The sequence below is a fragment of the Candoia aspera genome, chromosome 1 (genome assembly GCF_035149785.1).
Source record: "Candoia aspera isolate rCanAsp1 chromosome 1, rCanAsp1.hap2, whole genome shotgun sequence".
Lineage (NCBI taxonomy): Eukaryota > Metazoa > Chordata > Lepidosauria > Squamata > Boidae > Candoia > Candoia aspera.
In genome coordinates this window covers 238,551,373-238,666,861 of record NC_086153.1, presented here as the reverse complement: position 1 = coordinate 238,666,861, position 115,489 = coordinate 238,551,373, and the positions used below count along the sequence as shown (strand labels likewise).

Sequence of the window (115,489 nt, the reverse complement as noted above, 5' to 3'; positions counted from 1 at the left end):
TGGTCTTAAAATTCCTGCATTCAAAAAACAGAAATGAGTCCTCTCCTGGTTCAGGACATTTTGCTACCAGCAATGCTGCCAATATATAACCACATTCCTGGCAGAGGGCAGTTGCTCTAAGAGTAGCAACTACAAGTGGAAGCATGTAGTCTGGAATAGATGCAGCGGCATACAGTATACAACGTTTGGTGTAGTGGTGAAGGTGCTGGGCTATAAAGCAGGAGATGGTGAGTTCTAGGCCTGCCTTAGGTGCAGAAGCCGGCTGGGTGACTTTGGGCTGGTCACTCTCTCAGCCCACCCCACCCCACAGTGTTGTGGGGAAAATGGGAGGCAGGAGGATTAGGTATGTTCGCCACCTTGAGCTGACCAAAAAAGAAGGATAATATAATAATAATAAATAATAGCAGCAGCAGCAGCAGCAGACTAGGCCAACCAAAATGGCTGCAAATGGGTGTCAGACCAGGCAAATTAATGTGACACCCCAAGTTATCTATTACAGAGGCATCCTATCTCTGTCATGACAGAAAAATACATCCATGATAAAACACTGCCATCTTCTTGTATCTCCCTCTACTCAATCAAAAAGCCAATGGTCCCACCTAGTATTCTCCTATTATCTGCTTAAATTATTGCAAAGTAATATAAACATTTAGGGATGGAGCTGCCCTTTCTCCCTTCACTTCAACTCATATTAAATATGGCATAATAGTTTCACGATTTTATAGAATCTTCCATTGGAGCAACACTCATAGTACAGAAAGGTAGAGCATGCTTTAGTTCTACATGAAGAATAAATTGTGGAACACACTATCATTATGGTTCACATGACTGTTGACCCTTTGTGTCTTTGGCGTTTCAAGACGGGTTTCTAATCTGGGTAGAAGAAATGTTTGTATTAACCCTAAGACCTTGGCTACAGTAGCTTTAATCTTCAGAGATTAGAGTCTGTTTTATATTCTGCCTTCCTCTCCCAGATTCAGTGTGACAGCATCTGTCAGTTCTTTATATAGCCTCGAGCATTGCAGGAATTTGGTAGAGTAAGTAACATACAATTTGAGAGACTGAGATTGCCCTAAAGAAGTTAAATAGTTGCAGCTACAAGACTCAATCCATTTCTCCTGTTAAAAGACAGTGCTTACTGTTATGGAGACAGGAAAGTGTGTACTTTTTTTTTCAAGAAGCAGGAGAAGCAGCAGCAGCAGCAGATGCTGAATGGAAAGTAGTGGAATTCCTAGCAATGCAAAGAACAGTGAAGATTCAACACCAAAAGACCCTTTTCAGTGTTCAGCTCACCAGTAAATAAATAAACATAATTTTTAAAGCTATAGTGGCCTTCTTCAAAGCAAGCTAAATTGGAAAAGGAAAAGCAAAAGCAAAAGCAAAAAGATAACATGCGCATTTTGCCTAAAGGGTCTTTGTACAAGAAACAGATCCCAGAAGGTACATGGCTACAATACTGGCGCCGGGTTAGAAAAACATCGCCTACGAACTTTGGTCTTCTGTTTCCTCCCACGCTCCGCGCGCCAAGCACCCACAGGAAAGCCAGCGGGAAGCAGTGTTGCCAGATGCCCAAAATTTTTATAGCCCAACACGCCCTTAAAAATAGCCCAAAATAGCAACCCGCCAGCACCAAAATTATCTCGCAACTGCTCTCTAAAACTAGCCCAATCGGGCGGGAAAACCGCCCAACTGGCAACACTGGCACAAAGGTGACCCGCCGCTCCTTCGCCCGGTTGCCCCCGGAGAGGGTGGCTGAGGGCGCTTGCGCAAGGCGAAGGCGGCACGGGAAGCAGGGCGGGCTGGTGGGCGGGCGGGCGGAAAGCGCGGCGGGGCTTCTCTTCCAAGCCGCGAAGCGCAGGCGGGGCCCTGCTCGCTTCCCTTTTCCCCGGGACGCTCCCGCTGCGGCCGCCGCCGGCATGTCGGAGAGGCTCAGCAAGCCGACGTGCCTCATTGTGGCCAGCGCCGCTGCTGCAGGTGAGGCCGGCTGCCCTGGGCCTCCCCGCCTCGGCTCTTCCTGGCAGGGGCGGTGGACCTGAACGCTGGGAGGGAAGACGAAGCGGGGGGTTGAGAGAATCGTCCCGAAAAAGGCGGGTATTGTCAGGGGCAGCAGCCTCCCGTCTGTATCGGCTTTCCGGGTAGGGGGTGTCTTTTCCAACCTTTGATATTCCGCGATGCGCCTGGCTGGCTAAGAGTCCCACGCAGCTGGACGCAGGAGATTGAAGAAGGCTGTACCCGGGGAACTTGATCGATAACTGCAGGGGAAGTCTATCTGGCTGCGTCGGAGTGATGGGTCTTTACGGCAAAAGATAAACTCTACTTCAAGTGGAGTTCAGTTTCTCTGTTTACATGGACAGTTTCGTATAATTTTCCTGGCAGCAGCATGGAAGTGGTTTGCCGTTGCTTTCTTCTGGGCTGGATGGCCTTCTCAATGTAGTCTACAGCCCTGAGATTTCTTGGTGGTCTCCCATCCAAGGGCCAACCGGGTCCAACCCTTTTCTTTTTCTTCTTTAATCTGCCAAGGACAACGAGGGCTGCATCTACTGTAGTTAGGTGTCTCTTGCATTTTATGTGTGCAGAATCATCATATGATAGTTGCCATACTATAATTTCTACATAGTATTAACATGTTTTTATGGTCACTTATAAATGTGTTAGGCTTCAACTCCCATAAGCCCTGGCCAGGGCTGCTTTCTGCCTGCAAGAACATAGACACTATAGTTAATATGCTGTTCACTGAGGCTTACTAGTGTTCCTGATTGAATCTTCTATTTTACTTCATTTATGTACAGTATTTCCTTCCACAACAACCCTGTGAGGTAGGTTGGCCTGAGAGAGAGTGACTGGTTCAAAATCACCTAGCAGCTTTCAAGGACAAAGGTGGATTTCAATCTAGGTCTCCCCGTGGTACTCCAACAGCTTCATCTCTTCACCACACTGCCTTTCAACACATCATGTGCTGTCTCTTTTTATATATATTCCTTCCCTCTTTTGTTACAAAACCTTCTAAAATAAATTTTCAATAATTCCCCTCTTACAGAATTATGAATTTGGGGTAGCTCACTGAAGTTGATTAGCCTTAGCAGGTTTTGCCTATCTTGTTTTTGTATGTTCAAGACAAACACGAACATTATTAAGTCTTTTGCTTTTTTATTTTGAGGAATGTGAAGGCTCCCATATTTGGGCTACAAAAAAAAACGTTTCCAATATGTCTCTGCTGCTATTTAGGTGACATCCAGATTTTATTCCTCAGATATGGCTGCCATACCAATATTATTATTTTTTCATTAACCAGCTCCCACTACATATAATGTGCTTGTATCTGTCTACCAGGTGTGTCAGCTGACTCTTTCTTCCACTCTTTTACATTGGCAAGCTCTGCTTTTAATCTACAAGTCGCTACTCCAGGGGTAAGTAGTTGTAAGTGTTCCACCTTAGTTTTATTAAGTAGATGGTGAAATAGATTCTTCCTCAGGCAAGATGATTAAAAAGAAGAAAATGGCTGTTCCAAGGAGCGATGGGCTTCAATAATGGTTTTAGAATGGAATGTGGTCAGAGGTTGTAGTGATCCAAACTAGGCAGCCACAGGTAACATTGACTTGCTTTTAGTGAGGTAGTGGAAAATAATTTTTATCCACGATTACTTTTGTAGATTTATTTTTTTATAGAGCCCTCTTCTTTTTCCATCTGCAATTTCCTAGTGAGTTCTCAGAATGCAGGAACAGGTAAATACATCGTTGTAATTGAAAGCAACAATTCTAGCTGTGCCCTTTGGAAAGAGTGCACTTGAGTTGTGAATAGACTGTATTTTCTCTGGTATGTCTTTGTGTGTATGGCCAGTATTTCTATTTTGGATCACATGAAAAGTGACATCTTCGGTACCAATAACGTGGTTTGTACAGTACTTCACAGAGACAGGCTGATATTTTTTCAAATAGTTTTTGTTTCGCTAAAAGTTTACCCCAAAGGCTTGTTATACATAGATGCATTAATTGGGCTTTGTTCTTCTAGGGAAAGCCAATTGATTTTGTTGGGGTTAATGAAGCAAACATGCGTTGGATCCAGGATTTCCGTATGAAATCCTACGCAAATCCGGCCAAGTTGGAATCAACTGATGGTGAGGTATTTTTTGACTTGTGATTCAGTGGGTCTTGCTTCATTACCTACACAGTAATGGTCTTTTCAGTACCTGGGTACAATTCTACCAGATTATAGCATTTTAAAATGAAGATAATTTAAATAGATAATTAAGTTGCCTTGAAGCTATTACTGTTCCATTTGCATTTTTAGGAGGAAAAGATATAGTTCGCTCTCAAAGCCTTGATTGTTCTTGTAGTTCAGACACGATAAAAACCATGGATTCCTACTTCCTCTTGGCATATTTTAGGAGTTTGCTTTCACCTTTATCTAACCAAACTTACTTAATAGTTTCTTTAAATTACTTTAATTGACAGCAAGTTAGGATCAAAAACTAATTTCAGATTCTGTCTTGTTCTCAGAGCAAGCAGAACAAACTCAAGACATTAGGCAGTAGTGATGGTGGGATGGATGGATGTAATAATTATTTTTTTTAAAGGATGGCTAATATGTGAGCAGACCTCCCTTTGCTTGTTTCCTCCCTGACTCCCAAATTTACCCCAAAGGGTGCTGAGCTTTTAGGGGCAAACGTGGGAGTAAATCAGTTCGTTCTATTAGCAGAAAGGCTGGGCAGATTGAATATACCTCTGCCATACATTTGTCTTCTCCCAGGCTTTGGGAAGACTGAGGGGGTTGCAAAAATTGTTACCAGACAAGCTTGTTATTCCACAGGCCCTTCATATATTGCTACTGAAAGCTAGTAGAGCAAACAGGGCAGTGGGAAATACTTTAAGGGAGCACTGTCCACCATTCCTTTGAGTCATCTCTGCCTGTCTGCCAAAGCAAATGAGCTGGTTTTGAAGTAATAGAACTGAGCTTTGCCTGTGCTTCCTGCTTAGGTGCAAGATACCATGCTTTGTTGATCCCTGACTGTCCTGGTGCTTTGACAGATCTAGCAAACAGTGGCTACTTAGCTAGAATATTGCAGCATTTCAGTTCGGAGAACAGTAGGTAAACTTCTTTGGTGTTTCATGTGCTATTGTGTACATCCTGATGTCGTAGATTAGGAAGCATGGAGCAAGAAGCGGTGATCAATGCATAAAATGTACATACCATAATACTTCTTCTATTTTGACTCTAGTCCTTAAAAATATGGATAACATGATACCAGACGCACAATCTGCTCAGTAATTGCTAGGAACGCACACTGCAAATAACTCATTTAAATATGCATTGCTTATTCTGTTCTCATCCATATTATGTCTCCCTCTGCTACCTTTTTGATCCCTTTCCCCATTGCATTTTTAAAAAAAAATTAAATAGGAAATAATAAATACTGCATTATACAGCATATGATAATATAGTATATTCTGTTTTTGAAAGGAAAACCCATTTCAAAGTAACGTTTTCATACACCCCTAAAGGTTTTTATATAACGTTGTTTCTCGTTATAGAGCCTATTTGTGCTATTGGAAATGGAGTTGCTGCCTTATGTTGTGCCACAAATGAAGACAAATCCTGGGTGTTTCAAGAGTACAGCTTAACAGGGGCAGGTGTTGTATGCTGAAGCAAGAGTGGATTTTTCACAATAGATAGCTCTTCTGAAAAGTTCCTGTAGAAACTTGTATGATGTGAAGTTGAATCTCCATGAATGAAACTTGATTCCTGATAACTTCACAGACTGGCCTACGTAGCTTACTTGGCAACAGTATGGAAGTGATTTGCCATTGTCTTATTTTTTTGTATTTATTTTTATAGCTTTTTAATGAATAACAAAAAAGAAAAAAAATACGATAATACTGATGGAGATACATCCATTGTGATAGAGTGGGAAAAAAGCATAAACATTGTTTTACAAAAAAGTGGAAGAAGTGCAATGAAAAATATAAAAAATTAAAAGAACAGTATAATAGGACAGTATAGCAATAACCCGTTACAATTCTATATATACTTCTCTAACAGACATATTATTCAAGGATGTATATAGTTTTAATAAATTTGTATGACTTCCATTTTTTTTAACCTACTGTAATTTGTATAAATAAGTCCCATATTTCATTTTATTTGTCCATACAAAGTCTGCATCTGTAGGCAATCCACTCATAAGTGGCAAGTGCAATCAAGTCCTCAATCCATTGAGTAAACGGGACCATCTTTCCAGTGTTGCAGTATCAGCCTTTTAGCCATAGTAAGGGCACGGAGAATCAATTTACCTTGTCCAGTTGTAAAGTTTCATGTATTAGGTATAGAATTCAAAAGGATATTATCCTCTGAAAATTTTAGCTTTTGCTGGCCATTGTCTTATTTTTGATGTTTTTCAATGTCCTGGTCTAGCCTATAATCCTGGGATTTACTAGTGGTCTCCAATCCAAATGCTAAACTGGCCTGATCCTGCTATGTTTTTGGAGATGGATCAAGATTGGCCAGGTGCTGCTAGATAACTGGGTAATGTGATGTAGCTTATTTTTGTTTTTCACATGTGGCTGAATTTCTCAGATTACAGTTTCATCATATAGTTGCTTTAAAAAAAAACTTCAAAATCCTGCTTTATGTCCAAGAGGTTCCCAAAGTACTTTAGTAAAATAATCCCAAGAAAATCACTTTCAGCGAATATAAACAAAATTACAGCCATGATGAAACTGAATTAGTAATTCAACTGTCAGATGAATAAAATTATACCCTTTTTTTTTTTTAAAGAAATTTGTGGTCTAGAGCAGTGTTTCTCAACAATGCTGGCTAGGGAATTATGGGAGTTGAAGTCCATACATCTTCAAGCTGCCACGGTTGAGAAACACTGGTCTAGAGGCTGCATAGTTTGCAACAGTAATGCGTTTAATTCTGTATGTCGTAAGAAGTGATCCTGACTATATGGTTAGGAATTGCCTTGTTGACTTACATGGAAGTTTATTTTTGTAACCAAAATGTGAGTATCTTCCTGCAGAGGTTTCACTATATCACAATATAAAAATAGTATCTTTAATCATTTTGTTTCTTCCAGCCTTCTGTCTATGAACTAGTAAGACTTCCTGGTTTTGCTAGTTTGCCCATTATTGTTGAAGACTTTTCAAAAGATTCTGGAGCTACCTTTAGTGGTATGTCATTTTAATATTTTCTGCTGCCATGGATTTTTATTAATAATTGATAGAATCAATATTTATGTAGGAACACAAAATAATTTTGCAATTATAACTCATTAAAATGTGTCACATGGTAATAATTTATAGGAGTTCAAAGCAGCCTTTCTCAACTTTTGATCCTGGAGGAGCCCTTGAAATATTTTTCAGGCCTCCGGGAACCCCTGCAGATTCAGGCTCAAACAGAGCCCAGAAGTTACAAAATTATTCTATTTGTTTCATGGTAGGCCTGCATATATGCATTAACAGTGTTCTTAAACTGAAAATAAAGAATGAAACTCACCTCTTTAATGTGAAGTTGCCCGCATTTGAAGTAATTCTTTAAATAAATCGTGATCTCCCAGGGAACCCCTAGTGACCTCTCATGGAGCCCTAGGGTTCCGTGGAACCCTGGTTGAGAAACCCTGGTTTAAAGTATTGATGACTAGGGTTTCTTTTTGCACATCTTGTGATGTTAAGAATGCAGTACAGTGAGACAACGGTGGTTTTCTTAAGCCTGTTGAAGTTACTTCTTTGCCCTGGACCCACCTGATTAATAGCATCAAACTTGCAGCACTGTAGAGGTCATAGCAAGGAATAGTTAGACCCCACTCCTGCCCCCCCCCATTGAAAAGCATTAAGAGATGTATTGTTTCTAAATTAGCAAACTAAACTCTACTTTATTCTTGTTTGTGGGACCGATCTCAAACAGTGCTGTTGCTGACTAATTAATAGCAAATTGTGCAACAAAGCTGTCTTGGCAGCCTGAATAGCAGCACTAACATCAACTGAGGCCTGTGCAGGGGGTTAAGTTAGCAGAGCCGGTTTGCTTTCCTGGTGACTGGAACTTGATAGAGTGGCAGCATGTCTGCAGTGAGATCTGCATAGTGGCGGTGGTTTTTACTGGCATTGGAGCTGGGTATGGGATTAATGGCTCCTGCGCGCACAGCCACTCCTGGACTGTTACCATTCACTGGGCTTATGGCACCTCCCCTCTATCTGAGGTAACCTGTGAGAGTGAGGCAGCAAGGCCATCATGGATATGGCAAAGTTAGGGCCAGGACCCACTGTCCCTGCCATAGCCACAGCTGCTCCTTGCTATAGCTTGAGAAGCATGATTTTACAACAGGGTGGGCAGGACAAGGTGTCATCCCAGCCAGAGTTGGGACATGCCCCCACCGCCATGGCTGCATCTCCACCTTCCTATAGCTTTAGAGCAGTGTTTTTCAAACTTGGCCACTTTAAGATGTGTGGACTTCAACTCCCAGAATTCCCCAGCCAGCATGACCAAGTTTGAAAAACACTTGCTTTAGAATGAAAAGTGTGGTTTCATGCCTCACTGAGGGGCCCTGTCCTAGCACAGATCTGTATTTCATTTTCTTATCAGCATAAAAATTACCAAGGTAATACTCTATTCCATCCGGTACTGTGTGAGGTACAACCCATACAAAATAAGATGGAGAGCTGCATGATCCTGGTTTAGATAATACTCTGGTGAAATGGACTGCAATGAGTGATGGTCGTTCTCCATATCCTTCTTTACCTGCAAGAGGAGGAGATGAAACCCAACCACGATATTGACTTTTCCTTTTCCATATGAGAAAGGAGGGCACCCAAGCACGGGACTTACCCTGGCTCAACCTTGACCTTCTAAATCAAGGTTTGAGCCAGGGTTGTTAAAGAGGAATCCCTACATCTTACCAATGCAGGATTCAATTGTGAATTTCACACACTAAAGGAAAATAAGCAAGCAAGACAAAACTATTAGAGAAAGCACTCTCTTAAATTATTAATTTTAAAAAATAGCTCAAGTTTTTCTGAGGTTTTAGAAAAATGACCTAAGCTACAAGTGTGAATTAAGATGTGAATATATTTTTCCCAATACAGCCAGCAAGGCAGATGCAGTTCATGTAGTGCTTGACAGGCACCTTGTCACTGGACAAAATGAAAATTCTACTGTTACAGCTGTGCAGAACCTTATTTTTCTCTGCAGTGGCAGGTGAGAAAAGGCAGGTGAAATTTAGTAATATACAGAATGTTGGCCTTTGCAAATGGATCGCTGTATTACTGGGTGTTACTATAACAGCTGTGGTGTTTTGTGCCAGTGTTCCCCCCCCCTTCTGAAATTGTTCAATTTGGGGTTGTTGGTAGAATAAGGAGAAAATGTATATTGTTTAGTTGTTGGTGGGAGTATTCTCAAGCATTTTATTCCTAAATCTATCATATGAAAATCACTCTTTAGCTGTAGATGCAAACTTTTGCTTACTGTAATCTAACTCAGTGCAATGTTTCTTTCAGCAGAAAATGACTGAAACATCCCTGTGAATGAGCAGAATAAATGAACATGGAAGTGTTCTTTGACTTGTGAAAATATGTAATCTTTCATTTATCAACCAATAGAAAAGAACACAGCTGATTTCTGAAGATGGTATTTTGTAACTCATGAACAAGCAAGCTGATTTAAAAAACAATATTCTTCTTAATTCAAATAGTAAAGCCTGATATCAGATGTAACAATATCCATAGATGCTCACTGTGTGCATGAGTCTAAAAATAATGTATTTTCTCCTACCTTCATAAACTAAGGGGAAATTGATTTGAAAACTTTCAGTCACAATTTCCTGTATTTCTGAACTTCGTCAACTGTAGTCTGTGTAAACTATTGCTTCTTAGCTAAGTTTTCCATTGTGCCTGACTGGGCAAAACCAATGTAAGATTTGCGCTAAGCCTGTGTGATGTTGTAATCTTGTAAGTCAACGCCAAATCTGTTAGCTCCATGTTACCATTTCAGATAATTGTGAATTAGGTTTCAAGCTATACGACTTAAATATATCATTGTGAAGGTTACAGTGAGTGATATTACTAGTAACAAGTTGTGAACTTCAAAAAAAGGAACAATTGACACTAAAAATATTTAATTTTACAATAGGATAGGTTAATTGTATTTAATGGGGATGGTTAGTGTCTTCCATGTGATCATTTGTTGCAGCATGACAATTGTGGTTCATTTATTTTGCCTACTATAGAAGAAAGTTACTCGATTGACTAAATTTTACTTCGGTTTTTATTTGCGTGTGTCATCTAACACATTAGGATAGTGATTAGCCATATTCATGCATGTAATTATTCAATTTTATTCTTAAAATAAATAATTGACAATACGAAGGCTTCATACTATCATATTAATTATATTCAAGTTGTGGATCTTATTTACTAATGATAGAAATGGCACCCTACTTGCAGAGGTTACGTACAGTACAATTTTGACTCAAGACTGAAGCAGTACTTGAGATTCTTTTGTTAACTACAGTTTGGGAATCAAGGGCTGGATTCATGTAACAGGCTAAATAACAAACCAGCCAACCTCTGTAGCCTAGTGCAAATCTATCCCATATGGCTACCTTATGGTTCAGTGTATTGTGTAGACTCAGACAATTTGGTTGGGTAACGCACACAATATCATAGAGTAGTTTTACTACAGCACAGGAACCAGAGGAAGAATGCTTTCCGTTACAGTTAAAAATGTTTTTTTTAAAGCAAACTATCTCCTCCAGTGCACTTGCATGCAACACCAAAAGAAAGCAACTTTTCCAAAATTACAAAACCTAAAAAAGTATTGCAATAATATTTGTGCTCTGCTTTTTAAAATTCCACTAAAATAGCAAGGCAGGAATGATTTGCATTTTGTAGAAACTGTTTCATTGTTGCCAAGTGGGCAGCTCGTGGGGGGAAAAAACAAGTTAGAAAGAGAAGATTGCTGATGTCTTGGTCCCAAGCTGCTATCAGTTAGACTTTAAAACTACTACAAAACATCCTTGCATAAAAGAATATTATCAGTTAATAAAACAGCAGTATAAAAATATATGGACTTAATCTATACTCAGATTATGATGGGAAAATAGAAGTGCTTAATGAAATACATGAATTCTTTCTTGACTCATGCTAGCATTAGATACCACCAGTGTACTCTTAAACCGAAACTGACAAACTGGGACTCCCTCGATCCCCAGTGTTTCCCTTAGAATGGAAGTTCTGTATTATATCTGACAGGGTTCAATCCAAGGAGATACAGTGTACTATTAATGGTCATTTGGAAAGGACTTTGACACTGACTGAAACTTACATTTAAAATGAGGGAGTTAGTGAAGATGTTCAATGCAGCTGCAACATTGTTCTGTTATTGAGAAAAGGCAGTATCAGTTTAAAGTTTAGGCATGTGGGAAAACAGCAGACAGGAGCATGACCCAGGCCAAAATATCACTAGGCACCAAAATCCCACTTACAGATCTGGAGATCATAAATCAGAGACAAAATTACTCGAGGGGTAGAGTTGATCAATCAATACTTGACTGCATTATAATTTAGATTTATATCCCATCTTGAGATGGGATATAAATATAAATTATAATGCAGTCTCCTTCCCTGGCTGCTGTTGCCACTGTGCCCCCCTCAAGTAGAGTAATTTTATTTGTCTCTGGTTTCATTCTGTGAGATAGGCTGGGCTGAGAGTAACGGGCCCAGAATCACCAGTGAGCTCCTGAGGCTGAAGGTGGACTTGAATATGGGTCTCCCTAATTCTAGTCTAACATAACTTCCATTCTAAGGAAAATACTGAGGATTGAGGGAGTCCCAGTTTGTACATAATGCTTCTTCCTCCTATTTTTTCCACAACCCTGTGAGATATAATTAACTCTACATTACAAGAATAGTACGGAGGTGTCCCATAATTCTAAGAATTGAATGTTTATAAAACACATTTGCTATAATCTTACAGTAATTTTGTTTGTAGAAACAGTACGTACATGCCCTTCAAATGGAGGACTTGCCTCAGTAAAGTTCAACAAATCCGTATAAATAGTACATTTTATTCTTTTGGAATGCACCCATACATCAGAATGTTTTATTATTAGTACCTTGAAGAAAAAAGCTAGTCAATTGGTCCTCTATGCATCTGCAATATAGTGAAGAATAAAAATATTGGTGATACAGAATTGTAATAATACAATCCTGATATATAAAAGCGCAGCAGACACGGAGAATCTTTTCTCTGCAAATTCATATAGAAATCTGTGAATACAGAAAATCTTTTCATGTGCAGCATGTAAATCTTTACATCTATATAACATCCATGAAGTTTGGCATGTCTACTTTCCATTTGCAGTACCAAACATTCGTTCCTAAGAAGAAGGGAGAAAAAAACATGTAAGTTACTTGGTAAACTGGTTGAAAAGATAGTATAAGAAATCATTGCCATTTAATCTGGAATGAGAGATTGGCAAAATAGAAAACTTCTGCCAGACTCAAGTCCTATAAGATTTCATTCATTAAGGGACCAAGGTACTAAGGACAACGCAGAAGAACGTGCAATAGCACCTAAGGCCAGAAAATGCTGGCAAGTGATCCACAGTTTAGCATATATCAATTTTGAATTCATATACCTGCAATCTCTTTAAATTTCAAGTTGGAAGGTTATAAATAGGAAAGTTATTAATACTGGGAAAGGAGAAACAAGTTTCATTTTGATTTCCTGTTCAAATAGTCAAGAGAATAGCATTTACAATATTTAAAAAATAATTAAATATTGAAAATCCGTATCCTAGCTTTGAATGTTGCATGTTAACATCTACTGGTCCAACCCTAATGTAAAGCTTTTGAAAAATATCCAATTTGTAAACTTCATTATTTTAAAGATACTTAAATTTAGAAAGTTTACTGTATCAGATATTTCAGATTTATAAAAGAAAAGCACAATAGTATAAGCTAGAATCTGCCATCCATGGATTTACAGTGTTTTTTTAAAAGCACATTTAATTCTAGATGGAGAATGAATAAAATTCATAATATATGGATAATGGGATCAATAGCCTTGTTATAAAGTAATGTACTTCTAATTTAATTTCTTTACCCATAATTTGCTATTAGATTGATTTTATACTTGGTATTTAACATTGATATCATGTATGATTGAAAGCATGCAACAAAAGATACAAATAATACTTATATTTGCAGTACTTCTGAACATGTACCATGTGAAGGAACTTTGGAAATACATTTAATAAGATAAGAAACCTTGATTTTACCTTTATCATGACCTCCAGTTTAACTGCATCAGCAGCAAACTTTCTGATTCCATCAGACAGTTTCTCCACAGCCATTTGGTCTTCATTATGAAGCCAACGGAATGCCTTTTCATCCAGATGGATCTTCTCCAGGTCAGATGCTTGGGCTGCATTGAAGATGATAGGAGTACCAAATTACAGAAGTAGGCAATGGTATTACTTAGGATATTAACTGTACAGCTATCACAGAAAATGCTGTATCTCAACATCTTACAGAAACCATTCAGCTAAGAAACACTGAACTTTCATGTGTGTATTAGTATTATCCTTTCAGTCCCATGGCAGAAATATTATAGATTCCTGAATGGTAAATATAAAAAAGTGCTGATATAACACTTTGTGACTTTTTTGCTCAAAAGGTAAACTTACTTATTGAGCACTGAAAGAGGATTAATAGTTACATATCAAGTTACAGCCCTGTATTTAAATACCTGTATTTAACAGGTATTTAAGTAAAATTAAATCCTTACACATTGAGAGGATGTGGTGAAATATCACTATTAAACTGTTTTTTTACTGAGCAGTGTTTGTCTAAGGCCATCACACTCCAAATGTTAACAAGACAGAAAACCTACCATCTTTGACACTCAGCTTTGGTGTTAGTTTGCTGTTATCTTTATTGAGCTCTCCCAGAAGTTTAGGTGAAATGGTGAGAAAGTCACAGCCAGTCAATGCTTTGATTTCTCCAGTGTTTCGAAAAGAAGCTCCCATTACAATAGTTTTATAGCCAAACTTTTTGTAATAATGGTAGATTTTAGTGACACTCTTTACTCCTAAAAGAGAATATAAGGTAACTATTTAAAGCAATTACTGCAACTTTACTCAGGTGTGAAGAAACACTCAGAACTCGACCCTTTTGAATGGCTTATTTTCAAATACAAAACATTTCAGTTTGATTCAATTGTAATCTTAAATTCTTAGCCACATTTATACAATTACCTGGGTCCTCTGATGGCTCATAGGTTTTTTTGTCTGTATTTGCAACATACCAATCCAGAATACGCCCAACAAAAGGAGAAATGAGGGTGACCCCTGCTTCTGCACAGGCAACTGCCTGAGCAAAGGAAAACAGCAAGGTCATATTACAATGAATTCCATGTTGCTCTTCAAGAATCCTGCAAGATAAAACAGCAGAATTACTTTTCCTATCAGTATCACTTCTGTTAAGGCTATTATATAATTTTATTAAAAACATACAATTTTCAATAGAAAAGAATATCTGGAGCTCAGGGTTGAACTGTGGAGTCCTTGGTGCTCTGAGCTTGGTTGTTTTCTTGCAGACATTTCATTACCTGATTAGGTAACATCTTCAGTGCTAGTGAGTGTGGGGTTTGCTCCCTGTTTATATATAGTGGCACTGTATATAACCAGGGAACAAACCCCACACTCACTAGCACTGATGTTACCTAGTCGGGTAGTGAAATGTCTGCAAGCAAACAACCAAGCTCAGAGAGCACCAAGGACTCCACATATATAATTTTGTTTTAAACTATTTTTAAAAAGAAATAATGTATCCTGAATGAGTCAGGACATTTTATTCTTTATGTGACTACCTCTCTTACTAAAAAGTATTCCATGAAAGCTTTGACTGATGAAACGTGATGGGGATCAATATCTTTGGGCTCATCTAATGATGATCACAGTATATGGAAGATTGTAACTCAGACTGTAATCTGATCCAGGGGGGAATGAATGAATGTGATCTAGTGGGGGAAGTTATTCTGTTAAATAACATGAACAGATGAATGGGAACAATATAAAAAGTACATGAAAATTGGGTCATTCAGCGACCCAGGAACTAATTAGAATGATTGTTTGGTGAGTATCTGCTTAGAAAAACATCTCCTTGTTTTGAACACATTGCTTAAGCTTATTCATTCATTCATGTGTTCAAATGGCGAAGGAAGAAATTTAAATTTGAAATCATGATTGATTTGTTTATTTATGAGGAAAGATTGAGAGAATCAGTGAAGGATACAAAGGTGGTAAGAGATTCTGAATGTTAGACAAATGCTAGACAAAATCTTTTTGGGTAATGTCAAAAGTGAATCTTGAGAAAATGGGCATGAGAGAAAAGGAAAGAAGGGGAAGAAATAAGTCAAAAAACAGAACTGCAGTAATGAAAATATCAGTTCTGGATAATCAAATATGAGAAGACTGAATGAATGGAAAATGGGTTTTTAGTTGTGGATGAGATAAAAAAACCACATATAAGAATGGTTGCTGCAAAAAATGAGGAGGGAATGTTATTATATAATATGTACAATGAAAAAAGCTGAATGTTTTTCGGGATTCTCCCTGAAAGGGTATGAAAGGGATGCAGACCAGATTTTCACTGTTCAGCAGGTCAATGAATGTGGGATATGAATGTGGGAAAGAGTTTACAGAACATTTGTTGAGTCTGAGAAGGCTTGTAATAGAAAAGGCTTGAATGATGGAAAATTTCACATAAATACCATAGGGAGCTGAAAGCTGATTGATGAATGGTTAAGAATTGTATATAAGTAAAGTATGTATATGAATAAATGGAATACTTAGTGAATGGTTTAACACTAAGTAGGGAATAAGACAAGAATGCCTTATAGCCCCTTGGTTATTTTATGTATTTATGGATAAATGTATAAGGAATACTTACAATAACAACAGAGATACATTGCTTGGGGGTGTGAATATATATACGTCCATATACAGAAGATCCATGTTGTTGTTTGCAAATCTAAATGATTTGTATAACGTTATATATACTGTATGATCCAAGGAAGACAATAGCTCTGAAAACTGATGTATTGAAATCCAAGGGTTTTAACAGAGAAAATGAAGGATTGCAAATTATAGATACTTGGCAAAAAAATTAGAGTAAGTAGATGAATTTATGTACCTTGGTAGAATGTTTATTAAGGGTGGGGGAAAGGATGGTGCATGGCAGATATCTTTAAAGGAAAAAAAAGTGTTTTGTCTTCAATTAGGCATATGTCATCCTATTAAAAAAGGCTATAATTCCAGCAGATTCAGTTTATTTTTAATTGAAAGCAGGCAAAAAAAGAGCAAACTATCTGGTAGGAAAAAAGCCACTGACATTGGTGATTTCCAGTTCTACTTAATGGAAAAGCAAGGAGGTTTGGGGTTTCAAATCATGTTTAAAATCTTAGCCTAAACTAAAAATATGGCCTCTTTTCCTCTCTCAGCTCACCTAATTGAGGTCCAAACCTTTAACTATACACTGATGCATGTAACTGTATTGAGCTGGAAACTTAGCTTGGTAGCCTTATTGTTCAGCATTCCAAGAAAAAACATAAGTGCATCTTTAGAGCTCTAAAATTAAAATATGGGGGGAAGTCAAGGAGGAAGAGAAGACAGTGCCAGCTTGTCAGTACCTGAGAATAGCAAGTACCTCATTCACCACACAGAGAGCAGGAGCACAACTGCCAGAGGTAAGGGTGCCTGCTTCTACCCCCAGGACCACTGCCAAGCCGACGGGCCCCCACTGCGCCTTGATATGGGGCCAGGATTGCAGCTGCCAAGTGGCTTGTCACACCATGTTTTCTTCTTACTGTGAGGGGGATCTGTAGCTTCTGTCCAATACTGGCATGCTGCCGCCCTGTGTCCGGCCATTGCTCTCCTGCTATGTGTGTGAGGAGTGAGCCACACAAAATGACCTGGAGGACTTTTGAGGATTCTGATGTACCGTGTTGCAAGGAATAAATGTTTCTTGAAAGAAATGAAAATGGCTGTAACAGCATGCTTTTCTGCCCACTTTGTTACAGTGCATTCGGAAAGTATTCAGGGCCCCTTCACTTTTTTCAATTTTGTTATGTTGCAGCCTGATACTACAATCATTCAAATTCATTTTTTTCTCATTAATCTACACTCAGTACCCCATAATGACAAAGTGAAAACAGAATTTTAGAAATGTCTGTACATTTATTAAAAAGGAAAAACTGAAATATCACATTATGTAAGTATTCAGACCCTTTGCAACAACACTTGAAATTTAGCTCAGGTGCCTCCCATTTCTCTTGATCGTTGCTCAGCTGTTTCTACATGACTGGAGTCCACCTATGGTAAATTAAATTGATTGGACATGATTTGGAAAGGCCTCTATAGAAGGCCTCACAGCTGACAATGCATACTGTATCAGAGCAAAAGCCATGAGGTCAGAGGAACTGCCTGCAGAGCTCAGAGACAGGATTACTGCAAGACACAGATCTGGGGAAGGCTACAAAAAAATTTCTGCTGCATTGAAGGTTCCCAAGAGCACAGTGGCCTCCATAATTCTCAAATGGAAGAAGTCTGGCACAATCAGGACTCTTCCAAGAGCTGGTCACCTGGCCAAACTGAGCAATCGGGAGAGAAGAGCCTTAGTAAGAGAGGTGACCAAGAACCCAATGGTCACTCTGACTGAACTCCAGAGATCCTGTGTACAGATGGGACAAAGTTCCAGAAGGGCAACCATCACTGCAGCCCTCCACCGATCTGGGCTTTATGGCAGAGTGGCTAGATGGAAGCCTCTCCTCAGTGCAAAACACATGAAAGCCCACTTGGAGTTTGCAAAAAAGCACCTGAAGGACTCTCAGACGGTGAGGAACAAGATTCTCTGGTCTGATGAAATCAAAATTGAACCGTTTGGCCTCAATTCTAAATGTTATGTCTGGAGGACACCAGGCACTGCTCATCACCTTCCCAATACCATCCCAACAGTGAAGCATGGTGGTGGCAGCATCATGCTGTGGGGGTGTTTTTCAGCAGCAGGGACTGGGAGACTGGTCAGGGTTGAGGGAAAGCTGAATGGAGCAAAGTAGAGAGATATCCTGAATGAAAACCTGTTCCACAGCACTCAGGACCTCAGACTGGGCTGAAGGTTCACCTTCCAACATGACAACGATCCTAAGCACACAGCCAAGACAACACAGGACTGGCTTAGGGACAACTCTGTGAATGTCCTAGAGTGGCCCAGCCAGAGCTCTGACTTGAACCCTATTGAACATCTCTGGAGAGACCTGAAAATGGCTGTCCACCGACGGTCCCCACCCAACCTGATTGAGCTTGAGAGGATTTGCAAAGAAGAATGGCAGAAAATCCCCCAATCCAGGTGTGCAAAGCTTGTCGCCTCATACCGAAAAAAACTTGAGGCTGTAATTGCTGCCAAAGGTACTTCAACAAAGTACTGAGTAAAGGGTCTGAATACTTACATACATGTGATATTTCAGTTTTTCCTTTTTAATACATTTACAGACATTTCTAAAATTCTGTTTTCATTTTGTCATTATGGGGTACTGAGTGTAGATTAATGAGAAAAAAAAATGAATTTGAACGATTGTAGTATCAGGCTGCAACATAACAAAATTGAAAAAAGTGAAGGGGGTCTGAATACTTTCCGAATGCACTGTACATGGAAGAGAGAACTGACTATGTCAGAAGAAACCTGAAAGCTGAATGTAATCAGAATGAGCTATTTAAGAAGCGTGTGTGGTAAAACTAGAAGAGATAGGGTCAAGACAGAAATTTCTATCCAGAAAGTGACAAGCATGGAATATTAAATAGCAATCAAATGAGTGTTACACTGCTGCTCCTGGTATACTTACTTGCCAGCTTGGATGCCCTCCCATGTTGATGACAGCTTGATGAGGATACGATCTTTGCTAATTCCTATTTCTTTATAAAGATCTATGAAGTGTCTGGCCCTCTTAACCATTCCCTCCTTATCAAAAGACAACCTTTAAAATAAAGGGATATATATTTTGTTTCATTATAATTTGTGTTAATTATACTCAAATAGGCAAACTTGCAAAGATATGGGATGCAACGTGCATGCCTTTCCATACCACTTGCCACACTTCAGCCCTATGCTTGAGAAGGCAAATGTCATTATAGGGAGCATGCCATTACAAATTCACAGCTTCACAATATATTTATTCATCATGTGCCATTTCTACTACTTTTGCATAATTTGATTATCTTAAATATTACATGTCACTAAATAAATTAATCTGAATAATATTAAAGAAACACAAATACCATTAAGTACCTTAATAAATATCTTAAGATTGGGATAACAAAGGGCTTATTAAAAGGCCTTTCTAAACAACAAGATCTTCAACTGAGAGCCATAAGAGAATAGTAATAGTAACTTACATGAATAGTTATAAGTAATATAGTCATATACATGAATACTAAGCTAAGCAAAAGTTTCCAGTACACAGGTGCAAATAACAGGATGGCCATCTCTCTAATCCAGTGTTTCTCAACCTTGGCAACTTTAAGATGTATGGACTTCAACTCCCAGAATGCTGGCTGGGGAATTCTGGGAGTTGAAGTCCACACATCTTAAAGTTGCCAAGGTTGAGAAACACTGGTCTAATCCATGCAAGACAGACAGACTGACTGAACAGAACAAAAGAGGTTTTGGACTAAGCTGGTTGGAGCCCCTTGCTGTGTATGTGATATGTTGTGTTGACCAGATCTGCCATCTGTTTTTTTCCTATGTTTTTATTGTATATTTGTTGTTCCATTTTTATGCTGTAAGCCACTCAGAGTCAATTGGAGTCGGGTGGTGTCTAAATTGAATACCTAAATAACTGTACTGATAACCTCCACAGGCTCATACAGATGATTATGAGAGCCAGTATGGGGTTGTAGCTATGATGTTAGAAGTAGGAAGACCCATATTCAAGTCCACCTTCAGCCTCAGGAGCTCACCGGTGACTCTGGGCCAGTTACTCTCGGTCCAGCCTATCTCAAAGTTTTGCTGTTGTGGGTAAAAATAAGAGAGGGGATGCATGCTACTTTGAGCTCCTGAAGTAAAGGCTGGATACAAATCTAACCAATAAATAAATATAAATGATATTTGATCTTGATGAATTGAGAAAATACCCACCTTGCATCTACTTCTGTGGACACACGCCCAGGTATCCTCTTCAGTATTTCTGCTCCAAACAGTACAAAAAGCTTGTCACAAGCATTTGTAACTTGATCATTTTCTGACCTGGAATTATATAATCACCAAAATAGAATTTCATGAACTGAGGGGAAGAAGTGGCACTAATGTGACATTTACAGAAATAAATGAGTCAAATTGGAATGGTAATATGAATTCTTTGCACTAAGTTCTGAATTTTAAAATCAGTTTGGTGTAGTGGTTAAGGCACCAGTCTAGAAAACAGGAGACCGAGAGTTCTAGTCCTGCCTTAGGCATGAAAACTAGCCAGGTGACCTTGGGCCAGTCACTCAGCCCTGGGAAGCAGGCAAGGGCAAACCACTTCTGAAAAACCTTGCCAAGAAAACTGCAGGAACTTGTCCAGGCAATCGTTAGGAGTCAACACTGACTGAAAGGCGTGCATGCACACATGTGCATGCACACATTCTGAACTTTATCCACATTAACATAAATCTCTAACTCCTGAGCAAATGTGACTGATGCAACATCAGTAGAGGCCTCTACTTGAACCTCTGACTCATTCCCTAATGCTGCACTCCATGTAGGGAGAGGGATTGAACCAACTCTTTCCTTCTTCCTTCTGCAATGAGACAGAACTGAGAGTGGCTGGTAATCTGCAGAAGGGTTTCCACTTCCTCTACTCTGCCATTATTTAATTTCACAATCCTGGTTTAAGTCTAACAGCATAATACGTATGTGAAGATGAATGATAACAGAGACTGAGGACCCATACTGATATCCCAAATAGGTGCCACAACTGCAAAGTTGGAACATTAGTAGGCTTACTCACCCACCAAGTTTCCTCCCATGTGCAATAGCATCTTCTACCAGCTGCTGATAGGCTGGCATCTGAGCTGCAGCTAGTATCAGGGAAGGGTTGGTAGTAGCATCTAGAGGCTTGTACTCATCAATAGCTGTGGAAACAAAGGCAGCAAAAAAGAACAGAAAAGTGGGGAAGAAGGAGTGTTAGCCTCTCAGCTTGATAAGAATTTTCTTAAGGATACGCAATGTAATTAATGTAGCTATTTCAGTGCTATAAGTTATGTTTGCACATAACATGATTGAGAATTAATGATTAAAAAGAGACAGATACAGTTCTTAGTAAAATGCAAACTTGTAGCTAGGCTATATTACTTTCAGAGACTCAAAGCCACACAGGAAGTTTAATACTAAGAAGGCTGCTCTCCATAACATCTTTCTTGCTATCTCCTGTACTGTCATGTTCGCCGTTTCAATGTCTTTGATACATCGTAACGTTTCGCATGTCATTAGCTGGATGCGTGTTTCATCTTTCTCGGGAGGATGGGAGTGTTTATCTTTTGGCTTTGCTCTGGAATGTATCTGCATTATCTACTGCGTTCAAGGTTACTTTCCCAGGCTAGCAGCTCTGACGATTGCTAGCACCTGTGACGGGCGGGGCTGTTACGAGGGAGGCGGGATACGTTTGCACCAAGGGTTTAAGTTTGTATTTGGCGCGCTTTTGCTCATTCTCAGCTTTCTCTGTATTTGCCCTAAGTTCCTTAATAAATCAGATTTCATTTAGCAGCCTCTTGTGAGTCTGAGTATTTGGGCTGGGGCAATCATTACATAAAGCTGAGAATCTAAGATCCCAACTCCGCTGGCCCGTCCAGGAAAAGGCAAGTTGTCTAACCCTGTGAGGGAGAGCGCCAGCGATGACCGAACCCGACATCGTGATGATGGAAGAAGGGGAACCGGACTCGACCGTGAGGCGACCCGACCGACTGTCCCAAGTGGGGGAGCTGTCAGCCATCCTAGAAGAGGCGAGCTCCGAGTCGGAGGGTGAAGCCGGGGGCATGAAAACTGCCCCGGAGACTACCGTAACTTCCCCGGGTGAGCTGGTCACCTGGGATGAGACCCAAGGGGATGTCTCGGTGGCGGGGGGCCCATCCTGGAGGCAGAGGTACCCATTATCCCCCACAGTGGTTCAGGTGCAGCCAAGAGAAGGCTCCCCCACCCCGGATCGTATCCGAGTGCTGGAGTCAAAAATGGACTCGTTGGAAACTATACTGAAGCAGCTGAGTCTAGATGTGACCTCGTTGAGAGAAACCCGGGAAGGATCAAGCCAACGGCATTCGACCCCTTCGTCCCATGGGCAGTCCCCGGAGCGGCGACGGACGGCGCGGATGCGCGAGGGGGACCAGACGGTCCAGATGGAAATAGCAGCATCGCCGGTGCGGCTGCCCCCGGGCCCCGCGCTGCCACTAGCCCGGGAAGCGCAAACCCCTGTAGCCCCGGTGGCGGGGCGCAGCCCGGCGGGGGGCGGGATGAGAGACTTCCCTGTCAAGTTTGATGGGGATCCGACCAAACTCTCATTTTTCCTGACGAATGCTAAAGCCTACATGGAAGAATGGGGGTCGCTTTTTCAATCGGAAAAGGCAAAGATCATCACCATTGCCACCAAACTGAAAGGGAGGGCGGCAGACTGGTATGTCCAGATGTGCCAGTCAGAAGCGCCTGAACTGGAGAAATTCAACGAGTTCCTCTGGGCATTGAGGCAACACTTTGAGGATCCCCTGGCGAAAGAGAGGGCAAAGCGAGCTCTGAAAGAACTTAAGCAGGGGTCAAGATCCGTGGCTGATTACGCGCTAGAGTTTAAAGCGCTTGCTGGGAAGGTGGATGACTGGTCCCAAGCCACCATCATCGAGTTATTCAAGGACGGCCTGAACACAGAGGTGCTGCGCTGGTCCTTGGGGAGGGACGACCCCTATACGCTGTACGAGTGGATCCAGCTGGCGGGAAGGGCTGAGCATGCCCATGAGATCTTCGCCCATCGAAAGACCGCCAAATCGGGGCGGGAGGTGAAGCCCAGTCGCCCACCGAGCACCGGGGGGCGACCAGGGCAACGACCCTGGGACGAGGAGCGAGAGAAGCGGTATGCAAAAGGCCAGTGTCTGCGATGTGGTAAGGAGGGGCATCGAGTGGCGGTGTGCCCGAAGGCAAAGGGAGAGGAACGGCTCGGCAAGCCGCCGACGAAGTCCCCTTCCCTGCCGAGGAAGCAGAAAGCCGCGGTGGCTGAAAGCGAGGGAGACGATGTGATGTTCTACGAGGATGAGGGTGAGCCCAAACTACTGCAGCCGGCGGGAAACGCCAGCCACCTGCTTTAAAGGGCGCCGCAGGGCAGGTGGTGGAAGAAGGGCACGAGCCTTCATCGGTGAGTGGCAGTTACCGCATTCTCATGGTGAAGTTGAAGTTGGGCTCCCGATCCAAGACTGTAGAAGTATGGGCCATGATCGACTCGGGGTGTTCCCGGTGTCTAATGCACCTCGATGTGGTAGCGGCTCTGGAGCTACTCACTTTCCCTTTACAGCGACCCATCGCCTTTACACAGCTGGATGGGTCCATGGCAGGGGGCAAACCGGTCACCCATTTCACAGGGCGGGTAGCCTTGCAGCTGGGCAGCCATCGGGAAGGTTTGTCTTTTGTCGTGGCTCCGGCAGGGGGTCCCCTGGTGGTGTTGGGGGTGCCCTGGTTGGTTCAGCAAAATCCCCAAATAAACTGGGTCTACCGGACTATCACGTTTAGGGATGGGTTTTACCAAGCGACAGAAGGGAAGGGTGCCCCAGAGGAGATGGTGGGGGTTGCGGCAGCTGCAACTCCGCATTTCCCGGCCCCTCCTCTGGAAGGCTTGCCGCCGGAGTACCGGATGTTTGCTGATGTGTTTAGTGAAAAGGAAGCAGATCAATTGCCCCCTCATCGTAAAACGGATTGTGCCATTGAACTGGTGCCCAACACCCAATTGCCCAAGCCAAAGATTTATTCCATGACACAAAAGGAACTGACTCTGTTGAGAGACTTTGTGGACAAAAATTTGGCGCGCGGATTCATTGAGCCAGCGAATTCACCGGTGGGGGCGCCGGTTCTCTTCCGCCCAAAAAAGGATGGGACATTGAGACTTTGTACCGATTTCCGCGGATTAAATGCCGTCTCAATTTCCAATAAATATCCCTTGCCATTGATCAAGGACATGTTGTCACATCTGGCTAAGGGAAAAATCTTCTCTAAACTCGATTTAAGAGAAGCCTATTATCGTGTACGAATCAAGGAGGGCGATGAGTGGAAAACTGCCTTCAATTGCCCGTTGGGTGCATTCCAGTATAAGGTGTTACCGTTCGGTCTGGCCGGGGCCCCTGGGGTATTTATGCAATTGATCAATGAAGTACTGCATGAGCATCTGTTTAAGGGGGTATTGGTGTATTTGGATGATGTATTGATTTATACTGAAACCATGGAAGAGCATGTCTCTCTGGTGAAAAGGGTGCTGAGTAAACTCAGATCAGCAGAATTGTATGCCAAACTGTCTAAATGTGCATTTCACCAGACACAAATTGACTATTTGGGGTATAGAATTTCAGATAAAGGCATTGAAATGGACCCTGCAAAGGTGCAGGCTATCATGGACTGGGAAAGTCCCCGCACCCGCAGGCAACTTCAAAGTTTCCTGGGGTTCAGTAACTACTACAGATTATTCATAAGGGGATTCGCTGAAATTGCCTTGCCACTAACCGAATTGCTCCGAACCAAGGGTTTGGGAGACACTCGAAGAGTAAAGAATCCAGGGGCGCTGTTGCGCTGGACGCCTGCTTGTCAAACGGCATTTGAGCGGCTCAAGGCAGCTTTTATCAAAGAGCCCATTTTGCAACATCCCGATCCCTCGAAACCTTTTGTGGTTCAGGCTGATGCCTCCGATTATTCCATTGGGGCATTGTTGATGCAACAAGACGGGACAGGATGCCTTAAGCCATGTGCCTACCTGTCCCGCAAATTCTCCGAGACTGAGCGACGTTGGCATGTATGGGAGAAAGAGGCATTCGCAGTAAAAGCCGCGTTAGAAGCTTGGCGGCATCTGTTAGAGGGGGCGAATCATCCCTTTGAGGTGTGGACTGACCATAAAAATTTGGAGGCTCTTAGCACCCCTCGAAAACTGAGCCCGAAACAAGTCCGTTGGGCTCAATTTTTTAATCGGTTCAACTTTCAATTGAAGTTTATTCCGGGGAAAAAGAATTTCCTGGCTGATGCGTTGTCAAGGCAACCTCAGGACTCTGGGGCAGCGCCAGAAGTGGTTAGCACCCTGTGGACGGCGCCCCAATTGGGTATGCAGGCTGTGACGCGTAGCCAAACGCGCGCGCAGCAGCCACCCGCTGCAGACGCCGCCCAGCCGAGCGCTGTGTCAATTCCTTCCCAGTTGCAACAAAAGTTTCTAAAAGAGCTGAAAACTGATACTTGGTTGCTTGCAAATAAAGACAATGTTACTTTTGACCAAGGCTTCGCTTGGAAATCTAACCGCCTCTACGTCCCTGAAAGCCTAAGAAAAGAGGTGTTACTACGTTCACACGATGACAAACTAGCGGGTCACTTCGGGTTTGTTAAAACCTTACACCTTGTTCGGAGGCAGTTCTGGTGGCCCACATTACGCAAAGATGTCAAGGACTATATTGCCTCCTGCACTGTTTGTGCAATGTCTAAGCGCAAGGGGGGGAGGCCTCAGGGGCTGCTGCAGCCGGTGGCTGCCCCTTCTTGCCCCTGGGATGAAATTTCCATGGACTTTATTGTTGAATTACCACCCAGTCAACGCAAAACTGTCATTTGGGTGGTCAAAGACTATTTCTCAAAACAAGCCCACTTCATCCCTTGCGTGTCCATTCCGTCGGCACGTCAATTGGCCCGCCTATTTCTGGTACATGTGTACAGGCTACACGGATGTCCCTCCCGCTTGATTTCGGACAGGGGCACACAATTTACCTCACAATTTTGGCGGGCGTTCCTCAAGCTGTTAGGAGCGAAGCAAGCCCTGTCCACGGCGTGGCATCCCCAGACGGACGGAGCCACAGAGGCTTTAAATTCTACTCTGGAGCAGTACCTTCGAGCTTTTGTGAATTACCAGCAGGACAACTGGGTAGACCTCCTTCCTTTTGCTGAAGTGGCTTACAACAATGCGGTTCATCAAAGCACTGGCCAAACCCCATTTCGTGTTGCCCAAGGCAGAGACTTTGTACCTATCCCGGATCTACCGCAACCTCCAGGCGGATCAACCACTCCGGGTGATTGGGCAACGCAACTGGCAGACTCCTGGCCGATGATTCAAAAGGCACTAGCTGATGCACAATTGGATTATAAACATTATGCTGATCGGAAGCGTGCCCCTCAGCCGGCATTTCAAGTCGGGGACTCGGTTTACCTTTCCACTAAGTTCATAAAGTCCTCACAACCTTCCAAGAAACTGGCTCCTAAATTTGTGGGTCCTTTCCCCATTACCGCTCAAATTAACCCTGTGACTTTTAAACTTGACTTGCCTCATAACCTCAAACGCTTACACCCTGTTTTTCATTGCAGTTTGCTCAAACCGACTATTCGTTCTGACCGCTGGCATCACCAACCTCCACCTCCAACCCCTATCATGATTGACGGTCAGCAACACTTTGAAGTTAAAGAAATTTTGGACTCTAGACGCCTTCGCAATACTCTGCAATACTTAGTTCGTTGGAAGCATTTCCCTCATCCGGAGTGGGTCGCTGCACCAGATGTGGCTTCCCCTGTCCTAGTTACCCGTTTCCACTCTGCTTATCCCACTAAGCCGGGTCCCTAGGAGTATTTTTAGGGGGGCGGTATGTCATGTTCGCCGTTTCAATGTCTTTGATACATCGTAACGTTTCGCATGTCATTAGCTGGATGCGTGTTTCATCTTTCTCGGGAGGATGGGAGTGTTTATCTTTTGGCTTTGCTCTGGAATGTATTTGCATTATCTACTGCGTTCAAGGTTACTTTCCCAGGCTAGCAGCTCTGACGATTGCTAGCACCTGTGACGGGCGGGGCTGTTACGAGGGAGGCGGGATACGTTTGCACCAAGGGTTTAAGTTTGTATTTGGCGCGCTTTTGCTCATTCTCAGCTTTCTCTGTATTTGCCCTAAGTTCCTTAATAAATCAGATTTCATTTAGCAGCCTCTTGTGAGTCTGAGTATTTGGGCTGGGGCAATCATTACATGTACTGACTAACATAATAGTGATTTTTACCATCCCACTGGGCAAATAAATTTAAATACAGAAACAATCCACTAAAAGACATCAGTCTAAAAAGAGCAATGTAACAGCAGAAAAAAAAATCATCTGGGAAAAAAATGGCATTTCTTTGGCACCAAAGTGATAACAAGGTAAATTCAAGTTAGTGTCAGCGGGGAGAACATTACTAACGAGACATGCCTAATAAAAAGGCCCTTCAGTAATGTGACCTCCCATTCCTAATATGAAAACATGCAGTCAACATTTGAACAACATTTGAATCTAACTCGGAGTGTGATAATTAAAACAATGAACTGATGAACATAGTTGGACAAAACACAGGAAATTATAGAGATTTAATTAAAAAAAGAAAAAAGAAAATCTACCAAACCAACAGAAAATGTATCCCTATGGAAGAGAAGTTGGGCAGTGACTCAGAAAGTTGCCGACTGTTCCATTCTAAGCCACCTTCCCGCTTCCTGCGACCCAGAGCAAAGCTATTTTTAAGGGGTTGGAAAGAATTCTAGAGGCCTGCCCTGCATGCTTTCTCCAGCTTGTTTCTTTTTACACGAGGGAACATTAAAAAAAATGACATCTGTATTAGCACTTTGGGATTTTGCAGGGTTATTTGATAGGTTGTCCTAGGAGCAGTCCATCTGGAACCAACATAGTAAAGACTGTTCAGTCTTCAGTCAAGACAGTATTTAAGCTGTAAAAAAAGATGTCATATATAATTGAGTGCAGGGGAGTAAATTAGCTCTTTCAGTACTTTTCACTATAGAAAACCTTGGTCAAGAATAGAAACAGATATAATTCAGCTTGCCCATTTGACAATACATACAAATTAATGTGAGCTCCCTACAGTCTATCAAGCATGTAATTATACAAATTTGGAGTTCAAAAGCTTTTTCCCTTGTATTGTTTTATTTTGGAATAAATCCATAAAACCCAGGTTCTACAATGAATAACTTAGGTTCTGCTAACCATCACCAGTGTATCCTGAGAACCAATATTCCATTATAAGTCTATCCAAATGTCCAGTTGCTACAAATTCAATAACTAAGTTTCAATTGTTCAGATATAAGCATAATTTTGATAAACCAAATTAACACTGGTTTCTAATCATTTTTTTTTACTTTTAGTGCAATTTTGTTAGTAAGCAGCATTTTTCAGAGCATAAAAAGCAACATGACCTTTGTCTCAAACATCTGGATAGCAAGATGCTTGGAAAAGAATTTAATTAAGATCAAAAATGAAATCCAGTTATGCAAACTATTCAGTGGTTGTGAACTTATTTATGTAGAATTAGTGTGAGACTAGGGTGAAGCTGCCATAACTAAAGATGAAGCAGGCACGTAAGCAGAGAGGACAAAAACCCAGGAATCTTGTCTATAAGGTCCCTTCGGGGAGGTAGATAAGAAGGAAGCAAGTTGTGAAGGAAACAAAGGAAAAATGTCACCTGAACCAGACAAAGGAAGTTGGGCCTGAGCATATGGAACCCCACCCCTAAATTAACAAGGCAAGAGTAGCTGCTAGTCTTCTGAATCTGTGTTTATTTAAATGTATTGGCAGCCCAACTCCAGTGGACTCCAGGCAGTGTACAAAACTAGAAGAACAGTTACTGTAAAAACATAAAATCAGATGGACAGCCCAGACTAAAACAATCCAATAGACAACAAATTCAACAAAACAGGGACTTAGACAAATAATAAACGTCAACCCCAAGCCTGGGACCAAGCCAGGTTTTCAAAGCTTTCCAGAACCCTAGGAAAGAGGGCCCCATCCTTATATCTGGGGGGATGCTGTTCCAGAGGGTGGGGGCCACAACAGAGAAGGCACACTTCTTAGGTCCCACAAGATAGCAATGTTTAATGGAGGGGACCTGGAGCACAACCCCTCTGCTGGAACATGCTAGGTGGGCAGAAATGATTGGAGACAAGCAGTCCCTCATCACAAACAGATGTATTTAGTAAGTTGCAGACAAGTGCTACATCTGCACCTTGCATACACCAGCACATCTTTTTGCCTTTGAATAGAAAGCACTGTGCAGCCTTATTAAACAGCCAATAGTTGCAGTCCTTGCCACATCAAGATCCATAGTGGGGTGTGTGTTTCACAGTTATCCCACATCGACTCGCAAAAAGCAACTTTTAGAAGAGGAGGAAGAAAATATTTAGGTTCTGATATATATTAATGGCTACTGCCTTGTCCATATTCAAAGGGTGCCTCAAATAATTTACAGGGAGATCTATCAGAAGTAGAATTCCTGTGTGGGTTAGTGCATGTTCACTGTAATATAGAAGTAACTATTACTGAACTGGCACGTATAAGTACTTACTACAATGCCCAGCATACATTTAAACTTCTTTTTAAATTCTAAAAATCTACATATACAGACTAGAAAATTGTACTTTTCACGGTGAAACTCCCTCTAGGTGTTTTTGAACATGCATATGGTGGCAATCATCTCCAACTACTTAAGGAGGACATACCAAATTCCTCGGCAAAGTTACATAACTGGCACCACAGAAATGCAATATAGCCATGTGATATTCTTAAAGATTTTGTGCAATATTTCCATAGAAAATTTACGAAGTATTTTTACATCAAATATTTAACACCATCACATTCAACAGGGTAATTTCCTGCTCTACAAGTTTTATTCTCAGGTCAAAGAGGAACTTTTCTTGTCAAAATCTGCTAAGTCATAGACCATCAGCAAGATGCAATCATCTGTTAAGCAACAGGAAGGAGAAATATCTTTCATAAGACTATTTACAAAATAGTTAATATTTCATGTTAGGTTACATTCCCTGAGCAGCTTTTACTCTGAAAAATTGCTTATTACCCATGTATACTGTACATTGACAATCTAAACAGATCAAGAAATATTGAATTTTGCAAGTAATACTATTTTCTGCAATTATATAGCCTACTGGTAGAACACACAGAGCACTCTCAAAAGCATAATTGTATACAGATTATTTTACTTTAAAAGCAGATTTTCAACAGAAAAGGATTTTTCCATATTATAATATTTCCCTCTTAAAAGACCAGTCCATTAAGTCCACCAAGAATTAAGCTAAGATTCACAAGGATCAATAGGCACATGCTTCAGAAAAACGTGTATCAATTACTTGCACAAAGTATGCAAACTAACTGTTAAGTTCTGCCTAAACCATGAGTTAAAAATATTATCCAAAATATTAAAAAATATACAATGTTTTAACAATTGTCAACCACCCAGAGTCTCTGGCAGTAGGGTGTCATACACATTTAATAAATTATTATCATTATTAATCCACACTGTGGGTGACTTCTGTCATGCTTTTGCATAAATAACATTTTCTAAGTGGCTTGTGTCACTCCACAATGGAAGAGGTGGGACGTTTTTAAGGCCTGTTCACAGTGAGGTTGCAGAAAGGAATACTGAACACCATGTTAAAAACGCTACAGGTTAGTAATAAGTAAGCTTTTTAAAAGCCTTGTGTTTAAAATGAGTTGAAGTCTAGCTTCCTTAATCCCTAGACCCCAATTGGTGATAATGGCAACAAAATACAGCAATAGCATGAAGACCTGACATATAGAGTATTGTATTTCCCCACTCAGTATTCACAGGGGCTAGAGAGACTGATCCATGTTGTTTCCTTAGCAGTAATAAAGAAGTGGAATGCCAATTCCTTCTTCTAAGATTTTTTTTTTCAACATCCTAGCTAAATCTACAGCTCATAAAATGTCAAGAGTACCCCCAAGTTGCCCATAAAAAAAACCCGAATTCAATAAAAGAGTTTTGTTGTTGTTTATTCGTTCAGTCGCTTCCGACTCTTCGTGACTTCATGGACCAGCCCACGCCAGAGCTTCCTGTCGGTCGTCAACACCCCCAGCTCCCCCAGGGATGAGTCCGTCACCTCTAGAATATCATCCATCCATCTTGCCCTTGGTCGGCCCCTCTTCCTTTTGCCTTCCACTCTCCCTAGCATCAGCATCTTCTCCAGGGTGTCCTGTCTTCTCATTATGTGGCCAAAGTATTTCAGTTTTGCCTTTAATATCATTCCCTCAAGTGAGCAGTCTGGCTTTATTTCCTGGAGGATGGACTGGTTGGATCTTCTTGCAGTCCAAGGCACTCTCAGAATTTTCCTCCAACACCACAGTTCAAAAGCATCGATCTTCCTTCGCTCAGCCTTCCTTATGGTCCAGCTCTCGCAGCCATATGTTACTACAGGGAACACCATTGCTTTAACTATGCGGGCCTTTGTTGTCAGTGTGATGTCTCTGCTCTTAACTATTTTATCGAGATTTGTCATTGCTCTTCTTCCAAGGATTAAGCGTCTTCTGATTTCCTGACTGCAGTCAGCATCTGCAGTAATCTTTGCGCCTAGGAATACAAAGTCTTTCACTGCTTCTACATTTTCTCCCTCTATGTGCCAGTTATCAATCAACCTGGTTGCCATAATCTTGGTTTTTTTGAGGTTTAGCTGCAAACCAGCTTTTGCACTTTCTTCTTTCACCTTCATCATAAGGCTCCTCAGTTCCTCTTCACTTTCAGCCATCAAAGTGGTATCATCTGCATATCTGAGATTGTTAATGTTTCTTCCAGAGATTTTAACTCCAGCCTTGGATTCCTGAAGGCCAGCTTGTCGCATGATGTGTTCTGCATACAAGTTGAATAGGTAGGGTGAGAGTATACAGCCCTGCCGTACTCCTTTCCCAATCTTAAACCAGTCCGTTGTTCCGTGGTCTGTTCTTACTGTTGCTACTTGGTCGTTATACAGATTCTTCAGGAGGCATACAAGATGACTTGGTATCCCCATACCACTAAGAACTTGCCACAATTTGTTATGGTCCACACAGTCAAAGGCTTTAGAATAGTCAATAAAACAGAAATAGATGTTTTTCTGAAACTCCCTGGCTTTTTCCATTATCCAGCGGATATTGGCAATTTGGTCTCTAGTTCCTCTGCCTTTTCTAAACCCAGCTTGTACATCTGGCAATTCTCGCTCCATGAACTGCTGAAGTCTACCTTGCAGGATCTTGAGCATTACCTTACTGGCATGTGAAATGAGTGCCACTGTTCGATAGTTTGAACATTCTTTAGTGTTTCCCTTTTTTGGTATGGGGATATAAGTTGATTTTTTCCAGTCTGATGGCCATTCTTGTGTTTTCCAAATTTGCTGGCATATAGCATGCATTACCTTGACAGCATCATCTTGCAAGATTTTGAACAGTTCAGCTGGGATGCCGTCGTCTCCTGTTGCCTTGTTATTAGCAATGCTTCTTAAGGCCCACTCAACCTCACTCTTCAGGATGTCTGGCTCTAGCTCACCGACCACACTGTCAAAGCTATCCCCGATATTGTTATCCTTCCTATACAGGTTTTCTATATATTCTTGCCACCTTTTCTTGATCTCTTCTTCTTCTGTTAGGTCCTTGCCATCTTTGTTTTTGATCATACCCATTTTGGCCTGGAATTTACCTCCAATGTTTCTAATTTTCTGGAAGAGGTCTCTTGTCCTTCCTATTCTATTGTCTTCTTCCACTTCCGCGCATTGCTTGTTTAAAAATAATTCCTTATCTCTTCTGGCTAACCTCTGGAATTTTGCATTTAATTGGGCATATCTCCCCCTATCACTGTTGCCTTTTGCTTTCCTTCTTTCTTGGGCTACTTCTAGTGTCTCAGCAGACAGCCATTTTGCCTTCTTGGTTTTCTCTTTCTTTGGGATGTATTTTGTTGCCGCCTCCTGAACAATGCTGCCAACTTCTGTCCAGAGTTCTTCCGGGACCCTATCTACTAAGTCCAGTCCCTTAAATCTATTCTTCACCTCCACTGCATATTCCTTAGGAATATTAGTGAGCTCATATCTAGCTGATCTGTGGGTCTTCCCTAATCTCTTTAGTCTGATCCTAAATTGTGCAAGAAGAAGTTCGTGATCTGAACTACAGTCAGCTCCAGGCCTTGTTTTTACCGACTGTACAGATGTCCGCCACCTTTGGCTGCAAAGGATGTAATCAATCTGATTTCGGTGTTGTCCATCTGGTGAAGTCCATGTATAAAGCCGTCTCTTAGGTTGTTGGAAGAGAGTGTTTGTTATGCAGAGTGAATTGTCTTGGCAAAATTCTATCAGCCTGTGTCCTGCTTCGTTTTGTTCTCCCAGGCCATACTTACCTGTAATTCGAGGTGTCATTTGACTGCCCACCTTAGCATTCCAGTCTCCTGTGATGAAAATAACATCTCTTTTAGGCGTGTTGTCCAGTAGGTGCTGCAGATCCTCATAGAACTGCTCTACTTCAGCTTCTTCAGCATTTGTGGTTGGGGCGTATATTTGGATCACTGTGATGTTAGATGGCTTGCCCTGAATTCGAATTGAGATCATTCTGTCGTTTTTTGGGTTGTATCCAAGCACTGCTTTAGCCACTTTACTATTAATTATGAAGGCTACTCCATTTCTTCTGTGGTCCTCTTGTCCGCAGTAGTAGATCTGGTGGTCATTTGATGTGAAGTGGCCCATTCCAGTCCATTTCAGTTCACTGACGCCCAAAATGTCTATCTTTAATCTTGACATCTCACCAATAACCACATCCAATTTGCCCTGGCTCATAGATCTTACATTCCAGGTTCCGATGGTGTGTTGATCCTTAGAACATCGGATTCGCCGTTCACCACCAGCACCGTCGGCCGCTAGCCGTCCTTTCGGCTTTGAGCTAGCTGCGTCATCACGTCTGGGGCTAGTTGAGCTCATCCTCTGTTCCTCCCCAGTAGCATTTTGACCATCTTCCGACCTGGGGGTCTCATCTTCCGATGGTATACCGACATATCTCTGGTTGTACTGATCCATTTAGTTTTCACGGCAAGAATACTGAGGTGGGTTGCCATTACCTTCCCCAGGGATCGCATTTAGTCTGACCTCTCTGTCATGACCTTCCCGTCTTGGGTGGCCCTTCACGGTTTAGCTCATGGCATCATTGAGGTGCTCAAGCTCCAGCACCACGACAAGGTAACGATCCTTTGCTGAAGCAATAAAAGAGTACCTTAAGTCAACTACATAAAGTTTATGAACATTCCATAACACTGCAGAGAGCTTATACAGTAAATGTATTGCTTCTACTGAGTGGGTAGACTTATTAGGCCTACTTATCTGAGGACGAGCACCGCAGGCACGGTGGGGACTGGGCGGAAAATAAACATTGCACCGGGCTACGAAAAACACGACTTCCTCATCTGCTCCCTCCAACTAGTTTTCCTTTCTCGCGGAGAGCCGGAGATCGGAAGACGGGAGCTCCGCCGCACCCGGAAGAAACCAGCTGTGGGCAAGAGCGTTAAATGCAGGTGGAGCGGATTTGGTGGGGAGCCCCAGAGGCCAAAGGAGCGCCCCGCTCCACCGATCTCTCCCGGACTCTGTCTGGAAGGGCTAAAAAGGGGATCACCGGAACCACTCCTCACCATGGAAATCTCCCGTGTCGGCCACCACGGTGGTGTGTTGCTTGAGCTGCTCCAGCGCCGACTCCATCTTCTGCTTCTTCACGGGGGAAACTGACATAGTTGGCGCGGCCGCGGAAGAAGAAGTGGGCGCGGCTGCGGCGCCTGAGGCCGTTTCCGTAGCCTCGGAGGAAAAATCAGGTGACTAGCGCGCGCTCTCCAAGCTTGCGCCGCACGAAGCTGTGACAGGCAGCGGCCTTCTTTGCCGCTGGCGGAGGCGGGAGGCTTAGGCAGGTGGGGCGGGGCGAGCCCGGCGCCTACGTCATCGCAGAACTCCTTCCCCGGATCTCGAGCCTTCCCTCTCTCCCTTCCAAAGAGCGCGGGCGGGGCGTTAAGCCTGACCTCGGCAGTGGGCAGGGGCGGTTCGCGTAGCCTTTGGTTTTTCCGGCTCGGCAGCCAGTCAGGGTTGCTTTGGGTTGCAGGACGAGCGGGAGTTGGCCAACGTTGCCGCCTCCGCGCGAGAGCGCTGGAACCGACCAGCGGAAGAAAAGAAGGGCGGGAGAGAAAAGCCGCTGAGCTCAGGGTTATTTTCTTCTCTCCCCTGCAGTCTTTCCTTGGTCTCCTCCATTTTATCTGATATCCTTTTCTGGGTCCTTGGCGGCTTAAAATGTAGGAATTAATCAAGTAAAACATCATCTACCATTTGAAAAAAAGCTTCTGTTAGAAGTGCGGGAGTAGGGCTGCAAGAGAGTGGCTTGGGAGCTCCGCTAATTGACTGTGACAAGTGCAAGGCACACAAGGCTTAGGGACTATAGTTAAGCAGTGGTTTGGGGCGTGTTGTTTGAGCACAAACTCGTGCAGTGTATGTTCTCATGATATACGGTAAACGGTTTTACAAAAACAATGCCTTGAGAAGTCAGGTCCTTTATACTGTCTTGCAACACAGAAGTAAAATCCCTAATAACTATAATATGTTGTTTATTCGTTTAGTCGCTTCCGACTCTTCGTGGCTTCATGGACCAGCCCACGCCAGAGCTTCCTGTCGGTCGTCAACACCCCCAGCTCCCCCAGGGACGAGTCTATCACCTCTAGAATATCATCCATCCACCTTGCCCTTGGTCGGCCCCTCTTCCTTTTGCCTTCCACTCTCCCTAGCGTCAGCATCTTCTCCAGGGTGTCCTGTCTTCTCATTATGTGGCCAAAGTATTTCAGTTTTGCCTTTAATATCATTCCCTCAAGTGAGCAGTCTGGCTTTATTTCCTGGAGAATGGACCGGTTTGATCTTCTGGCAGTCCAAGGCACTCTCAGAATTTTCCTCCAACACCACAGTTCAAAAGCATCAATCTTCCTTCTCTCAGCCTTCCTTATGGTCCAGCTCTTGCAGCCATATGTTACTATGGGGAACACCATTGCTTTAACTATGCGCACCTTTGTTGTCAGCGTGATGTCTCTGCTCTTAACTATTTTATCGAGATTTGTCATTGCTCTTCTCCCAAGGATTAAGCGTCTTCTGATTTCCTGACTGCAATCAGCATCTGCAGTAATCTTCGCACCTAGAAATACAAAGTCTTTCACTGCTTCTACATTTTCTCCCTCTATTTGCCAGTTATCAATCAAGCTGGTTGCCATAATCTTGGTTTTTTTGAGGTTTAGCTGCAAGCCAGCTTTTGCACTTTCTTCTTTCACCTTCATCATAAGGCTCCTCAGTTCCTCTTCACTTTCAGCCATCAAAGTGGTATCATCTGCATATCTGAGATTGTTAATGTTTCTTGCAGCGATTTTAACTCCAGCCTTGGATTCCTCAAGCCCAGCTTGTCGCATGATGTGTTCTGCGTACAAGTTGAATAGGTAGGGTGAGAGTATACAACCCTGCCGTACTCCTTTCCCAATCTTAAACCAGTCCGTTGTTCTGTGGTCTGTTCTTACTGTTGCTACTTGGTCATTATACAGATTCTTCAGGAGGCATACAAGATGACTTGGTATCCCCATACCGCTAAGAACTTGCCACAATTTGTTATGGTCCACACAGTCAAAGGCTTTAGAATAGTCAATAAAACAGAAATAGATGTTTTTCTGAAACTCCCTGGCTTTTTCCATTATCCAGCGGAAATTAGCAATTTGGTCCCTAGTTCCTCTGCCTTTTCTAAACCCAGCTTGTACATCTGGAAATTCTCGCTCCATGAATTGCTGAAGTCTACCTTGCAGGATCTTGAGCATTACCTTAGTGGCATGTGAAATGAGTGCCACTGTTCGATAGTTTGAACATTCTTTAGTGTTTCCCTTTTTTGGTATGGGGATATAAGTTGATTTTTTCCAGTCTGATGGCCATTCTTGTGTTTTCCAAATTTGCTGGCATATAGCATGCATTACCTTGACAGCATCATCTTGCAAGATTTTGAACAGTTCAGCTGGGATGCCGTCGTCTCCTGCTGCCTTGTTATTAGCAATGCTTCTTAAGGCCCATTCAACCTCACTCTTCAGGATGTCTGGCTCTAGCTCCCTGACCACACCGTCAAAGCTATCCCCGATATTGCTATCCTTCCTATACAGGTCTTCTGTATATTCTTGCCACCTTTTCTTGATCTCTTCTTCTTCTGTTAGGTCCTTGCCATCTTTGTTTTTGATCATACCCATCTTTGCCTGGAATTTACCTCCAATGTTTCTAATTTTCTGGAAGAGGTCTCTTGTCCTTCTTATTCTATTGTCTTCTTCCACTTCCGCGCATTGCTTGTTTAAAAATAATTCCTTATCTCTTCTGGCTAACCTCTGGAATTTTGCATTTAATTGGGCATATCTCCCCCTATCACTGTTGCCTTTTGCTTTCCTTCTTTCTTGGGCTACTTCTAGTGTCTCAGCAGACAGCCATTTTGCCTTCTTGGTTTTTTCTTTCTTTGGGATGTATTTTGTTGCCGCCTCTTGTCTTGGCAAAATTCTATCAGCCTATGTCCTGCTTTGTTTTGTTCTCCCAGGCCATGCTTACCTGTAATTCCAGGTGTCATTTGACTGCCCACCTTAGCATTCCAGTCTCCCATGATGAAAATAACATCTGTTTTAGGTGTGTTGTCCAGTAGGTGCTGCAGATCCTCATAGAACTGCTCTACTTCAGCTTCTTCAGTATCTGTGGTTGGGGCGTATATTTGGATCACTGTGATGTTAGATGGCTTGCCCTGAATTCAAATTGAGATCATTCTGTCGTTTTTTGGATTGTATCCAAGCACTGCTTTAGCCACTTTACTATTAATTATGAAGGCTACTCCGTTTCTTCTGTGGTCCTCTTGTCCACAGTAGTAGATGTGGTGGTCATTTGATGTGAAGTGGCCCATTCCAGTCCATTTCAGTTTGCTGATGCCCAAAATGTCTATCTTTAATCTTGACATCTCACCAATAACCACATCCAATTTGCCCTGGCTCATAGATCTTACATTCCAGGTTCCAGTGGTGTGTTGATCCTTAGAACATCGGATTCACTGTTCACCACCAGCACCGTCGGCCGCTAGCGGTCCTTTTGGCTTTGAGCTAGCTGCGTCATCACGTCTGGGGCTAGTTGAACGCATCCTCTGTTCCTCCCCAGTAGCATTTTACCATCTTCCGACCTGGGGGTCTCATCTTCCGATGGTATACCGACATATCTCTGGTTGTACTGATCCATTTAGTTTTCACGGCAAGAATACTGGGGTGGGTTGCCATTACCTTCCCCAGGGATCGCATTTAGTCTGACCTCTCTGTCATGACCTTCCTGTCTTGGGTGGCCCTTCACGGTTTAGCTCATGGCATCATTGAGGTGCTCAAGCTCCAGCACCATGGCAAGGTAACGATCCTTTGCTGAAGAACTATAATATAGTCTGTTTGGTTTTCTCTATTATTTGTCCCACTTGATTTAATTCATTTCATGCATTGTTTAAAATCTGGATTTTCCAAATAGTTTTGTACTGCTGGTTTCAACAATGCCAATGGTAGTTCTTGAGTATTGGTCATATACAAATGTGTCTGCTTTTGTATGATAGTGGAATACTGAATAGGTATAACTTACAACATAAAAATAAATGGGGCAGAATATTTTCACTACAGCCATACCTTCCATCATAATCTGGAATAATAGTCATAAGCCATAATTGAGAGCCAGTTTAGTGTAGTGATGGAGGTGCTGGCCTAGAAACCAGGAGACTGAGAGTTCTAGTCCCGCCTTAGGCATAAAAGCCGGCTGGATGACTTTGGGCCGGTCACTCTCTTTCAGCCCAACCCCCTCACAGGGTGGTGGTTATGGGAAAAATAGGAGGCAGGAGTATTCGGTATGTTCACTGCCTTGAGTTATATATGAAAAAAGATGGGATAAAAATCTAAGAAGAATAATCTCCCTTAATTTCTTATTTCTTGATAGGATGCAGGTCTGTTAGTCTGGACAGATTAGGAGTAAATAAATATTCTCTTCTTGATGAACAAATATTCCCATGATTTCTAATCAAAGTAAAGTTATACCCAGAAGCATTCTGCAGAAATGTCAAATAAATATAGGCATTGTCTCAGCAAAAATGTTCTATTGCCTTTTCCCTTATTTTAGCCCAGAGATTGCCAATACTCTTGCATTTCATTTCAGTTTTTGATCCATTCAGTGAAGTACAAGTTAAAACCCAAGTGGCATGTTGTGTTCCAAATGCAGTGCTCCACTGAAAGATGGTCCTACTCAAGGTCAGAACTAGGGACTGGATGAAGATATTTAACTTTTGCTTGAAACGGAAATAATCACAAGACCTACCCTCTCTAACGTTAGCGGATCCTTTCCAAGCTTCATGGAAAATCAAAAGTAGAACAGAAAATGCTGCCAAACGGGCTTTCTCCCCAGATACTGGTGGGAGCAGGCTGTGACTGGGCAAGATCAAATATGTGCAGAAGCAGAGACATAGAAACGTGCAAAGGAGCTGGGACTGGGCTGCATAGCAAGCACCCAGGCAGCACAGGACCTTAAACAATTTACTTTCCCAAAATAATGCAGTTCTTAACATCTTTCGTTCAGCTGTTCTTGAGATTAGAATACTTGCCCATGTGAGGAGGTATGCTAGAAACCTTGGCTCAAGCTAGTTTTGGTAGTGCATCTTTTACAGAGATCTGTAGCTCCTAGATAGCCCCACAACACAAAATATCCAGTGACAGCCCCATAATACAAAATATGCTCCAAATGATTTTTATGTAAATTATCTATTTGAACATAAATATGTGCAAAAGCAAAAACATTTGCCATATTTTGTGGCAAATAGCGGAATTGTGTTTGGCAGCTTGCCAGATAGTTTGCCCGAGGAACACTAAATTAGGTAAGATAAAAATTAATGGTCTACCCTTTTATTGAATTATATAAAATATTGGGCAATTTTTTGTGGTTATAAGGGGATGTGAAAATAACCTGGGGAGGTAGGAAGAAGAGCTGCAGCCAGGGCAACAGCCAGACAAGATGTCTCAGCCCACAAAAGGAATGGGGGTGGAGAAAGCATCTCAGAGGGGACCCTCCCTAGTTCTTGGAAAAGCAAAGGCAAGGGAGGGGAGAGGTACTTTCAGACTTGCAAGATTCTGTTACTGTAACCTTACAATAAAAGTAGTGTTAATACTCATGGTTTTGGCTTCTTGTCTGGACTACCTCAAAGGGCTGACATATATAAAGCAATATAATGAATCATTGACATTGGTTTCATATTGGATAGTGCTTGCTATGGAGATCGCAGGCAAGAAAGGAGGGGGCGCCTTCCAGGGGGAAAAACACACTCACCGTGTGGAAGACCTTAGGCGCCCGGCCAAGAAGTTCAGGCAGGATCCGCCTTAAGAGTTTCTGGGGCTTTTCCCTTAGAGCCTGCTAATTTTGCTAATTTTGGCAAGATTCTGTCTCTATGGTAGAAACAATAAAGACTCGAGCTTCATTCCTGGCTCAGCGTAGTTTCTTCACCTCATTCCTGACAGTGTTTTAGCATTAGTTGTTTGATAGTTAAATAATCCAGTGTTTTAGCACATTAGAACTTTAATATTCTACATGCAATAGTATTTAACAATAACCCAGTAGTTCTGTAATCTAATTTCTAAAAAGTATTTTAGTTTACTCCTGGTATTTTAGTATTTGCATTTTTGTTCAGTCTGTGTTAACTTGCCCTTTTTTTTTTTGCACGTTGTAACTTTTATTACATAAATGTACAAAATTCTGGTCAGTGGACTACAGAAAAGAAATTTAGTTTACTAAATTGAAAATGGAGTCAAGGGTTCATAATGTGTCTTTAGTATTTAAGTACCTTTGGAGAGCTGCATGGGAGAGGAAACCCCTTTACCAAGCTAGTGAGAATTCTTCCACAGTCCTTGTGCCAGTCCAGAAGCAACTGCACACCTATGTGATTTTTTATTGGTGTTTGGCCAGGCCATTATATTGACAGCTCAGCTGCTTTGTGTCTAGAATCACTGGGAGGTGATATTTCCATTTCTCATATTCATGTTCTGCAGAGCTTATGAGCGGCCATTTTACTTCTGGCAGGAACTTGCTTCACCCCACCTCCCAGCTCTGTTTATCAGCCCCCCCTCCTTCCCCATAGAGGTTCAGCCGCTAAAGTTTCTTGGTAATTTTATACAAGTAGTCCCTGTTTGAGAGCCAGTTTGGTGTAGTGGTTAAGGCATCAGGCTAGAAATGGGAGGCCATGAGTTCTAGTACTGCGTTAGGCACAAAGCCAGCTGGGTGACTTTGGGCCAGTCACTCACTCTCAGCCGTAGGAAGGAGGCAATGGCAAACCACTTCTGAAAAACCTTGCCAAGAAAACTGCAGGGACTTGTCCAGGCAGTCTCCAAGAATCAGACACGACTGAATGGGGAAAAGTCCCGGTTTAGCGACCACAACTGGGACAGGCAACTCAGTCGTCATGCAAAGCAGTCACTAAGTGAAACTGTGACTCTGCTTATGATCTTCAGCTTTCTTTTGCTTTACAGACCTATGAAGGTTGTGAATGCGAGAATTGGTTGCAAAGTTACTTTTTCATCACCATTGTAACTGAATGGTTGCTGTATGAGGCAGTCACTAAACGAGGACTACCTGTACCTCCTCCTCTTAAATAGGAATTAGGTTTTGAGAAAAAAATCAGCAGGGCCAGGCAAATGCACATAGCATGCACTAAAGATGGGGAAAGGGGTAGGGTCACTGCCTAAGTGCTGCTGTTTGTGCTCTTATATTAGAAACTGGGAGGAGGAACTGATCACAAGTACTATTTGGGAAACGTAAGTTGTAATCCTAATTAGATATTTCTTTAATGTTCAAAGCAAAAAAAAAATTCTTTAGCACACACTTCTGCTGTGCTAAAACACTCATGCATCAGCCCGTACTGCTTGTCTAATGAATTTCTAGCAATGAATTTCTAGTGGATTGGAGTACTCAGTTAATATCAGGGAAACTAGGTAATATTCTTTTTATTGATTCAATTTTAACTTTAAAACTGAAAGCACATGTAAAAAGAGTAAAAACAAAATTTACTGCTGCTTTTTTTTCTGGAGGAAGAATTCCCTAACTTGACATTCAGAATAGCCCAGCAGACATGTATTCATTCATTCATTCATTCTAGTTTTTTGTTGAAATTGACCAACTTTCCCCCACAGAATTATAACAGACCTGCTCCAGGTATATGGTTTGCCTGAGAAAACGGAAAAAATTAGAGTTTTCTGTCACTTTGACCAAAATTTCAAATTGAGCAGCCACCTACTTCATATGGAACATAAAAGGCCACAATAGGAGTGTGCAAATTGTTTTGATTTTGTGCCATTTCGAAGTTGAAATGCCCCATTTTGAATTCAAAACAGTTGTTTTGAGTGCAAAGCAGCTGTTTTACATTTACAGTGGGCTGTTTTGGTCAGTTTAACAGTGTTTGGGGCCTGACACCATGTATCTAATTCAAAAGACTTCAAAATGACCAAAACAAACAGTTTGGAATGTGAAATGAGCAGGAAATTTTGTTTCAGATTCAAAACATTTTGTACATTGGTACAGAAAATCTTTTATAAGGCTCTGAGTTTGGACATGGGATAAAAATAGAGGTAAAACTCAAAGTTGAATGGTGAGGACACCTCAAAGCAACAGTTGTCGAAGAGATGCTGGTCAGCTGCTTTGTAAATACTGCAGTGCCTACAACTCTCATGTCTGGCATTTTTCAAGTTGGTGCTCTTCAGACTATATGACTTTCAGAATCTCCAGCCAGCACAGGAAGCACCTTGACATCAGTTCCTACCAATGTACTTGATAGCAGCTCATGGATGCATGGAAATAAGCTACAGGGCTGGGTCTTGTTCACATGATAAGCAAATATATGCAGAAGGCTTTCCATATAGAATAACTAATGGTAAGTTTCAAGAGACGGCCCTCAGGTAGAACAGCGCTGGCAGACAGTTTTAATATGCAAGAGAGGATACATATTTAAAAAATCTCAATTTCCCATTTGGTTGAAATCATGCAAATTGTGTAACAAATGAAATATAGATACAATTAAGCACAGCATTAAAATTTCCATACATATCTTGCATAAGGATACATTTTAAAATTAATATTTTCAAACCAACTTGCCACTTTGATTTGTAGTATGTACATACAGACAGTTCAGTAGCACTAATCAAAGCATCTTTGGTTAAGCATATCTTCAGTGTATACTCAATTTGATATGCTTCAGACACTTCCAAATAAATCAAGACAGAGACTAGTTTTTCTAAAGCAGCTTTCTGGGGCTCATGCAATCAAGACCTCGGTTGCTCCATTGGATACGATATCGGAGAGTCTTACAATTACATCAGCAATAGAATTTGTTTGGCGGTCCTCCTCCAATGGCAAAGAGAAATGTGATTGCTCCAAGTAGGAGGAGATTCAGTCTCACAAGCTTCCTATTGGCTGCTGCAGAAAAGTCACTAATGGTACTATTTATAATGCCTACAGACAGAAAAGACAAACACACCAAGATCGGCTGTGGCAAAGCCCTTCTGTTCTTCTGACATGTCACTGGAAAATAATAGTCACTCCAATTAGCAGCAAAGATTTATACAAAGCTGTAAAAAGTCAAATGAAAGAAGGGATAATGTCACTTCAGCCCTACCATATGTTCAGGCAGTACACTTCGGGGAAAACACAGTTTTGTTACTTTGATTTCTTCTCCTCTCCTGGGGTTGTTCCTTAATGGTGTTAAAACATGTATCTTTAGTGAATTAAAATGTACAGTTCTATTATTTTTAATGCACATTTAAAAGTGAGAACATAGCCATTTATTTATTATTTATCTTTATTGTTTAACTTTCCTATAAGCAGCTCTCCATATCTGTATTACTTTGTTTGGCTTTATTATTAATATCCCATATGATAAGCGGATAGTTGGTCTTGCCTGCTCTATATCTGGTCTATAATTAATAAGTGTATCTGCTGCTACTTTTATATTTGTTAGCTTCATATATTATATATATATATATACACACACACACACACACTCTCTCTCTCTCTCTCTGATTTTTAAAGAGTGATTAAATTATCTCTGCACAGCTACCTTTAAAATACATAATGTGAGCATAGTTTTATTTAGTAATATATCCATGAAGGTTTTTTGTTCCATTCTTGTTAAGAACCTTGTCCACATATTTATGTACAGATAAACTAAACCATTGTGGTTAATGTACAAATAATAGTAGATGGAGGAACATTAAACAGCAAAGTATGCATTCTTTAAAGCCTTGGTCTCGACATAAATGACATACCAGGCACAGTCCACGTTTAACGATTTCTGCAAGACTTGTAACTTACATATTTTCAGACTCAAAATATAAGTAAATGAGCATTTAGCAGCTAATGTCATATAAACTGATTTGCCAAGTTTCTACTTCCAGATGTTTTTAAACATTAAAGCTTAAATGGGGTAGTATTCACCAACACTGACTATAGCAATTGTTGTAAGACTGCTGTCCCACTTCAATTGCATACTTTTCAAGTTTGGGCTAAGTAGCTTCCAACTGAGGGTATAAACAGCTAGTCACATAATTTGGACAGAAACAGATAAGCATCTGAGAATCACAGCTGGTTGTGGATTTTGATTTATGTCTAGTTAAGCAAAGAAGACATTTCACTTTACAAAAGATAGGGTACAGAGTGGCACCTGTACCTTAGCATAAACCAACTGAAAACTTTTATATGTGTAAAAAATTTAGTTTTTATGAAAGTTTATATTCATTACAGTATTTCCTGGAGTCAAAATAAATTGGTCTCATAAACCATATATTATGTATTCCTCCCCAGATCAAATGTTTGAATAAATTTGGGATGTTGTGAATCCCATCAGATTGGAATTAAATCTTGGGTTCTTCCTCATATTTTGATTAATCGTTTTTAATTGGGTGATAATGAGGCTGCCTATGAATCAAGAATGCCCAGACAAATAAAGCTAATTTTGGCCCATCCCTAGGATTAAAACGATAAAGTAAGAAAAGCAACATAAGGCCATGCCAATCAGCAAATGCGAATATATTTGTTTGGCTTTCATTTCAGTCTACCTTTTCCTTGAAGAAATTGCCATATGTTACTGAGAACAATTATGTCTACACATTTTATGTCTAAATTTTATGTCTACAGCCCTTCATTCTAAAGCTTGGCCTGAACACAGTTTAGTGATAATGGGTTAAAACAAACACACATTGATTTCTAAGCTGTATTTCTTTGGTTCCTGGAAGAGTATTCTGGAGACAATAGGACTCCTTCAATCTCCCTCCGGAGTAGAGAAATCTAGCCTTGAATATTCTTTCCCAACATCTCTGAAAACTTCCATGTTGATCGTTTGCTAACATCAGAACTTCAATGTCAGAGGAAAATGGAAGCAGGAAATATACTGAGCGCATATAGCTAGCCTTTTTGGGCTCCTGACATGCCCTAAGCCTACTCTTAACCTACACCGGTGTTGCAGCTGGTGGAGAACAATTTCCTCCCATTGGTTTAAAAGAGGGTCTGCATAAAATAAAATGTGTCTGGGGAAAAAGAAGAAAAATGAAATGCTGTTTTCTCTCTTCCACCTTGCTGGATTTGTGTATGCAGAGCTTTGGATCTGCCAGAGACTCCAGTGTCAAAGCAATCTGGGAGCTCTTCCCATTAGGCTTTAGTTCTGAACACATGAATCAAGCTGCTGGTCACTTCTGAGTAAATGTGTATAGGATTGGACTCTAAAAACACCAGGTATTTCCTTATACTGATAAGTGAGAAGTGGAAGTTTTTATATACATGGCTAAGGGCCAGTTCAGTTATGCACTCTTTTATATGCCTTGATACTCCTTTTCAGAAGACAATTTGAATATTGTAACTATTTAGATTTGCTGTTGAAATATCAGGGATGCCTCATGTGATCAGGATCAGAACAGAGGTATGTGGGGTCAAGCCTGGGCAAGAGCAAAGCATTCAAGTTGATTCAAGTCCTGGTGGGAGTGGTGGCCAAACCCTTTACAAAAACATTTACAAAGAATGGAGAGAGATGATCTTGCAAGCAGTGAATGCTATCACTTTCAATATGAATGAAGCAGTTAATCATTAAATTGCCATTGGATGAACCCTAGTCATTACAGTACAGGATGTTTTCCCAAGACCCTTTCTGATAGCATGTAATTTTTTTTTAAAGCAGCTTGGAAGCAAAAAATAGTTAAGTGAATTCTTTCTAGGAAAAAAAACCCTAGGCAAATGTTAACGTCTTGCCTGCTAGTGATAATCTTACATGGGCTTTCATATGTAACAAAGGTGGTGCAGAAGATTCCCCACTACATGCTAGATACAGCTTGTACTGTGATTTGTACCAAACTGTAGCAGAAGATTTAGGAGCATGCAGTCTTCAAAGCACATGGCTTTATTGGCTTGTATCAGTATTTCCAGCCCATTCTGAACGCATTGATGGGTCACAGAGAAAACATACTGCATAGATGATTTTGAGTTGTTTTGCTGCAATCGAACCTTTGCTTAGAGCAGAATTCTGATCCTCCTCATGCTCTGAAATCATACACGTAACATTTATGTATAAAATAGAGTGATATAAAAATATAATACTTCATTCAATACTACAACTTCTCTCCCAATGCAGTGTCAAATTAATGAGGGAGTTTAGCATTCCCTTTGTCAACAGTGCTGAAGGAACAATTGGTCTAAATGGCAATTTACATCGATAGTCCCAGCAGTCTCACTTGAAGAGGTATTCCATTATATTTTTGCTTTTTTCCCTTTTTTCCTGCAAGTATATATATGTGACTACGAGTTGAAATAAACCAGAAGAACTTAAATAGCAGAATCAATCTTCTCTTGGCGTCGCTGCATGATTTCCTCAAGTTCTGACTTCTCTCTATTTTTCTGAAAGAAAAAGAAAAGGTAATGCATTTTAATTTTTAAAAAATATCACATAAGGCAAACCACTTTGGTAATTTAGCATTTTCAAGCATGAGTTCACTGCTATGGTTTCTTCTCCCCAATTCCTCAGAAGCAGTTTGAGATGACCTGCAATTGTCTTCTCTTCCACCAATCTCACAACGCTAAGCAAAGAATTAACTGCCGTGCTGAGCTGCCAAAGATTCAAAGCTATGTCCTGAGCTGCTGCAGCTCCTGCAGAAACAAAAATCTCCTTACTCCTATTCCTGAAAAAATGAAATAAAATAAATGTTGCACCCAACTCCTGCAGATCCTTATTTCAACTTGTGACCATTTGTCCAGTAGTACACACAGACAATATCTTGGTGGATCCTATGAAGGGGAGCTAAAAACAGCACAAGCTATCTTACCACTTAAGTTAGACACTGTGCATAAGACCTGCAGCTTTACTGCAGAAAAAAAATTTTTTTTGGATTGATTTTACAGTCCAAGATAAAGACATATGAACTACAAAAACAACACATATAAGAAGTTAAACAGTGAGAATAAAAATAGACATAAAATGCAAATCACTTTGGAGGGAAAATAAATTATCAGGATCACTAGATAATTAAACATCTAGCAGAAACAACTATTGCAATGAATTTAGCAGCCCTTCTGGAGAAATTTTATAATCTATAGGCTGAGGAAAATAATCTCACTCTTTGATCATGCACAGTTGTAGTTAACAGAGGTGCTATTAATTCAGCACCTTATCATATAAAAGGGCATTGCAAGAGGATATGTAAAATTATTTCTTTTTCTTCTAATGGACATGGACATTTTTCTTGCACAGAAATATGAAATCTTCCTAACAGGAAGGTGGCAACTTTAGGCAAAGGTAAAGGATTTTCTGTGGGTCAAGCAAAGGATGTTTGCTAAATTTGTTAGTGTAAGACAGCAGAAACCGATACAAGCCTACAAAATACAGTGTAGAAGGATTGGTTAAATCCTGTAAAATGACACTACTGAGGCGCCACTGTTTCAATTCCAACCAGGATCTCTGGGCCAAGCCAAAGGTACTATCAAAGAAGTATAATTTGGTCCAATATTTCAACCAGTGTTCACATCTGGTCTCCAAAGAAATTAGCCCAAATTTTAGTCTCAGCAGGGCGTTAGATAAACAATGAGTTACTTGAAGCAAAGCCCTTAGAAATTTGGATTGGACTATGTGGAGCAGGGACAAAATAGTAAATAGAGTCATTTTCAAGATGGGTGGTGGAAAAATACAATAAATAAAGACAAACAAACAAATAACTTCCATGCATCATATAGTAGGTGACTAATGACCTTTGCTCCAAAACTTTTAATGGCAGTTTGACATGGTTATTATCTTTATAGTTGGCAAAATGGAGGATAGTATTTGAAAACTTTTGGGGCTGGGCAGGGTTGTTCCAGGTTACCAAGGCTTGGAAAGAGACATCTAGATAACCAAATACCCTAATCTGATTAATGTAAAAGCCATTAATTTTCCAAGAATGGTGGTCGGTATCAGTTAATTTGGAGAAAATGACTGTGGTTTTAAATACAGTGCATCTGAGCCAGAAATAATTGATTTAGCTCTTGAACAGAGTTGAGATCATGGGATCAGAGAGGTCCACAGCTGTTTTCAAAGTGGCATAGAGCCCTTATGGAGAAAGGCCTGAAGTTTTTTAAAAATAACACAGAATAAAATGTAGGGATTATTGATAAATTAGTTTCATCAACCCTACAAAACTGCATTTTCTTCTGAAGGCTCACATGCAGCTCTGAAAGGTGACAAATTAAATTCTGCTGTAGCTGAAGGTATAGGAGCAACAAACTACCTTATTAAGCACAGCAGTGAAATCTATTAGTTTGTCTGCAACACTTTAAAGCAGTAGCATCTTTTTCCAGGAACTCGAGGCTGCCCTCAAAGTATTAACAGTCTTAAAAGATTAGGACCGCACTGCCATCTTACTACCTCTCCTTTAAAATATGGATGTGATATTCAGATGGTTGCTATTTTAGGAACCTTACCTCCAGAATAGATTTTTGCACCGTGATTTTGCTAAATACCCGAGCACCTTCTTCTCCACATACTTTTTTCAATTCTTCTTTGTTCAAGGAAAAAAGCTGTGCTCCTGTCAATATGCCAAGATGGTCCACAGTTCTAAGAAAATGTTAAGGAAAATGCACTGTTTAAAGATGCACAAGGCCCCAGGCATTTGACATTTTTCATAGGCCAATAGTTTCTAAGGGAGGAAGTTATCCTAAATTTACAGGTAGTCCTCGTTTAATGACCACAATTGGGACCTGAATTTTGGTTGCTAAGCAAAGTGGTCATTAAATGAATCTGACCCAATTTTATGACCTTTTTTGAGGCAGTCATTAAGCAAATCACAGGCATTAAGTGAGCCATGTGGTTGTTAAGCAAATCACACAATTCTTCATTGATTTTGCTTGTCAGAAGCTGGCTGGGAAGGTCGAAAATGGCGATCACGTGACCACATGACGCTGCAACAGTCATAAATGCAAACTGGTTGTCAAGCACCCAAATCGTGATCATGTGACTGCGGAGACACTGCAAGTGTGAATACTGGTCATAAGTTTTTTCCAGCACCGTTGTAAGTCCAAACACTCACTAAACAAATGGTTGTTAAGTGAGCATTACCTGTATCTGTATGATCAAGTCACCTCAATGTACTTTCTTCATACCAGTTACCTAATTTTGTATTCCACCCACACTCCTTCAGCTCCATACAATCTTGACCCCATATCTTCTTGTTTTATCACACACACTTCTTAAGTATTCCATCCCACCACATTCAACTTACTTTTATATTTCTCCTGGCATATCCAAATTTCACTTTCATACAACAAAGTGAATAGAAGCACACACTTATAGACAGCTATTGTCACTTCCTTTGACAAATGTTCCTTGTAATAGATCACATACTACCCATTGCCTTTCTACATCATTCATTCATTCATTCATTCATTCATTCATTCATTCATTCATTCATTCAAGTTATATCACCGCCCATCTCCCCCAATGGGGGACTCTGGGCGGTTTACAATAAAATAGCTCTAAAAACATAACCACATAAAAATTACCATTAAAATATACATAAAAACAAATGTAAAATCCAAGTGGATATGGAACACAATCACTAAGAGGTGCTATGGCGCCAGCCATCCCCAGGTGGAGCTATCACTCTCCCCCTCCCAAGCAAGGCGGCAGAACCAGGTCTTAAGTTTCTTCCGGAAGTCCGAGAGTGAGGAAACCTGTCTCAACTCCGGGGGCAAGATGTTCCAAAGGGCAGGCGCAAACTGCAGAGAAGGCTCGCCTCCTAGACCCTGCTAGATGAAATTCCTTTACCAATGGGGTCTGTAGCATGCCCTCCCTGCCTGACTGGGTGGGACGGGTCGATGTTATGGGGACGAGACGGTCCCTCAGGTACCCTGGTCCCATGCCATGTAGGGCTTTAAAGGTCATAACCAACACCTTGAATTGGACCCGGAAGCAAACTGGTACCCAATGCAGCTCGCGTAACAGTGGTGTCACATGGGCTGATTTTACAGCCCCAATAACTGTCCGCGCAGCCGTGTTCTGAACCAGCTGAAGCTTCCAAATGCTTTTCAAGGGTAGCCCCATGTAAAGTGCATTGCAGTAGTCTATATGGGAGATGACAAGAGCATGAGTGACTGTTCGGAGGGCATCTCGGTCCAGGAATGGGCGTAGCTGGTGCACCACCCGAAGATGTGCAAAGGCCCTCCTGGCCGCGACTGCCACCTGCTCTTTGAGCAGGAGTCGCAAGTCCAGGAGGACTCCCAGGTTCCACACTGGTTCCAAATGGGGCAGTGCCACCCCATCCGGAACCAAGGATGACAACTTCCTGGAACCCAAGGGGCCATCAATCCACAGCCACTCTGTCTTACCAGGGTTCAGTTGAAGCCTGTTGTTCCCCATCCAGACCTCCAGAGCCCCCAGGCACCTGGAAAGGGTGGAGACCGCATCACTTACTTCACCCAGAATGGAGATATATAACTGGGTATCATCAGCATATTGATGATACCTCATCCCATGGTGACGGATGATCTCACCCAGTGGTTTCATGTAGATGTTAAATAGGAGAGGAGAGAGTACCAAACCCTGTGGCACCCCACAATGGAGGGGTCGAGGGCCAGATCTCTCCTCTCCTATCACCACCAATTGGGAATGGCCCTGGAGGAAGGAGGTGAACCAGTGCAAAACTACACTGCCCACCCCTAACCCCCTGAGCCACCCCAGAAGGATACCATGGTCGATGGTACCAAAAGCCGCTGAGAGGTCCAAGAGAGCCAGGATGGATGCACTCCCTCCATCCCGCTCCCGCCAGAGATCATCCATAAGTGCGACCAATACAGTCTCCATCCCATATCCTGGCCTGAAACCTGACTGAAAGGGGTCCAGATAATCCGTTTCCTCCAAAATTCTCTGGAGCTGCAACGCCACCACTTTCTCAACCACCTTTCCCAAGAAGGGAAGGTGGGAGACAGGGCAAAAATTGCCCAGTATAGTAGGGTCCAAGGATGGCTTCTTGAGGAGGGGGTACACTAGCGCCTCCTTAAAGGTAGCCGGAAACACCCCCTCCCTCAAGGATGCATTAACCATCGCCTGGACCCAACCACAAGTCACTTCCTGGGCTGATTTTATCAGCCAGGAAGGGCATGGGTCAAGCTGACATGTGGTTGCATTCACAGTCCGGAGAATCCTGTCCACTTCCTCAGGCCCAACAGGATCAAACCGTTCCCAGATAACAGGGTAAGTACATTCCCCTGGCATCTCCCCGTGTCCTAAATTTTTTTCCATTCATTTTCCCATCTTTGGTAAACATTCAACCATGGTACCTGCCAAACACAACATCTCTGGTCTTCAGTATAGTAATTTTCAGATCCATACCCACTGTTGCATCAAGACATATGGTTAAAAGATCTGTGGGTAGCTCTGTACTGCAGCAAGTGTAATAATTGCCTGGTTTGTGCAAGTAAAATGAGCCTCCTCTGAATCAGAAACAAGGATAGCCAAGCTGCTCCATGAGAAGAATCCAAAATCCAGTTGTGTAATATCATTATTAGGACCAACTAAAATGTCATCAAAGAGTGTGCAAACTTTTCTATTTTCTGGACATCATCAGGCTAAGGGGTGCAAAAAGCAGGGAGGGCTTTATTTCTGTACTGTCTTTATCCAAGTTGTAAGTACTGGCACATTCAAGCATTCATTCACTGACAGACAGGAGACCAGGCTCTTTCTACTGTTTTAATGAAGCTAAATGACCAGCACCAGAAGAAAGCTGCGAATGGCCAATTCCCGCTCAAACCCACATTTAAAATCACATTATCTAAATTGCCCTCTACCCCTCTTCCCACTAAAGCATGCCATCCCCCCTCCCATGCCAGGTGGCTCCTCTGATGTTTCCTGCTTGCATGGCCTTGGGGTATCCGATGCAATAAGCCCTAGCCATAACAGTTCAGTTCACACTCCGATCCAGCACCCCCTCCCATCTGGCGACATGAAGTCTGTTCACACCAACAAGAGCAGGATGGAAGATGCTCCGATGAGGGGTTCTGTGAACCTTTGATTGGAGACTCTGACACAAGTACTTTTGTGTGTCACCTCAAGGCAAGATCTTACTGACAGCTGGCTTGTATCAGCTGGCTCAACCATGGCTTCATCATCCCAGGATGACGTAATCTAATGCCTCGTGGCAAACCATCTCAGTGAATTTGAGGATTTTTTTTTTTCTCTCTTCCTCCCTCACCTCTTGCTTTTTTAAAGAATCTGGGAGGATGCTTGTACATTTTTGTGGCATTTAATTGGCCCTGTTAAAAGTACAGGCAATACTTAAATTTTGATATTTTAACTGTGTTTCAAGAGTTAACAAAGATTTGAAGGATTTACAATATGGAATTCAAGGATGTCTTTGTGCATTTTCTCTTGATCCCTATTCTACAAGTAACCTAACTGTTAAGAAACCTTTTTATCCTGCTCTCCCAAGTCACTTCATATTGCCCTACAAATGCATTAGACTTACTTCCGTTATCCTTAGCCTACAGTTACAGGGAAGGGAAGGGAGTGTTGGAAGAAGAAAAAAATTTGGGAGGGCATAGAAAAACAAGAAAAGCCACTTACCCTTTGCTGAATGAATTTGCTTCCAGCCAAACTCTGACTTCCTCAGCATTGGATTCAAAGGTCAAGGGCGCGTGAACCTGCTGGGTCTTCTCTACTCTGAAGTTCCTTTGAGGTGGCTGGATTTTGATATTTGTGATCTTTTTCAGCAGCTCATCGTTGACCTCATCCATGTGATGGATCAATTCTAACAAGAGAAGTTCCACAAAGAACATGCAAGTTCAGGACAGGCATCAGGGCTATCAACTGCTTAAAGCTCTTTTAGGTACGGAGAGTCTCTTTTCATCAATTATTTGATTATACTTAAACTACATATAAAAGCATGTTTAAAGATGTTCCAGCTATTAGGAAAGAGCCACAATTCTTCCTCCAAATGTCAGTGTACCCTCAAGTCTCACTCATGCAAGTCACAGTTTTCCCAGAGTCTTTAAAGTTAGTTCTCAGCCACTGAATCAAAAAAGCATCAGGCTGCCATCTTATTTTATACCCATATATTTGGGAGAAAGCCTTTACAATAAGCGGAACTTATTTTCAAGCAGACAGACTACATCAAATTGTACTTCCCGTTCACTGAATTTGCAAGCCTACTATTGAGAACATTAAAATATGGGAGAGATAAAGAGATGGCTGTCCTCCCTTCTTTGGGAACAGGTAGCTACAGTATGAGGATAATTTAAAGAAAAGATAATACCAGGAGGTATTACAAGACTATGGATTGTCCACCAGTGAAATGCTCTGAGATTGCTTGTGGATCTGAGATTGAGATTGCTTCATTATTTGTAAAGCTCATGATATGTAAGTCACATTTGCCTTCTTGCAACGATTACGAAAGGGTCAAACCTCCCATTACATGATTTAATATTTATAAACATGTGATATGCCTTTTCTTTTAACTTGCATATTGCGACCAAGGTACACATTTAGGGTTAGTCCTAAGTTCAAAGGTTCTTATTACTGATCTTTCAACTACCTGAGTTGAAAGATCAGTCATTTTTGGCCAGTATAATAATAGCTATCTTTTCAAATGTTAAATATATCAGTTCAGACATCATGGGAACTTACGTTCTTTGGCATCTGAAGAATTGCGGGCTGCCATTTCACTTCCCCATTTGTCTCCAGCATAGCTAGCAGGTAACTTATGGGAGGGGCTGGAAGGCCCAGTTGCTCTTGGACTCAAGTCTCGGTATTTCTGATTACCCTACAAAATAAAGATGTCCAATGGTTGTTTTCTCTTTCATTCAGTGTAAAATCAGATTAGTATTATCCTTACTGCTTGATAAGGAAGTATAAGCATTTAATTTATGTGACTCCTTGACTTACTGTTTTGTCCGATTATGAAATTCCTACCATTGTTCAGAGTTTATTCCAGACAGCCCCAGCCTTCAGCTGCTTAGGACATCTGCAAAGCTTTTACTGGCATTTGGCTGAGATTCTGGCATGTGGAACATTATGATGCACATTAGTATCTATCTATCTATCTATCTATCTATCTATCTATCTATCTATCTATCATCTATCTATCTATCTATCTATCTATCTATCTATCTATCTATCTATCATCTATCTATCATCTATCTATCTATCTATCATCTATCTATCTATCTATCTATCTATCTATCTATCTATCTATCTATCTATCTATCTATCTAGGCAGACATCTCTGTGGATAACAGAACAGAGACTTTGGTTCTCTATGGAAATATATCTCTGTTAAAGTCCTCCATAGAAATAAGTATTTCTTCCACTAGCAGGGTCAGGAACGTCCACAGGACATGGAACCCCTAATCCATCCTGTGATTAGTGATGGTCATGTTTCAGATGGCAGACCATCAAAAATAACTCTGCTATGGTGCTCGGGTGGAAAACCCACAGCTCTACCCATAGGTGCAACCCAGATCCTAATTTCAAATGATTTTTGCAACCAAACAACTTTGGCCAGGGCAATCTGTCCCTTCTCTGACAGTCTGCAGTCTGAGGGGAAAAGAAGAAAAAGAAGGTATCAGAAAAAAGAAAATGGAGAGACTGCAAGCTGCACCAAATTGCTCACCCCTGCTATAGTATTTACATGGCCACACACCACATGCTTCATCAAGTAGGCAGAGCTTTTACAAGCAGGAGGAGCTTCACAAAACTGCAGTCTGGGGCATGAAAGATCATGCTTTTCTTAAGGGCTGTGAGAGCTGATAGTACCCTAGAAGTGTCTGGGGAGTACACAAAGGGCAACATTTTATGATAACCTACTAACTTTATACTAAGTAAATGTTAATACCATCTGAGGAAGTTGTAATCCAACAAATCTGAAAGATACCAGATTGGAGAACTCTAACCAGGCATGTCTACCAAGGCACTTCCTGAGCTTCCAATTTGAATATTCGTATGCATATTTTCATATTTATATAAATATATTATGAATAGCATACTTTTCTCTTTTTTTGGTGTCTTCAAGTCAGTGAGGATTCATGGTGACTGCCTGGATTAACCCCTCTGGCTTCTTGGCAAGGTTTTTGAGAAGTGGTTTGCCATTGCTTGCTTCCCAGGGCTGAGAGAGAGTGGCTGGCCCAAGGTCCCCCAGCTGGCTTTGCGCCTCAGGCAGGACTAGAACTCCCGGTCTCCCAGTTTTTAGCCTGATGCCTTAACCACTACACCAAACCGGCTCTCACATAATATATTTATATATAACACATAAATATTTTTACTTACACATTTTAAGGCATTGCCCTCTCAGATTTGATAACTAGATAAATGATTAGCAACACTTTATAAAAAAGAAAATACAGCCCAGGAAGTTCAATGGCAGTAAATTCCCATATTTGTTTTGTGCTATTAATGCACGGGGCTGGGTTGTTGGAGGGACTGCCTCTTCCCAATTACATCTGCCTGTCCTATCAGGTCTGGCCAAAGAGGTATGTTGCAGGTTCTGTCTGCTGAGGAGTTACATCTGGCAAAACCCAGGAGATGGGCCTTTTCTGCTGTGGCCTCCACCCTGTAGAACATCATCCCCCCTGTGAGGTGAGGTTGGCCCCATCCCTGTTAACTTTCTGCAAATTCCTCAAAACATGGTTGTGTCAACAGGCTTGCAGGTCTCAAGGAAACTGTGAATTGGTGAGATGGCTACGTTGTCTGTAATATCAAAGATGCTCTCTGCTAGTCTTAATAATATTGATGGGTTTTTTTAAAATTATGGATGTTGTTAATGTTGTTCTTTTATATGGTTTGTTTTATTGTACTGCACCCAGAGTCATGTTTGTGAGATGGGCAGCTATATAAATATGATGAATAAATAAATAGTCTGTTCCATTATTGCATAAAACCCATGATTTTTGTGCCCAGGTAGCACCCTAACTCTTTAGGAACATTCTTATTTTTTAAGAACTACTGTTGTAAAGAATATGGCAAGTGATCGTTCATACATTCACCAGGGACTGAATCTGATACATTGGCATATAGCTACCTAATGAGATATAATATGGTGCAATTGGGAGGTTGCACTCAAATCTTCACTCAGTCATGAAGGTCACAGGGTCAGTTTAGGGTCAACCAGTATTTCCTACATACCCTATCTTGCAGGATTGTTGTGAGGGGAGATTGAGGAAGGGAGAGACATATCTACACCATTCTGATGTTCTTTTAATAAAAAAAGAATTGTTAAAGAAAGAGAATTGTGAAAAGGCAGTATGTGTGTGTGGGTTTATGTACGCAAGGATGATTTATTCATATATTGATAGTTAAGAGACATTAATAGCCAGAATAATTTAGGGAAGCATATTTACCAAAATCATCTATAGGATTTTGTGTTAATTTAAACAACCACAGTATCTAATTTGAGAGCTAAATCAGACCTGCTCAATTGCTGCAAAGTCCTCCGGGCTCACCAGATCCAAGATATTATATGGGACGTAACCAGCCTGACCACTTCGGTTTTTCAGCTTCCACCACTGTTTGTTATCTTCCAACACCTGTGAATATAAAAATAATTCATCTGCTACAAAAGATTACATTCTGTGGTTTGTTAAAAAAATCTCCTCTGGAATCTTCACCTTATATTCCTTGCACAATCAAACCAATAAGTCACTTTTTATGTTCCTGAGCACATAGTTATTTCTATTTTGTAAACACCCTGGAATGTTTTTTTTCCTGAGAATATACTATCACTTTCAAATAATTTACAGAAAAATCTTGCTAGCAAACAAGTAAATTTCCACCCTATCTGCTTTTTAATCTTTTTCCCAGTGTCCAGTGCCTCCTGCTCCTTGCTCCTTCAGCTTTAAAAATTATTAGTCAGCATGAAAGCCACCCATAGGTGCCTTCTCCATTGCACTCCTGTTAGTGCTGCAAAGTATTAAAGTGCAGCCTTCTTTCTCTCTCCTAGTTGCCCTGAAAAATCTTATATGTAATATTGTGTGTGGAGGATTGAAGGATCCATTCAGAGCCCAGGTGATTCATGTCCACCTCTCACCTCCCTTTTCCAGTTATTTGCAAGGATCTTGGATTCATTCTTTTACCTCCAGAATTTCATCTTTCAGCACGGACAGTTCAGTTGCATTTCGAGCAGTGAAATCGTAAAGAATTTTGGCATATCTCTTTGACTGAGCCATAGCCTGTGCCTCAAAATTCCTGCAAGAAATATATTGTAGGAGAGCCAGGTTAGTCTATGGTGGCAAAAGCTTAGGGTAGCATGTTTTCCGATCAACAAATTTTTAGTCAGAATTTAATCAACGTTTAAGAAAATTTGTTAGTCAAAAGAGGTACTAACAGATACCTGATTTTTTTTTGCAAGAAAGGTATAATGGAATTATCACAGGCTTCTTTTACTGATTAGAATAATGATAAATCATGGCCTAATTTAAAACACCATATTGAAGTTAAAGGATAAATCAATACACTTTTCCAGCTTTCTTTAGCTCATGTGCCACAGTTCCTACAAAAAGTTAATCTATTTTATCAACAAAAGAAAGTAATAATAAAGTCTGCCTGTAAAAGTAACTAAAATGATATCCCTTCAGAACATAGTTTTAATTCAAATTACAAAAAATTACTATATTTTTCTTAAGGTAAGCAAATTGGTCTTCAGACAAGACATTGTAAGTTAATAACTGCAGCCCCAATTCTGCCAGCAGTTGGAATGAAATTTGGCAGCATACAAATGTGTGAAACAACAGGTTGAATTAACAACAGGAGCTGGATTGCCTGTTTTCCTGTTTGTGTCACATTGCAATGGTTAAAAGACAAAATATTGGCTTTATTTGGAGAATGTACCAAAGTTCTATTACTTGGGCATAATGTTATTATGCAAAAGTGCAAATCAAACCATTTCTGATGGTTGTTTATCGAAGGTTTATTGAAATGCTTCTATTGGTTTAAGCACAGTCATTATTCTCTTGAAAGCATAACACATTCTATACTGTTAAAGTAGATACACATTCATTTTATTTCTAGTTGAAATATATTTTGAGGTGTTAGGTAGGCTTCTAACCAGTAGATGATCATTTAACTCTATAACTTCTATATTGACTTGTCTACAGTTTCAGCTACATGATGTAGAAAATCTACAAATAACCAATTAAGACTCTCAGCCATTGTGACCCAATGAGATTCCTAGGAAGTCAGTTATCTCACTCCAGCAAGAGAAATGGGCAGGAAGAGGCTTATATCTGTTTGTCTAATTAATGCATTTTCCATCTCTCAAGCAAATCCAGGTGCTCATTCCTCAGGGAAGCAGCTAAAGGTCACTTTTTATGTGGATGCTTACATACCTCAACCGCACTCTCCACTCCTCAGACCATTGGTTTGAGCATGCAACTTCCAAAGAAGAAAAGAAAAAGGACTAGGGGATTTATGGGCTTTAAAATAAATATCCAGCTCATATGACTATGAGTGAGGTAGAGACCATTGGGTTTAGAAATTTCTTCGCTGCTAATATGATGCAATATTTTCTAAGGACAGGCTTACCAATTGGTATAAAACCCAAGTATGTTTATCACTTGCCAGTTGTATGATTTGGAATCACTTAGAAAATAATATGGCTTTCCTCAAACATACATTGCTTCTTTCCTTTGCCAAAGGCCAACAGTTTCACTGGAAATCTCAATAATTTAAGACCTACTCTCTGAAGAAGGCTCTAATGCTGGGAAAGGTGGAAGGAAAGAGAAGAAGAGGATGACAAGCAGCAAGGTGGATGGACTCATTTATAGTGGAAGACATGAAGGACAAGGTTTCCAGATCATGTTAGGGCCAGACTGTCATGGAGAATATCTATCTATATGGTCACTAAAAGTCGACAATGACTTGATGGCACATAATCAATCAATCAATCAATCAATCAATCAATAATTCAATCTGTATGTATTTTCCTGCATGGTAATAAGGGTCACTTTTATGGAGCTTTGCCCAACTTGAGGCCTTCAGATATGCAGTGACTAAGAATTCTCGGAGCTGAATCTCAACACATATGTAGAGCAGCAAGTTGGGGAAAATTGTTCTAATATATTTATAACTTCCTTCTCCAATGTTTCTCACAAATGAATAGCATTTATGCGATCTGTCGAAGCTACCTGTGATTATTTCTCACAGACTGGTTTTGGTCTTGCTGTTTGGACCAATGTTATTGTTCCAGTCAACAAAACGCCTCATTATCCTTTCATAAACTTGGGGGGGTGATGCACCAGATGAGCTTCATGGATTGGGGTCTGAAACCAAGACAAGGAACATCATCTTGCCAGACAGAAGGCTAGTAATCTTTTCCAGATGTGGCTCCCAACAAGAGAAACATAGGGAGGCACAAGTAGGAAAAGGAGAACTATATTTAAGCTGGTGAAAACAGAATGAGTCACTGGAAAGAACGGTGGAGACCAGGAGAATGCTTTCACTGGATCAGTGGCATCGAAAACTGCAAAATCATTCTGAATTACTCTGAATCACTCTGAAAAATTAACACAAGAACCCTACAGTGAAAAACACATTTACCTAAAACTGGTCACCATATATTCACTTATATTAACAATACTGTTCTTAATATTTTTTTTCTTCATCTGTACAAATGTCATTTTAGATACAGTACTAAACATGGATAATTAACCCTATTTAAGATTACGCATGCATTTATGTACATAAGTAGATGGGTATTCTGAAATTTGCTTCATTCATTCATTCATTCATTCATTCATTCATTCATTCATTCATTCATTCACTTTTTGTTATTTTCCCTGGTTTCTTTGCTAGTTTTTAGAAACTCTGTTTTTTTTTTGGTCTTGTTTCATGTCTTCAGTTAAAAAGAAAAAGGAAAATAAAACACTTGTGGGCAGTTATTTCAGCCTTCCACAGTTACATAGTTAGGCCCCACAATATATCCATTAGGGCTGGGGTGTACAATCTGAGGTCCCAGAGTGTCCTACAATCACTCAAAATATTGGGCACAGGCTACAAAGACCCCCAAAATCATTACCATTGAATTATATAATATGACAGAAAGGGAAAACTATTCAATGCAAGAAGAGTAATCATATTAAATTAACTTCATTTAACTCAAATACTAAATTAAATCTAGTGTACAGTAATTTTTGCCCTGGCCCCATCCAGTTGTTGGAATGCAGCTCCCAGCTTGGTACATATGGCCCTCAATCTGAAAAAAGTTGTGTTATCTCTGGAGAGACAGACCCACACGTCAATAACACTTAAGTGAAAAAAAAAAAGAATGTGACATCAGATGTTCACATTTTCCCATTCCACAAATGGAAAATGAAAGGAAATTACCTATTTACATGTTGAGTAACATGCTGAGCGAAGGCATCCACACCTTGCCGTTGTTCTGAAGTCTGGACTGGCTTCAAGTGGCGATTGGAAAACCCATTGGGTGATGACAGCTTCCGGGAGGAGGAGGAGGAGACGGAACATTATTAATAAGGGAAATGCACATGTCCCAAACAAAGTTCCTCATTTTTATCATTCAAAATCATAATATGAAATGTGGTACTTTCACTAATAGCCCTTTCCAGGGGATCAAATACATGTATATAAATAAAAGAGCATTTGTAGCAGGGCAAATCTGCCTGGCTACCAAACTATCACTCCTGTTGTATTAAAAATTTCATTAAGTGGTATGAAATCATGTCATCGGTTTGCAACTAGCTAGACCCTCTGAAGTTTCTAACCATGGATTTAGGCTTGTGTATTGGCTTTACGTCAAGGGAAACCTTTACCTTTACCTTATTGGCTAAAAAGGGGAGAGGAGGTGGTAGGTTCTAAGAACTGCCTAGGGACAGGCATCAGGCACAAAATGAGGAAGAGAGAGGGAGAGAGAAATAGTTCTGGAGCAACTAAAATCTCTCTCCCTCCCCCCTTCTAAACATAAAAAGAGAAATATCAGTACCCGCCCCCCAGCTATGAGGCAGTCTGTCAAAAAAACCCAAGCAAATTGATTTTTTTAAGACAGGGGCTAGTCCTCTGATGAACAGAAGGGGGAAACAGAAAGAACTCTTGCTAATTTCATCCCCATTCCTTGCTTGGGCTGCTATGCTCTTGGGAACCATTGCATGGGTCTGCAGAGTCAAAACAATGCAAATCAACCTCCATTGCATTTTAAAGTGGAATGGCATTTTAAAGTGAGCATTTTAAAGTGAGCAGGCTAGCTTGCATTTGGTCATATGCAAAAATATCTAGGTAGTTATTGTGAGGAGGGTTTCCCTCTTTCCCTCTTAAGGGTGGGAGAACAGAATGCCACCGTTAGCTGAAGCCCAGGTGTTGGGAGGTGAAATGAGGCAAGAGTTCCAGCCAGCAGGAAAACAGATACTCCTAAGTTCTGAGAATGTCACTGCTGGAAACAGAAAGGGTTTTTTTTTTCCTGGTTTGGATGGTGAGTCACAAATAAATCAGCTCAGCTGCTATATACAGCACTGACATGAGAACACAAAGATGCAGATTGATTCTGGAACAGTGCAAAGAAATCATGTGGGTGAGCCTATGGAGTGCTTAGCTAGATCCCTGCAAGTTAGCTAGTATAAAAAATGTTCAACATGTCTTTAATGATCAATTCCTCTCCCCAAACTTTAAAAATAACTAATGTGAAACATTCATAGATTTATTTATCTACTTCAACAACAGCAGTGTATTTGGCTCACAATTTGAGTAAATAGCTAAATTAATTAATAGGAAGGAAGGGAGGGAGGGATTTAAGTCTCAAAGATACCTCTTCTTGCAGATGGCCAATATCAATTTCCCATGGAGCCCCACGAAAGATTTCCAGGGGTGGTTCCCATCCATTGTGAAACTTCGGAATGTATCTTGGGATGTTGGCATCTCTTGGCCATTCGGCTCTTGGGACACACATTAAAAATAAGTTTATTTTCTGGGGAGCAAGAACATATGATGCCCTTCTCCATTTCAGACAGCAACTGCTATTTCTCAAAGCTGAGCATATTTTTGGAATGTCAGCATTCTGATCTCTTAGTTCACATAAAATTTCTATCAATGACCTTACAAGGCACACATTACAAGGCTAGAGCCAAAATAATTGCTGCTCGTAACACGAATAACTATCCCACTTTCTGGCTATGGTCCACAAGTGCCTTGGGGTCTCTATGGTTTTAAATTCATGAAGAGTGGCACTAGTGGGGAAGAAATGTACCTTAATACTAAAACCATTGGGCTCATTTTCAAAATCAGGGGAACACATTCTTGTCTTTAGTCTGCACTATTTCTGTTCAGATGATATTTTAGGAAACTTTGCCTTTCACCAACTTCAGCCAGATCAGAATCTTTGTCTGGCTTCCTCTTCTGCTCTGTTTATTTACATACCTTGATCTTGTCCAAGTCTCTCCTAAGGATTCCCACAACGCCATCTCCTTTGGTGTTAGATGCCCTTTCAGAAAATCTGTAGTATCCTTTGAAAGAAGTGGACTGATGACAGACCTTGGAAATTCAGGGCCTCCACAGCTATTAACAATCTGGATTACAGACAAGAAATCACAAATGAGAATTTCCAATAATCTTTTATGGTCAAAATGTTTGGAAGGTCAATCTCTAGGCCTTTACTTAGACTACTGTATTAGGAAAATATCTGGAAATCAAGATTTAGCTATGGGCTTCTACTTCCAGCTTGATGCCATGCCATGCCAAGATATTGTTTTAAATAGTGTTTGGGTGATAAATAGGAGTTAATGTACTGTTTCCTGGCTGCTCATGACATGTTTACTTTTCTAAAGCTCATATTTACAGTACATACATAATTGAATGCAAAATGCACAAAGCTACTGAAGGGAATGGGCTGTGCCATCTAGATTCTCCAGAGGATCCTCATGCATCAAATGTTGCATTAAGTACAGAATGTTGCCATTTATAGCAATGGCAGAAACTCAACTGATGGAGATGCAGTTTTTAAGCAAAGTTATGAGTCAACATATAATAAACACATTTCAAGTGCAACTGCAATTTTACTCAGTTTTATCGTTGAAGAATATTGTTATTCACAGTAATTTCCTATATATCTTGGTACCAGCCAAGAGCCAATGATCAAAAGTTTTAATTAGAGAATGGCTATCTTTAGGCTTATCAGTGTTTGAAAAATTGACAGATCTTTACACAGAACCTTAAATACTATTATTATTGCATATGCGTTTGATGAAGTGGATTCATGTGTGTCTGCAAGGGAGGGCAAGGGGGAGCAAATAACAAAAAGGGTATTCTGCCATCACAACTCAAAACCTTCCACTTATGTCCTTGGAACACAAGGAAAAAAGGGTTGTGTTGTCGCATCGTTTGCGTTGTGGAATCACAACTGTGAGAGATTATGGGGAGGTTGGGAAAGTAATGGAAGGGAAAGTAGGCATAAACCATCAAGAGACAGAGGAGGAGTCAGTTGATAGCTTCTCATAAGTGGCAGCTTAGCTCAGGTGGAGAGAAATCTGGGAAGAACCATTTCAATCATTCAAAGAAACTCTACCTAAAATAACTCACTACAAAGGAGGCTGGGAAATTCCATGTATAGTTATCAAGATTCTGAATTTTCCCCAAGTTAGCATTAAAGATGCCTTCCTGCACAGGGCCTGACAACCACACGTTTTGTTATTTTTCCCATCATCGCACTTAGTAATGAATGGCTATGAGTGGATTGTGATCCCAAAGATTTTGCAATGATTCATGTTAGGCTTTAAGGTGTTGCTGGAAAAGACTAATAGAGTTACATTTTGGAAATTGTAAAAGATCTCTGCAACTGTCACAGATTTATTTTTTTCTTTTAAGAAAGAGAATTCTACTTTCTCTGCTTTTTGTGTGGTGTACAAGATAGCCATGTCCTTCTCCACAGTAGAACTCTATGAGTTGACTCATTAGGTATGATAGCATTGCTATTTCCGTACTCAAATATTATGGGAAAACTGAAATAAACCCTTTCATCTTGGAATGAGCCTGTCAAACTCCCAGATTAATACTTTGGAATAAATCACTCCCTGACCTAGAGTAGATGAATAATTAAACAGGCTAGAAAAATGTACCCTGTGTCAAAAACATGTCTAATGCTGGTTTTGGTTATGATATCCTTCTCCAACCTACTCCCAGAGATCCCATTTAACATGGCCGGTGAGAATTCTGGGAATCAGAGTTCAACATGTTTGGAGGCCATTAGATGGGGAACTCTGAATTAAAATTCATTGAATAATGGAGAATGTAATTTATACCAGTTCCAGTGGTCCAAACAGGAAATGGACTAATTCTGAAGCACTTGGATTCTGAATATGTTTTTTCAGTTTGGCCTGAGAAGGGAAAAAAAAACCAAGTTTAATCTAAATCTATTTTATGTTCAAATATGTTATAAAAATGTTCAAAAATGAAAAAAGCAGAAACATTTAGCAGCTCCTAGAAATGCCCAAGAAGATACCCAGCATATTTTAACCTAGATGGCATAAACGATTTCTCTTTAAAATAATGTAAATCACAAATTCAGGTTCTTGTGCAAAGTCAAATTAGGTATTGTGACTGCATCTTATTTCCATGATCAGGAGCAGATTGCTTCTGAAAACAAGTAGCACAGATGGGCAATTGGCCTCTTGGCATTAGATCAGCTAATTGGAGGAATTAAGGGCTAGATTAACTTGATCTCACTTAATCCAGAAGAGTTCTTCTGAGGTTTTTAAGGAATGTACAATCATATCGTTAGTCAAATATTAAGCTTGATTAGTAAGAGCTTGTATCATGGGTTTGCTTTAGTGCAACTGCATCGATTGCAGGCCACTGGGCAGCCAAAGCTTCAATCTCCTGCAGTGTAGCATCTGAAAAAGGCTAAACTGCAAAGGAAACTCCATGAAAGGGATTTATAAAGTTTATAAGGTATAATTTATAAGGTACTGTGCTCATGGGTGATGATATGGGAGATATGATATGGGAGATGAACATAATTATACTGGTAAGAATTTGCTGCCCTGCTGCTATTTTCACAACAAGACTGAAAGCCATTCAAACAATAGATAGAAGCAGTTTTATCAATAAACAGTTGGCAACTGTTTATTAGCCCTGACGCTTCTCCCATTCTGCAAGTACCAGCATAACACAACATAGCAAATATCAGATGTTACATCCATTCATCCATTTGTCTATCTACCCACCTACTTGTGGGTTATTTCCTCTAAGAGTGCAAGGTGCCTTACAAAGCACTCCTCCATCCACCTCCTTTTCCCACAACAGCATCCCTGTGAGGGAGGGCATGCTAAGAGAGAGGGAATTTCTAGGATTGAAGGCGAATTTGAACCTGGGCTTTCCAAGTTTCATACCAATGCCTTAGCTACTATACCACACCACCTCTTATATGACGCTCATGCTAAGGCTGCCTCAAGGTTTCCACAGGCACTCGATTAGTGCACTGACCATGTGTTCTCCCAATAGTGCAACATTTGCCAAAAAGGTAATGATATTGCACACAATGTGCGTATTATTCAGTTTAGTACAGTTTTCAGCTCCCTAAGTACAGTACATTTTAGTCAAATGGAGTTGAGGGAAAACTATGTTGCTCTCTTTTTTCTTTCTCAAGTACAACTAAGAACACACTGCTGGAAAATTCTTAGAAAGGGTTGGTGCATTTTTTTCCCTTCTGTATTATTAATTTTTCTACTGTTGAATTTATCTACTAAACATGTAGTTAAGCTTGGTGTCCTCCCTACTTCAGCTTGATTTTAACAATGAACATGCAGAATAAACAGTTTTCAAACAAATAAATAGGACTCTCATTGTCAATAGCACTGGGCTGGGGATGATGTGAGTTGTAATCCAACACATCTGGGAGCTTTGGGTTTGGCAAGGCTGGGAGACACTCTGAGAACAGACAGTTTGAAGACCACAGTTTTTGACTTGAGTTGCAGACGAGATCTTGCAACCGCTCCAGTTTTTTTAAGAAAGGTTTTAGAAAACTTTCACATCTGAGAATTTGACTGGATGATTGGTGGGAGAAAGCTCAACCTTTTCTCTACAAACAGCTGTTCTATTTGGAATAGCTGCTTCTTCCTTTTCAGGGAAGAGCGGAAGAGGAAATGAGACTTCATTATGTGACATGACATGTAATATTTATATAGGTTAATCTGCACACCAGTGCAAGAGAGTATTTGTCCTATCTGCTGATATTTCGTGAATGGATATTATTTTGGTCTTCCTCTAACATTACCTTTGACTGTTCTTCACAGCCTCCACCTCTCATTTTCCAGTAATAAGTGTACATCTTACGAAATGGATTATGTGACACAAAAACGTGCACTTGAGTACATTAGTTTTTAAAGTGTCACAGGTTCTGCCACAATACATTACCATGGCTATTTTTCTGGAACTTTGTAAAGTTGTTTGCTACTTTCTACTGAGATTTCGTGATGTAAAAGCACACTATTTGGTTGATTCCCAATAATAGCATGAAGCAAACAACTATGCCATTGCCTATCTAGTTGAGTCAAGAGAAAATGATACCCAATACCCTTTGCTTCTTACCAGGAGATTTAATGCCAGCTTGATTTTCTGAAAGCAGTCAAGAAACTCAGCCTCTTGTGGAGGTTTTGCACGCAGCGTCAGAACTCCCTCTTTAGACCAAAAGATAATCAACAATTTTTTAAAAATTGATTTTCTTGAGCATAAAGAAACATTAATGAGAAAACAGCTCTTTGTGACATGCTGACCATAATAGTCTGTACTCCTTGAGGGCACTTTGTGTTTGAAATATCAGTGTTGCCCAACCAGATGCCCTTCAGTGCACTGGGCTTTAACTTCCATCATTCCCAGCCAGCATAGCTAGTGGCGATGGCTCATAGCCATGTTGGCTGTTGATGGTAGGACCTATAGTCCTATATGTTTAGAGTCTCCATGTGAGGAAAGGCTGAAACGGTCTACAAAGAAACAGCCACCTAACTCTAGCAAGCAGGGTTAAATGCTATCTCAATAAACACCAGTTGCCAATAAGCCAGTACATTTTTCTTTCATGTTCCAGGCTGATCAGAAACAGAGCTACATGGGTTGGGGGTTGCTTGGTTCTCGAAGGCCTTTCAGGCAAAAGTAACACAGCTGAAAGATGGTAAATCCTGCTTCTCATTTGAGACACTGGAGGTCTTCAGCAATGCCCTTTAGTTGCATCCCTAAGTGCTTCTGGTTATTGTTTCCTAATTAAGTATCATTGCTGTTTATTCTATGGGAAAATAATTGCACTTGGAACCAAGGTCACAATGGTGGAAAAAACTGGCCCCATCCCAACACTGAATGGCCAGTGTTCCTACCCATTTCCTCAGACCCTAAGATGATAAGACTAAGGCTGAGCTAGAAGTGAAAAGAGGAGCCTTATTCATCTTGATCCTGTGGCTTTATTTTTGAACAGGAGGAGGGAAATGGAGCAAGAAAAGAGGCGAATGGGATTCAGAACTGGCCTGGATGGCAGTATTTGAACCAGACCCTCCAAGCCTGATGGGACAGGGACATGTACTGTATATGAAAGTAGGCATTGCTTAGCAGAACTGGCTTAATAAATAAAAAAATAAAAAAATAAACTACATCATGTGGTTAGATATGGTGGGGTCATCCCTGAGAAACAAATGTGGGCTCTTCAAAGATTCTGCAAGACTCTGATGTTTGTTGCTTCTTTCCCTTCCATGGTGTTCATGTAATGATATACAAAATAAACATGAAATCTCATTTTCCATTCAGCTGAATGTTTCAGAAAAAAAAATACTTGTGTTCATTTTGATTAAAAGTTGCTAGGGCCACCAAGGCAAGACAGGGTTACTTAAAGGGTGATGGGGTGCTTCTAGCCCTTGGACTGCCTGCCTGTTTTCTTTTTTGTTCAATAATTTATAGACTGTCCAATTCCACAAAGGCCTCAAAGAAGTTTACAATCAAAGAATAGCCATAAAGCCACGAAGCCAGTAAAAAAATGACATCCAATCTAGTAATGACATCTAATTAACAGAAGGCAGCCCTTATACCATCAGTACCCCTAGGAAGAACAAGAACATGTTCAAGTCCTTCTGGAAGTTGAGGATGTTGGGGGGTCTTCCTTATCCCAGGAGGCAAGGAGTGGAGGCAGCCTCTAAGAAGGTGTGTCATCCACTCTTCCCCCTTCCTGTACCACAAGGTGAGGCCTCTCCACATCCCTTCCTTCAAAGACTGCACAAGGTAGGCTGAGTTGAGGTAGAAAGGCTGTTCCATAGGCCCTTATCCTTTATCTCATGCACATCTTTCCAAAACTGTGTCATCCCATTTTGGACATAAACTAAGGCTACTTTCTTATCTCATTTGAAGGAGAAAATCCACTGAGGTCAGTTAACCCACAGTAACACTCCGCTCTCCAACGAGCTTTTATTCACAGTTGTTCCTACAGCCAGTGCCTTGGCTCTTGATACCTGCTGGCGCTTTCTTCTTGTTCTTCTTTCCCTTCTTCCTTTGGTTCAGTTGCCTGAATGCCTCTGCTGCTTTTTGAAGCTTGGCCACGAAGAGCTCAATATCATCAAGGGTGCAGTTCAGTATTTGCTGCAAACCCACAAATGAGAGAACTTAAAACTAACAGCCAGAGGCAATCCACGCTCACCCTAAATTTACTCTAAAGAGTCAAAATATTCATTGCAGATTTAATCATGAGCATTCAACGAGATCAACAGGCACATTTTGTTTTAAATAGTCACCACTGGGAAACCTGAGCCACCTCCGGACCAGGTGCAGAGGAACGCCTAGAGACGTCCGGCTCTTTCCCTGCTCTAGTTTTATGAAGTTCCTATTTGCACTTCAAAAAACATTTCCTCTGGCAACACATGGACATTCAACAAGTGTTATCAAAATAGATTTTACCGTCAAGTGGTTTCTTCATCTTCTCCCATGTAACTTAGTATTAAAAAAATTACTGTCACTAACCGTTTCCTTTTCAATCTTCTGTGCTAAAGCTGCACGAGACTCCTCATAATCCTGAGAGCTACTACTTCGTCGATCATATTCTGTCAGAAGCACAAAAATCAACCGTTGTCAATGGAAAGAAGTCAAAACAGGAGTGGAATCAAATTATTTGTTTAAAAACACTCCCTATATCAAGCTACCCTACGAAGCTTTCTTTGATGTGAATATTATGAATATGGATATATGGATTATGTCAAAGGAAACAGAAAGAATGGTTTGGGAACTAAAAGTATTCATTAAAAAACTTAGAAGGTGGAAGTATCCCACGTTAATTTATCTTACTGCTCTGAATGTAATGCTGATACCAGATTCTATTTTTCAGAAACAGCTGTATGGGCCTCACTGCCAAGGATCTGTCAGATAAGAGCTGCAGTGAAATTGTTCTTGAGCACAACCCCCATAAGCCTCTAAAATGTACCCTTTTTAGCCATCGCTGCTGCAAAACTGAGTTTGATTTGTTTTGAATACAGTCTTTTTGGAAAGAGAAGAATCAGAGTACCGGATCCTGAATTCTGTAATGATGGACTGTAATCATTCGCATCACCCACTCTCTCCTACTTGTTGGAGCAAATAGGTTCTTTGTGCTGTTCCACAGAAGGAGGCAAAGGATTAGAATATAAAAAGAAACTAGGGCTTTGTGATTGCTAGAGGAGCTAATGAACAGAGAGGGTGAGTCTCTAAATGAACACCTGGCAATGTTGGAGAACTAGTATCAGTTAATCAGTAGCTAGTTCCAGCTGGAAATGTTCATGAGGTTTGTGAGATGGAAAATAGGCTATGTATCAAGAGTGGGCAGCTCTAGATTCAGCAATAGATTTCTGGTTGATTTGTAACAGACTGCCAAGAATCTCTGACTCCTAATTGTTTAACTGTAACAGCACCAAAGACTCATGCTTCACCTCTGCTCTGACCAGCAAGTATCAGATCAATTATGGTGGCCTATCTATCTATGTACATATACAGTTTTTGCATGAGGTTCCAGTAAAGCCCAAGGGTTCTAGTAAAAACAAAAATGCTACAAAGTTGAAGCCTGCCTTCCTCATCTACTGATGCCTAAACCATCTGCCATCACCTTCTTTAATCTGATATTCTGTGGGACTACTGCTCTCAGAACTGAAGAGCATGAGGTTGGAAGCTCCAGTAGAGTGAAGACATCTAGGCATTATTCAGGCTGTTCAAAGGCTGAGAAGGAGGGGATTTAAGCATGCTGTGTTGTAATTATCACACGGAAATATTCGTGACTGCCTTGTTTCTGTGGGTCTTTAAAACCTGTTCATGAGTGACAGCAATGATGTGGCTTTGATTTTCCATTGGCCATGTTAGTGTGGCAGCGTGAGGCTCCTGCAAATGCTAGCAGAACTGGCCATCAAGTGCAGGTGCTTGCTTTGATGCTCGGTCTTAAGTGCTCAGAGCACAGACTGCTCCTGTACCTGGCTGGGATGGAGGGGCCACACGATTCTGATTGTTCTTTGGGAAACCTCTGGTTTCATCCTGGAAAGGGATGGGTGCAGGCCCTTGAGGTGGTGGAAGGATGGATTGCCTCTGCTTGATCTTCTCTTGGTTCACCCTGCAGAAGAAAAACAGAAATTGTTTTGATTACTAGAAGATGCTACTCACTGAAATAGCAGAAACAGAGCAAATGAATTCTAACCTGTCCTGGGTAATTTGGATTTTATTGGATTAATTTTTTAGCACATGAGAAATGATTAATTATGGCAAAAAAGGAGTACAAAGCATTCCATACAGATCTCAGTTATGGGTGATCTAACAGTGCAAAACCTTTCATTTACATCAGTTATGCAGATTAAGCTGCTCTGGATATGTTGATCACTGTACAAATCCTACTAAATTCACCTGGATTTAATGTTAAATAAACAAGTGTGCATGAAGTCACCATCCTACTTTGCTTCTGTCAATAAGCAAGGAGTCAGTAGAGGTATCATACCTGGCCTACAACTGGCTCTTGAAAATTTTCTTCAGACACTCCTCTGGTTTCTAAAGTTTCACAGGCACACCAACACACTTTCATGATTTCTCCGATTTATGTGAAATTTCTAAGCGTGCTCAGTCCTTTCAAATCCTGGGCTTTTTTCTGCTTGCAAAGAGTCATGAAATGCACACAACAGCTATGGCTAATAGAGACTAATTTTTTTGCAGTCATGAATGGATGTTTCTTTAATGACCAAGCCTTCCAGGTACTGGGAAAGAGCAAACAAGTGGCCATGATAAGACACCTGTTCCTTCTTTAGAAGTCCAAGTGATGAGAACTTTCAGGTAACTTTCTACCACAACTGGGACACAAGGGTTTTGCACAAATTCAGAATCTGTTCCACATCTGTCTGATCTCATAGCATCAACTGGTTTTGGGAACTGAGTCAATTTATTTCTAGCTCTGTGGTGTTTTATTTGAAACCAGAGCATAGGTGATTTTTTTTGAACTTGTGGCTCTGCAGAGTTTGTGGGTGGTTTACATTTTCACTGATGAGAACAACTGCATCGTCTTGATGCATTGCTCTCTCTCCCCACCTGACCTACCATACAGTTTATCTTCCCAATACTTGCCTTGTTCCCAATAATTGTCTACAAGCATTGCACTGCAGTTAACATGCAATCAAGATTACAAGTACGAGGATAAATCCCTGTTTATAAAATTGCTGACATACTAGCATGTCACTATCATAAAAAAGCAAGAGGTTTTAAATATGCAACAAATGTCAGCTGTGGAGCCAGTAAGTTTCTCCTCAAAGCAACTGCTAGGATGTTTGCGCAAATGGCTGGATAAATAGACACACCATGTACTGAAAATGAGGTAGTGATTTCTTTTATTTCCCCTTTATGTGGAGTGGGGGAGAGAGGATTTCTGTTACTCTAGTCCAACAGCTGTTCCAGACAAGGCTCTGAATGGATAGTGTCCTCTGGTCAGATGGAAGGGAGGTGGATGAACACTGATGGACGCACAGTGTTGGTATACAATCCCCACATTTCGAGGGTCAACTTGTTTTTATGGGATTGAAGAGAAGTAGTATGGAACTATCTCTGGTCCTATTGACTTTATAATAATTGTTTCATTTACAAATGCATGAGCAGAGCTCCAACTCTGCCCTATTAAGTTCCAAGATATATTTAGGCACTTGTACAAAGCCATTGCTTTCACTTCCCAATCCTAGAAACTGATTCACAATGACCTGCAATTATTCTCCAGCTGATGAAAAAAAAATCCTGAACAATGAAATTTAGTTGAATGATTTCTGAACAATTGCACTGACATGTGATAGCATTAGAGGTGAATTTCCACTTATCTTTTAGGCTATTTCGTCTGTCACTGAAACCTGTCTGAAAGACTCTCGTCCAACTCTTGTTCATTAGTTTTGAGTTTCAGGAACTCTTCCTGAGAGAAAGAGCAATTTTGTTGCCAGAGGTAACCCTTTTCTCTATCCTTGTGGAAAATTGGTAAAATCCCTCCCTAAGTTTTGCTACTCCAAGTGAGCTCCAATCACCCACTGAAAACTGAAACAACTCAAACTTGGGGAGGAAACCTGCAACCCCAGTAGTCCAAGTAATGCTTTTTTCCTGGGCTCCCTGCTAGAATTTGTCCATGTACAGAAGCCACTTACTTGAGGGTCTGTGGCCGTATCTTCTTTCCAAACTTATGGTCAGCAAGTGCACTTTCTATGTCCTCATGAACCATCTCTGCCTATAACATAGAAGCAGAAATAGATTGGGGAAGGAAAGATATAATGGAAAAATGCGCAGTCAACCTGCCTGATAGACAAGGCATTAATGGACTGCCTTAAGTCTACATGTTGTTGATGATGTCTGCCTTCAGTTTTAAATATACAGGCATAGAGCATTAAGGACTTATTTTATGGGGTTATGAGGGTTGCTGGCAGTGGAATTTCACAGAGAGCTTATTCAGATTTTGAAGCAAAGGTTCCCTTCAATCCTCAAGTAAAGCTACACTCTGGGAAGCTTCAAAGTTTCAGAGTGCAGCCAACAAATACACTGCTGTATGAATCATGGAGGGTGTTTTGCTGCTCTGTGAATACATATCCTCTTTTAAGGGGAGCTCTACAAAACCCACCTATTTCTGAAAAGAGTCCTTCACTTGCATTTGTTTTGGCAGAGGAGAACTTTAGTGGGGAAGTTCTGCTTACATAGAACTCTTGGTAGGACTCCATCCTTACCTTCTCCAAGCCAAGAGGCAGTTTTGAAACTTCATTTTAAATATTGTTTTTTTTTTCAAAAGTAGGGAAAGTTGAAGGGGACCCAGACAGCCTCATGTATTATTTAAAAACTGACTGATGTTTTTCCCCAGCTAACCCATAAGGGAAAGAAAAGGGCTTGCAAGGCGTCCTGCTACACATATTAACTGTTCATGGAGCTTCTACTGCAGATAAAATTCTGTCAACAGAAATTACAATATTGGCATGAGCTAGCCTCATAGCCATAGAGAGAGAGTTTGTTGTGTCTGCTCCTAGACTAGCCAACCAACCAAGGGCACTTCCGTGTGAGGTCTTCAGGCCAGTTCAGAATCAGCTCCAGAGTTCTCCATCCCATGATACCGACTGTGTCCAGGAACTGAGGCAATCTATTACTAGCTCAGTTGCAGTGTGTCAGGCTCTGCCTGAGACCCAATAAAAACTCAGACGCTAGAGTAGACTTTAGGTTCTGGTTTTATTCAGGACTAGAGTGCATGCCCTTAGAAAGCTGAGAGTGAGGGGAGCGCGCCGGAACGGGATTTAAATAGCCCGTGCTGGTCAGAGCTCCACCCCACTTTACCCCAGGTGCGCCCGAGTCCCAACCGTTCGTCCAGGTGAGAGGTCGTCCAGCCCCCTGCGCCCCGGGCATCGCCTCGATCGTCTTCCTGTGTGGTAATGATCCATTGCCGGGCGATCAGGCTTCTAATTCCTCGAAAGCCCGGGCGCGCCCTTCCGAACCTCGCCTGTTCGGTTGTTAATCAATTTCATATCAGTTTCCTTTTATTGTTGCTTCCTGGGCTGCCACCCTCAGTCGTTACATTGTTTCTTTAGACTTGTTACTGCTTTTTTGTGTTTCTTTATTGCCCTTGCCTTATCAGCCAGGGACCCATAATCTTGTATTGTCATGCGAGCCATTGCGATGTCACAACCATCGCAACGGCAATCATGACACAGTGTACTGCAGTAAGTGTACAAAACTTCTTGCTTGAAACCTTGATGGTCTGTAGAGCTTGTGTCCTTTTCCCTCTGGCAGGAGATCTTGCCTCATCCACCTCCTGGATCCTCTCTCTCCCCTCCCCACAAATTCAGCTGCAATAGCATTATTCTCCAGATTTCAAGGTCAACGGCAGTGAAGATGATCACACGTTGGCTTCAAGCTGCTTTTGAGGGATTAGTTAGTGGAACAAGTGATGGTGGTGGTAGGAAAGTGCTGAGATACCCATCCAGAAAACAGCTACTACCCAATCCCATCCCTGCCTCATTCATCATTCTACCATGCACAATCCCCAAAGGAAATTAATCAGTGTGGATGATGGATAGAGTAGCGGGGATTCTGCACTCAGAATCAAAAAGGGACCAACAGCCATCTTACAAAATGACATCAAGACTATGTCCCGCTATTTCTATTTTGCCTCAGAGAATCACACCAGCAAAAAGCACCAAATGCAGTTCAACAAAATCTTCAGGCAATGGTTCTTGATTATCATCCCAAGTTCTAGCTCTGCATGTAGCTGCCACTGCAAGCAGGGCTCTGCCTTCATGGCATGGGACCAGGTTATTTGCAAGGCCACCTCTCCCTGAGAGTATCTGCCCTAGGTCCCTTCCCTGAAATCTTGACAACTTGTGGGACCTTGGAAGCATGCCTCTTCCATGGCTGCCTCTATCATGTGGAACATCCTCCCTGTAAGGATTGCCTATCCTAAAACAGCATCAGACTCATAAACAGAATCATAAAGATATCTGATTTATTAAAGAATAGTATGCAGGATCACAAAGATGAGCATGGGAAAAGCGCGCCAAATGCAAACTAAGAACCCTCGGTGCAAATGAGATCCCTCCCCCCGTAGAATCTTCCCAGGCTCACAATCCCAGGTGCTCCCAACGGCTTCTGATGGTCCGCGGGAAAAGTCCTTGAGCAGAGCACATAACCCAAACACATTCCATTGAAATGATACAGAGCTCGGCACAAGGTTTCACAGCAGCTCCCTCCCAACAGAAACACGCGTCAGCACCATGGCATGTGAAACATTACGATGTACAGTGCACATTGAAACAGTGAACATGACACTCCCCCCCTCCCCATGATTTGACAGGTCTCCACCCTTTTAGCCTTCCAGATGGCCATCAAGACCTGGCTTTTTACCCAGGTGCTGGGGTAGAGTGAGGGTGTTTTGGGTTGGTTGTTGGAACATCCCAAGGGGATGACTGAGGTGCCAGGTTCTGGCTGTGTTTTATGGTTTATGGTTTTTATAGTTTGGGTTTTTTTTATTGTTGTTGTGAGCTGCCCAGAGTTGTGTTTTAAGATGGGCAGCCATAGTCATACAAATCAATAAAATAAAATAAAATAAAAGGAGGGCTATTCCTCTGTAACTCAGAAATCTGGACCGACCTTCCATCCTACAGATTTGCTGGAACTGTAACTTCTATGAGTCCAAGGTTTCGTGGCCAATGGGCGTTGCTAAGAAGCTGCTTGCAAGATCCCATTTAACTCCCTCTTCAACAAGGACTGAAGAACTGCCATTTACCTCTACTTCATCACAGTTAAAGAAGTGAATGTCAGGCTTGTGCTGTTCGGAGTCTTGACACACCAACAGGAGGATGGAGGAATATCGCATCTGATTCAGCACAGTCTGGCAGTGCTGGACTGTTGGTAGGAGGAACTCTTCAAGTTCTTCCTAAAAAGCAACACCAAAGAGAGTGTGGTCCCCAATATATGATGTTCAGCTGAAGGCTGCATTTGCTCATTTGAGACAGCTCTTTCAAAAAAGAAACAAAGAACACAGGAGCATTTGAGTTGCCCTTAGGACTTTAAACCCATTAGCAGTACATTCTCAACATCAAATTGGCAAAGCTATTGCTGACGCACATTATTAAACAGGGACTGAAAGAAAGGGGGCATGACTCCTGGTACTAGTGATAAATCTGGATGTACTGAAAAAACCTGATAATTTCAACATACGTAACTTCTTTCTTTGCAATTATCTGTTCACATCTTGCCTGAATGATGGATTCTATCGGATGCCAGACAGAAAAATTATCTGTAACCCTTCAAAAGTAGTTCTTTCAGTTCATATGTTTGTCTAAGAGCTGATCGTGAGCATTATTTATTCAAATAAAATCCCTCCATGCCTTCTAAAAGATAGGCATGACTATTCATTTCATATTTAGTTTAATTTCATAGAAGTTCAGTATTTTATTCTGAGCACTACTATAGAATTACAGATTCTTTATTTCCTGTCTGGAAAATAAGGTTAAAGGCCACTTTTTTGTTGTAGAAATTAGCTTAATTCACACATCATATCAAGTTACAATTTTTTTATCATAACCTAAAGCTAGTTTGTAGCAAGATAATCATGCTTTTTTTATCTGCTCCTGGTTTGTTTTCCTATAGGTTAGGAGCGTGAGCAGGGTACAAAAACAAATCATGGTGAGCCAGAAGACCACAAATAAACCATGCATCCTCATTCACACATCAGGTAAGCCACAACTGCAATTGACAAACCAACAATAATCTGTTATTTATTACCCTAAAAGAAAACATGGTTTATTTACCTGTCTTGCTTGAACATAATCCTAACCCAGAGACAAATAAATCACTCTGAGGCTTAATGCAATGTGTGAACCCAGACTTTGTCATCTTGATACCCTCTAAATGCATTATCTCATTAGATCAGTGTTTCTCAGCCTTGGCAACTTGAAGATGTGTGGACTTCAACTCCCAGAGCTGGGGAATTCTGGGAGTTGAAGTCCACACATCTTCAAGCTGCCATGGCTGAAAAATACTGCATTAGATCCATCCAGTATATGGGAGCTGGGGTCCAACCGATTTGGAAAGTGGCGGATCAGAGGAGGCTGCCTTGTATTCTTACAATGTTTCTAACAAGGTATTTACCAGCAAGGTTCCAAATCTGTCAAGACCATTTATTCTAATTGTAATGCAAATAACCTCTCTTGTCCATTACCCAGTGCTTTTGCAGAATAGAATGCATTTCCATTAATGTGCAATTCATCACTCTGCTCAGCCAGCTTGATTAGATCAGTCCTATCCTACTGGATAGGTGGCGGTGCGGGTTAAACCGCTGAGCCGCCGATCGGAAGGTCGGCGGTTCGAAACCGTGTGGCGGGGTGAGCTCCCGTTGCTCGTCCCAGCTCCTGCTCACCTAGCAGTTCGAAAACATGCAGATGTGAGTAGATTAATAGGTACCGCTTCGGCGGGAAGGTAACGGCGTTCCATGTAGTCATGCCGGCCACATGACCATGGAAGTGTCTATGGACAAACGCCGGCTCTTCGGCTTGAAACGGAGATGAGCACCGCCCCCTAGAGTCGGACACGACTGGACTTTACGTCAAGGGAAACCTTTACCTTTACCTTCACCTTTACCTATCCTACTGGAATACAGGCACCAGACAACACAATGCTTGCTATGCCCCCCCCCCCATAGGCAGGGGAAATCAGTCACACTTTTGATTTTTTGTTGTGGTTGGTTTGAGCACGAATTCCATCCGGCTTATATTCTTGCAGAAGCCTGTGGCAATTCATCAACCCACTGAGAAAAAATATGTGATACATTGTTGTAAATCTTAAATATTTAATATACATTTCATATGTTGCCTCCCCACCTCCATCCAAAAGAGGACACTGCTGCTCACCTGAGTTCCACAGTCCAGCAGTCGAATAGATTTGTCATTCACCTGCAGCAGCATTTCTTGTGCCCAGATCTTATCTTTGGAGTTCAGCTGTTTGAGCTTCCTGATGGCATCGTCCACTGTTACAATGGCCTCACTTTTATCCATAATGAAGGTAGCCAGGTGCTGGAAAGGGGGGAAACACCCAAGAGGGTCAAGTAGAAGGGGCTATAAACAATTTAACTCCAGTTTTTGATTGTATTCACGGAGTACACGTGTTCATACAGACAGACAGCTGTGGTTTCTATGGGTGATAATGGCAGAAATAACACTGGTGGTTCTGGCCATCCCCCAATTCTATGGTGCAAATGCTACCAGTGTGTAAATTTGATGGTTTCTTTATCAACAGGCATGCAAACAATCTTGCTTTACAGAAGATAAAAGCTGAATTTGGAGAGTTACATTAACGGACAAGGACCTGCAGCCAATTCCCCCGTATGGATTGAAAAACATGAACAGATTGTATTGACTTATAACCTCTGTGTATACACGCTTAAAGTATATCTAAGCACACATGGCAGCCCACAGTTCTTTCTCTTCCCAGTGCAGAGTCATTTATACTGAGACTACAGCAGCAAATCCAGCTTTCTGCAGGCAGTAAAAAACAGCAACAGCCAGGCATGATTGGGCTTGTCATAATTCCACCTCAGCTCAAAACCTGTTGTTCTAGTTAAAGGTGGGGTGGGGGTGGGGTGGGGGTGGGGTGGGGGTGGGGAGCCCTCCCTGGCTCTAACACAGTTTGCTTCCTAGACCTGAGGATTTGCATAAATGGGCTATTTTTGAACAGGTCCTAGTGATAACAATGCCACAATCAAGCAACACTGCTGTCGAACAATGCAACAAAACACACTGGAGAGGGGGCTTTTTCCTAATCTCCATCTGCCTGCTGTTGTTGGCTGATGAAAAGAAGCTGTTCTTCCATGGCTCAGGAAAAATCACATAAGGCTTCCACTACGGCTTTATCAGCCAGCAGAGGGAAGTGTAAAGCCAGTTCAGTATGAAATTAATCCATTCTCCTGGGAAGCTCAATTATACCGTAGTACTCACTATGAAGAGCACAGTTTCTTAGGTTTGCCCTTTCTGCTGGTTCTGCACCTGTCCTCCTCTTCAGACAGGCAGTCCTCACTTAACAACCATAACTGGGACCAGAATTTTGGTTGCTAAGTGAAGTGGTCACTAAGTGATCTGACCTGATCTTACAAACTTTTTGCGGCAGGCGTTAAGCAAGCCACGTGGTCATTAAGTGAATCACACAGTTCCCCATTGATTTTGCTTGCCAGAAGCTGGCTGGGAAGGTTGAAAACGGTGATCATGTGACCATGGGATGCTGTGATGGTCATAAATGCAACCTGGTTGCCAAGTGCCCAAATCATGAACACGTGACATAAGTGTGAGAACAGGTTGTAAGTTGTTTTTTTCAACACTGTTGTAAGTCCAAACCATCACTAAACAAATGGTTGTTAAGTGAGGACTACCTGTAATCCAGCAAGCAAAACATATATTAACTTAATTTTGCACTCTGCTGGCATAAAGTGCTTCCAAATGAAGTTCTTTATTCTAAAACAGCTCTGCTTTGGTGATGGAATTTTATAGCAAGTTCTGACTATTTGCATCCCAGCTGTGCTCCTCACTATTCCTTCCATCTTTTTTAAACATGCAGACTAACTCTTCAAGAAAAACAAAATAGCTGCAGAAAATCTCTTAAAGAGAAAAAAAGCAAAACAGCTGTACTGTACAGTGTCTTTTGACAGCTCTAGAAGTCTTCCTGCTGCCAGGGTAAATTGAATTCTCCACTCATACTTGCCAAAATCAGTCAATCTGAAAAGGAACTGTAAGATTTTTCCTGGGAGGCTGAAATCTTCCTTTTTAGTTTCCTCAATCCATTTTGAAAGTAAAGCCAAGAGAACCAGGTTGGTTAATAATTCAGATCATATTTGCAACTGGAGGAGAAGCTGCAAAGATGCAGCATGTCTTTCCTTCAGTTCCCTCACTGCTGCAAAGGACCTGCTCCCATCGAGGCTTTGCAATGGAGGAGGGATGCTAGCATGGCATTTTGGCTGGTACAGCATCCAAGGGAGCTGGACCGTTACTCTGGTAATAATGGAGGCATTTTGGTAGCCTTTGGAGGAGTGATTTGCAAACATCAGAATTACTGCCAGGCTTCCAGGCAGGAAATGCTCTAGTGCAGGGTTTCTCAACCTCGGCCATTTTAAGATGGGTGGATTTCAACTCCCAGAATTCTGCTCTAGTAGAAACTCCACTGGCATCGACCTAGGCACTTTAAAACATACAGATACTGGGTTACCCTCCATACTTGCCATTATGCACTTGGTTTTCATTTAGCACATTTATGAACCCCATGCTGTAGTTTGTAAACTATGGATCATGGTTAATATATTAAGCCATTTCTATCAATGGTGGGTTATTCAGAAAACCATGGTCCAAAGCATGAAACAAACAAAAAAAAGACAATCTTGACTTGCAGAGAGAAGAACAACAAAAATGAACTTTGCTTAGAATTATAAAAACAATTTATGTATTGCTAGGTGTCCATACTACGCAAGAGAAATCTACTCATGAAAACTTGGTGTACTGCCAATCTGAGAGCTATCATATTTCTTTTGGTTAGAGTTCAGGATGAAAGATCACTTCATACCTGAACAAACATGATCAGGGATCAACATATATTCTGGTCCTGAAAGAGGAAAGTCACCGCTCCAGTGGAAATGCCTACAATCATGTTATTTCTAGAATTTAAATTCTACGTGCAGTTCCGACTCCAGCCTTCTGAGAGCTCAAATATCTTAAATATGGCATGAATGAGGATTTGCTTGTTTAGATAAAGGAGCATTTAAACATATAATCCTGCCCTTCTGTGGGGAACCAGAGCAAGCATGCATTCAGAAAGAACATGCAAAGGGGGAGTGGAATTCCTCATGCTGGCCCCATGTTCTTTCATCTGCTGAGTGAACCAAGGCTATACCAAAGGTGGGGAATCTGGCTTGCAGCCTGATGGGACCAGCAAAGCCTCAACCTCCAGCCCAATGTCTTCCCTTAGCCTCCCCATCCAGGAGCAATTTGCTTTTAAAAAGACACCAATGGAAGTTTTTTAAAAAGCCTCACTGCTGCACTGGGAGGCATTCTCAAATGGTGGGTGCATAGCTGGCATGGGAAAAAGCTAGCTTTTCCCTTTTTAAGAATTGATCTCAACCCAGATACCCCCTGCCCCCTCCCCCCACCCCCGCCCAGTGGATAGACTTGGGAAAACAGTTGACCTGAGCAAATGAAAAGGTTTCCCAAGGCCTATCTGCACATGGGGTGGGGGACCTCTGCATCTCTTACATCTGAGCGTGCTTGTATATGCATGCATTCATACCTGAAGTGTGGGTACATATTTTGTGAATGAAAGGCTTTATGTTTGGGGTAAAAATGAGCATGTCTGTGAATGAAAGGGCATAAATTTAAGGAAAGATAGCATTTCCTTTGAGTCAAGTCTGACACATGGTGACTTGATGAAGATATCAAAGTATATTTCTTTGGAACAATGAAGAAGGAGTTTGCTATTGCTGTCTTCTATTTTTTATTTTTTACTTTCCAGTTTAGCTTTTTTGTGTGTGTGTGCCTTTGAATCAATGTTGACTCCCAGTGACTGCCTGGACTTCTGCAGTTTTCTTGGCAAGGTTTTTTGGAAGTGGTTTGCCATTGCCTTCTTCCTACGGCAGAGAGAGGGTGACTGGCCCAAGGATACCCAGCTGGCTTTGTGCCTAAGGAAGGACTAGAACTCATGGTCTCCCACTTTCTAGCCTGGTGCCCTAACCATTACACCAATCTCTCTCTCTCTCTCTCTTTTTAAAGCTTATAGTCCTATCTAAATCTCCCATCTAAACTCTAATCAGGTCTGGCCTTGCTTAGCTTGCAAGAGCTCTGCCAGGGTTGGTTAAGTGCTGCCCCTTGAACAGTTATGGATTTTATACGTGGACTTTCATGAAGGCATGTGTGTTAATGCGTATTCAGGAGCTCAAATCTGCATACATCTATCCCTCCTATTTTTGCCCACAACAACCCTGTGAGGTAGACTGGGCAGAGAGACAGTGATGGCCCAAAGGCACCCAATGAGCTTTTGCTGCAGAGGGTAGACTAAAACACGGGTCTCCCTCTCCTCATCCAACACTTTGGTAGGGGGCCGAAAATTCCAGCCATCAAAGGAAAGAAAAAAGTAAACCAAAAAACATGTGGGATCTGATTGCCTGAGGGCACTGATGATGTTGCCGAGTCAGGCAATGAAACGCCTGCAAGCAAACAACCAAGCTCAGAGAGCACCAAGGACTCCATGGAGCTGATCTCTAGCAGGAGGGTCTGAAATCTCCCTCAGGGTCAGTGATACAGATGACAAGGCCAAGGGATCTGAAGTGCAACAGGGATGGCTTCTAATGCAAAGGAAAGGGCCTTGCAGATGCCAGGAAGAGGACATCCCAAAGAGAACTGACAGAGATAGGTAGAGTCCTGTCCCAGTTATAAAAAACCCTACATATTTAGGCCACCTTAAGTAACCCAAGGATACTGTTGTGTGTACCTGAGAAAATGGAAAAAAGAGGAAAAGGGTTATAATATCAGCAGCCTATGGCTTCTATTTCTCTTGCTTATTCACAGTGAACTCTAAACTGCTGGGGCTGCATTATTGCTATTAGCTTTGAAGAATTCGTATTGTGACAGCAGTTGCACAAAAAGATTGCCAGGTGACTCAGTTCCGTTACCCACTGCTAAGTAGCTTCCAACTCACCTGGACGTGGTACTGCGACGTTTCATGCATGATGGTGTTTGAGTTGGAGTATTTCTTCCTTTGTTCTGTGGGAGACAAAAAAAGTAGGATAACAATTGCTCCAGGACTTGGCTACCTTTCAGACTGCTTTCTTCCAAAAATAATTATGTTTCTTTTTCTTTCAGGATTGACTGATTGTTTATTCTAACCCATTAGAATAACAGCAGCTGGAATGCATTTATGGGTATTAATTAGTTAGGTAAGGCCCAAACGAGGCATTTTCTTGGCAAACACACAATCCTAATTCTTCATTACCCAAAGAGAAGGGCCATCACTCAGTGTCAAAGACAATCTTCCCTCCTTGGAACTTTAAAGGGTTCTAAGACAGCCTCCCCATACTGAGAGCCCACTAGATACGTAAGGAAGTAACTCCTACCTCTTCTCCTTCCAAATGTACCATCGTACCACTCTGATAGCAGACACTCAGTATGGGAATGTTGGTTGGGGAATTGTAAGAATTGAAGTTCAAAGATCAGAGACTAATTAATGAATTTTTAAAAGTTCCGTATTAGGTTTTTGGAAGGGAGAGGAGAGGAGAGGGGAATCCCACACATTTGGAAGGCAAACATAGAAAACTGGGCTTTGATTCCTGATCGAAAAGATTCTACTGGCCAATGCCGCATTATCATGTCAGGTATATAACTGTGCATTTGATATTTGTTTTCTAAGTAAAGAACTTTGCATTTGCCTCTGTTAAATGTCATCCCACTACTTTTGCAGAAAGGGCACTAGATGTGAAAAGGTTTTCTTAAGAAATAACTCAGCTTCCTGCTGGAATACAACCAGGTCTACTGCCTCTCTTGGGTCACTTCCACACAGCCATTGTTTCCAGTTTTTAGTGTTTCAGAAGAAGCCTGACCAAAGATCGCTTTCACTGCTGCTGATTTGAAATGTTGAGACACAATGGTATCTTCCTCCAGCTGATCAATACCAGAGTGCAAAAACTGGCATTGAAACATTCCCTGACTCTATTTTGAATTCATGTTGTGTTAATTTTTCTGCTCAACAATCTGAGCAGCTGCAATGAAGGGAAGCTGCAAAGCCACCAAGCTTCTATCCTTTGGCTATATAGGAAAGATCTGTGAGACACAGTGGCAGAACAGTGACAGGAGGAAAAAAGAGCAGGAGAAATTCTCATTCTTTCCTAGGATTTCCATTCCCCAGCACAAATGAGAGAAAGTAAGGAATAGCAAACGTTGCTCTCATGGTTCCAAAGAGCTTTCTGCTCCTGCTTTCTCGCTTTCTCCAAAATACATCACAAATGGAAGCTCCGGGGAAAAAATAAGCATGCTCCTGGGCATCCTCCTTGCCGCATGGCATGGGACACACTTGTTCCTGGCACACGTGAAAAGTGATTCATAGATGTCTGCAGGAGAGATCTGTTTGACCATGGGTTATTATACAGACTTGCAAATCAGGTGTTGCTTAGTCATCTATGTTGAATAAGAGTCATCCAGATGACCAAACTGGAGAGATTTACAACGTTCTTTTCTTCTCCAGCTACATCTGGCTGACACGGGCATCAGTTAGATAGAAATAATTTACAATAACTTAATAATATGATAGTGTGTATTGATTAATCTGATGGGTTATCACAATAGGTTAGAAAATAACATTTTTTCAGTATGCATTTTTAAGGTTTAAAAGCAAATCCTATGCTCTGTACAGCCTAAACACACACAATGCAACTAAAAAAAAAAGATGAAAAACACAAGCAAAAATAAATGATTGCTAAGAGACCAAAGACAAACATACTATAAAAGAACCTCAGGGAAAGAATGCTACTGACATAAATAGGAAAGTTATGTACATCATAACATGACAGCCAGAAGGTCAAGGGAGTAAAAAGCTGGGATATTAGCACAACAGAGGACAAACAAAAAGAATATTTATACTCAGCAATTCTTCCTGGAGGGAATGATGTTTGAAAGAAATACTCTGCTTTTATAGAACAGCCAGATGGCTTCATGAAAGAGTTTAAGTTAGGGTGGCTGGATTTAGCTAGTTCAATTGCGCCAAATCTTGACCTGAACCACCCAGGTGAAGATCCAGAGAACTATATACTAGGTAACTGCTAACTGTAAACTAGCAAGACCTGGGCTAACATTCTGAACATACATGAGGTTAAGAATGGTAAAGTCTTTGCTCTTCAAAGGAAAAATAAAAAATCTTACTTATGTGGAGCAAGATCCCCAGCCTCAGATCATTTATAAAGAAGCCTTTCAATTCTAATCTGTTGGTTTGTGGGAATATCCATTGAAGCAACTCTGATTATTGAAATGTTTATTTTTCAATATTTATTATTGAAAAATAAAAATAAAGACATGATTCACACAGAATGACAAGCTGGAGAAATCCAAACCTCAGAAGAAAACTAAAAGTATAAGGAGGTGAGCAGAGATCCCTTGATCTTTAGTAGGCACGAAAGACCAACTTAAGTAACAAAGATGGGAGAAGAGGTTTTGGGAGTGGGGGGCAGCTACAATTTCCCCAAGACAGTTCTGCATCTAGATTTTTGTTTCTATTGGTTATAATTGAATAATGTAGCATGCAACTAGAAACATGGGAAGGAAATGACAGATACTCTCCTCTTTCCTACACATCACTGAAATAATAGCAAGTCAGACACAAAAGTCCTATGCTTCTAGATCCAAGGTAAGTCCATAAAGAGAAGTTAGTCAGAAAAGGCCTTCAGAGCAGGACAAGGATCTGTTGTCCATGTCCTGTTCTGAAGGGGGTTGTATAAATTCTACACTTGTGAGGTAGGGGATGGTGTGAGTTCTCTCCACAAGGGATAACCCATGCCCCTCAGGAAAGCTTCCATGACAGTGATGTTCTTTCTTTTCTTCATTAACTGCAGGTCAATTTCCCCGTCCTATGCTATCAGAGGATGCAATTTCTGGCGTAATGAGCCTATTCTGTCACACTATGTTCTCAGCGTAGAGGATGAAGACTGACAAATGCCCCACCGTTCTACCTATGTGACAGTCAAGGCAGCTTACAAGAGAAACCAAAACAGAAAATGTAAACAAAATACCATTCATACAATTCAAATCCAGATAAAAATCAAGCATTAAAGTACATTCATTAGCAAGTAAAAGCTTGGTAGAAAGGGTGTGTTTTTATCAACTTCTACAACATAGGAAGAGTGGGGGCTAAATCCTCTCTCTAAGGCAGTGTTTCTCAACCTTGGCAACTTCAAGATGTGTGGACTTCAGCATGCTGGCTGGGGAATTCTGGGAGTTGAAGTCCACACATCTTGAAGTTGCCAAGGTTAAGAAACACTGCTGTAGGAGTGCATTCCACAACCTATGACCCATACTGGACAAGGTCCTTTCCCAAGTACCAGAGAGTTGAAACCCTGGCAGGCAGGGCATCTTCAGAAGGGACTCACTTGCTGATCAGATTAGCCAAGCAGCTTTAGGAGATTCCACAGATCTCACAAATAGTCAGGACTTAAGCCATTTAGGGCTTTATAAATCAATACCAACACCTTGAATCCTGCCTGGTTGGCAAATCAAATCTTTATTGTTGTGGTCCAAGGCCAGTATACATACTGGTCTAAAGACTGAACTAAGACTGCAATAGGGCAAGGGCAGCACGGAGTGCACTAGAAGCATAAGCACTAAAAGTGAAAATGTAAAACTATGCAGAACAGGAAAAGTGCAAAACAGCTAAAAACAACTAAGAGCATAAAATCCTGAGCCACGAAATAGCTGAAATTAGCCCCAAATCCAGGAGGGTGGTAACTAATAAACACGAAGAGCTGTCTAATTTAAAAATAGAGATTAACATATAGAGGTTAAACACTGGAGTTAAAAAGTTGGGGGATAAGAAGAGTTGTTTCAAATTATTTGGGTACGCCATCCCAGGCCTCAGCTTTTGATATGCCCTTTTGACACCCCAGAGACCAGTGCAGAATGCAAGTAACGACATGGAATATCATAGGCTGGGTGTCGGCCGCAGCAGATGCAACCACATTTTTACTCCAACAAGATAGAATTCTGGTCCAGGAAACTTGGACTGTGGAGCAAGTTACACTTGATGCCTACCTGGTAGGCAACCAGCCACTGAAGACAAGCTCTGGACAATATTACATGCCTAGAAAAAACATAAAAATATGTCCCAGCAGCAATTCACATCCAAGAAGGCTAGATTCTCAGTCTTAGGAACCAAATTCATTGAAAGAAAAAAAAGGGGTTATGTTATAGTCTCTCAGAAACTGGATGTGTGTCCTTCAGCACTCCGTTTATCGATACATTCATTAGGGTGAGGATTCTTGGTGACTGCCTCCTGAAGCAGTGGGGAGGTTGCGACTAACTTCCCTGATACAGAAGGAACATACAGATCTTCTGGCCCTGTAATATTTTGAAATTTCTGCCATCTTCTTTGCCAGACTGAGAAGTGCATTATGAATAAACCAGGATACATTTATATATGCTTTAGTACAAAATATCACAAAAAATGGGATATAGCTGTTGTGAGGGTAACCCATCAAGTCTCTCATGCCAAACAGGGTCAGACATTCAATTAATCAACATTCAGTCTGACTGAAGGATGCTTTCTTTAATGTGTAGACAAAGAGAGCACTCAACTCCCTGCCTTTCTGCTGGAGAGAAAAAGTGTTTTGTTCATTTAACTTCAAGCCACAATTTGGGTACAGAAGCTTGTCGGGAAAAAGGACAGAAGGAACATTTCTCTTCTGAAACACAGAATTATGTTTCTTTTTTACAATAATCTGGAAAAATCCAGGAGAAGCAAAGCCAGCAGGAATTGTTTGCTGCAGTGATCTTTCATTTCTAAAGTATTGGTAAAATTTAACAACAAATCAGTGATTAGATCTTTTAAGTCACTTTGAGGTGGGCACAGTACTTAAAATCATTATTGCCTTTACTAATTTTTCATCTCTAATGTTTATTTTATATCCAAGTTCAAGACTTGTGTATGTAGCGTAGGTTTTCCTCTAAATTAGAGGCATATCAGTATGATCTACTCAGAACCTTTATCTTCCTTTATATTATAAATATTTATATTCATTCATTCATTCATTATCCCGCCTTTATTATTTTTTATAAATAACTCAAGGCAGTGAACATACCTAATACTCCCTCCTCCTCCTATTTTCCCCACAACAACACCCCTGTGAGGTGAGCTGGGCTGAGAGCGCGCGACTGGCCCAAGGTTACCCAGCCGGTTTTCATGCCTAAGGCAGGACTAGAACTCTCAGTCCCCTGGTTTCTAGCCCTTTGCCTTAACCACTAGATCTTTTTCTTTTGAGTAGCCCTATATTTTTACTCCTTTGCTACTGAATGTTTTACATATGACTACATAAGGCTAAAAATGCTTTTTTATATTTCCGTCTGTCTCTTTTTAATCTAAGTTTAATTTAAATTTAAGTCTGACAGAAACGGTGAGATAAGAAGGATCTCTGTTTCAAATCTTTAACATGTGGGCACTACTGATATGAGAGTAAGAATTCAGTTCACAGGAGCTATGTAGAAGTAAGCTTGACTGAATTCATCATTACTTATTTCAAGATAAATGATAATAGTACTGGAGCATAAAAGATCAGTAATAGCACTTTAAAATTTCATTTATACATTATTTGGGTCATTTATGTTTTGTTGGCATTAATGTTAGCTAAGATCCCCTTGCCTTTAAGAGAGTGCCAGTCTATATTAGGTTAGCAGAGTTCTTCTTATCTACTCAACATAATATTAGAGAGATAACTGAAGCCACCAATTAAGGATGAGAAGACACCTAATTATGAATGTTGATCTTTTTCAATCCTGCTCAGAATTTACCCTCCTACAGCAAATATGAGAAGCATTTTAAATAGCAAAATGTCTTACAAGCAGATTTATTTTTCCTTTAATATTCCTGTGGTATTTTTTTTTCAGAAGTTCAAAGTAATAGACTTTGGATTTAAAAGAATCTCAGGAAACCAATTTCTTACCTGTCAGCACATTAAGCAGGTGACTGGAATTTACAGAGTATAATACAATAAAGAATTTAACCAATAGTTTAGTAAACATGGCCTTCAGCAAACATTCAGCAAACATCTAGGGATAATGTTGGAATGAGAGCAAATATGTACCCTGGTTTCTTTAGCTTTACTTAAATGATGGGTCAGTGTAGAACATGAAGTTAGGTATGCAGGGGAGAGAGATTAATTTCCTTTTACGAAGAAAAGGAAGAGATGCTTTTAGAGGAATGCTTTTTTATATTCTCGTCTGTCTTTTTAAAATCTAAGTTTAATTTAAATTTAAGTCTGACACTTTGATCCTGTTGCTCCTGAGGAAGTAGACAGGACCCTAGGGTGTTGGATCCATGTCCCTCCTGGCTAGTAAAAGCCTCCCAGGAGGTGATGTGTGCATGGGTACTGGCGGTGACTAATGCATCTCTGGAGGAGGGGGTTGTGCCCCAGTCTCTTAAAGAAGCTGTGGTTCACCCTCTCTTTAAGAAGCTATCTCTGGATCCCACCCTGATGGACAATTTTCATCCTGTCTCCAACCTCCCCTTTTTGGGGAAGGTTGTTGAGAAGGTGGTCGCACTGTAGCTCCAGAGGATCCTGGATGAAATGGATTATCTGGACCCCTTTCAGTCAGGATCCAGGCCTGGATATGGGACAGAAAGGGCATTGGTCGCGCTTTTTGATGATCTCTGGCAGGAGCGGGATGGAGGGTGTGCGACCATCCTGGCTGTACTTGACCTCTTGGTGGCTTTTGATACCATCAACCATGGTATCCTTCTGGAGCGGCTTTGGGGGTTGGGGGGCACTGTGTTGTCCTGGTTTACCTCCTTTCTCCGGGCCGTTTCCAGTGGGTGATGATCGGGGCTGAAAGGTCCCGCCCTCAGCCCCTGCTTTGTGGGGTGCTGCAGGGGTCAGTGCTCTCTCCACTCCTGTTTAACATCTACATGAAGATGCTGGGTGAGATCATCCATCACCATGGGGTGAGATATCATCAGTATGCTGATGATACTCAGTTGTACATCTCTGCCCATGATGAGTTAAGCAGTGCTGCGACCGCCCTCTCTTGGTGCCTGGAGGCTGTTGAGGTCTGGATGGGGAGCAACAGGTTGAAGTTGAACCCTGGTGAGATGGAATGGCTGTGAGTTCAGGGCTCTTTGGTTTCCAGAGAATTACCAACTTTGGTCTTGGATGGGGTTGCACTGCCCCAGACAGACCCTGTGCGTAACCTTGGGGTTCTCCTGGACTCATGACTCCTGCTTGAAGAGCAGGTGGCAGTCGTGGCCAGGAGAGCCTTTGCACAACTGCATGTTGTGCGCCAGCTATGCCCATTCCTGGACCAGTCACCCACGCCCTAGTCACCTCCCGTTTGGACTATTGTAATGCGTTCTACATGGGGTGCCCTTGAAAAGTATCCGGAAGCTTCAGTTGGTTCAAAATGCAGCGGCCCACGTAGTTTTGCACATGCCTAGACTTGCGCATGTGACACCTCTTTTGCAGGAGCTGCATTGGTTGCCAATTTGCTTCCAGGTCCAATTCAAGGTGCTGCTTATCACCTTTAAAGCCCTACATGGCTTGGGGCCAGGTTATCTTTTCCCAGTTACACCCACCAGTTCCACCAGAGTGGGGAGGCAGGGCATGTTGCAGGTCCCTTCACTTAGGGAAGTACATCTAGTGGGACTGTGGTGGATTTTGGTGGTGCCGCTGGTTCTCAGGAAGGAGGGGCACATTCCAAGGAGGTGGAGGAAATAAGAGGAGGCCCAGGCCAGGAGGCAATGGTGGGAAAACGAAGAGGTTCAGGATAGCCCTGCCCTAGAGTCTCCCAGGTTATTTCCCCTCAGGTTAGTTAGAGTAGCTCTAGTCTGGCAAGATTCTGTCTATACGGTGTGAGCAAATAAAGAACTGGAGTTTGAATGGACTGACTCTTCGTTGTTCTTGGGCTGAGCCTGACTGGGACCAAGGAAAAGGGCCTTCTCTGTAGTGGCTCCCTCCCTTTGGAACATCATTCCCCCAGATAAAAGATTGGCCCCCTCCTTGCTCCTTTTTCAGAAGGCCCTGAAGACATGGTTCTGTCAACAGGCCTGGGGATCCCAGGCTGGTTCGGAGGCAATCAAGTGGCTGATATGAATGTGTTTGCTGCCGCAGGGTGTGTGTGTGTGTGTCTATTGTGTTTTTATGGTTTTTAATTCTGTAAGCTGCCTGGGGTCACTGTGTGTGAGTTGGGTGGCCTTATAAATCTGTTCAATAAATAAGTAAGTAAGTAAAATTGGCTTTAATACACAATGCTGGAACATAACAAGAACAGAACAAAGAATGAAAGGAGGCCATAGAAATAGAGCAAGGTGGAAAAAAACGTCCATAGATCTTAAGGCAGTGTTTCTCAACCTTGGCAACTTTAAGATGGGTGGACTTCAACTCCCAGAATTCTCCAGCCAGCAATTGTTTATTACATAACAATCCTTTTCCTTCCCCAATTAAAAATAAATTAGCCGCCACAGACAGAAACCAGTCTCTCGTAAAAATAAAATAAAAGCCTAAAAGCAACAGGATAAAGACTGCCAAATCCGATTTACAACAATATACAACATTCACATTTTAAGAGGTCGTTTACTTTTGGGGTTTGGCTTTCATTTTTTTCTTCTGGCAGCAAAGCAGACATAAATGCCATATAAAATCACTGTATGTTAAAATTAAGTATTGACTCAGGGGTGTCTTATCTATGGTGAATTAATTCTGTCTCTTCCATGGGCCTGTCCATATACAAATAATTAAAAGAAATGTAGCCCATATTAAAAACAATCACTTTTCTTTCCCTTTTTTAAATTAGGGTGCTTCTACGCAAATTTCTCATTCTGTGATGGCCTGGTCTCTGTTATAGACAAAGGAAGGAAAGGCAGCGTAATTGTATGATATTTGTCCTCACTGTGCTCGGAGTCTTGTGCCCCAAACCACCATCACTGCTACTTAAAAAAAAAAAGTATCTTTTTAAAGGCAAACTCATTCACATCACCAGCTACCTAACTGAATCAAGGCCTTTCGCATGCCTTTGGAGAAGGAATACAAACTTGTTCGATGTTCTGCTAATGAGATGTATCTGAGACACTGCCTGTCAACAGAAATATGCTTGTCACATGTTTGGTGAGAGCAAATCAATACCAGCCTGGCTACAAATTGGACCCTCTTTTGGAACACCAGGGATCGAGGGTTCTTGATTATGCCATTTTACCATTTTATTAGAGCAAGTTCAGGGAGAAGGAGGGGAAATTAGGACACCAGAGAAAGCTGTATTTAATTACTCTTACAATGCAGGTACCCAACCTAATGTACCTGCTTGTGATTACACACTTCTTCCCTAAAGCTTTTCAGACCTAACAGAAGTGAGGCAAGTGGAGTTATGCAAGAGCAAAAAAAAAGAAGAGCAAAGATCTACAGTTCACTAAACTTTAAACTTTGAGGACGAGAAGCATTGAGGAAATATTATCAGCCACTATTACACATATGATTATTGCACGCCACCCAGAATCACTTCTTGTGAGATGGCAACTACATAAATTTGGCCAATAAACAAACAAACAAATAAACAAGTATCTCATACACTGTCATGTTCGCCGTTTCAATGTCTTTGATGCATCGTAACGTTTCGCATGTCATTAATTGGATGCGTGTTTCATCTCTCTGGGGAGGATGGGAACAGTTATCTTTGGATGCGTGTTTCATCTCTCTGGGGAGGATGGGAACAGTTATCTTTTGGCTTTGCTTTGGAATGTATTTGTATTATCTACTGCGCTCAAGGTTACTTTCCCAGGCTAGCAACTCTGACGATTGCTAGCACCTGTGCCGGGCGGGGCTGTTACGAGGGAGGCGGGATACGTTTGCACCAAGGGTTTAAGTTTGTATTTGGCGCGCTTTTGCTCATTCTCAGCTTTCTCTGTATTTGTCTTTAGCTCTCTAATAAATCAGATTTCATTTAGCAGCCTCTTGTGAGTCTGAGTATTTGGGCTAGGGCAATCATTACATAAAGCTGAGAATCTAAGATCCTAACTCCGCTGGCCCCTGTCCAGGAAAGACAAGTGTCTAACCCTGTGAGGGAGAGAGCCCGCGATGACCGAACCCGACATCATGATGATGGAAGAAGGGGAACCGGACTCGACCGTGAGGCAGTCCGGCCGACCGTCCCAAGGTGGGGAGCTGTCAGCCATCCGAGAAGAGGCGAGCTCCGAGTCGGAGAGTGAAGCCGGGGGGTTGAAAACAGCCCCGGAGACCACCGTAACTTCTCCGGGCGAGCTGCTCACCTGGGATGAGACCCAAGGAGATGCCACGGTAGCGGGGGGCCCATCCTGGAGGCAGAGATACCCATTATCCCCCAACGTGGTGCAGGTGCAGCCAACGGAGGGCTCACCCACCCCGGATCAGATCCGAGTGCTGGAATCCAAAATGGATTCGTTGGAGGCTATACTGAAACAGCTGAGCTTGGATGTGACCTCGTTGCGAGAGGTCCGGGAAGAATCAAGCCAGCGGCATTCAACCCCTTCTTCCCAGGGGCTGTCCCCGGAACGGCGACGGGCAGTGCGGAGGCGCGAAGGGGACCGGTCAGTCCAGATGGAAATCGCAGCATCGCCAGGGCGATCGCCCCGGGGCCCCGTGCCGCCCCGAGCCAGGGAAGCACAAGCCGCGGCAGCACCGGTGGTGGGGTGCAGCCCGGCGGGAGGCGGCATGCGAGACTTCCCTGTCAAGTTTGATGGGGACCCGACCAAACTCTCGTTCTTCCTGACAAATGCGAAAGCTTACATGGAAGAATGGGGGGCGTTTTTCCAATCGGAAAAGGCAAGGATCATCACCATTGCCACCAAACTGAAGGGGAGGGCGGCAGACTGGTATGTCCAGATGTGCCAGTCGGAAGCGCCTGAACTGGAAAGTTTCGATGAGTTCCTCTGGGCGTTGAAACAACACTTCGAGGACCCCTTAGCAAAAGAGAGAGCAAAGCGAGCCCTGAAGGAACTCAAGCAGGGGTTCAGATCAGTGGCAGATTATGCTTTGGAGTTTAAAGCGCTAGCTGGGAAGGTGGATGACTGGTCCCAAGCAACCGTTATCGAGCTATTCAAGGATGGCTTGAATACAGAGGTGCTGCGCTGGTCCCTGGGGAGGGACGACCCATATACGCTGTACGAATGGATCCTGCTGGCGGGGAGGGCTGAACATGCCCAGGAGATCTTTGCCCAGCGGAAGACCGCCAAATCGGGGCGGGAGGTGAAACCCAGCCGCCCATCGAGCACCGGGGGGAAACCGGGACAACGACCCTGGGACGAGGAGCGGGAGAAGCGGTACGCAAAAGGCTTGTGTTTGAGATGTGGTAAGGAGGGGCATCGAGTGGCAGCATGCCCGAAGGCAAAGGGAGAGGAACGGCCCGGAAAACCGTCGGCGAAGTCCCCTGCATTGCCGAGGAAGCAGAAAGCTGCGGTGGCTGAAACCGAGGGAGACGATGTGATGTTCTACGACATTGAAGGGGAGACCGAAATCCTGCAGCCGGCGGGAAACGCCAGCCACCTGCTCTAAAGGGCGCCGCTGGGCAGGTGGTAGAGGAAGGGCACGAGCCTTCATCGGTGAGTGGCAGTTACCGCATTCTCACAGTGAAATTGAAATTGGGCTCCCAATCCAAGACTGTAGAAGTATGGGCCATGATTGATTCGGGGTGTTCCCGGTGTCTTATGCACCCTGACGTGGTGGCGGCTTTGGAGCTACCCACTTTCCCTTTACAACGACCCATCGCTTTTACACAACTGGATGGGTCCATGGCAGGGGGCAAACCGGTCACCCATTTTACAGGGCGCGTAGCCTTGCAACTGGGCAGCCACCAGGAAGGGTTGTCTTTTGTCGTGGCTCCTGTGGGGGGACCCTTGGTGGTGTTGGGGGTGCCCTGGTTGGTGCAGCAAAACCCCCAAATAAACTGGGTTTACCGAACTATCACGTTTAGGGATGGGTTCTATCAAGCGGCCGAGGGGAAGGGTGCCCCAGAGGAGATGGTGGGGGTTGCGGCAGCTGCGACTCCGCCTTACCCGGCCCCTCCTCTGGAAGGCTTGCCGGCCGAGTACAGGATGTTTGCTGATGTATTCGGTGAAAAGGAAGCCGACCAGTTGCCCCCCCATCGAAAGACGGACTGTGCCATAGAACTGCTGCCCAACACCCAATTGCCCAAGCCAAAGATTTATTCCATGACACAAAAGGAACTGACTCTGTTGAGAGACTTTGTGGACAAAAATCTGGCGCGCGGATTCATTGAGCCGGCGAATTCACCGGTGGGGGCGCCGGTTCTTTTTCGCCCAAAAAAGGATGGGACATTGAGACTTTGTACCGATTTCCGCGGATTAAATGCCGTCTCAATTTCCAACAAATATCCCTTGCCATTGATCAAGGACATGTTGTCACATCTGGCCAAGGGAAAGATCTTCTCTAAGCTTGATTTAAGAGAAGCCTACTATCGTGTACGAATCAAGGAGGGGGATGAGTGGAAAACTGCATTCAATTGCCCGTTGGGAGCTTTCCAGTATAAGGTGTTACCGTTTGGTCTGGCTGGGGCCCCTGGGGTATTTATGCAATTAATCAATGAGGTACTGCATGAACATCTGTTTAAAGGGGTACTAGTGTATTTGGACGATGTATTGATTTATACTGAAACCATGGAAGAGCATGTGGCTCTGGTAAAGAAAGTATTGTGTAAACTCAGATCAGCTGAATTGTATGCCAAACTGTCTAAATGTGCCTTTCATCAGACCCAAATTGACTACTTGGGGTATAGAATTTCAGATAAAGGCATAGAAATGGACCCTGCCAAGGTGCAGGCTATCATGGACTGGGAGAGTCCCCGCACCCGCAGGCAACTTCAAAGTTTCCTGGGGTTCAGCAACTACTACAGATTATTCATAAGGGGATTCGCTGAGATTGCCTTGCCATTAACTGAACTGCTTCGAACAAAAGGGGTGGGAGATACTCGGAGAGTCAAGAATCCCGGGGCGCTGTTGCGGTGGACGCCTGCTTGTCAAACGGCGTTTGAGCGGCTAAAAGCAGCTTTTGTCAAAGAGCCCATTTTACAGCATCCTGATCCCTCAAAGCCTTTTGTAGTACAGGCAGATGCCTCCGATTATTCCATTGGGGCATTGTTGATGCAACAAGACGGGACAGGATGCCTCAAGCCCTGTGCCTACTTGTCCCGCAAATTCTCCGAGACTGAGAGACGCTGGCATGTCTGGGAGAAGGAGGCATTTGCAGTAAAAGCCGCATTAGAAGCTTGGCGGCATCTGTTAGAGGGGGCAAATCATCCCTTTGAAGTATGGACTGATCATAAAAACTTGGAGGCTCTTAGTACCCCTCGAAAACTGAGCCCCAAACAGGTCCGTTGGGCTCAATTTTTCAATCGATTCAATTTTCAATTGAAATTTATTCCGGGGAAAAAGAACTTCTTGGCTGATGCCTTGTCAAGGCAACCTCAGGACTCCGGGGCAGCGCCAGAAGTGGTTAGCACCCTATGGACGGCGCCCCAATTGGGCATGCAGGCTGTGACGCGAAGCCAAACGCGCGCGCAGCAGCCGTCCACCACGGACGCTGCCCAGCCAAGCACTTTGTCAATTCCCTCCCAGTTGCAACAAAAGTTTCTAAAAGAACTGAAAACGGATACTTGGTTGCTTGCGAATAAAGACAATGTTACTTTTGACAGAGGCTTCGCTTGGAAATCTAACCGCCTCTATGTTCCCGAAAGCCTCAGAAAAGATGTGTTACTACGTTCACACGATGACAAACTCGCAGGTCACTTCGGGTTTGTAAAAACCTTGCACCTGGTTCGGAGGCAGTTCTGGTGGCCCACATTACGTAAAGATGTCAAAGACTACATTGCCTCCTGCACTGTTTGTGCAATGTCTAAACGCAAGGTGGGCAAGCCCCAGGGCCTTCTGCAGCCGGTGGCCGCCCCTTCTTCCCCTTGGGAGGAAATCTCCATGGACTTTATTGTAGAGCTACCACCCAGCCAACGCAAAACGGTCATTTGGGTGGTCAAAGACTATTTCTCCAAACAAGCTCACTTCATCCCTTGCGTATCCATTCCGTAGGCACGTCAATTGGCTCGCCTATTTCTTGTACACCTGTACAGACTACACGGATGTCCTTCCCGCTTGATTTCGGACAGAGGTACACAATTTACCTCACAATTTTGGCGGGCGTTCCTCAAACTGTTAGGCACGAAGTAAGCCCTGTCCACGGCTTGGCATCCTCAGACGGACGGGGCCACTGAGGCTGTAAATTCTACTCTGGAGCAGTACCTTCGAGCTTTTGTGAATTATCAGCAGGACAATTGGGTAGACCTCCTACCGTTTGCTGAAGTGGCTTACAACAATGCAGTGCATCAAAGCACTGGCCAAACCCCATTTCGGGTAGCCCAGGGTAAAGACTTTGTACCTATCCCTGATCTACCGCAACCTCCTGCAGGATCAGCCACTCCAGATGATTGGACAACACAACTGGCAGACTCCTGGCCAATGATTCAACAGGCATTAGCTGATGCACAATCGGATTATAAACTGTATGCTGATCGGAAACGGGCCCCCCAGCCTGCATTCCAAGTCGGGGACTCGGTTTACCTTTCCACCAAGTTTCTCAAGTCCTCACAACCTTCAAAGAAACTTGCGCCTAAATTTGTGGGTCCTTTCCCGATTATCGCTCAGATTAACCCTGTGACTTTTAAACTTGACTTGCCTCATAACCTCAAACGCTTACACCCTGTTTTTCATTGCAGTTTGCTCAAACCGACTACTCCTTCTGACCGCTGGCATCGCCAACCTCCACCTCCAACCCCCATCATGATTGACGGTCAGCAACACTTTGAAGTTAAAGAAATTTTGGACTCTAGACGCCTTCGCAATACTTTACAATATTTAGTTCGTTGGAAACATTTCCCTCATCCAGAGTGGGTCGCTGCACCAGATGTGGCTTCCCCTGTCCTGGTGGCCCGTTTCCACTCTGCTTATCCCACTAAGCCGGGTCCCTAGGTGTATTTTTAGGGAGGCGGTATGTCATGTTCGCCGTTTCAATGTCTTTGATGCATCGTAACGTTTCGCATGTCATTAATTGGATGCGTGTTTCATCTCTCTGGGGAGGATGGGAACAGTTATCTTTGGATGCGTGTTTCATCTCTCTGGGGAGGATGGGAACAGTTATCTTTTGGCTTTGCTTTGGAATGTATTTGTATTATCTACTGCGCTCAAGGTTACTTTCCCAGGCTAGCAACTCTGACGATTGCTAGCACCTGTGCCGGGCGGGGCTGTTACGAGGGAGGCGGGATACGTTTGTACCAAGGGTTTAAGTTTGTATTTGGCGCGCTTTTGCTCATTCTCAGCTTTCTCTGTATTTGTCTTTAGCTCTCTAATAAATCAGATTTCATTTAGCAGCCTCTTGTGAGTCTGAGTATTTGGGCTAGGGCAATCATTACATACACTCCCCGTTTCAGATTAGGATTACTTCCTAATGCCCTTGCTCTGTGAAAAAGTCAAAATTTATCCTTGAATTATGTTTAGGTCCACAATAGCTGGGCTGCAACAATTCAGACAACCGCTGCCAAAACTCTTAGAATGGATTCAGACATAGATATCACATATTCTCATAATATTTGGGAAATAGTAAGGGAATATCCAGAGAAAATTCAGCACCAAAATTCACAGAGCATAACCCAAGAAGCAAATTTATTTCAGCAATAACTCCTGATTTCTTCAATGCCTGATCATAGATGTGATGCTACACCAAAATGTGTTTGATCTGGAGCAGCATGTTGTACAAGCCTAATCACTGTAGTTTGCAAACCCTGTTTAATAGCGTAGTGTTAAGCGTGAGTCTAGGCATCATGGCTTAGTTAATGAACAAACAAATCTTACATCAGGATTAGTTCCAGATAAGAGACATACAACGTAGAAAGGATACAGTTCTTACAAATTTGAAGCCAGCTGAAGCACCTCACATAGCAAGCCACTATTAGAATCATCACAGTGGCCTCCTGACAAAAGGTCACTTCCAATTGGCAAGGTGACCATATACACTGTGATTTCAGTGGGAGTTGGCTTGAACTTGTAAGGACTATACTAATAGCAGTCCACCGCTTTCTTGATAAAGGGCTGGCAGGCCTTTAGAGGAGACTCACAGCTAAATTCCTTTCCATCATGCTTAATGTTTACCTTGAAATCAGTATAAAGTACTTGCATTCTTTTGTTTATTAGCTAATGTTGTAAAGCAAGCAAAGAAAGCAAACATCAGTGCAGCCAACACTTCCTCCTCCTTGGGCAAAGGCTCCATGCGTTAAAAACCCCAGCACACGATGTGTCAAAACATGCTATATCAATGGCACGCATTTGGATAGCGCTTTCAAGATTCAAAATGTTTTATAAGCATTATTCTTGCAACTAGCCTGTTGGGTAAATCAGCATTATTTTTCATATTTCAGACAGGAAAACTGAAAAAGCACATTTGTGGCAGAGATGTGATTTCACCCAGGGCCTTCTTTCTCCTAGTCTCAGTCTTCCTGGCATACTGAAATCCTAAATGTTTCAAGTTTCCTTGTTTTTCCCCCAATAACACTGAAACATCCATTTTGCTCTTCCTGCAATGCAAATTGTAAAGCTAGTATGGAATCACAACAGATGTCCAACTGTGGAGTTCTTGGTGCTGAGCTTGGTTGTCTGCTTGCAGACATTTCATTACCCAGCTAGGTAACATCACCTAGTTGGGTAATGAAATGTCTTCAAGAAACAACCAAGCTCAGAGAGCACCAAGAACTCCACAGTTCAACCCCTGAACTACAGATATTCTCTTCTATTGGAACATGTCCAACTGTAATAATTTGGTATTATTATCCTATGAGGAATGTACTCTACAAAAGCAGCATAGGCTGGCAGAATGACTGTAGGCAAGTACGGAACACTAGAGTATTACTCAAAGCTTTGTCTGGCTACAAAGTGGTGGGGAAATGGCACAGCAGAGGAATGACTTGGGCAGATCTCTGGACAGTTACACCTATAACTCATTAAAAGTACACTGCTACCTTGAAAACCAACTTTTAGAATAGGGTTGCACTTGGCCAAATAAACTCAACAAGAACAGGATGCTACTGTAACTATATGGTTATATAAGATGCCACATTCTTAGGTACAGCTTCATTTCTACAAAACAAGAGACATAACTTTTCATACCTCATGCAAAGGCACCAAAAACTCTGAAATGGGAAACCAGTAAGATATAATAATTGAAATGCTTGCAGCCTGAAGAGGGCATGGCATAATAGTAACTGTATTCGTTTACAATTACAGATGTCAGAGAAGGGGCATAAAAGCAAGGATGTGGATTTGTCTAAGGGAGTGAGTGTCTTCAATAACCTAGAATGAGTATGATTTGAAGGGGGGATTGTGTTTCTAAAATGCACGTCCAGGGCCTATTTGCTATATAGGCTGTTTCACTAAGCGATACATTAGTGATGATAAACAAGCAGCAACACTATTTTTATGCTTTCAGATAATTACTTTACCTCTTTGTATTCATTTCCAACCAAATACGCAATTAGGAGAAATAAATCTGGGATTTACATTATTCTCTTGCTAAAATGGGATGGAAGAAATGATAACATTAAGCAAGATTATTAGGGAGCCAAATGTCAGAAGAGAGCAGAGAATCATTTGATGCTGTTATCCACAGTGGGAGAAAAGAGTTTGAAAGGAGAAATGGTAATGGTAATATTGCATTGGAAAAAATAATGAAATCATTCAAGGAAAGAGGGAAGGAGATCTGAAGTGATCCATTCAACTAAATCTACTCTGAGCCTTCTCAGAGAGCATGTAGCAGTAAGCGCACGCGCACACAAACACACACACGCGTGCGCGAACAGAAGAACAACAGAATCCTGTAATACCTTAAAGACTACCAATACATGAGGACACCCAAGTTTTTGTCGGCTAAGATCCATCATGTTTCTATGTATAATAACTTCTGGGACAGAATTTTCATTGTGGAGTCCTTGGTGCTCTCTGAGCCTTGTTGTTTTCTTGCAGACATTTGGCAACATCTTAAGTGCGAAAAAGAATTTTCATTTCAACCACCTGCTCCTGTTCAACTGCTCCTGTTAATTTATCATAAAATGTAACACCAAGTGCTACAACTAACACTGACCCTGAGCCATCCTTCACAAGCATCTTCAGCAAGCCATTAGGAATGAGATATTTCTAAATACATCGAACTCAAAGAGTATTTGCTGTTGCTTCAGAAAAAGGAACAATTTGTTTAATCTGTTCTCTGTGGCCATGGCCATCCATGTCTGCAATCTTTTGTAGTGATCTGTGGTCACATGACTTTATTTACGGAAATAAAGCCTACGGAGATATCAAACAAATTTTGGATTCCGATGCTAAGGTTATGAAGACGTCTGACTGGCTGGTAGACAGATTCCTCTGCTATGTGCTTGAGGGCTGGACTAGATAACATTCCCTGACTTGGGGGCCTCCACAGATGCTGGGAATACACTACTCAGAATTCTCAGGAAGCTACTAAAATCAACAGCCAGGTTTGCTGGGAATTCTAGGACTTATATTCTGGAACATCTGAACAGTATTGGCGGGGGGGGGCACTTTTTCCTGTAATGCTGATGCACTTAAGTTCATGATTTAAAAGCATGGAAAAGTATGAGCGTTCAACAAAGGATATCTTCTGATCCTGACTAAATATATGGGAAATAACTCCCTGCTTCATACTAGCAGTGTACTGTTACTGTACTCGGCTCTTTCTTGAATTACATACAGTTTCTTATGTCAAGTTTCTTGCTTTGAATATTCCATCATCATTTGGCAACTATAGGAACGTTACATGAACATTCTTAGAGGACTGGCATCTAATTCCCACTGGATATTTTCAGTTGTATGAGCAGCAAGACAACTGATGGCATCTCATCACTATTCTTTATGCCAAGTTTCTCCAACTCTAGGCCCTTTGGTTGCATTGGATGGTAACTGCCACAGCCAACAACTACTGTATGTTGGGTATGAATATGAGAGTTGAAATCCAATGTAACCAAATGGCAGAGTTTTGAAGAAGGCCCTAGTTTGCAAACAGGTACCATCATTCCACCTTTCTGCATAAACGAATGAAGGAAAAAGTATGCCTAATACTTTTTTTATTTTCTGTAGTAATGAACTAACTAATGAGCTAATAGGGAATGGATCCATTTTCAGACTGCTGTTTCAGACTGAATTCTTTGAATTATAGCAGCTCAAAGAGAATGATCTTACATCTTCTTTCTGTTAATCTTTCTTTAACGTGGAGTGCTGATTGGTATTTTAAGGCAGATTCCACATCTTTAGTTTTGACAGCAGTTATAACATCCCATTTTAAGACTTCTGTAATAATAACATATTGAGCATGTTTCAGCTTTCTATTTGTGGTGGTTTCTGCTGGAAAAGTTGTAAGGGGAAACAAGGGAAAAGGGCCAGCAAACAGCTTTCTGTTTACTAGCTTGCGATGACATAATGAGGACCACATGTAAAGTTGATTATGTGCTATTAAGTCATTTTCGACTCCCAGCAACCACACAGATAGATCTCCATGATGATCTATTCCTATCCTGGTCTTTCAGGTCTTCATTCATCACCACTGTAACTGAGCCCATCCACTTTGCCGGTTGTCCTCTTCTTTTTCCTTCCCCCTTTCCCAGCATTATAGACTTCTCAAGACAGCTCGGTCTTTGCATAATGCATCCAAAGTAGGATAATTTGAGCCTGGTCATTGGTGCCTCGAGTGAGAACTCTGGGTTGATTTGATCAATGATCCATTTGTATGAGCAATATAACATAATGCCACAGCAAGAGCATCATCTGATAAGGTTCTGAGAGCCACATTGACCATGAAGAATTATCATAACTCCAAATGGAATGTCCAGAGTGGAATGGATTGTTTACATATAAAAATAAATCCAGAGATCTAGACATATTCCCCTGCTAGAAAAATTGAGAGGGCAAAATGATCAGTAGATACTGTACAATATTACTCCTTTAGCCTTGCTAAAAGTTTACCTTACATTCAGGGAAGGGAAGTGTTGCTAATATGACAGAAAAAGCAGCAGTGAGCTTCTCATATAAAACTCTAATTATTCTGAAGTATTTCCTCCCAGACTTGAACTTGCCAAGAATATAATGGATTTCCCTTCAGTGTCCTTTCATTTTGGTTCAAAACAGAAGTCAGTAAGCAGAGAAGTTGCTTTATTTATTCATGGTCTACATTAACATTTATTCAGCTGGCAGCTGTGCACTGAAAGAGGTAGAAACCTGAGAGCTACCTGCTGGATCTGTAAGGCTACAGATCTTTCAGCAAGTATGTGGTGAATCTTCTAGAATATGGGGCTTAACACATGAGAAGCTTGGGTGTTTGTTGCCAAAGGCAAAGAGCATTCAGTACCCTAATGACCTCAAGGGAAGACAAGGAACATTTGTGGCCAGCAAAGGCCAACTCATTCATTCGTGCAAGTAGGAAGAAGGGTCATTCATCAGCTCCTGTTACTACTATGGGAGCAGCTACTGAAGAGATTGTGTTATTGTATTTCTGCATCCTGCAGCATCAGTACCTTGGATACTTCAATAAATAGCCATGAAGCTACTAAGGCCACTCCTAAGTTCACTCAGCAGAGATGAATTTTGAATCAGGGGATTCCTGGTTCCCAGCTGAGTCTCTCAGGGCTCATCTACAACAGCAATGCACTTTCCTCTCATCCTTGAGGTGGAAGGAAAGCGTGACAACAGAAAACCTGCTCTCTCCACAGCCTACATTTTAATGCCTCTTAGCAATGAGGCTGGTAGTGTTGCTGCCTACATATAGCTCAATGCAAGGTAGTTTTAGGGCAACAGTTGGTGAGTTTCCCATCAAGCACTGCGTCACCAGCAGACAACACACAGAAGACAACACTACATGGGAGACTAGAGGATGGGAAGAGAGGGGAGGTCAAGGTTGTGTGCTACACATCCTAGACCGATAGCAAAAGCTACCAACACACGCAGGATCCACCAAACTCCTGCAACCTGTGCTAGTGGGGAGGGAGGGGGAGATGGGTTGAAACCAAGAAGAGATGTGTGTTCCTGAATGGACTCCCACTTGTTCTTCCTGACAGAGGAGGCTTCATGTCAAGCTGCTCACTGGGAGGAGCAGAAGCCACCGAGATCTCTCTCTCACCCACTCCATTGTCCCACTGCTAGAAGGCTGGTGGGCATGAAGATGGATTCTCCTGTCACTCAGCAGACGTGATTCCCTCCACACGTCTGAGTGAGTCTGGTCACTTTCACGCCCCCTTCCCACTTTGCAGTGGGAGAACTCTTCAAGCCTAGGCTGGGACAAAGTAGCTCCTTGTATGGAAAGCCCCTTCCTTACCAACTAACTTGAATTAGGAGGGTCTGCTGCCACATATTATAGCTGATGTTGGAAGTCCTGGAGAATGTGCAACCTTACACCTGTCAAAGTAACGTACCTCATACTGAATGCAACATGGTTTCTTCCCCAGAGATACTGCCTATGGAGCAAAATGTGTATTTCCTCCAAACGATCCACTTCTTTGCATAAAAGAATGTCTACTGCTGCTACAGCAGGGAAAACAGTACTTTCAAGCTGGAACAGCTTGGATTGGCTTCAGCATCCCTCAGCAGCAAGCTATGTATGAGATAGAGACTCCATTGTAAGGACATGGTAAGCAGGCTGTGTGCCTGAGCCCTTAGCCACTGTGATAGATAGATAGATAGACAGACAGACAGACAGACAGACGCCCCTGCACCAGTGCATTATCTCTGTCTTTTGTTTAGTTGTGTATCAATCCATTATTATTTCGTAACCTAATCACTTTGGTGATTTTCAAACAGATTTAAATACCTTTCAGGGATCTTGCTTTGTTTTAGAATTAAGCGTAACCCAAAAAGTGCCTTCCAGTTGTGCAAAAAGTAATTGCTTTATCTTTATCCGGTATTTTAACATGCACACACATTTAAGACCTTATATAATATAATGTCAGTTCTGTACCAGTGTGGTACATGTTCATGATAGTTAAAGGAAGAAAACTTCCAGAATGTTCAGCACAGGCATCTGCAGGCTTATCTACCATCCTTCCAAGGCACATCGACGATTTTGTCCAGCCGATTACAGAATTAGTAATTTTGCTATTTTTGCTAAGCTTGGCATTGCATTAACCACCTCGCAGTCCAGATAATATACTATTACAATTCATTTTGCGTGCCATCAGGTCCTTGGCATGAATGCTATCTAGTCTTGGCAACTTAAGTATACTATTTGTCTCTAACTTCCTGCTACTTTCTTGCATCAACCTCAGCCAGAATTTCTGCTTGTAAAAGAATTTATTGATATTTTTAATCAGAGATTTAAGTCAACTACATTAATCAAAATAATCTATGTTTTAGCGATTTATCTGGCAGATTTCTTAACACTTTTTAGCATTTAAATCAATGGCTTTTTACATCCCTCTCTCCTCAAGACAGTTTTGCACAGAGTTTGTCAAGCTGTTCTAGCTGTCTTTTTCAGTTTCTTTTTGACACTATTAATCTTTGGTTTTATATAAACTAAAACTGTTTATAGTCAGTCCCTGGAACACACAGGAATACATTATGTAATGAAAATGAAAGTAATTCAAAGACTGGGAATTTGCAGCCTCTTTCCTTCTGCTTCTTTTTCTCAAATTCCTTGAAAGCTTCCCAAGATGATGACCTGATACGTGCCCAGCCTAAGCTTCTACCTTCAAAGATACCATAGGGAGAAAAGGTCAAGCGGCTCATAGTTGCCAGTCAGACTGGCTGAGATTAGTGCACTTAAAAGATGTCTCCTACTTATTTTTTTCCAGTAATTTGGATAGAACATAATGGTAAAGGTCTCTATTAGAAATAATCTGAGCATTCTATGAAAGTTTCATAGAAGATGGTCAAATGTTCATGGACTGTTGTACTACTAGTCTTAATCTACAAATAATCACAGAATAACATGGACAGGAAGGTATCCCCTTCCTGTTTATGTTATTCTGTGATTATTTTGTATTACTTTTGTTTTTATTTGCATTGTCTTTTTATATAGCCATCTCTTGTACTCATCTTGAATTAGCAACAGTACAGTTTCCAAAGGTATCACTGGATGTGTCAAATAGCAAACACAGCGATGAGACTTCAAGGGGACAAGGGACCCTTGGGTAAAAGTGTTGCTTTCCAAACTAAGTTCTGAGCTCCCCAGTAAAGACAGCCATTTATGACAATGAAATCTCAGATCAAGGTCACTTCACTGTGCAAACAAACAAACAAACAAACAAAACCTTGATGTACATCAGATGATATCGGCATCATTTCATACTGTACAGGAGAAGGCAACGGTAAACCACTCCTGCATTTTACAAAAAAACTACATAGAGAGACGACATAAAGTGACGCAATATAATGCCAGATGAGGGGTCCCTCAGGTCAGATGGTGCTCAATATACTACTGAGGAAGAGCTGAGGATCTTTCAGAGGACTAATGGTGTTTACAATGTGGCTAGATTAAAGCCTTAAGGATGTCTAGTTGCTGATGTTGCCATGCAAGAAAAAAAGTCCAAAGCTGCAAAGACCAGTTACACTGGGAATGGGGAATGTGTAAGAAGCATGAACGTGGGAAAGCTCAACAGTGAAAGATGAAAAGAATCTGCTACCCATTGACATCTTAGGCATCAGCAAATTGAAATGGACTGGAATTGGACATTTTCAGTCAGTAAATCATATTGTTTACTACCCACGATGTGAAAAACACAGAAGGAATTACATTACTTTCACAGTCAGGAAGGATATAGCAAGGAGAATACTTAGGTACAGTGACTGAATAATTTCAAATAGATTTGTGGATAACCCTTTAATATGACAATTATTATACAAGTTTATTCTCCAGCCACTGATGCAGAAAAAGAGGTTGATGAGTTTTATGGTCAAGTTCAATCTAAAATTGACTGAACATGCTAGCAAGGTATGCTGTTTGTGACTGGAGACTGGAATGACAAAGTTTAAAAAATTAAGGAAGAAAATGCAGTTGGACTGCATGGCCTAAGAAACTGAAATGAAGCAGGAAAATGACTTATTAATTTCAAACTGCTCATGTGCAAGTTCCAAGTCAAGCTAAAGTGAAATAACAAAGCCAACTAGTTTCCACAGAAAGATCTTGGCCATATATCCACCATTTTCAAGGAGAACACAAGAATCGCTTTGAAGTCCTGAACCTCACTGATAGGGAATCAGAAGAATTGGGGAATGAAATCAAAGAAGTTGTTAAGAATCAGTGTGAAAAGAGACTACTGAAGACCAAGAAACAAAAGAAGGTAAACTGGATGTCAGAACAAACAATAAAAATTGCCAAGAAGAGAAGCCAGAGATCTCAGGAAGGAAGTTAAGAAGAATTTCAGAAACCTGTCAGAAGAGAAAAGAAGCAGTATTACAATGACATCTATAAAGACACTGAAGATGGAAAGAGCCACAGAAAAAAAAAAAGTCTTCCAGAAGATAGCCAAACTCAGAAGGATATTCCAGCCTTGAACTGGCATGCTAAAGGATGCTATTGGACATAAAGTAACTGATTCAAAGAAGATAAAAGATGGAAGAAATATACTGAAATTCTGTATAGTAGAGATGTCCGCATACAATATACCTTAGAAGATACTCCCAATTTACAACAACCTCTAGTAGTAGAAGATTAAATTAGATCAGCACTCAGGTCATTACGAAGTTGGAGGCAACAGGAATTTATGGATTATTTATAGAAATAGAGCAAGCAACAGAAGAAGAATCTGTAAGGGTTCTAACCAAACTATGCCAGTAAATCTGGAGAACAATGCAGCGGTCAACAGATTGGAAAAGATCAATCTACATACCAATACCAAAGAAAGGAGATTTAACAGAGTGCGCAAACTAATGTGCTTAATTTCACATTGTCACAGCGTGATGGGGTTCTTTTTTGAACTGGAGGTATGTTTTGCAAGGGTGGCAGCTGACAGAGAAAAACATTGTACTTGAGGCTTTTATGCTTTTTTACTATGTACTGTACAGTGATGCTATTTACAACAGGCATTTACAACAGGTATATACAACACAATACTGGTGTTCACCCCGTGTTAGGTTTCCTCCTACGTCTCCCTCCCAGACACTACCCCCCTCTAGCTCTCCTGCTTCCTCCCTTGTTTCTGGGTCTGAGGAGAGAGAGAGAGAATGAAAAGAAAGGAATGGGCTGGATTTACTGTAGTGTGCTCAGTGTGGCTTGACTTTCTCCTGGATCTGCTCAGCCAAATGCCTACTGCTTCTCCACTGGGGGAAGAACCCCTCTCAGGGTCTTCTGCCCAGTCCTTCCCCAGAGACAAGGGCTTCTCCACTGACAGCCAATCTCCTCCTTCCTCTCTTGGGTCTTGGGTGAAGCTGCCACCTGCAGCCAGCCAGGTCCCTCCTTCCCGTTCTTGGGTCTTGAGTGCAGCTCTTATCCCCCTGGGTCTTCCCTTCTTCCAGGGAAGCCACTCCTGGACTTTCTTCTCCCTTCCCAACCAGGAACCAACAACTGTGCTGCACACTTAACTTCCCTCTCCAACTTTTCTCTCCAGCCACTCTGTTCACTGCATGCACAGACTTTTTCTCTCTCTCTCTCCATTTTTTAGGTTAGACCTGCAGCATGTCCCCCAGCAACTGAGGAGGTGGGTGTCCCCCCAAGGTTCTAGTTCCCAGCACCCATGTACTAGGCTGGACTAATGGGACTGCTGACATCTCACCATAACAGCCCTGGCTAGCAGCCAGGTCAGCTCATCAGCCCTTGTGATAGCACAGCTGCCATTCAACACCAGAACTGAACTTCTTGATCCCCTTTTACTCACTCCAATGGCTGGCTCATGCCAGCTGAATAGCAGCCATGCCAGGCCACTAAAACCCATATGCCCCATGCATGTTAGCAAAATAATATTTAGGATCACCCAATGCAAATGAGAGTCCTACATGGAAAGGGAGATGCCAGATAGTCAAGCTGGCTTTAGAAAAGGCTGAGGAACATTACTGCTGATAATTGGGAAAGCCAAAGAATACCAAAAGGAAGTCAGTATGTGCTCATTTCCTTCTCCAACTCATACAGGACTTCCCTTATATACTAGAATGCCTAGGATGACAGGATGATTGAGGGATTGCTGTCTAACAAGTCCAAGACCGCCTCAGAAGCAAACAAGGATGAGAAGACTAAGGGAAAAGGTAATAGAACTCCTGCATCACTGATGTGGAAGGCAAGCTCATACTCATACTGAGTATGAAGGCCCCTAAACTCTCAGGACCTTCCCATCCCTGAAGAACCCTAAGCAATCCATAAACACTTCTCTCCATCCACAGCTTGTCTTGCACCAGTTGTAAAATAAATTGAAGAGGACAATTTATCACAGCCTTCCAATATGGGCAACTTCGAGATGTCTGGATATCAGCTTACAAAATTCTGCAGCCAGCACACTATTACTGAGAATTCTGGAATTGAAGTCCACACATTTGGAAGGCAACCAAGTAGGGAAGGCTGGCTTATCAGAATAAGTTATTGCAGGATAGTAAACATAATACTAAGTGTAAAGATATATTAGATTCTGCCCTCTTCAACTCTTACCTGCACTTGTTTACTTACTGTAAAATTTATATGCCATCAATTAACCTCTTGAGATGTTTTTCAAATAAAACAGTAGAATGCATACATTTTGTTAAGGCTGCACAGAAAAAAAAGAAACGCTACATGCACAGCCCTTAATTGGTACAGCTACAATTCAACTGACATTTTGCATATCAATGGCTTACAGTATCTGGCCACTAGACGTTAGGTCAGTGTTTCTCAGCCTTGGCAGCTTGAAGATGTGTGGACTTCAACTCTCAGAATGAAATTCCTTGCTGGCTGGGGAATTCTGGGAATTGAAGTCCATACACCTTCAAGTTGCCAAGGTTAAGAAACACTGCTTTAGGTTCTTCTGCTTAACTGGCTAGCCAATCCACTCTTTCTCTTGCTTCCTAATGAGTAGGGTTGATCCTCAGCAGTGGCCACTAAGTCTAGCAAAGTTTTTTTGTTAAGTTTCTTACAGTCTCCTTCAGCTATTTGAATGGTACATATGTTAGTTTAAAAAAGAAACACTCTCAATATTTAGCATACATAGTCTTTTCCCACTACAAGGAATAACAGAAATCCTAGAAAAACTAAAACAGCATGTTATTAACATTACTGCATGCTTGCTTTTTTCTAGGATAAAACAAATCAGCCAATATAAAATTATAACAAAAACCCTGATTGCATTTTTAACTTTTGAGTTTTCAAGCACAATATATTCAGCAGGCCTTCAAAACAGAAAAGATGTCCGCCAACTTGCCACTGCACGCAGTTAAAGCAAGCAGTGGTGACTCCTACATCACTAACCTTCCCATTCCTTCATCTAAGGAAGAAAGCTATCCGGAGTATACTGGCTGGGTACAAGCAGTAACCCAGAGCTAGGAAATAGGAGGCAAAACTGCCAGATTTCAGGAACTAAAAGACATGCCAACTGGGCTGATGGGAACAGAGATACAAATTGCTGTGATGGAGGGTAGAAACATTGGTCTAGTTGCAGTGGCAAATGACATGCTCCCACAGAAGCAAAAGTAAGGAGTCTTCTGAGGGGGAGGAAGGGAAAGCTGGTGAGTAAGTCTACCTATAAAGCCTGGTCAGGCCAACTATCTGGAAAAAGTTCAGATTATACCGGAAGATTTCTGGCCATATTAACTGTTGACACAAGATCTGCTTAGAAAACCAACAATGGCAAGTGAAGAGTTGATGATGCACTTTTGTCCAAGAACCCCCTAGAATGCTACAACTTGCAAACTAATAGATTTTTGATTTAACTAATCTTCTGGCAAGTCCTGGCTATAATTCTTGTCGTCATATATGATAGATTAAACCAACCTTCTGCTATGTAGCGGTGCTTTCCAGGGAGCCTGCAACCAACAGAATTCCTAGCAAGCACAGACATTGCACCCAATAAATCACAGTTAGTTACTTAACGGCTTGCACTAGCAGGAGGAGCCAAGTGGGAGTGATTGAGCTGCACTTCATTCTGGAAAGCAGTACAAACTGCTCACTAACCTAGTGTACACAGGGCAACACCAAGATGTTCCACATAGGCACAGCTCTTTAGATCATGTTACTCTTTAAATTCCCCTGAATTTCAGAAGTAGCTGGATGGTCCCTGGCGATGGCTGTTTTTAGAGCTTGTTGCTCTTACTAGCCAGACTCTTGTGGTCCCTTGAGTTATAGCTGAATTGGCTGAATGACCCTGTATTGCAAATGGAAAAGCAATTTTCTTCCAACAGCCCATTGTATGTTATGCTAGCAATCAATAACTCACTTTGAAATGCCAACAAATGATCATACTTCATCATTTTGTAAGTTAACTCTTGCTCTGTTAGATACAAAGTTGGATCCAACCTTCTATGCTTTAACAAGCCTTATTAAGCATGAAATGTTTCAACTGTGGACTTACCATATAAATCTTTTGCACTCATTTTGCCAGCACCATCTGCTTTACCCATGCTGCCACTGGAAAAAGAGAAAGCAGTAAGATGAAACAAGGAGATTTTAATTTCACTTTGAGCAAATTCACTGTTTATTTCAACAGGGATAGGAGTTTAACATCCCGTGAGGAAAACAGGTCATGGAGTCTAAGATATGTAAACTGATCTACTGCACATGACCCAGAGACCTACCAATTGATTTCTGTATCATATCCACCCAGTCTATCTAGAAATAAAAATGTGTCCTGTGTAAATGTTAATGCTACAAGTCTACTTTTCAGCATCTGCAAACTTGCCACTTGAATATCCTCAGTATACTGCCGATTATGTTCCAGACCATACAGCTCTGAACCTCTCCAGTTGCTTTCTCTTTCATCAACACTTTGTTTGTTTGTTGAAGTCCACACATCTTCAAGAGGCCAAGGTTGAGAAACACTGGTTTAAACATTAGATTTCTTACTTTGCAGAGCCAGGGTGGCTGCCTGTCGATCCTTTCTGGCTCATACTGCTTTCAGGATGTTCACCTGCAACAGACAACATGGATTAGTTGAAAGGCTACCATGCTTACATTGTAATCATTTATCTGCTTCCCTGTGTAACTTTTGTGTCACAAATTACAACAGTGTAATTGCAGTGAGTTGGCAATGGGGTCAGGCTGGTACTCAGTCTGGACTATGGTCACCATAGGACCTTTTCCCTTATGGTACCATTGTAGCCCTGATGATGCAAAAGGGAACAGGTTGTTCTTTCAAAAGAAGGGTGCCCACTGGGGGATTTAAAAGTTGAATGAAGCATGAATTTCTAGGACTGAAAACAGTTCACTGATTTAACAAGGCATCATCTATTCCTGTACTCAGAAAACAGGGAGTGGGCCATACTAGCAATGGGCCAAGCAGAAAGTGAGGATCTGCCTATAGGCTCCCTCCTTACTCTAAGAAGTTTCCCTACAGCAGCCATGCAGTCCTCTTGGGGCTGCCCTACATCCCTGATTAACAATACTTGCCAAGTTGAGAAGACTTATCTCTGTCTGCTTTTAAAAGGCCTTCAAAATGTGTGTCTTTGGACAGCTCTTTTAACTGCTGATCATTTTAATTCATTTTTAATAGCCTTGGTTTTAACTGAAATACATTTTTTTCCTAAGCTGCCAAGAGACTGAATAATCAGCAATATATCAAATTTAATTCCAACCAACCAATACATAAATATACATTTAAATTAAATGTATAACTGAATAACCAATTTGGAAGACATTAGGTTGCCGAAGAAATGCCACTTGAAATTAATTTGCCTATTGTACTACATTAAAATAAGAGGATTTCTAAAAATAAAAATTGGTGGAAAGAACAGGGAGAATAAAAAAAGGAAAGGAGGGAGAGAAAAAGATGAAGAGCTGCAAACAGTCTGAACATGGTTAGCTTTCATAGTGTGAAAAAAAAATCAAAACTATCCAATCTATAATTTATACCAAAGCCAGATGTTAAACTACCTCTACCTGCAAAGTAGAATCCATGGTATTCCTAGAAGCTTATAATGAATTCAGATTTGAGAAAACAGATTTCACTTCAGGTTGGATTCAGTTAATTATTTCTTTTTAAAAAACTATCCAAAACCATTTTTAAGCCAGAAATATCAAGTAAGTTTTGAGATGCTAGAAATCTTCTAAAGGTAAATCAGGTCACACCACAAATGAATACACACATAATACAAAGGAATGTATATTGGCATTTCAAAGGAACAAAGCCCCCTCTCTTTCTATTTTTAGAATTTCTATCTGATGGGATAGAAACTATCATCTGCAAAATCTTCAGGATGGCCATTTATAAAAAATAAATATTCTCCTTATCATTACAATAGAACCTATTTATTTAAGCATAAATCTCCTAATTTATAGTGGGATGGAGGGGTGTTGGATTTTTCTTTGCTTGTGTGTGTGTGTGTGTGTGAAATTCTCTTTCCCCTAATACTTCACGTTTGATCTTTATTTTTCCTATTTTTATGAACTATGATACAGGTCTTCTGATTCTCCATGTGAGTCTCCATGTTCAGACTGTTTGCAGCTCTTCATTTTTCTCTCTCCCTCCTTTCCTTTTTTTATTCTCCCTATTCTTTCCACCAATTTTTATTTTTAGAAATCCTCTTATTTTCTTTCTGATATGCATCTCTTCTTGTCATTTCCTGGAGTGAATCCTAGGTCCTCTTCATTGCTTGAGTGGGTCTGAGATAGTGTGCCTACTGTTCATTGCATATGATACTTCCTTATCTCATAATGTAACATACTATCTCAAACATTTTTATTAACTGATGGGCAAGCAGCACATAATAAATGATTCCAAGAAGAGCTTAACCTTTCCCATCAGCCACGTCCAAAACCTGCCTGACCAGAATAACTAGTGTTCAGAGAACAGTAGACTCTTCAACCTTTTGAAGCAGTTTTTGAACATTTTTATTTTTAATTGAAATACAATTCTTTCTACACTAGTTCAGCACATCTTCTCTACAGGTCCTTTGATGAACTTTGATGGAAACAGCTACTGATCTTTCTTCAGCCCTTGTATCTCTGCCTTAAAAGAAATACAAGAGGGATATTTTAAAACTTTATGGTAGCGAAACTCTTTAAATTATCTGGCTGAATTTCTGCAGGGTTAAGATATCACTGCTTTTTTTTGCCCACTCTGCCAAAAATTGAAGCAGACATTATGTATACTATCCCATCATAGCTTATAATCATTTACCAAATCTCAGTTCTCAAAATAATTCAATGGAATCTTGTTAGAATCTGAATTTCAAATACAAACCAAATCTGAAATCTGAATCAAATCTTGGCTAGTTCACGTACCCCTATTTATTCATATTGGACATTTTTTCTCTTTAGTGTATCTGTAAACACAAGGTGACATCAAGGTAAAAACTGACAATAAACACATTGAATCAGTTCAGGACTTTATTCATTTTCCTTGGCTCACTCAAAGAGGCGGCACTGGACCTGAAATTAAATGTAGAATATCACTTGGTTGCACTGCAATGACTAGCATAGAGAAGATCTGGAAAAACAAGGACATCACTCTTAATACCAAATACAGAAAAGTAAATGCTATTGTTTTCCCATTAATTACATATGGTTGTGAAAGATGGACAATAAAAAAGGAGATAGAAGAAAAATAAGACTTCTTCAAATTATGAGTTTGGAAACAGGTACTGTGCATAGCTTAGACAGCAAAAGTAACAAACAAGGAAATTTTAGACTGCATCAAGCCAGAAATATCACTAGAATAAACGGCTGCCTTATTTAGGTCATATCATGTGATCAAATTCTTAGAAAAATCAATTATGCTAGGAATGGTTGGAGATGCTAGAAAACAAGGCCAGCAAAGAATATGTTGGATTGATGCCATCAAGCAAGATACAGGTTTAAACCTGGAAACATTAAATGAAGTTGTAAAACATGAGAAAGAATGGAGACAGCTTGTCATGAGTAAGGATGGCGAGCAGGGGGCTCCCTTCCAGACTGTTAAGCGCATGCGTAGCACTGAGGAATTGGTGAGCCATTCCAAGAGGCACAGATTGGGACCGCCTTAACCTGCGGGGTTTATATGGCTGGGTTTTTCCCACGCTTGTTCAGT

General features: G+C 41.7%; 3 protein-coding genes across 6 annotated transcripts; 1 reads left to right on the top strand and 2 right to left on the bottom strand.

Moving 5' to 3' along the window:
- The first annotated feature begins 1,814 nt into the window (after positions 1-1,814).
- GATD1 (glutamine amidotransferase class 1 domain containing 1) lies at positions 1,815-10,348 on the top strand. Of its 4 annotated transcripts, none has more exons than XM_063289293.1 (8): positions 1,816-1,974; positions 3,331-3,407; positions 4,009-4,114; positions 4,974-5,081; positions 5,529-5,623; positions 7,073-7,166; positions 9,075-9,186; positions 9,486-10,348. In XM_063289293.1, the coding sequence occupies exons 1-8, from the start codon at positions 1,917-1,919 to the stop codon at positions 9,493-9,495; spliced, it is 660 nt and encodes a 219-aa protein (XP_063145363.1). In that variant the 5' UTR covers positions 1,816-1,916; the 3' UTR covers positions 9,496-10,348. The 4 variants fall into 4 exon arrangements, with proteins under 4 accessions (XP_063145366.1, XP_063145365.1, XP_063145363.1 ...); XM_063289294.1 differs by having other exon boundaries at positions 1,817-1,974; positions 9,489-10,348; XM_063289296.1 differs by lacking the exon at positions 9,075-9,186 and having other exon boundaries at positions 1,815-1,974; positions 9,489-10,348.
- On the bottom strand, positions 10,298-34,938 carry TALDO1 (transaldolase 1). The gene is made up of 8 exons (XM_063289292.1): positions 34,693-34,938; positions 21,031-21,154; positions 20,181-20,288; positions 18,889-19,020; positions 14,246-14,421; positions 13,882-14,079; positions 13,268-13,413; positions 10,298-12,364 (listed from the first exon to the last, which is right to left on the bottom strand). Exons 1-8 carry the CDS (start codon positions 34,787-34,789, stop codon positions 12,332-12,334), a joined length of 1,014 nt encoding a protein of 337 aa, XP_063145362.1. The 5' UTR covers positions 34,790-34,938; the 3' UTR covers positions 10,298-12,331.
- A 10,734-nt stretch (positions 34,939-45,672) lies between these two features.
- Positions 45,673-112,431, bottom strand: EPS8L2 (EPS8 signaling adaptor L2). The gene is made up of 20 exons (XM_063289312.1): positions 112,330-112,431; positions 111,839-111,894; positions 83,259-83,323; positions 78,443-78,604; positions 76,318-76,467; positions 73,208-73,287; positions 71,024-71,160; positions 69,555-69,634; positions 69,050-69,176; positions 67,155-67,243; positions 64,868-64,942; positions 62,991-63,139; positions 62,383-62,509; positions 60,951-61,060; positions 57,704-57,815; positions 57,041-57,157; positions 54,264-54,399; positions 53,205-53,388; positions 49,070-49,202; positions 45,673-47,017 (listed from the first exon to the last, which is right to left on the bottom strand). Exons 1-20 carry the CDS (start codon positions 112,407-112,409, stop codon positions 46,946-46,948), a joined length of 2,241 nt encoding a protein of 746 aa, XP_063145382.1. The 5' UTR covers positions 112,410-112,431; the 3' UTR covers positions 45,673-46,945.
- Positions 112,432-115,489: the final 3,058 nt, after the last annotated feature.

Coding starts and splice junctions, on each gene's coding strand:
- GATD1 (XM_063289293.1), top strand. CDS start 1,917: ATGTCGGAGAGGCTCAGCAAGCCGACGTGCCTCATTGTGGCCAGCGCC. Junction 1,975..3,330: donor GGCCAGCGCCGCTGCTGCAG/GTGAGGCCGGCT, acceptor TCTGTCTACCAG/GTGTGTCAGCTGACTCTTTC. Junction 4,115..4,973: donor CAAGTTGGAATCAACTGATG/GTGAGGTATTTT, acceptor CTTCCTGCTTAG/GTGCAAGATACCATGCTTTG.
- TALDO1 (XM_063289292.1), bottom strand. CDS start 34,789: ATGTCAGTTTCCCCCGTGAAGAAGCAGAAGATGGAGTCGGCGCTGGAG. Junction 21,155..34,692: donor CGACACGGGAGATTTCCATG/GTGAGGAGTGGT, acceptor TTGTTTCCACAG/CTATTGATGAGTACAAGCCT. Junction 19,021..20,180: donor TCCACAGAAGTAGATGCAAG/GTGGGTATTTTC, acceptor TTTATTTTAAAG/GTTGTCTTTTGATAAGGAGG.
- EPS8L2 (XM_063289312.1), bottom strand. CDS start 112,409: ATGTTGTCTGTTGCAGGTGAACATCCTGAAAGCAGTATGAGCCAGAAA. Junction 63,140..64,867: donor TGTTTGGACCACTGGAACTG/GTATAAATTACA, acceptor TCTGTAATCCAG/ATTGTTAATAGCTGTGGAGG. Junction 49,203..53,204: donor GCAAATTCATTCAGCAAAGG/GTAAGTGGCTTT, acceptor ACATTTTCTTAG/AACTGTGGACCATCTTGGCA.